Genomic DNA, 141,668 nt, shown 5'->3' on the forward strand with positions numbered 1-141,668 from the left:
GTATGCGTCCAAAGTGAAAACTTCGTTGCCACAAAGTAATGCTATCGAGCACATGACAGCAGTTCAGCTCGTGGGACTTCTGAGGTCGTTTGGCCTGTCGGTTGTTCCCTCGGTCCGAACGCCCGACTCCAAGCCGGCACCCCAAGCTCCCTCTCCGCCGATCGGGCAGTCGGTGGACACCGCTCTGCTGGCCTCCTCGGTGCGCGCTGGATCACCAACGAGCGACGGTTGAACGACGGCTCGGCGTGGTCGGAGTCCCCGCGCGCCGTCGGCCGTGCCTTCGTCTGCGACTCAATCGGTCCCTTCGCTACAGACACGCCTTTCCAGTGCCTGTGAGCGTGTGGCAGTGACGCTGGAGCGTCAGGAGGCTGACAGGCGCGTCCGCGAGGCCAAGTGAGCGCGCTTGGCCGAGCTGGGGCGTGCCAAGGCGGCAAGCCGTCTGTCCGGGGCAGACAAAGAGCCCGTCCCCCGAAACAGAACTCCATCGCCACGGAAGCCGGTGGACGCCCCCACTGGTCCCTCGAACCCCGGTAGAGGTCCACCAATGGGCCCTCCCCCGCCTCCACCTCGGACTGGGTACGCTGGTGTAAGGCGTGTCCCAGCCGTATTCTCCATCTGACGGAGGGAGCCCAAAGATTCGTCCTAGGGTGGGGCACGGCCCCCTGGAGTTAAGCCGTGGCTCTCGATCTGAGGCGTCTGGGCATACAACTGGCGCAGCCAAGCTCTTTTAAGACGCGACTTGTTTTAGCTTTTTACACCGACCGTTTTTTTAATGCATCCTTTTACAGGCGTTTCTACAGTGGAACTGTGGAGGAATAAGGGCGAACGCCCTCGATCTCGAGGCTGTCGTCAGCAGGGTCTCTCCTGCAGCCGTGGCGCTGCAGGAAACCAAGCTAGCGTCTGAGCATTTCTGCTCCTTCAAAGGATATGCGGCGTTTCGCAGCAACGTGTTGGCGGAGAGCATTGCTCACGGTGGCGTCCTCCTGGCAGTTCATCATAGCGTGCCAGCGAGGAGGTTGAGCTTGCGGTCCACACTTCAGGTTGTGACCGTGCAGGTTTATTTCAATCATCGCCACATCACTGTTTGTTCACTTTACCTTCCACCAGGCATCGCTTTTCCGTTAGTGCACCTTACATGCCTGCTGTAGTTAGCATGCCTTACTTGCCTGCTAACTACAACGCGCCTTTCAAACGCGCCCGAAAGCTTGAATATGATTGGGAATACCCGAGTTATCCGATCCGAGTTCGAGTCATCTGTAAAGTTGTGAGACTTACTTACGATGTTACATGTTCATAAGGGCCTATCTGTACAGTACGTGCTATAGGCTATCGTAAGTGAACAGCGTACGACTTGAGCCCGTAATATAAGCCGCAAGATCACGTGCAGCCCGTTATGAACGCATCAGTAGAAAGCGTTTCAGGCTTTAAAATATAACAGATGGTGCATCGGTGCATTTGAACATGATATCCTAACAGCACAACCATGAGGATTCCGCCGCCGCCCCCCGACCATGATCAAATCAAGGCGCCCCTGCCCGTACATAAATATTCTCATCGTTTGGGGTGGTCGATTTCTGGCGTGCAGCGCCTCCTGCCGATCCCGGAGTCTCTTCGCTGCCCGAAGCCCTGGACGGTCTCGGCCCCACCTGGGGCCCTGACCGCCTCCGAGATCCAAGACTGCAGAGGCAATGACGCTGAACAGGCAAGGGCTGGCCAGAGCGTCACCACAGTTGCTCTCGTTCACCATGTCGTCCCAAGTACTTGCGACGGCCCGCCCCCCCGGGAGCGTGCAGCGACCAGTGGCTTTGAGGCGGCCTCGCGGCGGTGCCGGCGGCGGTTCTACCCGGGCACGTGCGCTACAGTCTGAGGTATGGCGCCGTGCGAGGGATGGTCAGCGACACTGATCACCAACCACGGCCGCACTGCGGTCCCACCACATACCTCCCTTCGCAAGTCCACAGCGCTGCAATGGCGAACTGCGGTCGAAAAAACTATAAGCCAACCAAAGGGCCTAATCAGGTTAAGAATCCCATACAGTCCAGCGCACTCGAAACATGGCCAGGGCCCAGAGAAAAAGGCAAGGGGCCTCGTCAAATTCCATGTGTAGAGCGGATCAAAACCAGCGTCTCCGAACGACGAGACGACTCAGAAGTTAGCAGTGGAAAGCTATCGTCCTTTCAGCTACCTTGGATAGCAGGATCATTTGTGGACTTGCTCATTCGAAATAATACAGCAATCTTTTGTAAGGCAATCATATAACATTTATCATGAATATTTCTTTATGAAAAATACATACTTGCCCATTAAAATAGCCATAGGCCGTTTTTTCTGGGTTTTGTGACTCATCTGAACGCATTTCCAAGGACCCCAAGCATGCAATAAACATAATCCGAATAGAAACTTTGAAATTTGCTGAAGGCGTGACAAAAACCAGATACCCTGGCATTAAACATAGCATTGACGTTGACTAGTCACAAACATCGGGACAGAACTCATGCTGCAGGGGACCATCTGTCACTTGCAGCACACTAAGCCCACCAACCGAATTTACCGGGCGAAATCGGTCTCCTGACCTACCCTCCTAACACCGGCTACAACCCTGTTCACCACGCTAAACTTTCAGCATTCGCTCGGGAAGGGGACGATTTGACCCCCTCCCGAAGGTCGTCCCAGAATGATTTCCTAACGGTGCAGTGTAGCTGCGCGGAACTTTGCATAACTGTGTGTAATTGAACAGAGGACCTTTTGGTATAAAAATTGAGTGCACCTTGCCAGATCACTGGCCTATGGCAGGTCAAAGTCCAGCCACGGCTAGCACCTGGCAGCGAATACAATTTCTAGGGAATCGCTCGATCTAATGTGAAACCGTAATGTTGTACGAAGCCATAAATCTCCGAGATAATTTCGTAGACAGTAGGATCATTGCTTCTAGGATTACCATTTTCACTGACCTTGGGTCAGGTATGCAGGTAAACCCGAGGTCTCTGGCTTAGTCTTTGAGATCTCAGGGGGAGGAGGGAATGACATCTCCCACCTGAGTGTGGTGTTCAACTGACCACTCGGACGAGTGTTAAGACGATTCTGGTCCAGGTGTTATCGGGTGCTTTCGGCGACCGTAAGCCAATGCGTTCTCCAAAAAATCGAAGTAACCTGGCGAGCCCGGCATATGTCTGCTCCTATTCATCGCCAGTTGCGTTCACTTTCCCGACACACCCGACCACCTTTTTTCTGACCTCAGAGAGGCCTCAATATCTCACCGATCTCTCGCGCGCCCACCGGCGCCTGACGGCGGGCACGAGCCCCAGTGCCTCAGTGATGTCAGGTCACGCTGGGCGCCACCTGGTGGCAGTGCGTGAAAGCCGCCTAAGTCACACCCGTCTGTATTTCACACTCGCTATTTACAGCCGCCAGGGCCATTGCACAGGGCCGCACCAGCAACGCGGCGCCGTTCTCTACTGCGACTCCGTCTTGGTGGGGTCCTTTCGCAGGGTCCAGTCGTGCTTCCACATGGCCACCGTGCCCTGCCGGCGGAGAGGCGAGCGGGTGAGGAGAGTACGGCGGGCAAGGGGGAGGGTGAGGGGACCAAGGCCGATGAGGAACGCAATGCACGTAAGGAGCGCGGCGTGGGCGAGGGGAACGACGCTGGTGAGGACAGCGCGTTGGTGACGGGAGCGATGCGGATGAGAAGAGCGAGGTGGGTGAAGGGAGGAAGGCGGGTGACGGGAGGAAGGCGGGTGAGGGGAGCCAGATCAGTGGGAGAAGGTCTGCACGGCCGGCGAAATACATGCAGGCAGCGCGCGCGGAAGGCTGACAAAAGCCGCCGATCAGCTTCAGCACCAGAACAAGTTTTGGCGTGTGTGCGTGTGCGAGTGGCATGACAGAGGCACTGTACTTCACCAATAAATGCAGCCCACACATCGCACTCTCAATGAGCCGACCGACGCCACCGCTTCTCGCGCATGCGTGTAAAAACTCCGCACGCCCAATCGTTTCAACGCAATGTTACAAAGGAGAACAATCGCATGACCATATCGATATTGCTATGCCCACGCGCGGATGTGACGAGCACCGCAGCAGAGACATAGCCGGCGCAGTCACCTTCTGAGGGAAGTTGGGGCTCTCCCACCAGTACCACTTGTCCTGCTCCGCCGCCTTGAAGAAGAAGGCAGTGACCGCGAAAATGCCGCCCCACCGGGCGCCGGTCCACATGCAGTGCTCTGCAACAGAGCCGACCCATAGGTAGTCGCAGACTGCGCGTCATTATCACGGTCGCCAGAGGCTACACCCCGGAAGACATTGGTGAAGTGAAATATACCCGCCGAAAGATCGATGCCGGACACTAATGACCAACTGAGATGCCAGCCACTCCCGAACAATTACCTTGCTTTAAAAAGCAAAGAAAGCACCTTTTCAGGTCAATGGAACTTTCCACACTGGGATCTCATTATGCTGCATTCACAACTTGTGGATGCGCTATACTGCTGCAACCCTGAAAACCCGTCTCTCCACTCCGCATCCCACGCTCCCCCGCTGGTCGCCCCCTCGCCCACCCCACCCCAGCGCGCCGCCCACCAGCTCTTCTGCCACTCACTCCAGGCGCCGAAGATGCTGCCAGCCGCAAAGCCACCTGCCATGGGGTTGAGCAGGTCGTCCTTGCCGCGCAGGTTGGTGAGCGCGCAGGCCGTGGCGGCGAACGTCGCTGCTGACGTCACCATTGGGATGGTGATGTAGCCGAGGCCGTGCGCCGTCTGCCAGGCGCCCACCGGCTTGGTCACCAGCGCACAGTAGCTGGGAGCTGCCCAGGCACCTGTCGGCCGCACGGGAGTGGGGTGAGACCCTCCAGTGCTGTCTGGCCCCATAGGCTCCACCTATGTGCTGCGGGCATGCCCAGCTCACACATTCCCCGTCGAAGTGGCTGCTAACAGGTGTGGCAGCAGTAACAGGTGGTACTGAGGAGGGGCATGGAGGAAAGTTGGAAGGAATGGTAGATGCATCCTTTCCATTCAGTGCTATCATCAAAATGTTCAATAACTGTCAGACACATCCCTACACCTTCCCTTTAATGCCTCCTGAGCCTTTCCAAACAACATTTTCATCAGAAATGACCACCGGTGTGGTCATTGTATGCAACATGCAACATTGTACCAACCATTCCTGGGTTTACACAGGCACAGAAACCAGGCTAACAGGGGGTAGAGGAGCGCAGCAGTACACAGCTGCTTTCCAAGTGTTTGCCTCATGGTAAGACATGGGCTTAAAAAGCTCAAGGAATATTTCTGCCCTCATAGTGAGCCAACCACCTCTAACTTAACTGACCTACTTGGATGAACCCATAAGAACAATGTTACACATTGCCATCCAATATTTCAGTTTGATCCTCTCAAGGCCAATGTATGGCCCAGGCATGTGGCATCATGCAATGAACTGGAACTGTTCCCATGTAGAAATGGGATCAGGTTTTTCAATATGGCATGCTCAGGAGACTAATCTAGCCATCCATGCAAACTGTTTTGGGCAGTCTTGTTTAAAGAAGGCCAGAGATTTGGAGCCATTAACATTTGAGACATATGTTAAAGGGTATACACAGGGAGGTAATATAAACTAGATCAAAATCCAAGAATCAGAAAGCTGGGAAAACAGAACAGAAAGACAAAACAGAAAGCTGGGAAATGCCTCCCTATAACCTAGGATATGAGCCGGATTGCAAATAAAACTTACCACAGATGAACATTTTCTGCATAACAGTGAAGTACAGGCATCAAATTTAACATATGTACAGCAGAAACAAGAAAGCTCTATCACACAGTCCCACCAATTTCAGAAAATGGAACTGATGCTGTACTGAAAATGTAATGTAATGATAATGATGTTTTAAAGGTGATATCAGGCAAATATACTCCAAAAATATTATTCACACAACACTTGACAAAAAATCAGTATCTCCCCATAGCTATGCAACTGAGCAAAAGCCCCTTACCCCTAGCAATGCTAATAAACCTTTATTAATTTAGTTATGCTGCCAAAACCACCAACCTCTGAAATGGAGACTTTGGCATCTTGTTCAATGCATGCCACTAATCATTCCACAAGCAAATGAAGTTATACAAGTTGCAGTTTCCTTAAACAATGCAATGCCCTCCAAACATCCCTCTATAAACTACAAGTCCACTCACTGAACACAAGTGCTGTTTTAGTCATAAACCAGATCTTCTTGTGGCAGTCTTCACCATCCTTAGTATCATAGTATTGATACCCTTTAAAAAAGCTTGTCATTTCGCTCCCTTTCACACTTCTGTTCAAAAAACCTTAGTTTAGCGTCCGATGGTGTTGACACGCAGGCGATTTGAAACAGCCAGAAATAGATGCTATCCAACCGATGCCAATAGCACCAGCTACGTAAAGCAAAGGCCACTGGCGAAAATAGCTATGAAATGCATAAACAAGAGACACAAGAGCTCATGCGCATTTAACAGTCAACAAAGCATGGAAAGACGCCCCCTCAGTTTTCCCAGGAAAGACAGCCGAGTTTAACCCACGGCAGAGTAGGGGGCAGAGCATAGAAAAGCAACGGATCACCAAGCCAGGTATCATATAGTCAGACGTCACAGTGGTCGTACATTACAATACCAGTGTAACGCGTGATGTCGGCACTGGAGATGTGGGCTTCAAAAATAAAATGGGAATTTAGGCGCTCCGCTGATTTTCTTATGACGTCATACACAAAAGCAAAACATGGGTAAAGCTGATGCGATTCTCTTGTTACTTCCAGATAAGAGGCGTCTAAACTTTTTACAATCTTGATTTTCTTTAAAATTAATGGCAGACATAGCACTAATCAAATTGCATGCCTTGCCGTGAACATTTTTGTTTTTACTGTAATTTGTTCGAAGAGATTTTTTCCATCATTGCACAAATAAGAGCACCATTCAAGTGCAAATTTGGTGGCATATTGGCATAGTTAAAATCAAAGAGTGGTATTTGACAACTAATTAACTCAAAGAGCATTAATCTTAGCTTCAAAAACTCGTTGCCAAAATCCGAAGTAAGGTGTGCTAAGAAGAAAAACCATCCTACTCAGCTGTTGAAAGTTACACCCCATTTCTGTGGCGTACCTTGCGCTATTGAGGCGTGTACTCCGCCCAGCATTTGTCGCTTCTGCCCCGGCCTTGCGAGCACCTAACAGAATTGTGTTAGTTGGCGGTAGCGGGAGGATCGATAAGTAGGTGGGGATTGGCTGTCATTATTGCGCTATGCGTTTTTCCTTAATAAATGGGTTCCATAGACAAAGGAATCCTAAACTTATTAAAGGACATCAATGCGCGCCTAGCGTCAAAAGAACTGGCAAAAGCAAGAAGGCATAATAATGTCTGGTGGCTATCTGATGTCTAAACCCATAAATAAATGATGTCCCTGTAAATGCTGAAATGTATGGAATTTGAGGTGATACTGGCTTTTGTTCCGTTCCATAGGACTGGTGAATTAAGTTGCATAAATGAAATTAAGTTATCCAGTTAATACTTGTAGACACGTGTTAGTATACCATGGAATCATGCTCTCTAGTGTTTCAATGTCATAAATGTGCTAGACACTTTTAATTGCTTTGACTGGGTCACTTGATAAAATGACTTTGAGATAAATTAGATGGGTTTGTTTAAGTCCTGGGCTCAATCTGGTGCTTCCATCTTGGATGGTAGGACATGTCAGGGGGCATACATGTTCTGGCATTATGCCAAATACACTGTTTGGTATGTTCCAATTTTTCCGGGCTAAAACATGCATGGTGAGGACATACTAGTCAATAATCATGATAACCTTTTACCACTGCAAGCTGTTTTAAGGCTATTCAGCTAATTTTAATTCATTATCATCATCAAGTTATCCAATGATCAAATTGGTTGGGATCCTTAGTGGCATGCTGCCTCTAATGAGATAAAACAGGCCAAGAGGCAAGGCACTCTGAATTATGAATCTATTGACCCCTCTACAGACTGGTCTGACTTTGACCATATCATGACATAATAACTAGGAAATGAATACATTCTGAAGTATCCAAATATTCAGCTGTGATTTTTAAGATCAACCAGTTTTATAGAAATGTTGCAATAAGAGATTGTGTTTCAAAACAAGGTGATAAAAACATTTGAAAGCTGAGGGTTTGCATGAAAATAAGGTGGAATCAAATATAATTTATCATATCTTTCAAAAATTGGCATGGTTAAGTCTGCCAGCTGTGTGGAAGGCAGCTCTTGAAATGAATGGTACCATTTTATCTGTGTTTAAGCATGTTTGAATCATTTGAAATATACAGCCTTTTACTCCAGGTGCCAGATTAAGCAAAGTGCTGGTCATCTTCAAAACAGCATAAAGGCCATTTTAAGAGATGTTGAAAAGCTTGTTAACTTTTTATCATTTTTCTAACTAAACTGTATATTTTTGCCATTTGTTGTGATGCAGATATTTCCAAATGCACATTCTTTTTACATGGAGTAATGGCACAGTTGTTTGCAGTAAAAGCATTGTAGAGATATAGGCACATCTGGTGAGAATTGGTCCTGCTAAATAGCTTTTGAAATGCAGTATTTGGCAATACATGTGACTGCTTTGCCTTGATCCTTGACCTCAGCAACCTGGTTGCTATCATGGCTAAGCCATGTTGTTTTATGTGTAATCCATCATATGAATATAATGATGTTATGGACATGCAGAGATCTTTGCAGTGAATGCTCCCTTAACATGAATGATCATTATCATGAGATGGCTGTGATCATCCAGTGACCTTTTCAACAGCAGCAATATAGTCTTTTGTGACCTTTCCTTGTTTCAGACTGGAACCAACAGCCAATATGGTCACAAATAAATATGTGATGAGAAAAACATAGACTACTGAAAAGAAAAACAACTGAAACATGCTGCTCACAGCTCTCACTACCCTGTGTGTTGGACTCACTGCTGGGTTCACAGAGCAAAGTGGTATGTATTGGCATGATACCATGCCCTATCATGCTTTGCACTTGGGATATGACTTAATTTTTGGACTGGGCTATATCTTGATGTGTTTTTGTTTTTTTGCTCCCAACAGCTAATAAATTTGCTAACCAGTCAACTGTGCATGTACAGGACAAATGGATTTTGTTTGATGCATGCATTTTGCAAACTGGTCACATTGTGGCATCTGTGTCAGTAAGAACAGGACAGCATGCCATGTGTGCAACAGTCTTGCCCCATAAATGTGCAGAAAAACACAAATTGGCTGTTTTGTCTGGTTGCCGCCACCTTCCCACCGTCGTGCGGCGCGTCGCTGCCTGTTTGCTGGACCGTGGCAAGCGTGTTGCGGCGCGTCGCTGCCTGTGTGCTGGAGCGAGGCGAGCGTGTTGCGGCGGTCACTGCTTGTGTGCTGGACCGTGGCGAGCGTGTTGCGGCGGTCACTGCCCGTGTGTTGGACCGTGGCGAGCGTGTTGCGGCGGTCACTGCCCGTGTGCTGGACCGTGGTGAGCGTGTTGCGGCGGTCACTGCCCGCGTGCTGGACCGTGGCGAGCGTGCTTGATCACCGCCGGCGGCCCGGCAGCTCCGGAGATCACCCGACGGCCGCAGAACACGGAGGTGAAGCTAGGCGGACGGCTGGAGCTGCCCTGCGAGCGGCGCGGCGAGCCGACGCCTCGCGTCCGCTGGGAGTTCCAGGCGGCCGGCACCAACTTCTTCCGCCCGCTCGACGAGAAGGGTACATGGGGCAGACGGCGGCTGACGGCCCGTCACTGAGCCCTGCTGCGGCCTCAGGCCGACAGAGCTCTTGGGGAATGATAGGGGGGAGGAAAGGGGGAAGGATCGCATGTTTCGAGAGCCAGATTTTCGGTTCCACAGACGCCAATGCATATGCTTATGAAAACATCGAAGATGATGCAATTTTGGGTCGCGGCCTTGGGGCTAAGAAGTTGCAGCTAATTTCGTGGGTGGTTTTAGCATTTTCATCGTCTTGGAACCTGCTGCTTCAAAGCCGATCCCGAAATTGTCGCCTTCACACATGTCGGTGCTATTGTGTCCCTCCATGTGATGTGTGCATTTTTAGATGTCAAATATCAGCATGGGGAATGTCAGAACGTAATCCCTATACGTTGCGCTCGTGGCCGTTTTTTCATGCCCGTTGTGTGTACCTTCCATGCTATGCTTTATAATGCAGCAGGTGATGGAACCGGTCGAACCCTCCATATGCCAACAGCATCCTATATCACCCCCTCTCCCTCCGTCCGTCCCTCCGCCGTGCGGTGGCGCTGTACCTGGTGACCACCGCCGGCCCGCTGCCCTCGCTGCGGACGCCTCGCCGTGCCTGACCCGGGCCGCGGCCCCCGCAGCGGAGAACCACGTCACGGGCGAGGACGGCCGGCTGACGGTGCTCAAGGTGACCAAGCAGGACGAGGGCCGCTACCGGTGCCGCGTCTGGAGCTCGCTCGGCGTGCAGAAGGCCGTGGCCCAGGTGGCCGTCAGAGGTGGGTGGCCATGGCCCAGGTAGCCACCAGGGGTGGGTGGCCATGGCCCAGGTGGCCGTCAGAGGTGGGTGGCCAAGGCCCAGGTAGCCGCTAGAGGTGGGTGGCCATGGCCCGTGTAGCCGCCAGGGGTGGGTGGTCATGGCCCAGGTGGTCGTCAGAGGTGGGTGGCCGTGGCCCAGGTGGCCGTCAGGTGTGGGTGGTCGTGGCCCAGATGGCCGTCAGAGATGGTGGCCGTGGCCCAGGTGGCCGTCAGGAGCGGGTTGCGTTGGCCCAGGTGGCCGTCAGAGGTGGATAGCCGGCCAGCGGCAGTCGCGCAGCGCAGCCTGCTGCCGGCACCACGCCATAGGCGACGCCCGTCATAAGCGGGCTGAATAATGTGTCATGTAATTGGGTTCGACTGTCCCGGTGTACTCGCGGCGAGCGCACGATGTCACCGTGATGTGTGTCGTAAGAATAAGTGATGCCATCGCACGATGTGCCGAGGCGATGGTCTCAGACCCCGTGGCCGCCCCCCGTTCAGATCCAGCGGCCGGGTTCCCGGTCCCAGCCAGGACTGGCGGTCCCGTCTCCCGGACCCAGCCAAAGCGGGCGGCCCGGTCCCCGGGTCCCAGGCAGAATGGGCGGCCCGGTCCCCCGGTCCCAGCCAGAGCGGGCGGCCCAGTCCCCCGGTCCCAGCCAGAGTGGGCGGCCCGGTCCCCCGGTCCCAGCCAGAGCCGGCGGTCTGGTCCCCCAGACCCAGCCAGAGCCGGCGGTCCCGTCCCCCGGTCCCAGCCAGAGCCGGCGTCCTGGTCCCCCGGTCCCAGGCAGAGCCGGCAGTCCGGTCCCCGGTCCCAGCCGGCCTGTGGAGCTGGGCCGGCGCTGTATGGTGCCGTGTCCGTCGTTTCAGTGCCGGTGCAGGTGCTGCAGACCCGTACTGTGACCGAGGCCGTGCCCAGCGGCGCACTGGTGACCCTGGGCTGTGACCTGGGCGGCGACCCCCTACCGGAGGTCACCTGGCTCTACAGGGGCGAACCGGTGAGGCGAGCGAACGGAGCCGGGGCCGCGCTGTTCGGGTCGGTGTGCACGCATCTTTGGGTTGGAGTGAGGTGGCTTTCCTGAAGCTTCACATCGCGGCGTTATGAAGCACTGTGCACGTCACTGCCGTCGGTGCTTGAAAGAACCCAGTTTGACACGGTGTGTGTTGGCAGCATCTTACTCCTCCGCTGTGCAGTGTGTGGTGCTTGCTGTTTTATTAAGTCGTTGTATTTTCCAGCTGCGGAAGTCCAGTTGGCAGGCTGAGGTGAGTGACACATGTTTTATCGTTTGGATTATCCTCGTTCTTGTCCGGGCCTTATGTTGGGTGTGTTTGGTGCTGTTGCTTGTATAAGTTTTCCCGATTGTCTTTCCGTATCAGCCCATTTGCAAAGTGTTTTGACCAAATATTTTCGTCGTTGCTTCTGCGGGAAGAGGTGTGTGTTTGCATTATGTTCCTCATTTGAAGCCTTTTTTCTACTTTGAATATGCTGGCCGCTTTAGTGTCGTACAAGTTTGCAGTTTTTTCAATGGCTCTTTTGTCTTTATATTTACAGCAGCAGGGAAGTTACTGGGCTGAACTGTGAGAAAGACAAATTTTTCGTGCCAGTAGGCCATGAAGATACCATGTAAATTTTTATCGGGATGCTTCCCGTACAGTCTGATAGTAAAGGTGTTAAAAATGTCTTAACTCGCGCTCGGGCGGGGGGCGGCGGTCGAATTGACCCCCCGAAGGTTTTTTCTGAAATGGTTTCTGAACGGCGCGGTGCAGCGGCGTCAAAATTTGCCTAGGTATAGAAAATTCAATAGCGGATCGTTTGATATCAGCAATTTAGATGTACCTTCCAAGGTCGGTGACCTACAGTAGGTCGAAGTCAGGCCATGGATTCAGCGAGTTCAATTTCTAGAGAATCACTCAATTTTATCCAACAACAGAATGTTAGACAAAGCTATGCATCTCTGAAATACTTTATTATGCAACTCTACAGTTGAATCAACATTCCATTGACCTAGGGTCAGATATTAAGGTCAGACCAAGGTCAAAACGAACCTGTTTTACTAAGATAGGGTTTGCTGTATCGGGCTGTTTTTGGTGCTTATTTCGAACTCAGTGACAAAAGGAACCGCATTATACATCTTCTATCGACTCGTTAAAGGTCAGAATAGGTCACCGACCTAGAGTGACCCGGTTCAACACTCTGTTTTTAGGAACATGCTGCCTAGCGTAATCGTCGCTTTAATTCAGATGCAAAACTCAAAGCAGTTTTGTTTTATTTTGGTCGCCATGACCTCCAAATGGTCAAGCAAGATCATTGATCTGAAATGAACATGGACCTTTTGCTTAGAACAGATGTTTAGGTTCTGGGGGCACTTTAGGGACCAACCTTTAGTTCGACCCTTTTTGACGTTATTTGGCCCGGAGATCATGACCTAGGAATGTAAAACCTTGAATTAAGCGAGTTCACGTACAAATCGACACACAGTTGAATTTGGTGTCTCTAGCTCAGTCAGTTTTTACGGTCTCAGTGGAGTCGAATTGATCCCCACCTTAGCGAAGGGTATTCAACTGGCCACCTGGGCGCGTGTTAAGACTTAGCATGACAACATGACCCTGGATTTGGTGAACTCGAAGCGCGCTGTCCAGCAGATTTTCATGCACTAAACGTGAAGTATAGCCCATCTAACCACGACCACACCGCTGCAATCACACTCCTGTGTCCTGCTGCATGTTTGTTTCCTACCAAATGTCGCCTTTTGACGGTCCATCCCCGGCACAGCTCCCCGTCTGATACTGCTGTCACACCGACTGCCCCCTCCTCCCACCCCACCCCGCACCCGTACCCGTACCCCGTCTGACTGTCGCCCACGGCTCAGGTGGTGTCGCAGCCGACGTCCCCCGCACCCGTACCCGTACCCCGTCTGACTGTCGTCCACGCCTCAGGTGGTGTCGCAGCCGACTTACCCGCCGTTTGCGCGGTTCGTGCGGTCGGAGCTGTTTGTGCGGCCGGCCGCCTCCAGCGAGTACATCTGCCAGGGCGCCAACCGGGTGGTGGGGCGTCCACGCGCGGCCGCCGCCGTCGTGGCCGTCGGCGTGCGCGGCGTCCCACGCACAGGTCAGCGCAGCGTCTGCTCTCCGCGCCTCCGCCTGCTGAGCTCATGAGAGGAGGATATACAAACGCGTTGCGAAGTCTGTTGTGTGGGGATTGGCAGAGGGGCAGGGTTCGTTTGGCCGTGTTTTAGGTATCATCTGCATGGTGATAACAACCCTGTGTGTTATCAAACCACTCGTCCAAGGCCGTAGAAGACGTTGTTCCGGACCACGATGTTCTGCGGGGTCTTGGAGAGGTCGTGGAAGGCAGATTTACCAAGGCCACGTTTTCCTTGAAAGATTGGTGGGCCAGTTCATAAAATAAATGAACAAATTACACACAGTGCGTTCAGAATCTCACGTTGGTGACTAATACTTGCAACATGTAGCTCTCAACACAGCTTGCTGTATTATCAGGGAGGACGGAGGCGATACATTTGTGTATGTATCATCATGCTTTTACCAAAGGTGCGGCCTCCCCGTCAGCGGTGCGCGCTGACGGACGCCGTGCGCCCGTGGGTCCGGCGCGCCGTCCGACTGACCGGCGCCGCGTCGCAGGGTACGACGGCTCTTCGCCGCTGGGCTACTGCGCGCCCTACGTGGGCGAGGTGTGTCGGCACCACCTGAGCGCGGCGCCGTTCGTCTGGTACAACACCACCTACCAGGGTGGCGACACGTTCGACCATGAGCGCGCCGTCCGCCAGCAGCTCCTCCACCACGCCGACGACCTCAGCGACGTGTGTCGGCCTGCTCTGGAGGTGGGTCAAGGGGCGGGGACATCTGGGTCGACCTCTGCAGCGTGGGCCAACCTGCTCTGGAGTTAGGCCGAGGGCGGAAACACCTGGTTGACCTGTGCGGCGTGTGCCAACCTGCTCTGCGGGGGGGGGGGGATCAAGAGGCGGTTTGTCTCTTTGTCTTTGCCTTTGTTTCTTCATTCGTAATGCGAACCCCGGCCGTTCGGAGTACTATGCAGTGCTATGAGCTGTGCGCTGCTATGAAGCCCGGCCGAGTGTGCTATGCAGTTTCTTTGATGGTCGGATTCGGCCCCATCCAAGCTGGCGTGGAGTGACGATTGTCTGACGTGACACTTGTATGGAGCAACGGACGTCTGACATAACGCTTGTGGAAAGTGACGGATTTGTAGAGTGCCGGATGTGTGACACTAAGCTCGTGTGGAGTGACAGATGTCTGTCATGACGCTCGTGTGGAGTGGCGGATGTTTGACGTGTAGCTTATGTGGAGTGCCTGATGTCTGACGTGACGCTCGTGTGGAGTGCCTGATGTCTGACGTGACGCTCGTGTGGAGTGACGGATGTCTGACGTGACGCTCGTGTGGATTGCTGGATTTCTGGCGTGACTCTCGTGTGGAGTGACAGATGTCTTACGTGACGCCCGTGTGGAGTGACAGATGTCTGACGTGACGCTCATTTAGGGTGACGGACGTCTGACGTGACGCTCGTGTGGAGTGACAGATGTCTGACGTGACGCTCGTGTGAAGTGACAGATGTCTGACGTGACGCTCGTGTGGAGTGACAGATGTCTGACGTGACGCTCGTGTGGAGTGACGGATGTCTGACGTGACGCTCGTGTGGATTGCTGGATTTCTGGCATGACTCTCGTGTGAAGTGACAGATGTCTGACGTGACGCTCGTGTGGAATGACAGATGTCTGACGTGACGCTCGTGTGAAGTGACAGATGTCTGACGTGACGCTCGTGTGAAGTGACAGATGTCTGACGTGACGCTCGTGTGAAGCGGCGGATGTCTGACGTGACGCTCGTGTGAAGCGGCGGATGTCTGACGTGACGCTCGTGTAGGGTGACGGACGTCTGACGTGACGCTCGTGTAGGGTGACGGACGTCTGACGTGACGCTCGTGTGGAGTGCCGGACGTCTGACCTGACGCTCGTGTGGAGTGCCGGGCGTCTGACGTGACGCTCGTGTGGAGTGATAGATGTCTGACGTGACGCTCGTGTAGGGTGCCGGACGTCTGACGTGACGCTCGCCGCTTCCCAGACGCTGCTCTGCAGTGTAGCATTTCCGCAGTGCAGCCAGTCCAACGGCACACAGGCGGCACTGCCGCCCTGCCGGGAGGACTGCCTGGCTGTGCGCGAGCTCTTCTGCGCCAAGGAGTGGCTGCTCGTCAAAGACTCCAGGTGCGTGGCGGCGGCGTCCGGGCGACTCGGGCATGCTACCATGTATTAACTGCTGGGAAAACATTTGTAAAGTTTTGGGTTTTCTTATCACTTGGGGGAATCTCCCATCATTCGCGTTAGGTGACCTTGAAACAGTGTCCTCGAAATAGTCTACAAGTTTTCGCGGGTGTGCAGCTCAGAAAATAGAGGGGTTCGGACCTCAAGAAAGGCAGGACCGTGAACTGCACGGAATGATGTTCAGGATGTCTGTTTCAGTTTAAACCCCATACGAATGCGGAGCACTCCCATTTGAAGGATACCAATGAGCGAGCTGTAGGTGAAATAAGGTCATAGTCAGAAGTGAGCCTATTTCACACATCTGACGATTGCTTCAATATCTTCAAATGTGGAACATTCCCGTAAATTGTCTTCACACAAATAGCTTACCCTGTGTTACATATTTAGTGCGCTTTGCAATAACTTTGTTATTTTCAGAACCGGTGAATTTATCTTGGTCTGATCTTGCAACACCGCCGTGTGTGCTTACACCATGTGGAACGTTTCCTTTGGAACGTTAACTTATGGCACGTGTCCCGTTGTTCCGTTTGGTCCGTGCTCTCCCTACATAGCACCCGTGCGTCGCCCAGCGCCGACGTGCCGTGCGCCGCGCCGTTCCAGGGTGCCCAGCCACCTGGCGCTGCCGACCTGCGAGCAGCTGCCGGAGCATGGGGACGGCGCGCGCCACCGCTGCTCGTACGCCGGCCTGACCGTCATGCTCACCTCGCTCGTCACCTGTGAGTACCGCCGCCCGGGGAGGGGGGCACCGCCACCGCTGCTCGTACGCCAGCCTCACTGTCATGCTTACCTCGCTCGTCACCTGTGAGTACCGCCGCCCGGAGGGGTGGGGGGGGGGGGGGGACACCGCCACCGCTGCTTGTACGCCGGCCTCACTGTCATGCTCACCTCCCTCGTCACCTGTGAGTACCGCCGCCCGGGGAGGGGGGGGGGGGGGGGGGGCGCCGCCAGCGCTGCTCGTACGCCGGCCTCACTGCCATGCTCACCGCACTCGTCACCTGTGAGTACCACCGTCCCCCACCGCCCGGGGCGGGCGGGGGGAGGATGGTGCTAATGTAATGTGAAGTGTGTAGTGACACTTACTGGGACGAGATGATTCATCAAGGCATTTCATACGTCCAGGTGATGTTGGCAGCCAGGGCGTTTGTCAAGCGCGTGTCATGTTTGACGAGGCCTGTGGCCGCTCTCTCGCCGCGGTGACCACCGCGGGATGGTATCCATCCCAGCCCCCAGCTCCCGTCACTAGCAGCCCGCGCGCGCGCGTGCGTGTCGGCAGACGACTGCGTGCGGGGCCGCGGCCGCTACTACCAGGGCCGGGTCAACTCGACGGCCGAGGGCATCCTGTGCCAGCGCTGGGACGCGCAGCACCCGCACGAGCACAGCACCCCGGTGGGCCTGTTCCCGGAGCTGGCCGGCGCCGAGAACTACTGCCGCAACGCCGGCGGCCAGGAGCCGCAGCCCTGGTGCTACACCACCGACCCGGCCGTCCGCTGGCAGCACTGCGGCGTCGAGCGATGCGGTGAGCGCGCCGCCGCCGCCGCTCCGGTGGCGCTGGGGCGCTGCTGGTGGCCGAGGCGCTCGGTGCTTCGCTGGCGCGGAGCTGCACTGGCGTTGGTAGTGGAGCTATTTCAACTGGTCAATTGTATGATGTTTTGTCTTGTATTTTACAGTATTACGCGGTCACGTTGACAAGATTCGTACTGACCACCGGCTGAAAGGATTCTAATAAATGACTATGACTACATCGCTAACGTGAATGCTGGTACTGGACTGCCGGCAATGATCACATGGATGCTATGGGCGTTGCCGAGCAGTGTTTTTGGCGGTCATGGCACGTCACTGGCGTTGGCTCTGATACTGGAGCTACATCCTCGGCCGCAGCGAAGCAAAGGCTCACATTGCACAGTCCACCTAACTGTCATCGCTCTCCTCAACGGACAACAGTCCACTGTACACCGCAACTGACCTCCGCCCGGCCTTCCCCTCAGCGGACAACAGTACGCTATACGCCGATGACCCGGCCGCCGCCTGGGAGCGCGACTCGGCCGTGTCGGCGGCGGCGCCGGCGGGGGACGCCGCCGACGGCTTCCCTCTGCCGATGGACCCGGTCTTCCTGCTGGTGCTGGCCGTGGCCAGCGTCACGGCCGTCATCATGGCGGCCATGGCCGTGTACGGCTGCTGCCGCTGTCGGCGGGCGCGTCGCCGCGCCGCCCAGCGCAAGGTGATGGCTGGCGACGATGGGAGGGGGCACCGCTCGGTGGTAGGGGGTTAGGGCGGCGCGGTGCGCTAGTGCCGCAGCTTTGGTAACGGCGCGTTCTGCTTGCCGCTCCTGCTGCTGTGGTAACAGCGCGGTGCGCCGTTACCACACCAATACATACGCAATGGCTGTTCTCCAATGTATTGAAGCCTGCCTGTGCCGTATCGAATAGCACCCAGGTGCCCTTTTTTGCTTGTTTTCCGATCTAGATCGCCACAAAGCCGGACCTACCCTACGGACATCACTCAGCCTGATGCCCCGGTGGACGCGGATTGTGCTCACTCGTCACACATTCTGGCTGTGTATGGTATCTGGCCTGCCTCCTGGCCCTCGCCCCGCGTGCCGTGCCTGACACGGCCCGGCGGCCGCCCTCAGGAGGCGGAGGCGATCGATCTGACCAAGCTGCCGTCCAACACCAGCTACCACCAGCACGCGCCGCTGCTGCCGGCTAGCCTTGAGCCGCTCGAGTACGCGCGCAACGACATCATCTACGTGCGCGACCTGGGCCAGGGCGCGTTCGGTCGCGTTTTTCAGGTGAGCCCTGGCGTCCGGACTGTGGGAGGTGCGGAGGCGGCAGCTGGACAGCTTTCTGGCTGGAGCTAGCGCGGGGCGGGATGTTGAGGCGGCAAGCCGTGGGAGAGCAGAAATGTAGGCTGGTGACGGCGGTGGCTCAGGCGTCTTAGACGTCGGCTGGGAAGTTCCACAGAACCGCGCGCGTTTGTTGGGTCAATGTGTTTTGCATTGTGTCCCTGAAGGGTAGCCATCCCACCGTCCTTCCAAGCGGCTTATGAGTATCGCTTTCCGACTGCTTTGACGCCGAGCTTCCCTGGCAGGCGAAGGCGCCGGACCTGGTAGAGGGCGAGGACTTCACCATGGTGGCCGTCAAGATGCTGAAAGAGGACGCGTCGGAGGACATGGAGCGCGACTTGGAGCGCGAGGCGCGCCTGCTGGCCGGCTTCGACCACCCAAACATCGTGCGGCTGCTGGCGGTGTGCGCCGTCGGCCGACCGCTCTGCCTGCTGTTCGAGTTCATGAACCAGGGCGACCTGAACGAGTACCTGCGCCAGGCGTCGCCCAAGAACGTCATCATCAAGCACGAGACGGGCGAGATCTTCAGCGACTCGACGCTGAGCCACCTGGACATGACGATGATCGCCCAGCAGATCGCCAGCGGCATGCAGTACCTGGCCGAGCGGCAGTTCGTGCACCGCGACCTGGCCTGCCGCAACTGCCTCATCAACGAGCAGATGGTGGTCAAGATCGCCGACTTCGGGCTCTCGCAGAAGATCTGCTCAAACTACTTCCGAGGCGACGAGCACGACGCAATCCCCGTGCGTTGGATGCCGCTGGAGAGCATCCTCTACAACAAGTACACCCTGCAGTCGGACGTGTGGGCGTTCGGCGTCGTGCTCTGGGAGATCTTCTCGTTCGCGCTTCAGCCCTACTTCGGCATGTCGCACGAGGAGGTGGTGCGCCACCTGAAGGAGGGCAACCGGCTGAAGCGACCCGAGAACACGCCGCGCACCATCCACCAGCTGATGCAGCACTGCTGGGCGACGGAGGCGGAAAAGCGGCCGTCGTTCGCCGCCATCGTGGAGCGGCTGCTCGAGTTCCAGGACCGGCTGGACCAGCAGATGGGCGTGTACGGCTACACGACGGCCGCCAACAGCGCCTACACCAGCCGCGCCCCGAGCATCGGCAGCCCGTCCACCTCCAGCCGACGGTGAGGTCGCCCCGCGCGGGTGGATAGTCTGGGTCCGATCCGCTCTGGGTTGGGGCGGGGACCGGCGGCGGCGCCGGCTCGGCCAGGCCGCGTCTCAAGCTCTATGGTCGCGCGCGGCTGCTCCCTCAGCCGGCGCGCGGCCCCTCAGAGCCGTCTTATTTCGACCGTGCCGTCGAGCGGTCTTCTCATCGGCGGTGGGTGTCCCGCGCTGCTACTCAGTTGCGTTCGCACGCGCCCTGCCGCCGTGGTAGCGAATGTAGGAGAGGGCATAATCTCGTGCGGCGAACGTAGCCTCTGTTGCTTCTCCAGGGTGCTTAGCTGTCTAGTCTCGTTCGGCGTATGTTGCCGATGTGTGCGCGTGTGTACCCCACCGACGCGTGGTCGGTGCGGGTCATATGGAGCGACCTGGCTTTGCGTGTACTTGTGGCAATAGCGTGTAGACAGGTACGTGTCGCGCCGCCCGTCGCGAAGCGTCAGTTCTGTGCAAGAAGTCTTCACGGGCCGCAGGGCGACGACGTTGCTTTCGACCCGCTTCAATTTTTCGGCCGATTTTCGTGCCATCGATCGACGTGGATCCTTCCCGTTTTTACACTTTTGTATCCGCCCGGCTTTGCATGCACGGTTTCGTACATGAGCCGGCGGGAGACCCGCCGGTCTCTGGTGCCGCCCCCACTCACTGCATATGCTCTTCGTACTGCCGACTGGGTCCGCGGCCCCCGCGGCCGGAGGGCGCGGACGAGTCGTCGGCCGCCGCCCGGGCCGCTCGCGCCGCGCCCGACCCCCTAGTCACGATCGCTCGTCCGTAGTCGGTGTACCCCTAGCTGTGTAGCGACCAGTCACGCACCGAGCCCGGCACTCACCTTGTGATAACTACTCGCCAAATATACATGCTGACTACGTCGCGCTTTCTTACGCCGGGCGAGAAGGCCGCGCGTAACCGACGCGGCTCGGTCACCGCAAGGTGTGCTCAATGTCCTGCACCTCGCGTGCGCCTCCGGACCAGGCAGCTGCAGCCTGTCCGTGCCGGCGTCAGCTCCCCAGTGCCGACCACAAGGCCGAGGCCGTCCTTCCGAAGTCATTCAGCTCCGCCAGCCACCCAGAGAAACGCCAGTGGAGTACGTTAATATTCATTACAAAAGGCGGCAAAAAGTAAGCGTTTGAGACAGAGGGACCGACCGTACGCTGCCCCACACGATCGTTGCGAGTGATCAAAGCGACTAGCAGAACGGCAAGCGGCAGCCGCCCGGTCAGGCGGCCGCGGCCGGAGGGCCCGGCGCCGGCGGCGCGCGGGCCGGGCGACCAGGCGGCGGCCGACCAAGGCACTGAAATCCCGGCGGCAGCGCCACAACTGCAGGCAATATCGGCCGTCGTTGTTCAGAGTATGATTGCGCGTCTCACTATTCAAATAAATATCACCACGCGTTAAAAACCCGGCGGCGGCGGCGGCGGCGCAGGAGGCAGCCGCCGCTAACACCGGAGAGACGAACCGTCGGAGCTGCCCGCCGCAGACACGCGTCCGCTCCCAAGTCGGCCGGTGCCATGCTAGAAAACAAACTTCCTACATCGAGTACGTCAAGCAAAGGTCGCGCAGGCGCTGCCGCGTCGGCACACGGCAGCCTTGGCGGCGCGCGCCACATTCACACGACACGGCGGCGCCACACAACGCGACGACGCCGGCCGCGAGGTCGGCGCCGCTTCACCTGGACGCGCAGAGCCGCCGCCGCGCGCCCCCTCCAACGGCCGGTTAAAGCTGTCCACGGTAACGGCGCCTGTCCCCAGCCGCCGCGTCAGGGGCGGCTGGGGACGGCCGCGAAATAAACACGCACTCCCTCGCGTCTGCCGGCGGCAGCAGACATCCGACGAGCACAGCTCGCCTGCCGACCGAAATCAAACAGAAGTGGCGGGTGCAGGCAAATGACCTACCTCGCCTAGGTGGGAAAATAACACAAGTCGGGCTTTCAGACACTGCAGCTCGGTCAATATATATATACCATCTAAGACGGTAGCTGCGGTAGTCGGTCAGGTAGCACCTCCACCAGCTAGTCAGTCCGGCGCAGCGTATTGCAACTTGCAATCCGGGTCCAGCGTGTCCACTGCTCTGGAGAGGGGCTCGCTCTGCCCGCCGCCACCGGCGCGCGCGTGGCGTCCACCAGCTGTCAGTTCGTCAGTCCGTCCGTCTGTCGGCGTCGCCGGGTCCGTCCCGTCGCCGGCGGTCCTGTCCGGCGCGGCGCGGTCCGGTCCGGTCCGGCGCACTACACGGTGGACTCGGCCGGTCCGGCGGCCGAGGCGGCCAGCGGCAGGCGCCGACTCTCGGCCGACTCGCACTCGGCGCGCAGTCTGCAACAGGCGTTAGTGCGGCGTCAGACCGCGCCCGCCGCCGCCGCCGCCGCTGCCGCCACGCCCGCCAAGCTTAGTACAGGCAGCGGGCGTTACGACCAATGGGCGCCGCGTGGCGCGCCGCCGCCGCCTGCGGAGGGTCGCCGTTAGCACACCCGCCACCGCTGTCAGGGCCGCTCCCGTCACGCCGGCGGGGCACACGTCCTGGCGAGGATGCGGGTTACGGGAAACGGACGCTGCCCGGGCGGGGGTCAGCTGGGACCCGCCACAATCGCGGACCCCTGACGCCCAGTCAATCGGCTCACATACAGACGACTACCTCACACGTAACAAGGCAGGATGCAGGCTCCAATGTCGAAAATACGGCAGCCCTTGCGAAATTACGTAATTGCGTTTAACCGTATGTACAATGTTGCAGTTAGTTAATCCACAATCCGTTTGCGAAATGCATCTGTATGAATTTCAGGGTTAATGCACTGGCGCACCTCAGCATATTAGTCAATAACGAGAAGCTTTATATCTCGGTTTTCGTCAGCAAATGGATCACAGGCTTTGCTCGCTCCGCCATGTTGCAATGGACTTCGAGACCACGGACAAGCTGCGCTAGTTCAATCATGGCAATACAATAAATCTGCAAACAATGAAACTGGCCATTCCTGACTGATGTGGCTGGCCGCCAGAGAAAAGGACAAGTACCTAACAGCATTCTACAAAAAATAAAATGACGGACCCCAAAACAACCACAGCTTCTCATCGATGCGCATGTAATACCAACTACCACATTTTCCTCCCAGAAAAATATAATTCATTTCCTAATTTGATGTGCCGAAAACATCGGGCCATCAGGTACATCTCCTAGCAGGCTGCAAGACTAGACAATATCTAGCACAATACAAAATTTCTGGAAAAGCAGAGGGCTGGAAGGCAAGTGTATGATAACAGCTGCTACGTCTGAGAAAAAAAAACTTGACAACAATTCTGAATGGGAGATGTCACTGTCATACGTCATCGAAATACAGGAGGGGCCAGGGATCTCCGTTAGCCCAACCAGCAGATCACACTGTCATGACACAGCAGCTTCCAAAAGCCATGATACCTAAGATAACATAAATCTGCCAAAAAACAGCAACAAAAACATTCAGAAGTCGTAAGCATGTAATGCCTCAACAAAAATCAGCACATCAACACGTGCCACATGCCAAATACTCGCGCAAGTCAGCACCCTCCCACCACCCCTCAAACATCTCTGCCAACGAACAAGCGTCGTCATCATCCACACTCCCTACCCCCATCCCTCAGACAAACAGCTCTGCCACGGGAAAATGCGTCACCACGCTCTCTCCCACCCCGCTTCCCCAGCCCCCACACAAAGAGCCTTATCACAGACAAACAACAACCGCGTCGTCACCACCCGCACTGCCCCCCACCACCCTTCACACAAACAGCTCAAAGGTCCAGGGCTCGAAAAGGCGCAGCCAGTGCAGCGCCAGCACGGCGGTCAGCGCCAGCAGCACGCGGGCGGCCAGCGCGCGCCTCGACATCGCAAGCGGCGCTGGGCGGCGGCGGCGGCGGCGGCAGGGCCCGCGGGCCCGCGTCACCAGCTGCCACTGGCGCCGGTCGGTCGCCGCCGCGTACCTCTCCTGCTCGTCGTCCATCGCGCGGCGCAGGGCGCGCCGCTGCTCGGCGATCTCCAGCAGCGCCGTCACCACTTCGCGCTCGCGGTCAATGTCGCCGGGCGTTTTCTGCGAGTCTGCCGGCCGGAGGGGACGGGTCAGCGCGCCGCCGCGCCGCTCAGGCCCGGCGCGGGAGCAGCACACAGCGCTACTGGGTCACGCATCGGCCTGCCGAGGTGCGGAGCGGTGCGCGACACACGCGCGCACGCACCACACTGTTACGTGCGACCATCACCAGAGAACCGCAGACTACCAGCAACAGTGCGCGACTGAAAGGCAGGTGCGTTCTGAACGTCGTTCGACCTGTTAGCTGCGTCCGACACAACGTTCATCGCCGCGCCACCCGCAGCCAATCAGACCAGACGCGGCAGCGCCCCCACGCCGCTACCGCGACGAGCGCGCTCCGGCCTCCAGCCCGCCGGCCCGCCGTGGGCCGCGGGCCGCCTCCTTACCGCGCGTCGCCATGCGCTCGCGCAGCTCCAGCTGCAGTCGGTCGTGGCGGTCCTCCAGCTCGAGCTCGCGCACCTGCAGCTGCAGCAGCTGGTCGCGCCGCACCAACAGACTGCGCTCGTGCACCAGGTCGAACCACTCGTGCATCAGGGCCGCCTCGTCGTCTCCGGCGGCTGCGCGCGCGCCGCGCGTTAGTGACACCGCACGCGCACACGCGGACCGGCCGGCGGCACGCGGGCCACCGAGGCTGGCACGCCAGGTTAGTGAGGGGTGGGGCGGCACGCGGGTCACCTAGGCGCGGTGCCAACAACAAAGATCCAAGTCTGTTCACCGACTATGGCCGCCCAACCTGCTCAGAGGCGCCCGCCGCTCCGTTCACTCTTCGGAGTGCAGGCCATTAGTCACTGGGCGTCACACACAAACTGCGTCTAGCTAGACTTACTAGAAAGCATCCATTTCGCTTCAGACGTGTTCCATAGTCACCAATTCTACGCTCTCGGCGGCGTCATGACAATGCAAGTATATTGCAATGATGCATGCACGTTTGCAAGCAGCACACCCTGCCGCAACGCTACGATTGTGAAAACCGATCGCAACTAAGCAGTTAGGTGGGTTCATGCAGCCATCAGCGGCAAGACTAGGCCCGCCCAACAGAGGACAGCAGGAGCAGAGGAGCCGAGTACTCACCCTGCCCCTCTCCCCTGATGGCCTTCTCGACGGCCACGCCGCGCCGCTCCAGGTCGCGCTGGCGCACCTCCACCTCGTCCAGCTCGCGCTGCAGCTCCTGCGCCCGTTGCAGCCTGCCACGCACACGTCACCACCGTCAGGGCGGGGCTCGGGACATCACCGCCGCCGGCGGCGCGGCAGCAGCTGTCGAGGCTCGACCACAGCCGACTCGGCCGCGTCAGGCGGCGTCAGGGGGTGGGGGAGGGTCAGTGGCTGGCTGGCGGGGCAGAGGTCAGGCCAGGTCAGCTGTCGCGGCCCGACCACAGCCGACTCGGCCGCGTCAGACGGCGTCAGGGGGTGGGGGAGGGTCAGTGGCTGGCTGGCGGGGCGGAGGTCAGTCCAGGCCAGCTGTCGCGGCCCGACCACAGCCGACCCAGCCTCGTCAGGTGGCGTCAGGGGGTGGGGGAGGGTCAGTGGCTGGCTGGCGGGGCAGAGGTCAGGCCAGGCCAGCTGTCGCGGCCCGACCACAGCCGACCCAGCCTCGTCAGACGGCGTCAGGGGGTGGGGAAGGGTCAGTGACTGGCTGGCGGGGCAGAGGTCGATCCAGCCGTTCGGGAACAGTCACTTGGACCACACACCGCCAATTCCATGTCCAGCACGCATTCAGCCAGGAGCTCTGGCCGGCCCGTCGGCCCCGTGCTCCGGCGGCTGGGTGCGTACCGGCGCATCTCGGCGTGTTTGGCGGCGCGGCTCGTCTTGGAGCGGCGGCTGAGCGTGCCCTGAGGCGACGTCACCTCGCTGTACTGCGAGCAGTCGAGCGACGAGTCTGGCCGGCGGACAAACACCTTCGTCAGAGGCGGCCGGGCAGACGAGACCCAAAGATATTGCGGCATTTGGCAGGCACTAAGGAAGCCAGACGAGGCTCCCCAGACATTCTCAGCGATCTTGACTGTAGCATCTCATCAGAAGATAGACATTAACCAGATCAATAACGTGAACTATTAGCCAAACAAACGAATGACGTGCTCCACTCACTTTAGCTCTCCACTATCTCATTAACGAAAGGTATTCTAATTCAAGAGTTAAGGCGCGCATAAAACACGACACCACGCTCCAACAGCATTATTTAACCGAATGTCCACGTTTTTGACATACATTAAGGTGCCTAACAGAATCCAAATACTCTGGTCAGCCTGTAAGGAGATCCATCCTATGTGCCATAGGCGCGGCACCCTGCGCGTCTAGGCGCGGCACCCTGCGCCCCCCCCCCCCCGTCACAGCGGGCGCCGGCGCGGGCGACAGACCTGGGCTCTGCGTGACGGCCGGGTCCGGGCCGGGCGTCCGTCCCTCCTCCGGCTCCCGAGTCGCCGCCGCCGCACCACCGCCATCCGACTTCCGGTCCTGGACGACGTACGGCACGTCACAGGGTGCCCGCCGACGACGGCGGGGTCACGTGGGAAATAAGGCCGACGACGGCGGGATCACGTGGGAAATAGGGCCGACGACGGCGGGATCACGTGATTAATAAACATTCACGAAACCGTTTCAGAGGCTAGACAGACTTTCACTGAAAGTAGAGGCTACAGCTCTTCCTTTTTGACATTTTGAAACCCCACACACAATTCCAATCTTCCCCACCCTGCAGAGCAATTTTCCACAAAAAACATAGGAATGCCAAGCTTATCAATCCAGGTACAGAAACTCTGCCAAATACTATTAGTGGCAAACTACTCCATAAGAAACTCAAAACGTACAATCCTTTAGCTGTATTTTCATGGCCAACACTGATAAGCCTGTTTCACTCAAGGTGCATACACCTCATCATACTGATGAGCCTAAAACAAGGGGCTGCAAATTTACTAACATTTTCATCTGCAAACATGAAACTACAAATATAATAATATGAATCCTTCAGATATGTCTTTTTACAAACCAACTGAGAAAACCTGTTATGTTTTCTTTGTTTCAAGGCCTGGGGTGCTGCATCATTTTGCAGTGCCTATGAAAGGACCAGGGCATGAAGGCCTATTGGGCTCAGACAACATCCCCTTGGCTCATGACTTGAGACAAAATCTTCTTAATCCTTCAGAAGCCCTGGGCAGAAGGCTTTTGAAAAGGAGCCAACATTCCAGACCTTATAAGGAAGATAACTTAACTGAAACCAGTATTAGTATGTGCAAATATGACCAGATTTATATTCACCTGGGCTTATGTGATGACTGATAAGTCCAATATATAAGGCAAGGTAAGGTAAGGTTAGAAGAGAAAGGTAGAAGGTGCCCACCATAAACAAGGGTCATCCAAAGCCCACAGGTGCCCCAACAAGTCAAGTTTTCAGCTTCAGCAAGAAAGACACTAAAAAATGGAGAGCCCCAAACAAGAACACATGCCATGGAAAAAAAATCCAGAATAGCACTATCCCTGATCAATAGGCACCACCGTATGACCTTTCCAATTTGATAAACAGGAGTATCTGAATGATGGATAATTGCCCTGCCCTCGCCCGCGTCCAGTACCGAGGCTCAGTGTCACTACAAAAACCGTTCTATTCGTGCTGGGTTTATACAACAAATGCCTTCATTATAGGTGTAAATGGAACACTAACCAATCCCAGTATCAACGAAGCAGCTTCATGCCACATGGTGAGCCAAAAACCGACTCACGGCAACAACATGGCATTTGGTGAAAGTCGAGGGCGCTATGAATGACTTCATACTTTGCACATGAACAGCTGGTTGTTCATCCACACGTGACTAGCAAGACGGGCTCGTGCACACGCCACGTGGTCGTCTCTGAACGTGCCTTCAAGGTCGTTGAACAGTTTATGTTTCTTCGAGCTGGGGATGTTAGTGCTCATGGAAGACTGTATCTCGGCTTCCAGCTTTTGAGGGACAGAATTCGCTTGCTGCTTTCCAGCATAGCAATATTATACTGTTTTATATCGGACCAGAAAACTGTCTTTCCAGGCCCGCTCGAATGTTCTATTACTAATACCGTGTGAATCACCTTCCTGGGCGGGCATATGCGGCCGGTCGCATGCTGCCTCTAGCCATTGCATTTGGCTACGGCCACTATTTCACCTTCCGTGCTTATTTCTACTAGGGACTAACATAACCTGCTGTTGAGCTTTGAAACCTCGTCATTTCATTTTGTGTTTTACTTTCCACCTCTTAGCAGACAGTGCCACGACTTGCTTAGTATTTGTGGTACTAGCGCGAGGTTCGCTGTGCTCCTGGGATAGTGAGAGGAGCGCTCCTAGCCGCCCGTTAATGGGTGGCGGTTAGAACAAATTACTCACCCAATAGTGCAGAACATCGGTGCCATTCATTGGACCCTGGCGGTGTAGCGGTTTGCATGCTGGATCGACATTCCAGAGCCGCGGGTTCGACTACCGGCCGGCGGACTCCCATTTTCCACAATATATGGCGAAGACTGTCGCCAAGCTGCCCAGCGACTGTAGAATAATTGCCCACCAAAGCTGGAGTAGCCAAAAAAGAGCCTTCCCCAAACGCCTTGAACAGCTGGAACACTGGCTAGCCTTGCCAACCTCCGTGCACCGAACCCGTCCCTGAATGCTTCTGCTTCGAAACTGGATACATTATTTGGCACTTGGTGTTTTCCTCGTGGCTCAATACCGGAACAGCGTATACATACAGCAGAAAGTTCTGCTATATATAAGTTGCATAGTTAGCAGATACGGTCTGAGATAAAGATGACTGAATTGGTGGTAGCTGTCATGAATTTGGCACTCATATTTTATTATTCAATGCAGGGTCATGCTTTCAGTTCACTCCAGGCGTCGGGTGGCAATTGGTGGTTGGGCAAACCCTATGTAGACCCTAACTGAACTGTAAGCTATACTGCTCGCGTGGGCACTGCATCCTCTCCAAATACGTAGTTCAGTTTTCATAGCTTAATGTAGGTAGCAAAGTTCTTAGCCATGGTAGCCTGTTCTTGAAGCTATAGGATGTGCCATGGATCATTTGCTTAAAATGACTCATCGCATGACCGGGGAACTCTAAAAATAAACATAACTTCACATTTCACTATTTCTAGTACAAAAAAACTTCTTTCTCTTCAGCATTTGTTACCAACGTGGCTAGGTAGTTATATCAACGTATCTTTGTGACGGAAAAACGCAAGTTTGTAAATTATGCCTACAGAAATCACGCTAAAACCGCATTGTAGCCCGCAATGCCCAGTTATGGCATGCGGGCTCTTTAACCCTGGGAGTTGCACACTTACTGCCTCAAAAGTGTCAGCTCTAGCCCCGTGTCTGGCCTGGTGCAATCGGAAGAGCATGACCGACGGCAGTCAAGACATCACCGCCGCGCAAGCCGATGCTCTGTGTTCAAGTGGACATCGCAAACACGCACAACGCACACACGCTTGTGTTCGCGGACGCACCCTTGCCGTGACTGACCTAACGCACAACACGCGCCAGCCACGGCCGCGGTGTGACGTCATCCATCGGCCACGGCGCCGGCACCACAGTGGACGTCAGCCATCGGGCGCGGCGTCCACACCACTGACCTTGACCTTCTTCAGCCGGAGGCCGAGCTTGTCCCGGACAGAGTTGGCCTTGACGAACGGCGTTCGCGGCGGGCTGGCCGACAGCACGCGCTCGGGCGGCGGGCTGGACGGCTTCTCCTTCTTGTCCCCCGATTTGAAGATGTCTGCCGGCGGCGGCGCGCGCGCTTTGTCACCGCTTGCAGCGAGATCACAACCAGAAACGCAGTGACCGCGCTCGTGGCTCCTACGCAAAAATATCCCGTCACGGGGAATATGCAATATGTGCGGTCAGCAACTTTGTGACAATAGCTGACCGTGCCTTCCTTCATGATAGCTTAGATAATAGTTACCGGTCTACAAGTTGCCACCATACATTTAGATGACGAGGTATGAAAACCATTCACCGATACCAAGCCCCAGCGCTCGGGCAGCCCAGCTCACCCGAGATGGCCTGGATGATGCTCTTGCGCCGCTCGCGCTTCTTCTTGGTGTCGTGGCCGGCGCTGCCCGTGTCCGAGCGTCCCTCGGGCCCGGGCCGCTCGGGGCTACGCGACAGTGAGCGGCTGCTCGAGAGGTCGGGGCTGGCCGCGTCCGACGCCGCCACCGCCGCCCGCTCCAGCACGCTCGGCGTGCTGCGGCTGAGCGCCGCGCGCAGCGCGCCCGGCCGCGCCGGCGGCGACGTCGGCGAGAACAGCGCCAGCGCGGCGGCCGGGTCGCGCGGCGGCTTGGGCGGCGGCGGGCCGGCCGGCAGCGCGGCGCCGGCCGACGGGCGCCGCCGCGGCGCCGGCGGCGTCTCGGGCGGCGCCGTCAGCGGCGGCGGCGGCGGCGGCGCGCGGCTGGCCAGCGCAGGCGATGAGAGCCGCTTACGCAGCTGCCGGTCGGGGCGACTTGACGCGACTCAGCACCAGGTCACGCACTACGCTGCCCTGCTGGGCGCGCGCGCCGGCCGGCCGCTGCCCCACCACGATCGCCGAGTCGGTGGGGCTGCGCTGCAGCAGCAAGCGCGCGCTCGCCTGCTCGACGATCGGCGACACACGGATGCCGGCGTGAGCGGGCGGCGCGGGGGCGCGCGGCGGGGGTCGCCGTAGTCGCCGCCGGCACGCGCGTCAGACCGACGGCGGTGGTGGCGGGCCCGACGGAGAGCGGCCGCCGCCCGCCGCTCGCCGGTTGCGCCCGGTTCAGGGCCGCCGCCGCCGCCAGCCGGGGGCCGGCCGCCACCGCCGGCATCGAGTTCCGCTCGGGCCCGTTCTTCGTCACTGCACGGTTCCTGTACGTCACCACCTTGCCGGCGACGCTGCTGTCTTTGGTGGGCTTCTGAGCGCCGACGCCCGACGACGACCTGCTTCCCTCCCGTCTTCGGTTTGTGGCAGCGCCGGTGGCCGCCGTACTGACGGCCGTGGCAGGCTTCGTGGCCGCCGCCGCCGCCTTGGTATCGCCCGAGCTCTTGATGTACTTGGACTTGCTCTCGGCCAGCGCCTCGGCTGCCGAGCGCCTCTTCTCCTGCTGCCGCTCCGGCGCCTTGGCCGCGCTCCTGGCGACGACGGCAGCGGCTGTGGCGGCGCCCGGACGCACGGTCGTCTTCGTCTCAGCCCTGCTGCTCGTGTCGGTCAGCCGCCGGCGAGGCTCCCGCCGCTCCTCCCGTCCAGCGACGGCAGGTAACACTGGCACTGGCTCCGACTCCGGCTTCAGCTCCGGCCTCAGCTCCGGCCTCAGCTCCGGCTTCAGCTCCGGCTTCAGCTCCGGCTCCGACACCGGCGGTGCGGACGACAGCGCCGGGCCGACGCCACCGGTGCCGGCCGCCATCTCCTCCGGGAACACGTACTCACAGTGACCGAGGTTTCTGATCGGCGGCAGTGGTTCGGCGGCCGCGCCGCCGCCCTCCTCGCCGCTGGCACTGTTGTCGGCGAAATCCAGCTCGTCGAGCTCATCGCGCGCGGGCGGCGCGGCCGGCTCGCTGGGCGAGTCCTCAGGCAGGTCGGGCACGTCCTCGAAGTCGCTGAGCGTGGCCAGGTTGGCACGCTCGGCGCACGCGCCGCCGCCGCGCCGCTTCGTCACGAAGCGGTCGTCGATCTGGAAGTGGCGCGGTACGTCGGCCACGCTGCCCACCTCCGACTCGTGCGCCCAGTCGGACAGGTCCAGCTCGGTGGCGTCGCGCGCCGCCGACTCGGCCGGCGAGTCGAGCGAGTCGGGCTGCTCGGCCGCCGGCGCCGCCGCTGGTCGGTGCGCCGGCTCGCCGCCGCCCGGCGCCGGCGAGCCGCTCGAGCGCCGCCGCCGGATCTGCGAGAGCAGCGTGCGGTTCTCGTGGATCAGGCGCGTCACGTCGATGGCCGAGCTGCCGGCCGGCGGCGGCAGCGGCGACGAGGCGTCAGGCGCGAGTCCGGCCGGCTCTGCCCCGCTCTTGCCGTCCGGCGACGCCTCGACGGCCGATGCCTGGACATCGGGCTTGACTTGTCCGGCTCCAAATTCCCCGCTCTGCTCGCCGCCGACTGTCGTTACCGGCACAGCCGCAGCCGTGCGGCTGTCGGGGGGAGTCTGACGCGTCCCGACCGGCGGCGCGGCTGGCGGCTCCTCGCACAGGCCGTCGAACTTGCCCTGCAGCACGGTGACGTCCAGGTTCTCCAGCAGGGCGTCAAAGTCAGCCCGCGTGTCATCCAGCTTCGGGGCCGGCTCCAACCTGTCTACCGCGGCCTGGGCGGCCGCCGCGACCTGCATAGGCACCTCCAGCCCGCCGGGAACACTCGGCGACCTCGGCGCCGGCTTCGGTTCGGCAGCCAGGCCAGGCAAGAACGCACCGTCCTGATTCGATGGCTCGGGCTGATTGGTCTTCGGCACAAGTTTCACTACAGGCTCCTCAGATTCGGCTACAGGCTCTGACACCGACTCCGCGATGGGACTCTCTTCTGTCGCAGTTCGCCGGACGGGCTCCGGCGGTGGCGACTCCGGCGGCGGCGATTGCGGCGGTGGCGGCGGCGGCGGCTCGTCCGGCTCGTCCAGACTGGCCAGCCGGCTGTCCGGACCCTCCGTGCCGCCCGAGCTCAGCGACGAATGCACACTGGCCTCGGCCAGCGCCGCGGCGGCGGCGGTAGCGGCAGCGGTGGTGGCGGCGGTGGTGGCAGCGGTGGCGGCGGCAGCGGCGGCGGCGGCGCGCGCCTCACCGCTGGGCGACTCAACCGCCGAGACGTCCGTCAGACTCTCCTCCACCTCGGCCGAGTCCTGGCCGGCCAGCGGCGGCGCGGCGTCGTCCGCCAGCGCCGGGGCCTGCTCCGCCGGCCGCGGCGCCCGCTCCGGCGAGGCCCCACCCTCCGGACTCGCCACGTCACCCGGCGGCGGCGCGGCGGCGGCAGCCGGCAGCGGTGTCTCCGCACTGTCCACTTCCATCGCCTGTGGTTCGGCGGCAGGCGAGGCGAGCGGCGCGAACGGCGCGGGCGGCGGCTCAGCGCGCGCGTTCAGCAGGGGGCTGGCGACAGCGTCGAGAGGCGAGCGAGGCGGCGGCGGCGGCGGCGACGACGGAGACGGCGTCGCGCCGGCCGGCCGGCCCGCCAGCCGGCTCGAATACGCTGCCGACGGTGAGCCGAGCGTCTGTCGCACGGCGCCCGCGGGAGGCCGCGGCGCGGCCGGCGCCGCCGCCGGCCGCGCGCCCAGCAGCTTCTGCGTCTCCGAGATGCGGCTCATGAAGGTTTTGACGCGGCTGTCGAGGTCGGTGGTCGACTGCGACTTGCTGGGCGCGTACGGCGCCGCCTGCTCCGTCAGGTATTTGCGCTTCAGCTCCAGCGAGCTCTTCCAGGCGATTGCCTCGCTTGACTCAGTGCGCTGGATCAGGTAGGGCCGGTGCGGCAGCGCGCTTTTGCGCGCCTCGCGGATTATTTTCGCCACCGAGTCTTCCTCCTCTTCCTCCTCTACGGCCGCCGGCTTCGGCTCTGGCTGCTTCTGGGGCGCGGCGGCGCGCGGGCGTGCGTTGGTGTTCTCGATCGTCTTGGCCCTGACCTTGGCCGGCACCTGTTTGGTGCCCTCCGCAGCGGTGGGCTTGGGCTTGGGTTTGGCGGCGGTGCGGGCAGGCCCGCCCGGTGCCCGCGCCGGCACTGGCACCGGCGCCGCCGCCGCCGCCGCCGCCGGGTCCGGTGTGCCGCCGCTCTGCTGCTCGGCGCCGATCGGCTCCGGCCGCCGGCCGGGCTCGGGCGTCACCGGCGGCGACGCGGCGTCGCTGACAGCCGAGTTTTCGATGACGATCGTCGGCAGCGGCAGCGACGCCGACACAGGCGCGTCGTCAAACTCCGAGTCGGTGGCCACCTCGGTGGCGTCCTCGTCCTCCGAGGATGTCTCCGAGGACGAGTCCGAGTCGGAGGACGTCTGCGGCGAGGCAAGCGTTAGCAACGTGGGGTCAAACGTCGGCACAGGACCGCAGCATAGATCTCAGCCTCGCGTGCGATGTAAATGACTGATTTGGAATAGAGGTCACAACAAATTGTCCGCATAAAAGGACTTTGACAACATCTTTACAAAGACTGAAGAAAGGTAATACCAGAAAGGCGATGGCGCAGGATGGTGTGTTAAAATCTCAACGTTTTTGTTCCGCATGTAAGGAACGCGAGCTCACATCGCGGGTGACATTAGTTTGCCTACCTAAATGACCACAGTAGATCGCTGACAAATCCACACTTTTGACGGGCATTCGTTCGCCCAGACTTCTCCGATTTACACCTTCACTCAGTTAAGAATCAGACGGGTTTAGGATCGGCCAAATCCGTCGGAAAGATTTGAACACCATGCAGTCGCAGCCCATGCACTAGTCGATACGGGTGTTTCCACGCGCGTTACTGCCGGAGCCACGCCCCTGTTGGCCGCACCAATACGGGTCATCCCGCATGACCCTCCGCGGTCGCCCTCGGACCAGCGGCGGCCGCCGCCGTGCCCTCCGCCAGCGTCAGCGCCGCTGCGCCGTCCCCAGCAGCCGACAACAGAGCGCCTCGGTCTATACGGAGCCGTGCGCCAGCTTCGGCTCGCCTGACTACGGGTCGGAGCTCGGGCATCCGCAGGCGGTTATCAGAAGCGGTTAGCGCACGGCACGCGACCACGGGTGAGCACGCGGCACACGGGCACCTACTGTGGCCGGCGCGGCGGCCAGTCATTGGACGACGCAGCAGCCGCGCCGGCGCCGCTCGGTGCGGCGCGGCGAGCGTGGCGGCAGCGGCGGCCGCCCGCCCTCCGGGGTGGCCTCCGGCCGCTCCGGTGCCGGCCCGGGCGGCGGGGGCGGCCCGCTCGCCGGGGTGGCCTCCGGCCGCTCCGGTGCCGGCCCGGGCGGCAGGGGCGGTGACGGCGGCCGCCCACCCTCCGGGGTGCCCTCCGGTCGCTCCGGTGCCGGCTCGGGCGGCGGCGGAGGCGCCGGCGGTCGCCGGCGGTCCTCGGACGTGCCGGCGGGCGGGCATGTGGGCTCGGGGCGCGGCGCAGTCGCCTCGAAGGGCGTGCGAGTGGCTTCAGAGGGCGCCCCGTCGGTTATAGGGGACGCGCTGGCGATCTGAACGGTAGGCGACGGGCTAGACTGTCCTTCCACAGTTTCACGTGGAGCCGGGTGGCGCGTCCGTCCCGTGTTTCCCGATGGCGACTGGGTCCGGGAGGGCACCGCGTCTGTCTCGAGACGCTCCACCGGCGGGCTGTGTTCGGCGGGCGCGGCGGAGCAGCGGTCACCCTGCGCCCGAGGGATCCCGTTCTCGCACGGACGCCTCGGGGAGGAGCTCGTCGCCGAAGCAGCGGCAGCCTGAGCGGCCGCCTCCGAGGTCGACGTCTGGGGACGGTGCTCAGCACCACGGTCAGGCGCCTCTCCGGCGGTCTTGGGCGCGCAGGGAGTCGCGGGGGGTTCGACCACGCGGCGGTGCGCAGATGACGCCAGGGGACCCGACCTAGCCAATGGGGACGAACGTGGCTCGTCGAGGGCAGACGCGGGGGCGCTAGCTTCCGGGGCACCACGTCCACGGGCCTGAAACGGGGCGCAGCAGCAGATAATTGTCTCTCAAAGGCTTGTTGCGTGCACTGGCAACGCTACAGCTCCTGAAGACTCGCAATTTGTGTTCACCCTAATGTAGTCCAAAGACCGGACACCTCTGAAAGGCTACCAAGAAACGTAAGTGAAACATGAGCTGGCCAATTACGAGCATGTCCGTACTGAGCGAGGCTCTCCATCACATTTGCCAAAGCACTCCCTTCATTACCTGTGCTGCTAATGTCCCGGTCAAAGGCCTGATGCCGATCTACAGTTTCTCCAAATGGAGATTCCCGAACTGTCAGCGCCCCCCCCCCCCTCCCTCTCTCTCTCTCTCTCTCCCTCTCCCTCTCCCTTCCTCTCCTCTCCCTCCCTCTCCCTCTCCCTCTCCCTCTCCCTCTCCTCTCCTCCCTCATCCCTCCTCCCTCTCCCTCTCCCTCTCCCTCTCCCTCTCCCTCTCCCCTCTCCCTCTCCTCCCGTCTCCCTCTCCCTCTCCTCTCCCTCTCCCGTCCCTCTCCCTCTCCCTCTCCTCTTCCCCTCTCCTCTCCCTCTCCCTCTCCTCTCCCTCTCCCTCTCCTCTCCCTCCCTCGCCCTCTCTCTCCTCTCTCTCTCTCCTCCCTCGTCCTCCTCTCCTCTCTCCTCTCCTCTCTCCTCTCCTCTCTCTCTCTCTCTCTCTCTCTCTCTCTCTCTCTCTCGTCTCTCCTCTCTCTCCTCTCTCTCCTCTCTCTCTCTCTCTTCCTCTTAGAGATATACAGCGTCCGTGGCCAGCGTCCGCGAATATCTGAATAATTCCACGAATATGAGATTAACACGAATGTGCGAGGGACAAAGTGGCCAAATCACCTGAAGCGGCTGCTCTTGCCCGACTTCGGGATCACACCCGACTATCATGACAGCCACGACCTTGTTATTCATCAGCACACATCGCTGCTGTTCCCATGTTTAAATACGCCCGGTGCGATCAAGTACTGAGTGAACAAAACATGTGCCCAAAGTTTGGGTCCTCGCGACGTGTGGGAGAGCCCAAACCCAAAACCAGCCCTCATACCTGGACGTAGCATGCTCCGACTAACACTAGAAACCGGTGACTATTGCTCCATCGTGCAGATCTCTTCCGAACCTGAGCATACAACAAAAACTTAATTTCCCGATTCTGTCCGAGCACCCCCTTCCCTCCCCGGCCACATTGGCGAGCGCCGCAATGGTCTGCCTACCTCCACGTCGCTGGTGATCCCGTCCGCCTTCCCCCTCTCTCCTCAGCCGCTTTTGCGTGCCGTGGCGGTGTGCCCACATCTATGTCGCTGGTGATGCTGTCCGGCGGCCCCCTCTCCCCTCCCTCCTCAGCCGCGACGGCGTGCCCACCTCCGCGTCACTGGTGATTCCGTCCGCCCCCCCCCCCCCCCCTCCGCTTTCCTCAGCCGCGGCGGTGTGCCCACATCCGTGTCACTGGTGATTCCGTCCGCCTCCCTCCCCCCCCTCTCCTCAGCCGCGGCGGTGCGCCCACCTCCGTGCCACTGGTGTTTCCGTCCGGCCGCTCCCCCCTCCCCCTTCCTCAGCCGCGGCGGTGTGCCCACCTCGGTATCGCTGGTGTCGCCATGCTTGCTACTGCGGTTGCGTGACTTGAGCACGTCCTCGGCCAGGTGCAGCTCCTGCTGGCGCCGTTGCCGGGCCGACGCGTCGTCCTCCGTCTCCGACTGCGTGGCCGTGTCCGAATCTAGGGCCAGGTCAGAGGGGTGCCAGATCAGACCGCGTCCGTGTCCGTGGCCGTGTCCGAGTCTGGGGTCACGTCAGAGGGGTGCCAGGTCAGACCGCGTCCGTGTCCGTGGCCGTGTCCGAGTCTGGGGTCACGTCAGAGGGGTGCCAGGTCAGACCGCGTCCGTGTCCGTGGCCGTGTCCGAGTCTGAGGTCACGTCAGAGGGGTGCCCGGTCAGACCGCGTCCTTGTCCGTGGCCGTGTCCGAGTCTGGGGTCACGTCAGAGGGGTGCTCGGTGAGACCGCGTCCGTGGCCGTGTCCGAGTCTGGGGTCACGTCAGAGGGGTGCCCGGTCAGACCGCGTCCGTGTCCGTGGCCGTGTCCGAGTCTGAGGTCACGTCAGAGGGGTGCCCGGTCAGACCGCGTCCGTGTCCGTGGCCGTGTCCGAGTCTGGGGTCACGTCAGAGGGGTGCCCGGTCAGACCACGCGCCGCGACTCCCCGGTGGGCGCAGCTGGGCGGGGCAGCGGCTGACGTCAGAGGGGTGCCCGGTCAGACCACACGCCGCGACTCCCCGGTGGGCGCAGCTGGGCGGGGCGGCGGCTGACAGCCACCAGAGCCAGCCAACTTCGAACATCACCGTGTCACCTCCACAGCACCAGCCACCTGTCCGCTCATCAGGCGTGCGGCAAAACGACGGATGTTTCGGCGCCACGCGCCCCGAGTCGAGCTGCAACGAGATCCAACATGGGCAGAGCAAACGTTCACAGCATCCATCTGCCGCTTTTCCCTCTCCCGTACCCAGAACTCAGATGCGGTCCCCGTGGTCCCGCTGGCCCATGTACCAGCGCCCTCGGACTGGCACGGCCACGGGGGCCTCCCGAGTCGTGCCCCGACCCGGCAGCGTACCGTCTCCGTCGCGGTCCACGCCGTCCGACTCGTACAGGTCGCTGGGCTCGTCCAGCGCGTCCTGCGAGTGCCGGCGCCGCCAGCGTTCGGCCAGCCGCAGCGCCTCGTCCTCGTCCAGCGGCGCCTCGTACTCGTCGTCGCCGGACGACGACAGGTCGTTCTCGTCGCTGCCGGGGGCGGACAACGGTGAGCGGCGGTGGCGTGGAGGGGCGGGTGATCTGAAGAGCGCGGAGGTGTCCGTGGTCTATGGGTCGTCTGGAGAGCGGGGAGCGGTATGGAGAGTGTGGAGGGGTGGTTGGTCTGTAGAGTGTGGAAGGGTGGGTGGTTGTTGTTCATTGGTGTTTTCGGGCGCGTCGACTGCAATGGTCATTTTGCGCCCATAACGATGCTTTTACTTAATTAGTATGGTGTGAAAATGACTTGAAAATCAATATCTTTTAAGAACGAAAACAGTTGTTTGGAATCAAGAAAGGAAGAACTGTCCCCGGGCACATCGCTAACCGTCAGGGACGAAGCATCGCCGTTCTTCGATGAGGCACGGACACGATACAATAACATGGTGGACAGTGAAAACGGCACCACACCGCTGGCATAGGGGTCTGTCGGTTCCATGCAACAGATGGCCATGGGTGGCATATGTATGCCCAATACGCAGCCTACATAAAACCACCTCTTCCCACCGCACACTGCGAGAGTATGACGACCACAAGCCCAACTCGGTTTTTATCGCCCTGAGCATATTGAAGGGTGGGTGGTCTGGAGAGCGGAAAGGTATGGCTGGACAGCTGGAAGAGGTGGGTGGTCTGGAGAGTAGGGAGCAGTGGGTGGGCTGGAGAATGAGTGGGAGGAGTGGGTGGTCCGGAGAGCGGGGGGCAGTGGGTGGTCTGGAGAGTGAGTGGGGAGGGGTGGGTGGTCTGGAGAGTGAGTGGGAGGGTGGGTGGTCTGGAGAGCGGGGGGCAGTGGGTGGTCTGAAGAGTGAGCGGGGAGGGCTGGGTGGTCTGGAGAGTGGGGGGCAGTGGGTGGTCTGGAGAGTGAGCGGGGAGGGGTGGGCCGTCTGGAGAGTGGCGAGCAGTGGGTGGTCTGGAGAGTGGGTGGGGAGAGGTGGGTGGTCTGGAGTGGGGAGCCGTGGGTGGGCTGGAGAATGAGGGCAGGAGTGGGTGGTCTGGGGAACGGCGGCCGGGGCGACGCCCACTACAGCGGTTCGGCGCTGGTGGCGCACCATGCACGAATGGCGGCAAGCGCTCCTCCGGGCAGTGTGAGAAGGTGAGCTGATTCGACATGAAGCTGACAGTTCACAATGTGCAAATTTGCCTCTTCACATTTTCGCCAAACCATATAAGCAACCACTTTTCCAACAGCACGTCCTGCGCTGTCTTTTGAGAATCAACCACAGCCAAAAGGAGTTCATCCCAAACCTTACATAATGAATGTGCGAGCGGACTTGGACGTCATAAGCCGGCGCCAGACTGTCTTCCCTGGCCACACTGTTCCCTTACCATGGCCACACTGTTCCCTCACCAGTCCCCCCACCGCCCACCGAGCAGCCACTATTACTCACGCTCCTGGACGCTTACTCGTATGTCCCCGTTTCCGTGCACGTAAAATCCAAGCCTGATGACCCTCAGTGTCCATTACAGTGTATCCATCCTGCGCCTGTTGTCCAGTGAGCTTTACCCAGCCATTTCGACCCCCTAGTGGCCCCTCACATGGCCTGTGCCTCAGCACAGTCCCATGACCTCTGCCCAGTCTTGCTCTCACGACCTCGTTCACCACTTCTACCCGGTCTTCTCGCCCGTCCGGCGGCCTTTGCTCCCCGTGCCATGGCCTCTGCCCTGTCCTCCAGTTGGACTCGGCTGACCCGTCCCGTGAGCTCTGCGCCGCCCCACGCCCTCTGCCCTGTTCTCCAGTTGGACTCGGCTGACCCGTCCTGTGATCTCTGCGCCGACCCCGCGCCCTCTGACCTGTCCTCCTCGTCGAGTACGTCCTCGCTGGTGAGCTCGGCAGGCCGACATGCCGAAGTTGTGGTCGGTCCACTCATCCTCGTCCATCTCGGAGAGGCCCTCCTCCTCGGACTGCACCACCACGCTGTTCTCGAACTCGGCCCGCTCAGGCGTGGCGCCGCGCAGCGCCGCCGACGCCGGCGCCACCGACAGCGTCTGCTGCACAGGCGGCGTATGTCAATCACTCGGTGGCTCCCAACCCGCCGGCTCAGGGCACGCGGCTAAGTCTAAGCTTAGGGCGCTGTGGGTTGGTGGGGACCGCTTGTAGCTTGTCCTTAGGCAGCGGAGGGGGACAGAACAGGAGATTTAGAACTTGTACACCGTGTTGGGCACCACTGCCTTGTGAGGAGCCGACTGCGAAATGGCAATACACCAACACGCCGCTATACACACATCAAACCGCCAGAGCGACTGCAACATCACCGCCAACACCCTCCACACGGTCATCAGCTACCCACACCAACGCCACGCATCAGTCTTGTGAGCATTCCGCCCGGAGCGGAGCAGGCGGTCGTCAGCCCGTCCCGTGCGTCACGGCCCCGCCAGCGCCGCGTGCCAGCCTCACCGGCTTGTCGGGCGCGTCGGCGGGCTCCTCCGGGGCGCCCTTGCGCTGGTACTTGTACTTGACCAGCGAGTGTAGGCCGAAGTGGGGCATGCAGAAGAAGCGGGCCGAGTCCTGGTCGTATGCGTAGTTCACTGGGGAGGGCGGGCCGGTCAGACGGGGCGGCGGCCGTCCCGGCACACGGCACACAGGATACGGGACACGGGACAACAAACGCGGGAGGCGGGACAAGAGACGCGGGACAACAGACGCGGGACGAGGGACGCGGGACAGGTGATAAGTAGCGCGGGACACGGGCCACACGATATGGATCGTGAAACATGTGACAGAAGACTCGATGGAAAAAGGACGAGCGACAAGACATGGGGCACGCGGTACTGATGTCTTATTTCCCTCCTGTCTCACGCAGGACATGAGACAAGACTGCCGTCCAAAGGCAAAAACGCTTAAGAACCACCAGATAAAATGGCACTACGGCCTTTTTACCTTTCAGCAGCAAGGTAGGTATTTGATACACACACACACTGTATATATATATATATATATATATATATATATATATATATATATATATATATATATATATATATAAACGGCGTCACACAACGCGCATGAAGCACACGACATGGGAGGAGCACGGGGTGCATAAGACACACCATACACGAGACACCACACAGGACGCCGCACGGCAGCGCCGGCCGACACGAGACCGACATCAGCCTCCGCGCTCCACCTCAGGCCTGCCGGGATACACAGACCTCCCACCGCGCCGGCTCTGGGCACAACGTAACCATCTTAACAGGTGGGAGACGGAGCCCGATCGACTCTCGCGCCGCCGGCCACCAGCGCGTGTGGTCAGGACACCGTCGGAGGCGAAGGCCATCACGCGTGAGGGGCGGGTCTCCACCCAGAGGTCACCGGTCGGTGCAGCCACTCACTCATCTTGAGCACGGCGCCGCAGTACTCGCAGCGGAAGCAGTTGTGGTGGAAGAACTTGGCCTCTGCCGACATACGCTCCACCAGGTAGACGCGCTCGCCGCAGAAGTGGCAGGCCTCCGTCGCGCCGGCGTCCGTCTTCTCCTGGCGGCGTCGCGGGGAGGGGGGCGGGTTAGCGGACGCGCGTTACGACTACCTGCGGCGTCTGACCAAAGGCGTAGAGCCCGCCGGCTAAAGCGGCTGAAACGGCTGAAACGGATGCCAGCATGCACACACACACAGCACAAGGGAATACAGGTGGTTGGCGTTCCCAGCGCTACGAGCTAGTCCACACGTGCTGCCGCGGTACGTGGTAGTCTAACGCCATCGCACGGCTGATCATGCGTCACACTGATGATTGCCGAGCAGCCGAAGCACTATAAAGCCTCGCAGCTGGGGGCATATATACAGCGAAATCGCACACACGTACGTGAACAAACGCACCTCGGCAATGCTCTGCCACATCGCAGCACGGAAAGTCAGTTCGTTAATAACAGGTCGCGGCGGACTACTAAGGCATACACCCGCGACTCGGCGGCCGCCAGAAGCGTCACATCTTCTCCATCGCATGCAACAAACCGTCAATATCTCCCACAGTGACTCTGGTCACTCGAAAGACGCAGAGATGGTATAAGTGGTGTCAGGCTCAGTCAAAAGCAATCACATACAGTTGTGCACACCGCAAAGTGACGGTGGGGTGCGGGTATGCGTGCGGGCTTCTCACACATAATGGCGTCGCTATCAACTCCCCCCCTCCCCCCCGCCCTCCCTACATACCACTTCTCAGGCGATCTCAGCGCGCATGCATCATGTCCTTGTCGGGATTAGCGCGGCGCGGCCGGCACACTCTAAACAAAGCCGGTCGCCTCGCCTGATAGCGGACCGCCGAGAGGCCACTCGAGCAGCCCGCCCTGCGGCGCCTTATCGCTGTCTTGGCCAATGGGAGCTGACGGCTGGCCAGTCCCAATAAGGCTACCGCGTGCGCGGGGGGAGCGCTCCAGACCGCGCGCCAGTCAACCCCCAAGCCCCGGCTGGCGCAGCCGCGCGCGCGTGCGCGAGGCCCCGTGCACGCTAGCTTGGCCCGCAGTGACCTGGGAGGGCCACATGGGAAGACGTCGGACAGTCGGCCCGTGTGGCTGTGTCTGAACGGTAGGGCGGTGACCATGGGGAAGGCAGGCAGCGCCCGTCGGTCCCCGCTTTCCTGTGGTGGTTGTATGTCAGTCGATGTAACGGCGACTGTTTCGCCTCTGAGCTGACTCGATAGTGCACGCGTCCCAACCGCAGGCAGTTCTGCAGTGACCGGGGACCCCACAAGGGGCTCGACCAGGGCTTTCGGGCTCTCCCACTGCGCTCTGATCTTAATCGAATACTGGCGCGTTTGCACGAGAGGCTGTTTTGAATGGTTTTCATTAACCTGAAAATACCCAAAAGCAATCTCAGGTTTACGACTGTAATCACGTCACTTTCACCCACCACACCCAGCCGGCGGTTCGTGAACTAGCCCGGCGCACGCGACCTCGTAACAATTTATTACACCGCCGTATTCCGCGGGTCTCGCAGCAATGCATTATTCCGCGGGGTGTTCGCTGGAGGATTAGGCCCATTCACGACATTATGAGTCATGCCACTCGACCCTGCATTGTGTTGGACAGAAGGCTCGCGTGCGTTGAAGCAGTAAGGTCGGCCGATACCCGTGCCAGAGCGGCAGACCGGGTCAAGTCATGACACTAAAACATTTAACAAACAACCTACTGAAGGCCGACTCTATTGCTAAATGCGTATGTTCAGCCGCAAGATTCGAGCTGACCTCGGCGCGCCCTACGTGAGGCTCAAGTCTCACCTGTTATTGCTAAATGCGTGTGCTCAGCTGCAAGATTCCAGCTGACCTCGGCGCGCCCTACGTTGGGCTCAAGTCTCCCCTGCTGTTTAGGCGGTGACACCATTCGGCGTTTTGAGATAATAAAATATTTTACATATAACACTTTCATCGTATCAACAACCGGGCAAGTCGCTGCTACCAACTTACATAATCGTCAGTACCCATATAAGTCAAACTTTTATCTAAGTCAACGTTATCCAATCTCGATGATTTTTTCATCTAACATATTTGTAACAAAAACCAATACCGCTACCAATAAGACGTCATCCAATACCCACGAATATTGTTCCAAATAGGCAAGCGATGACAATGCCATCTGATGTCTGCATTTTTGTCACATGCCACTGTTCGTCTGCATATCTCCATAAACGCCCTAAACGCCGCGGGGAAGAGGTTTAGGGATGGACAAAATAACAATCTACGATCTTTTTTGCGATCTTATGCAAAACCCTTTTTATCACTTATAAAGGAGACATAGTAGACATCAGAACTTTATGAATTATAGTTCAAAACGCAAAATAAGCACTAATAAACAACCACTGGACGGTAAGAAACGTCAAAAACAGCAAACGAGAAAATATTAGTCCCTGTAAGTTCCCTGAGCCCCCCCCCCCCCCCTTGCTTTGTCACTGCTCCCGAAACCGAGGGTCAGCCGTGCTGCTGTAAGCGTGCTGGCTCAGTGCGGGTAGCTGTTTCATGCAAGCCGCAACCAACAACAGAAGCTTTATTAATATGAATAAGGTAGGCACAGGTAAGCAGAACACAAGCAAATATACGAAAAGACGAAGCTATGGCAGCGGTGTAAGTATTACTCATGAAAGTTGGATGTTTTGCCATGAGTAATACCCCGCAAACCATATCGTCAGTGAAATTGCAGCAAACTGCACAAGTGTTCCATACCGCACCAGAGCGTCAGAACATGGCCTTATTGTTGCAGAACACGTACAAAGTCATACGTCACCGTCCTGATTTACAAGAGAACGCAGGCTAAGATCATACATTGGTCGGAGACAGAGAGACGGTGCGGCTCCATCCATCTCCTACGGGCGCTTTGGCGATATCAATTGCCGTGAGTCGCTCTAATGCTCCACAAGGTCGATAATGTTAACGACCATAAAAGAACCGTGAGGTGATGCCATTCGTGTGGTTACCCGTTAAAAGGAAAAAGAGCATGATAAATTATAAAATATCATGATCATAACCCGTCATGGTCATAAATATCACTTTTTTATCACTTTAAGGTTTTGAATACGGCAACGCACACCATATCTCCCTGAGCATAGATACTGGCGGTAACAAACAGGACAGAGAGCATTATCATGCAAAACTGAACAACACCAACGTGCAGGGAGCCAACGAACTCTACCTGTCACCGTGGCAACTCAGGCAGATCTGACTAAGCATTCCACCACCAACACCGCATGCTACCTTAACATGTTATTCATCGAGAGCAAGAGAACATGCCATCCTGCCACACCCCTTGACCGCTTCGAATACACAGATGCCTCCGGCGCCACCTCCATCGCCTCTAGCGCGCGCGGAACGTGTCGTAGCAGACGAGCCAGAAGCCGACGAGTGCCAGGGCGTAGCATGCGCATGCGACGAGGCGGGCGGGCAGGCGGCGCGCGGCGGCCGCCAGCCGGCGGCATACCTTCTCCAGCGGCAGCCGGTCACGCGCCAGGAACTGCTGCGCCATCTGTGAGACGCGGTTGGAGCCGCGCTGGCCCACGTCGCGCGTGGTGCCCTCGCGCAGCTTGAGCTCCAGTCGGCGCAGGTGCTGGTCGATGTCGGCGTACTTGCGCAGCGTCTCGGGCGCCACCGTGCCGCGCTCCGACAAGTTGCGCATGGCCTGGTACTGTCGGCCGGCCGGCACAGGGGGCGCTAGAGGCGCGGCAGGCTCGCGCCGACGCCGCCGCCCCACCCCGCCACGGGCAGTCACCGCGCCGGTCCCGGGAACCCGAGCGAGGACAGGGAGAAGAAACAGCTGTTTTGAAACGCAGCGACTCATTTCAGAGAAGTGCTCGTACACCTGACGTACGTCGAGAGGTATACAGATATTAACGTTGCTCGCATGCCATAAGCAAATTTAAAGCGGTGACCGCTTCCGTTATATTTCCTTCGCCTTGTTTGTCTTGTTTGACTTAATATTCCCACTCCAAGTTCCCTTCGGAAAGCAGATTGTCGACATGTAAAAAGATAACGTGCGAGTAGAAGAGATTGTGCACTTACTTAAAAAAGGTCTCTTACAACTTAGGACGCTATCACAGTTTATGGTTTGAGTCGAAGACTAGTGACTGCACGCGCGGGCTGGTGATCCGAAGACGTCCTAACAGGACTTCGAGGTTGATGACCAACTTTATATGGAAAGACCATTGATTGGTGACTTCCTGAACACGCGGTCAGTGACTGGCCGAACGCAAGCCCCCAGGCCGTCGGTGCCTGCCCGGGGGGGGGGGGGGGGCGGCGTCTGAACGTGTCGCGCGTCGGGGGACACGCCGCACGGCGAGCAGCCAGCCATGCCAACGACGACACACACACACGGATGGACAGCAGCGGCAGCCAGCCAGCCTAGGGTGACGCCGTCAGCGGCGGTGCACCAACTGCCATGCCACGCGTCGGACGGCAGTGCACGCCGGCCGCGGCCCGGCCGGGCTTGTCAGCCATACACGGACACACAGCATGACCAGCGATGCAGAGAGAAACCCCCACCCCGGGACCGGGCTCGGCCGCATTCTTGGCTGGGCGCCACTGACGCGGCCCGAGTCCGGTGGCGTGCTGTCGCCCCGGGGCCATCTCGCGCTGGCAGGGTCAGACGGCGCAGCGTCGCCAATTTGGCCACCAATCGAAGCCAATGTCGCGGCCTGATACCCGTCTGGCAACGAGTGAACAACAACCCGTCCACGCCCCCCCCCCCTCCCCCCCTCTCCTCCCCCAGTCCCGCCCTCCGTGGGGTCACGTCCGCCCGCTGTGACGCGTCGCGGCCGGCGCTGGGACACCCACCTTGTCATCGAACATGTCCTTGCTCCACATGGGCACGGTCTGGTCGCGGTCGCGGTTCACGTGCACGCGCTTGCTGTCCTCGATCTTCTTCTCGATCTGCTGCAGGTTCCAGTCGGTTTTCTCGATGCGGCCGATGGCGCGTGACAAGTCCTGCCGGGGCGCCTCGCGTCAGGGGAGCCGGGCGTGGGCATGGCGGCGCGCGCGCCAGCCGGACAAGGGCTGAAGGCCCGGGCTGGAGATGTGATGGACAACGCGGCCCCGAGACGTAAGTGGAGCGAGATCGTGCGATGGCGCTGGGCGCTGTTAGATGGGGACACGAGTTAAGCTGCACTTGAGGACATCGCAGGGAGGTGGCGTGGTGCGTGGGCAGCACAGTGGCTGGCACGTCCCCGCCACGCTGGTGGGAGTCACTGTGCACCTCCCTCACAGCGGACATATCCCGGCCGCGCTGGTGGGAGTCACCGAGCACCTCCCTCACAGCGGACATATCCCGGCCGCGCTGGTGGGAGTCACCGAGCACCTCCCTCACAACGGACATGTCGCGGCCGCGCTGGTGGGAGTCACTGCGCACCTCCCTCACAGCTGACACGTCGCGGTCGCGCTGGTGGGAGTCGCTGCGCACCTCCCCCACAGCGGACATGTCGCGGCTGCGCTGGTGGGAGCCACCGAGCACCTCCTTCACAGCCGACATATCCCGGCCGCGCTGGTGGGAGTCACCGAGCACCTCCCTCACAACGGACATGTCGCGGCCGCGCTGGTGGGGGTCACCGAGCCCCTCCCTCACAGCGGACATATCCCCGCCACGCTGGTGGGAGTCACCGAGCCCCTCCCTCACAGCGGACATATCCCCGCCACGCTGGTGGGGGTCACCGAGCCCCTCCCTCACAGCGGACATATCCCCGCCACGCTGGTGGGGGTCACCGAGCCCCTCCCTCACAGCTAACATGTCGCGGCCGCGCTGGTGGGAGCCACCGAGCACCTCCCTCACAGCGGACATGTCCCGGCCGCGCTGGTGGGAGTCACTGCGCACCTCCCTCACAGCGGACATGTCGCGGCCGCGCTAGTGGGAGCCGCCGAGCACCTCCCTCACAGCTGACAAATGTGCGACGACACTCTCTTTCGAGGAGGCCGAAATGGAACACAGTAGCCTCAGTTCTTCGTCGGCAATGCCGGGACACAAACGGCCGGCGATATCAAACACGAGCAGAAATAAAAGCGGCGATTCCACTTCTTACAAACATATGCCAGCCCGCAATCAACGCGCTAGCAGCACACCGTCTCCGCGCTTGTGGGATATGAGGACCCCATCTGGCAACAAGCCCCGCGAGCCGCGGAGGGGGCTTCGTAACAGGTCATAACTCGTGAGCAACCGTGAACAATTTCAACATATCCGGAGTACGACGCGTGCTTGGAGTTAAAAGAACAGCCATCTAAAATGTCGGGCAAGGCCCTTGGCTCGCTACCCACCCGCCCACGTTAACAGCACACGTAGTTTAAAAACAACTACGTAATCATGGGAGCCAGCCAGGAGAGCACTGACTCACTGACATACCTTGGGCTTTTTGTCAGGCGGCTGGTACTGGCCCTTAAACTTGGCCTCCAGATCCTTAATCTTGGTGGCGAACTCCTCCTTCTTGGTGAGCTCAGGACCGGCCGCTTGCTTGATGTCCTTCTTGAGGTCCTGTATGACACGACCCTGTCGATGGAACGGTGCCATTAACTACCCAAACCCGTGTCACGTCGATACGCAACGGCGTACTGGTTTGAACAGCCCGATATCAAACGGCCACGTCTTATCGAAGCTTCACCTATGGGCAACGAGCCACCTGCTTACTCGGCAGAGGACCGCAGACGTCGTGACCTTGTCCACCACAGCAGAATAACAGCACCCAAAAACCGAACAAACAACACAAAGAGTAGTGTCACTGCAAACAGGTCACGGGTATTAGTGCTAAAACGGACGAAAACAAAGGCAATACAAAAACTAAGTCAAAACAAGGTTAGCGTTATTTCCGGCGGTTCTCGCCGGTAGGTTAAAGGTCACACCATACCAAACACGGCCAAGAACCCGTCAAAAAACAGTCAAAAACACACCACACGCGCGCAAAACGTGAGCAGCGGCAGCTGGCAGGAGCGGCGTCGGTTCCGTCGGGCAGATGGCCGCTACAGCGACGCCGGCTCCCGTCGCGTCCCGGGTCGGCAGGCCGGCAGCAGGCAGGCAGGCGGACGGGCGGGCATTAGTGTCACTGCAGACCTCCCACGCGGCTCGGCGCGCGCCGCTCACAGGATTGAACACCATGTCCTCGAGGCGGAGGCGGCGCTGCTCGAAGTCGGCGGCCGTGCGCCGGTACAGGTGCAGACTGACGTCGTCCTCCGGCGAGGCGGCGCCGGCGGCAGCGCGCGCGTTCCGCTCCATCAGCGTCGCCTCGAGCTCGGCCTTGCGCTGCGCCAGCGAGCGCAGCTGGCGCCGCTGCTGGCGGATCTGGAGGCGCTCGCGCGGTCGCGCCGCGCAGGCCGCCTCCAGCGCCGCCAGCCGCGCGTCCAGCGCGCCCACCGGCAGCCGCCCAGCCGCCATCCTCTCGCCGTCCTCGTCGGCCCCCTCCGAGTCCTCCTCGGAGACGGAGCGGCGACCGTCGCCGTCGCCGAAGGCGGCCGCCACCAGCGCGATCTTTTGCGGGTCGAGCGGGCCGACCGGCGGCGGCGCGAACGGGTCGTGCTCGCGGCTCGGCTGCCGGCGGCCGGCGGTTAGCGGGCCCGACCGCGCGCGCGCGCGCGACAGACGGGGACGGGGACGGGGCGTCGGGCGACCGCGGCCGCATCGGGCAGGGCCGGACCGGTGGAGCGGTCGTCAAAGGACCGCGTAACGTCCGGTTAGTCGCCGAAGGTCGGCGACGCGATCGATGGCCGGTCACGAAGGAAAGGGTTCGGGAGCGATCGACCAGCAAGGTCACGGAGCACAGAACCAGGCCCGTCAAAGCCGTCAGTCAGGCGGCGACAGCAGCCGACTGTGACGAAACGCGGCCCGAGCTGGCCAACGAACTCCACCGGCGAGGTGACTCACGGCGGCATCACCATTCAGACACCGGTCCCCGGAGCCTCAGCGCCAGCAGAGTGGGACGTCCCACATCCCTCGTGATCCAGCCGCAGCCGAGGCAGCGGCGACGGCGGCTTCACGCGGTGCTAGCCTCTTTCATATCATTGTACGGCCCACAGCGAGCGCCACCTCCAACCGAACCCCTGCGGATACACGCGGCCGCCCGCATCGGCACCGGCGCCACCAGCGGACGTACCTTGTCCTTGACGGCGTCGCTCTTGCGTTTGCGCTGCTTGCGGTGGTTCTCGCTGAGGGAGCTGCGCCGGCCGTCGGGGATGGTGCGGCCGGCCGAGGAGCGCCGGCCCGACTCTGGCTCGTCCCGCAGCAGCTCCTGACGGCGAGCGGGCGCCGTCAGCATCACACGGCCGGCAGTGAGGCATGAGGCACGCACACAGAGACCACAGCGATAGGGCGATAGTGGGCCGCCATCGCCGAAACAACGCGATACGAACGAAATACTGGATAATGAGTGCGGTAACAAACCTTGGTCATCACAACTATCGCCGAAAATGACAAAAATGTTAATAAGCCACATACATGTGCCGTACATTTGCATTTGTCGTCTCCGTACATTTGCCGTCTCCAAATTCACGCACAGAACAATGACGACGGAGTCCGAGAGGACCCCGCGGGTAGCATCTGACGCAGGCTCCACATTCCGCACGTGAACGGACTCCTTGAACCACACACCGTCTAACAGCTCGTCAGCCCTCACTCCACCGTCGTCCGACCCAGATCTCTCTTGGACCGCAGCACCGCGCCGAACGCCCTCCGGCGCCCGCGCCCGCGCCCACTCACGGCGATCTTGGGCTTGACGTAGGGGATCTCGCCGTGCAGCGCGTCGTACACCTGGCTGAGATAGCTGAGCATGGCCAGCCGGTCGGGCGTGCTGCAGGCGGCCATCTGCTGGGCGCTCATCACCGGCGGCACGCCCAGCTCGCGCTCCAGCAGCTCGAAGGCCAGCTGGTTGTTGGCCAGCGGGTCGTCCGGCCTCAGCGCCGACAGCTCCAGCAGGTCCGGCCGGTACTTGTGCAGGATGCCGCACAGCGCCAGCCCTGCAACGGCGGCGACGGCCGTGATGCTGCAGCTGCTGGCAGCGATGGTGAAGACGACGATGTCGCGAGCAGTGATGCTGCTGGTCAGCATGACGGTCTTAAATCTAGTGTGCCGTAAACAGCTGGCTACACTGAGTACACAAGCAAAGAGGAGAAAATTGCCAGTGCACGTGTAGGCGTGAATGCAATGTAAGAGAACAAGAGGGCAAACCGTCACGGTGTAAACGAGCACACGGTATTAAGAAGAGTATGCATGCATTTAACAGTTGTCGTACGCAACATTGTCCACTCAAAGCTGATGAGCTACTGCGCAAATGCCCACAGCTGACCAGCAAGTCCTACAGCCACACCACACATCCGCGCCCGTCTGCCGGCCCTCACAGTACGGCTCCTCGCTAACAGCCCGTCTGCCGGCCCCTACAGTACGGCTCCTCGCTAACAGCCCGTCTGCCGGCCCCTACAGTACGGCTCCTCGCTAACAGCCCGTCTGCCGGCCCCTACAGTACGGCTCCTCGCTAACAGCCCGTCTGCCGGCCCCTACAGTACGGCTCCACGCTAACAGCCCGTCTGCCGGCCCCCACAGTACGGCTCCTCGCTAACAGCCCGTCTGCCGGCCCCTACAGTACGGCTCCTCGCTAACAGCCCGTCTGCCGGCCCCCACAGTACGGCTCCTCGCTAACAGCCCGTCTGCCGGCCCCTACAGTACGGCTCCTCGCTAACAGCCCGTCTGCCGGCCCCCACAGTACGGCTCCTCGCTAACAGCCCGTCTGCCTGCCCCTACAGTACGGCTCCTCGCTAACAGCCCGTCTGCCGGCCCCTACAGTACGGCTCCTCGCTAACAGCCCGTCTGCCGGCCCCTACAGTACGGCTCCTCGCTAACAGCCCGTCTGCCGGCCCCTACAGTACGGCTCCTCGCTAACAGCCCGTCTGCCGGCCCCTACAGTACGGCTCCTCGCTAACAGCCCGTCTGCCGGCCCCCACAGTACGGCTCCTCGCTAACAGCCCGTCTGCCTGCCCCCACAGTACGGCTCCTCGCTAACAGCCCGTCTGCCGGCCCCTACAGTACGGCTCCTCGCTAACAGCCCGTCTGCCGGCCCCCACAGTACGGCTCCTCGCTAACAGCCCGTCTGCCGGCCCCTACAGTACGGCTCCTCGCTAACAGCCCGTCTGCCGGCCCCCACAGTACGGCTCCTCGCTAACAGCCCGTCTGCCGGCCCTCACAGCACGGTTTCTCGCAGCGGTTGACGCCGCCACCCACCTGACTTGAAGTCGCCGGTGAGGTCGGTGACGCGGATGTCGGTGAGCGCCAGCTGCTTCTGGCACCACTTAAGCAGCATGTCCGGGTGGATGGGTTCCTTGCGACGCTTCTTGGCCGGCCGGCCGCCACCGTCCTCGTCGGCGACCGTCAGCTGCTGCTGCAGCGCCTCCGGGCAGTCGGTGTCGACCAGCGCGCACACCTGGTACGGGCTCACCGACGTCCGGTTCAGATTCGGGTACCTGGCCGGCCCCGACGGCGTGAGGTTAGAGCAGCGCTGCACACTGCAGGCTGGTGCGCCCGACGATGGGGGGGGGGGAGGGGGAGGGGTGGCACGCTGACGTCAGCGACCCGTCAATGACCTCAGGTAGAGGTTCGAGCATCTGGGGGCATGGGTGGGTGCCGTAAGATAAAGGCGACACGTGAGGCGGGACTCGGACTGTGGCGTATGGCACTAGCGGTGGCGGACAGGCTGGTGATGCCGACTGATGTGGATGCACGATCGGTGATCAGCCGCAGGATGTTCAGCAACACCATTACATTAAGCAAAACCGTGGTGATACCAAGCAGGCCTCGTTGAGTTTGGCGAAGTCAATTGCACACCAGCAAAACTTGCTGCACAGTCCCTCCTTCTTGAACTTTAACGATCCCACATTTACCCGACCAACACCCCATTCTCCCCTTGTCGGAGAACCAGGTCTACTGCTACTCTTACTGCAGGTCCCAACCCAGGTCGCTCCTGACCCGCCCCCGCCAGTCGGGCCCGGTCCGGTCCGGTCCGGCCCGTCCCTGACACGCCCCGACAGTCCGGCCCGTCCCGTCCCTGACCCGCCCGCCGGTCCGGCCCGTCCCGTCCCTGACCCCCGCCCCCGCCGGTCGGGCCCGGCCCGGTCCGGTCCGGCCCGGCCCGTCCCTGACACGCCCCGCCGGTCCGGCCCGTTCCGTCTCGTCCCTGACCCGCCCCCACCGGTCCGGCCCGGTCCGTCCCTGACGCGCCCCGCCCGTCCGGCCCGTTCCGTCCCTGACCCGCCCGCCGGTCCGGCCCGTCCCGTCCCGTCCCTGACCCGCCCCCGCCGGTCCGGCCCGTCCCGTCCCTGACACGCCCCGCCCGTCCGGCCCGTTCCGTCCCTGACCCGCCCGCCGGTCCGGCCCGTCCCGTCCCGTCCCGTCCCTGACTCGCCCCCGCCGGTCCAGCCCGTCCCGTCCCTGACACGCCCCGCCAGTCCGGCCCGTTCCGTCCCTGACCCCTGCCCCCGCCGGTCGAGCCCGGTGCTAACCTGGTGCGCGGGTCGAGGGTGTAGCCGCCGTACTCGCAGCTGAGGTTGCGCGGCGTCGTCTGCGCCAGCTGCCGGTAGATGGACTCGCGCTCGGCCAGACACTCGAGCGTCGTGACGCGCGGGTTAGCCCAGGCACGCATCTGCCAGGCCGCGTCGAAGCAGGACAGGAAGCCGCGCGCGCAGCCACTGCCCGTCGGCCAGAACGGCTGCCCAGAGGAGGAGGAGAGATTGTCACACGGACTTCAGGCGCATCCATGGACGCTGGGTGGTGGTTTTCAAACAACCTACCAGCCGGCTTCGAACACATGTGCTATGGGATACATTAGTTGAGAAATTACGCGACACTTCAAGTCCCAATACGACAATCCGTTTCTAACGAAGGCCTATCCCTTTTAACCAAACCAGTGCCAGTCAACATTGTGGGCCGTACTCGCCAATAGTCAAACTGATGTCTACAAACACACAAAAACGGGTCAACAATCCAGCACAGCAGCAGCTGATGAAGCGGCGCCTCTCAGCGCCACCTGCCGCGTCGCTCACCTCGTGCAGGCTGTCGCCGACCAGCTGCAGCAACAGCCTGTGGCCGCACCGCTCGATCACCTTGCCGGCGTTCAGCGAGGCATACATGCAGGTGAAGTCGAACATGGCCACGTCTTCGCGGCCGTAGTGGTTGAGCGCGAACGGCAGCTGCGGCAGCCGGTGGTCGGTGGAGAAGTCGGCCGCCTCGCGCGCGTACTGCATCAGCTTCTCCCTGTTCACGTTGTCCGGCGACAACAGCCGGTTCGTGTCCACGAAGTCCTGCCGGCGGAGCGGTGGCGGCCGGTGAAACGAGAACCGAGGGCTCCATTGGACGAGGGTGTTGCGGAGCGGGGAGGTCGACGACATAAAGGTTTGATGATGCAAGGGTCCGATAGTTAGAAGACCCAGCGGTTCGCTAGTTATACGGTTCGGTGCACTGGTTCGATATCATAGGGAAGGGATGTCAAGTGTCAGAGGCCTCAGAATGCCGGAAAGGTCACGTGTCCTTAGGAATGAAGTCACGTCAACTGGGTGTAACTAAAGGGATAGCGTGGCAAACGGCACCGGCTATGGTGGTGGCGACGAGAGGGGGAGGGTGGGGGCACTGAGCGCATCGAAAGCATCCGATATCATGAGGTCAGCAGCCCAGAAATTTCTCCGGCCGAACGCCATCAGTCTTCCAAGTTTAGGGCACGGATTCATTGACAATGACGAAATGATGAGCTGGCAGGCATAGCTAGATTGTGTGAGAGCAGGATTAGGTGTCCCGATAAAACAGGAAAGCCCATTAAGATGTGGAATGGTAAAAAGCGAAAGGAAAAAGGAGCACATCGACAAGGGTGCACCAAGTGTTCTAGCGCGTAACTGTTTCATTCGTGCTCGTTCCTAATGACTTTGAGCCTCCTCACAAAAGAGTTGACTTCATCCGAATACAACCTGGACCCTGGACTAACCGGGTTTAGAAACCCGACAAATCAACCCCAAGCAGAAGCCGGACGGAAACGCACTCCCTTATCATGTCCCGCGTCTAAAAATACCCTCTCCGCCCGGGCCTCACGTCACGGCCCGCGGCCGTGACGTGGGCGGCGCGCTGCCAGGCCGGCGGCGATCAGGGGGGCCCGGGCCCGTCACTGGCCGACAGAGGGACGCGAGCCGGTGATCCAGTCCGGCCAGCACCCGACCCCGGCCGGCCAGTATCCGCTCCCGTTCGGCCAGCACCCGCTCCCGGCTGACCAGCACCCGCTCCCGGCCGGCCAGCATCCGCTCCCGGCCGGCCAGCACCCGCCCCCGTCCGGCCAGCATCGGCTCCCGACCGGCCAGCATCGGCTCCCGGCCGGCCAGCACCCGCTCCCGGCTGGCCAGCACCCAACCCCTACCCGGCCAGCACCCGCTCCCGGCCGGCCAGCATACGACCCGGCCGGCCAGCACCCGACCCCGGCCAGCCAGCACCCGACCCCGATCGGCCAGCATCCGACCCCGGCCGACCAGCATCCGATCCCGGCCGGCCAGCACCCAACCCCTACCCGGCCAGCACCCGCTCCCGGCCGGCCAGCATACGACCCGGCCGGCCAGCACGCGACCCCGGCCGGCCAGCATCCGACCTCGGTCCGGCCAGCACCCGACCCACCCGACCCCGGCCGGTCTCTGCTTCCGTGCGTCACCAGCCGCGCACACGCGCACGCGTGCCGCTGCGGCGACAGCTGATAACACAGCCGGGCACGGCGGCCGCTCTGAAACTATAGCCGTCCGAGCGGCGGTCCGGACGGCGCCGGCCGGCGGACACTGCTCGCCGGCCAGCCGGGCCAACGCAAACACGCCGCGCCGCACCGGGCGGCACCGGCGCCCAGTCGTGTTGACACGCCGCTGCGGTGTATCGGCGCGGCCGAGAGCTGCATCTGAACGTTGACGCGCGGCATCAGTACGGCCCCATGTGGTGCCGACGGGCAGGCGTAAGGCACAGACGCGACGTTGTGATCGCGCTGCAGCGTTGCAGCGCCGTGAGGTGCCGGCACGACGCAGCGCGGCACCAATAATCGCGCCGGGGGAGTGACGGGTAACGTGCGGCGCCGCCACCTGGCCTGTCTCCCGTTGCCAGGACGGGCGCGTCACCTGCCGCTGATTCAACCCTTCATTCCGACCGCCGGCCGCAGTGTACACACGGCCGGCGCTGCCCATGTCCGGCTGGCACGGCCCGTTATCTGTGCTGCGAGGCCACAGCGCAAGGCTGACATACCGGCAGCCCGGGCCCGCAACCTGACGCAACTCTTCTGTCGCTAGAGGAAACCACCTCTCAGACCATACTCTCTCACACACACATACGGAAGAGGTGACCACTGAACATGCATCCCCACTCCAAATAAATATGGGACAAAGAACCCTCAGTTACCTCTCCAAAATGGCGCCCAACGTAGCCATGAACTCAGCCCGACTCCTACACCAAACCACAAACAAACCACCGTAACGCCACAGCCGGGCCGGCAGCGCGTTGCACTCACCTCCACGATGACGCCCTTGGCCAGCAGGCTCTGTTTCTTGGCCGTCATGACGAAGTAGTGCGTCTCGTCCTTGTAGTAGACGATGTTCTCCAGGTCGATGCCGGTGGCGGCGTACAGGTCCTTGAAGAACTTCTGGTTGAAGATGAAGGCGACGCCGGAGATCTCGTCGACGCGCGCCTCAGCCTCCGTGTGCCGGTTCACGAAGTTCGCCGTGATGGCGATGGCCAGCTTCCCGCGGAACTCTTTGCGCCGAAAGCCTGCGGCGGCGCGCGGCAGGGGCGTCAGGGCTACACGTCAGGGGGTCTCATACACAGACCAAAGACCACAGACCAAAGACCACAGACCACGGGAGAGACGGACGGTCTGACGTCAGGCCGCGCGGCAGGGGCGTCAGGGCCACACATCAGACTCATACACAGACCACAGACCACAGAGCAGACGGACGGTTTGCGGCGTGGCCGCGCGCAGTGCTCTCAGGTCCAAGCCTCGGCTTCTGATGGGTAGTTATCTGGTGTTGTTGGTGTTTGGGGTCGCGTTCACTGCAGTGGTAACGTTGTAGTGACATGGGGATTGTTGGCTGGCCATCCAACGACGACTCTGGTTAATTCACGAGGTGGTAGTGCCAAGATTTATACAAGATACACGCATCGCACCGCTGTCAAAAAGCTTGATGCAGCAACTTTCCCACCACACATGGCGATGCATCCACACAGTGGTGTGATTAGAGTAATCAACAACAGCTTAACCCGCTAGACCCCGGGCAAGGCACAACACAATGAAAATATACCCATTTTCAGAAGACAAATTCTACCTGTGTAACGCGGTCTACCGCTGGAACAAAGTTGAACTGCCGATCAGCATAAATCACAGGCTTCAAAGGCAGCGAGCCGCCGGGAATGCTAATCAATGCCAAAAACGCGAATGCCTAAATACTATCAATGTTCAAACTGTGACGAGCCGAAATAATCTATGACGAGAAGTTCGATGTCCCAACTGAGCACCAAGCAACACCACCATGATCAGCCGGCTCCGTCCTTTAGCCCGCTACTCTCCCTTCGGTGAGTCGCTGGGGGCTGTTTCCGGCTGGAGCTCGCTCTCCCACCGGCTCTATCAACAGCCCAGCCCAGGAAGGGTCGTCCAGACGAGGCGGGCGGCGCGGTCTGCTCCGGATATCGATCCCCGGGCCAGGGTCGCCTCGCCCCCGGCGCGGGCCGACCCCACCACCATCACCGCGCGCCGAACGAGGTGCACAGACCGGCCCCGGCCAGTCCCCGCCAGCGGACGGCAGCGGCGCACCAGACGGGGCGACGACGGCGGGACGGCGAAAAGCGTGCGAGATCGCCGCAAAAACTGGGCCAGGGTTTTAGCGACGCCGTTGTTACTTGGGTTTTCGGCGGCACGGGCGGCGCGGGGTCGTGCTGCCGCCACCCGCTGCCTAATTGAGAGCCGAGAGACGGGCCGCAACGCTAAAACACCAGTTTGGCAGGTCGCTGGAATGACTCACGACGGAAACTGAGTGACTCAACTAATAGTCCGGCGCATCAGTTGGTCGGGAAATACACGAGACGCCGTCTATTAGGTCTACTCGAGCCGAGACCGCGGGAGCGACTTGTGAAATATCACGACATCGCATGCGATACCGGTACCATGCCGAATCTGTTCCGGCACAAAAAAACGGACTTGGCTGCAGGCCGACTTAGGGCGGAGAGCTTGGGAAGTGGCACGTAAACATTAAACATCTTCTGCATGCTAAGTCAAACGCCGATGCCTGACCCCATCTGACCCATGCGATGCACTGATTCGCGCAAGTTGTGTTCATTCGGCTGGTCCATTACTGAATCAAACACGGCGGCTTAACGCATGCAATACTCCAAACCGTCCGATAACACCGTCAAAACGAGAGCAGGCCGTTACGACAGCGCTTCGTTCAACCCAGCTCCCGTCCCCAAACGCCTCCAAACCAGCTGCTGACGTCTAGACCAGCCCCCGCCCCCGGAACCCTCCAAACCAGCTGCTGACGTCCAGCCCAGCTCCCGTCCCCGGAACGCCTCCAAACCAGCTGCTGACGTCCAGCCCAGCTCCCGTCCCCGGAACGCCCCCAAACCAGCTGCTGACGTCCAGCCCAGCTCCCGTCCCCGGAACGCCTCCAAACCAGCTGCTGACGTCCAGCCCAGCTCCCGTCCCTGGAACGCCTCCAAACCAGCTGCTGACGTCCAGCCCAGCTCCCGTCCCTGGAACGCCCCCAAACCAGCTGCTGACGAGCTGCTGACGTCCAGCCCAGTTTCCGTCCCCGGAACGCCGCCAAACCAGCTGCTGACGTCCAGACCAGCTCCCGTCCCCGGAACGCCTCCACACCAGCTGCTGACGTCCAGCCCAGCTCCCGTCCCTGGAACGCCTCCACACCAGCTGCTGAAGTCCAGCCCAGCTCCCATACCCGGAACGTTTCCAAGCCAGCTGCCAACGCCCTACCACCGATCGCCTCGAGCGGAGAAGCCGGCCTCAGTTGCGGCACGCGGCGGGCCTCACGCGCTGGCCCAGCTCCACGCCGCCACTCACATTTGAACGTGTTTCTCTTGCCGTCGGCGCCGATCAGGACATCGAACTGGAAGTCGGCGGCCGGGTGCTCGGGCGGGCTGAGCCGGGCGCGCCAGCCTGTCCGCTCGTCCGCCGGCTCCACCAGCTCCTCGTAGCCGACGTTCTCGTACACCTCGACCCCCAGCAGGAGCGCCACCTTCAGCAGGATGCACTGCAGCTGCCGGATGCCTGCGCAGGGGAGACACGAGGTCACGAGGGGCACCTGGAGCGGGAGGCATTGCAGCGGCCAGCGGTGGCATGCTGGGGATGCGACACAGTGTCACGTGTGCTGAACTTGGCAGGGTTCGCCGCAGCGACAGAGAAATATATGCCCGCCGCAGCGCAGCTGTTCCCACCTTACAGAGGGTAGCGACGCCACACAGCCTATCATCCCCTCCTCTCCCCACACCCGTCCGTCATCACGCCTCTGCGGACCCTGCCACAGCAGAGTGAATTCGCCGTTAATCGGCTGAATGAACTCAATTGAAAACAGCCAGGCGTATAGATCAGCGGCGCGCGGAGGATCGATAACTCAATGGGTTTATCAGTTAGCGTATGTGAATTAGAATGCAATTCAGCTACCCGGCGGGATATTCTGACGGAGATCTCCCATAAATCAACGGCAGCCCAACACACGTGGCTCCGATCCATATGGCGGGAAAGGTGGAGCCTCCAGAACTGCATCAACATCCGGCTAGGCTCCAGCCACCCGTCCATGTAACGCGTTAGCACAGTCGTGCAACAGCGAGCAACGGCAAGCAATTCGCATCAGCCGGATGAAGCACGTTCTCAGCGCCTCCTCGCCTCCCGGCACGGCCCCTCCCTCCCCGCGCGCCCGCCCAGCCCCGCTCGATACCGTCGACCCTGACCGAGCAGCGGCGGCGGCGGCGGCACGCCGGGTCACGGCCAGCGCTCGGCCGCGACCTTGCCCCTGACGACCCGGCGGCGGCGGCGGCGGCGCACCGCTAACGGTCCGGGACGAGGCGGGGGAGGCGCTCCGGCCGCGCCGAGCGTTCGCACCGGCCGGCGACACGCCAGCGGCGGCCCACTTCCGCGCCGGCGGAGCGCCGGACACGCGCGGCCGCCGGGAGCGGCGGGGCTGGCGCTCGCCACAGACGCCGTCGGCGGGGCTGACGCTCGCCACAGACGCCGTCGGCGGCGGCGCGTCACCTCCATGACAGGGTCTTGTGCCTACTTGTGGCGTCCGCACCGACTCCCACGTGACGGCAACACTTCCAAACGTGCAATGAGCGGCAGGATTCCGCCAGTCGCACATTTGTCGACGCTTTTAATTAGGCCGTGCTTCGAGCGTCGCCTTATCTTGTTTTGACGCGGACATGCCCCTTTTACATCTCCCAGGGACGTATCTGACGACGGCATATATATATATATATATATATATATATATATATATATATATATATACGTATAGACGGTAGACGCCACTACTCAGCGTCTGCCGCTAGCAGCTTCGACCCCGTTCCGGAGCGAGCGACGCTGTGCGGTCCAGCCCGGTGTCCCCGGCCGCGCCCGTCGCCGCCGCCCGGGCAGGCACCGGCTGCCGTCACGCCCAATTAGTCCCTCGTGTGAACAAAGTCCAATGGCTCGCACTCACGAGCTTCGGCGACGAGATAGAGAGCGGCTGCGGTCAGGCACGCGCAGGGGCGCACACAGGAGTTCACAGTGGGCGCGGGACAAAACTCTCTTTTTAACCAAAAAGAGTGTAGCACGTCGCAGCCGCGCAAACTTTCCTGCGTGTCGTAAAGCAACACCGCATGTGATCGACGGCGGGAACACGTGTCCTTACTCCTATGTGTTTGCCAGATTTTTTTAATTGCCAGCGTTTAGTCATGCACATATTAATACAGACCATAAATATGTTCAGAAGGGGGGGGGGGGGGGGGGGCTAGTGCCTCGCGGGCTACTGTATACGTATGCCCCTGGGTACCCACGCCACCTCCAGTGCGGAACGCCCCATATATGACAGCGCGCGTCATGACCATGATGGGATGAGGTTTGGGACGCGCCGACTTCTTTGGTCACGGAGTGCCAATGATACAGAAACTCAACAAAGATCTCCCATCGGCGAGATAGCGACCGATCGCGGTCAGGTACACACGACTTCTCCACCTACACGCCAAATACGGCAGCGCGCGTCAGATATACTGAACAAAGGTGTTCCGTCGGCGACCAGATAGCGACCAACCACGTTCAGGTACATAAGCTACCTCCACCCACACACCGTATATGGCAGCGCGCGTTAGACATACTCAGCAAGGGCATTCTGTCCACGACTATCTGGCCTGCACGCGCATTTCACTGCCCAAATATGGCCCGCGGCGCGGACATCTTACACGTCGCAGAAAGGAGACAGCGTAGCTTCGGATAGCGTGTTTGGCCGACTAAAAGGCCGACGACACGCTAAGCGCCGCTTACTGATAACCACCTGCGAATCCATATGGACCATTTACATTGGCACGGGAAGCGACGCGCGCGCCGTTCGCGCCCCTTCAGCCGTACGCGGGCCGCCGCCGGCGCCTGGCGTCCCTCCCGAAATCGATGACGAAGCCGGGATGCAGACTGGGCGGTGGGGAGCGCGCGGGGGCGGCCGGCCTCACGTGCCGGCAGGCCCGGCACGTCAGCGGCCGTCGACCGCCGGCGGCGCCGGCGGCGCGTGCCCGGCCGGGCCGCGCTGTCGGCGCCGCCGGCCGAGCGCGCCGCCAAGCCGCCCCCGCGTGGACGGCCGACAGTGGGGCTCGTGGCGCGGAGGCGGGACCGGGGCGCGGTGCGTAATATGGGGGGGGGGGGGGAGCTGAGTGGACGTGATCGCCGCTCGTTTGTCGCACGCTCGATGGAGACAAAGGAGTGCGGGCACCCCACGCGGCCGGCCGGCTGTGACCGTTGGTCGGCCACTGCCCAGCCGTCACGTTTTCGTCCGCGCCGCCGCAAAATGCCACCGCAACGGCTTGCAGCACGTGGTCCGCGTGACTCGTATTTGCGGAGGTTGGTTATTGGCGCACGTGCCGCCGGCTGCGGACGCCGAAGCCTTAATAACGCAACACGCCCAGGATATGGCCTGCTTTTCGAGAGGGGGTCCACGGGGTGCTGCCGACAGAGGCTTACCCTCCTGGCGGCAGCAGGCCGACCGCTCACCCGAGCTGGTCTTATGCCATGACGGTCGCTTTCCGGAGTCTATCACCCGCAACAACAGCACACTCACGTTCTGAACAAGAACGCAGCATTCTGCTCGCCTTGTGGGTGATCACGACCGAGATAAACCACGTAATGTTATTGCGGCCACCATCGTGACGTAGCAAAACAGCGAGCGGAGACAGTTGGACTCGCCTCGCTAGCCTACTTACTGATGTGGTCGATGGCACCAGCGCAGAACTTGCCGAAGAACTTCTTGGCACCAAGCGCCTTGAGGTCGTGAATGACCATGGGCCATAGGTGGAGGACGTTGTTGCGGCTGAACCTGTCGCGTTTCTCCAGCACGACCACACGCGCTCCCAGAAGTTGGGCTTCGATCGCCGCACGCAGGCCGCACGGCCCGGCACCAATCACCAGCACCTGCAGCATGCCACAACAGTCATGATACACATGTCTACACTTGCTGTGGCCTGGCACTGATCACCAGTACCTACACCACCACCTGCAGTACACACTGGCTGCCACCAAATAGCACAACGGCACAACCCCCTACCCATCACCAGCATCTGTGGCAAGCACTGACCAACCCCACACACAAATAAACCAGCAACACCAATAAACCATCACAGAACAGATCAGTCAAACTTACCAACCATAGCCACCTGTTACATCCCACATCAGGAAAATACCTGAGATCAGGGGATGCCTGGGTGCCCACTCCTGACCTCACTTTGCATGCCTCTAACCCACCCTGCTAGCCCATTTTGCCAGTTTTCCAGGGGTCTCCATAACAGCCAACTGTTGACATGCAGCTGAACAGCACACAAAGACTGTGCCACAAATACAGCACATAATTCCACCAACCAGCCATCAAAGTATTTGGAGCCCAACACTGCTGAAACCAAACATGATGATCAGCTGAAAAAGGCTGGGAGCATTGTTTACAATAGATGCTTGCAGCTTGCACCATTTTAATACATGAGTGATTAAAAATCAGAAAAATGATAAAGCATAAATTACTTGTTTCAATGTTTACATCTTGCATCTTGTCCATGTAAACAGACAAATCATTCTTTGCTATTATAAGAATGAAAGCTTAGGTAGGAAGGCAGTGGTATTATTGCATGAAGGCGGCTGTCACTACTGCAAAAGTGTGGCAATATTCATTCACTCGGGTGGCAAGGATGTGGAAGTTTTTACGTGCTACAACCCCAGCTCAGGGCATACAGCCTGTAGCGCCTCTCCTCACTGATACATGGCCAATCAGCCTCAAGCTAGATGACATTCCACTCAGTGCCTGTGTGTGGGCTCGGTGCCAGGGAAAATCAGATGGGCAGGCCCAAATGTCAGGGTTCAAGGTTAAAGGGTAATGGTTTAAAGGTGAAAAACCTCTTACATAGAGCAGAGCTGACAGAAGGGTCAGAATCTGATAATATAAATTTATATAGACATCCCTGACACTTGGGTTAGATTTGGAAGCCTGTATTGCCATGACTAATCAGATAGCCTGACAGAGCTGCAAGACATGTCTAAGAGAGGTGGTTGCATACAAAAGCAAAGTATGGCATCAAAGAGAGCATGGGAACATACATCTAACCTACATAAGTATTACTGTCAATCTTATAAAATAAAACCAAGCTTGAAGGCTGTAATTACAGCTAATACATACCTTTGTATTGGCACATGCTAGTCCTCTGCTGTAGCACTTGTGAGAAGCTCTTTTGTCAAACTTCGAGAAGAGTCCCTGAGCTTTCCAGGACTTGAGTTTTGACTGCAATAAAAGTAATCCATTATTCTCCTAACATCTGCAATATGACTTTGACCTATATGTACACAAATACATGTTGCATGTAGCATAGCAACTGGGCGTCATGATTTATCATCACTAATTAAAGTCACCTCTCATTGTTCCCTATGAGCCCAGAGTAAAGCACATCAGATTTTTCTAACATCAGTCAGTACAAACAATCAAATGATTTGACAGAATGGAATTGCAGATGCACACTACTTGCTACAATGTTTTTCCCAAGTTGTGCTTGCAATGCTCATGACAATGCTTACCTTAAGCTTAGGATAAAACACTGGGAACTTGCCAGACTTCAGATTCAAAGCCGCACATAATCTTCTGTAGTGGCTCAAGATACTTTTGAATGTTTGAGCCGAGCAGAAGTGATCAAATATGTCAGCTCCAAGAGCTGAGTCTGGTGACAGGGCATTGTTTCCTGGCATTGTCAGCAGCAAGCCTGGACGAGGCAAAGGTGATGAAGGTTCTTGCCCATGCTGAAACACCATATTTACCAATGAGTCTCTAAGCCAACAGGTTCACCTACTTAGCTTCCTTGTATCACACAGCAAAAGCACAACTGTTGATAAATGTATGTCAAGCAATGTCTACGCCCAAGGTCTTAACACCCTCAGGTCTCGCAACTCACTGAACACGACACCTGCAACCTCAAAACTCAATGATTCACCCAGTGGCCAGCGTGTAACACTTGGATAAGGAACAACGAACTGTTACGTCACGGGTTCATTTTCTTGGCACCGCCGCCAGTTCACGCCGTCAGTTTGTCGCCAGGCGTGGTATTGACCGGGCGCGCACACCAGTGACGGCGAGAATCATTCATCTAATACCAAGCTGGAATTTAAATGACGAGGTGACATGTACACTCACCCACTGGTACTGGAGGTTACGGCGGCGGCGGCACAAGGGCTAGGCTTGACCGACTCCCACTTGACCTGACAATTCAGCCGACTCACAACTTCCACAGCACAGTAATCGGCTCACCAACTTCCTCTCTTCCAGGGATGTCTGTCAGAAACGCACAGTACCGCCATATCACAGCGCTTCAACGTGCACCCAAACACAACCACTCACTGGACCAGGCACTAGCCCATCCCCACCGCGCTACTTGGTTCACAAGAATACGGTCACACCTGTAAATCCAAATAAACCTACTAGGAAACCGTCATCACGACACTGCTCTAAAACAGATCAGAAATATTATTTTTCAACAGCCATCACAAGCAGCGTTTTGAATTTATCACATACCACCTAATCTTTTACTAAGTGATGGTAATCATTGTAAGGGTTACATCTGCGTTACATCGCGCGAGCAGTACAAGTACGATATATCCTAGAATCAACGCCTAGTTTCATGCGATCAGTCAATAAAACCTTTATCCTTAAAAGAGCTTCAGGAACTTAACGTGATAAAACAATCATCTGATGAATCGTCAAATCATCGTCGCATTATGACGCTTGCTTAAAAAAGCAGCCGCATTCTAGTTGAAATATTCCCGCATCCTACTTCCCACCCGTTTTAGATGGTGCTGCCATCTCTTAGAAGACTACAAAACACTGTTTTTAGCCGAGTACATACGATGGCGCGTTGTAAGATAAAGGTTGATGGGATTTGGATTACAGTCCTACCAACCATCACACATCACTCCATTCCCACTACGGAGCTAAGACGACTGAATTGAGTTAAAGGGCAATGCTGTGGCCATGTGGGAGACCTCCGACACTGATTACCATGAGCCGTAATCTATCTGGCTCATGGCTCTGGCTCATGGCACTATCACTATCTGGCTCATGGCACGTAAGCCGGCTCATGGTTATCAGCCGCAGCATGCCCCTAGTGGGGCTGGCGGAAAGGGGGATAGGGGCGCGTTGACCAGATCAAATTCCACCCCCGTGTCGCCAGAATGACAGCCGGAAGGTACCTTGCGCTGGAACGGAACGGTCGTTCAGTCCTTGGCCGGGTAACGATCACGTGGCCCCTAGTGTTCTTCTCACGGTGTCCCCTGCCCGGAAAGGGTAAGGTATGTCATGGTGCTGAATAGCGTGGGTCAAGATAAGGTAAAAAATGAAACGATCAGCCTACGCTTGTCTGAGGACGTGCATTCTTTTCCAGATTCGACAAGTGAAACAAATTACATTGCACATCTTTGAGGCTGCGCACTTGCAATCTCAGGAGCAAGGACAGCAATGGCCGAGGTTGCAGTTTCCGTAAAACCGGCAGGTGTTGGCCGGTGTTCCTTCTGCTCGCTCGCGTTCTTTAGTGCAAGAACAGCGATGGCTGGGGTTGCACTTTTCATAAAGTTGAGCGGCTTTTCGTAAAGCAGGAAACTTGACCGCTGCACGTTATACCATCCGGCAGACACCGTGCATATTTACAGCTTTTAGGCTGTCTGCTTAGTAGGTTAACAGGTACAGTAGCACGAAAAATGAAGGTTTTACCTATACTCTTCCAGTTCTACTCCCAGCTCTAGCGTCACTTCGCGGTGCTGGAAACATAAATCTGTTCTTGTTATCAATCTAAAAATCACACAAGTGTAACATACACCCAGACTGCCTTCTAAACACACGAAATAACGTCGTAAAGCGTTCAAAGGCACTTCTTCCAGATGCGTCATCATTTTCGTCCGCCTGTTGGCCACCACTTAGAACTAGCCCCAGGTCCGACGGCCCGCGGCCCGCGGAGACTGCAACGCCGGGCGGCGAGATTTTGTTGCAGGATCTGCGAGAGCGCATTTTGTTTGTTATGTGTGTTGATGCGATGCTCCATAACTTTCTCACAATTTCAATATGTTGAAGGTTGAACATTTCCAGGTTAACATAGGTTAGCTATGCTAAAACAATGTTTATCCCATTTAGACCTTCTACTACATTTCCGGGGTTTTCAATATACCTGTAGAACCCGCGTCAAAGCGAGCACTAAATAAGTACTACAATAAAAGTAACAGTTAAGTATTACTGAATGGTGAAATTTTGTTGTTTAAAACAATTTTTCCCACTTAAAAGCATGCCAATAATTACAAGTGAGATTATTTTATCACATCTCATGCTAGTTTTGATACAATCAAATGTGGTACCTCTCACTCATTTATAAGCGAAACAGTGCAGCCGTATATTTCAGAGCTCTTCTTTCATCGTGGTACCACAACGATGCATCGTGGTATCCGAGTTATCCGTGGTGTGTGGTATTAGCTTCGACGTAACTGAAATCTGATATTGCGGGAATCTCTCATCGACTCATGTAAACGCCACCTTTTGGAGTCGTCGGAATAAATCAGCCAACAGTACCCTCAGTGATCGAATTTACTGCCGTTGCCAAAGGTCAGTTGTTCATGATCACTCTAGCGAAATCTCTGTGGTCGCGGGAAAACCCACCAATGGACAACCGAGGCGCATTGGAGTATTTTCGCAAGGCAAGGCACTGTCGGTACTAACGATCCAACACTTTTCGATACCCGACCTCTGGGAGTCGCGGGAGACAGGCGGAGTAGCGCATCTCAAATTAGGTGAGTTGTGAACCTGTCAACGGCATCCTTATATAGACCTGTGTTCGACTCGAGCTGAATCCCTAATTAGCTCGCGAGCCAATTGTTTTGGGGTGAGCAACGAACTGAGTCGGTTTATCAGGAAAATGCCATTTTGAGCCGTGTGCTGAACATATTTTTGTTGTTGAAAATTGCATGAGCTGAATCGTGAGCCAATTATTTCCAGCAATGCCGTGACTCAATGGTTACATAGCTCAAATGGAAATGGTAACATAAGGGAACACTGCACACGCCAGACAACCAGGCCATTTCAATGTTAAAATGAAAAGCATGCGGAATTAGTTATGAACCTTTTTGCACAATCGGCGCAAACTTAATAATCGTAAGTCCTAAATAGCAGACAATAGTACTGAACCTGATCTAAACTTTGCCAATTTCAACCCGGATTCAGAGGATATTGCACGGCACACACATTATAACGCAATGAGCTAGAATTTAATCGGACATGTGATTTTCAAGCCGCGTGAGTCATGGACCACCAGATTCAACGCATGTGATGAGCTAAACCGAGCCGAATAAACAAAATTAGAGCGGCTATGAGTCATAAGCTGAATCCCATCCCAAAATCTGTAAGCCAGTCCTGAGCCGGCTCAAGAGGTTTGAGTCGAACACAAGTCTGTCCCTACATGCGCTACTGTCACTCTCATTAGCAATCGGCAATGCATAGAAAATACATTCTGCCTCTTCTGTGAATCGCGGGAAGATCAAGCCACAGACGAATCTCTGCTTTATGTAAGGAATGGGACAGTCAACTTCCGACAGGTTCAACTGATGGCTTCCCGCAAAGGATGTCATCTCTTGCCATCCGCGAGGAGCCGCACCAAGCGTGACCACCTGCAATGAAACAAACATGGCTTCAAGGAAGCATGCGATCTCATCAGTAGTGAAGCAAATACAGTAATTTCCAGAGCACTGTGGAGGGTGACGCCCATAAATCATGAGCCGCGGCCCGACCACAAGCCCTGCCTTTGGAAATAAAATATAGAAGACGCGTCAGTTACTGACTTGCCCGACAACAATGCCGTGCCAAAAGAATTGACAAATGAAAATTGGACAACTACCCCTACGTTAGGGGTGTAGTTAACATCTGTGCTCCTGCTCAGGTTCTTCACTCTCTAACCACCTCTGAGGCTGAGGTCATTTTCCAACGGTCCTGGCCGGCGCCGCCCTGCGCTCCCCGGCCGCGCTGCCTGCACCGCCGCCGGCCAGCACGTGTACACAGCTGCACAGCGTGCAGACCGTGCTGGTGGTGCGGCTGGGTGGCGGCCAACACAAGCGTCGCTGCGGCGGCGCCAGATCGGGGTCAGCGTGGCGCACCGCCGCGCGGACCGGCCAACCGCCGCGGTCACCGGCAGCGCCGCGGGACTGACCTGGTCGGCGCCCCCCCCCCCCCCCCCGGCGGCGGACGGGTCGGCCGCCCGGCCCGGCTGCCAGCCGCCGGTGGGCTGCGGCGTCCCGTCACAACTGGGCGCCACGCGCGCCACGCGATATACACTCACGCTTTCGTTCAGTGCCGGAGCACGGCGCTGTTCTCGATGTAGTGCAACGTGATGCATTTATATTTAGTCAATGCATCATCGCCAAGGCCACGGTTTGTTGTCATTACAGTGGTCTCGTGAAGCTGTCCATGCCACAAGTACGCTGAGGCTCGCTACCCCAGAGGCGTACGCCCGTCCCAAAACGAAAGGGGCCAGAGGGTCTTTTGGGGTTACTTTTATCAACGCATTGCTACCCCTTAAACGCATTTTGTAAGTTAAACATTCACGAAAGTGGGTGGACCAAAACCAACTTGTCCTGCTACACCGCATTCCCCGTTTCCACGGGGGATGCGCCTGCGCAGAGTAAGATTATTGCCGTCGCAAGCCTGCTTGTATAACACGGTTTATTCTTTATCAGATGGCGGGAAGTCGCACCACCTCTTTCATCTAACTTCGTGCAGATAGGTCACTGACGCCGAGAACAGCCGGCGCTCTATTTTCAGGGATATGGAACGCTTCTGAATTTCTTGTTGTATTACAATATATTACATGTTGTACAATGTATAGTTAGAATTATATATATATATATATATATATATATATATATATATATATATACATATATGTGTTTTATATCAATAATGTTACATATATATATATATATATATATATATATATATATATATATATATATACATACATATATACATATATGTGCTTTATATCAATAATATTATATATATATATATATATATATATTCTATCATATATGTTTCCTGGTGTAATTTTTCCACCTTCGTGCAAACTTGTGGCCACTAGTGAACAAGTTATGCATTACATTTCGCAGTTTTGCAAGAGGATTTAGTTGCTCTTCATACTTCACATGGAACTTTAAGAGTTTTAATCAAGTGTACTGGGATTTAATGCCTTGCCAGCTGAAACACAGCAGGCAGACAAAACTAAAATAAATTGACGCCAAAGTGTTGACACCTTCGCCATCCACTGGAGGTTAAGGAATGCTTGTTGCGGTTAAACACTCCAGTCACAGGACTGTCAGTGGATCATTCATTTAACCTGTAATTGAAAGGCATTAGGGAGAAAAAGGAACCGATATGAACCCTGGGAATCGACAAAAAGCCTATAAAGTGACGTCAAAAATCCACAGCGTGGAAACGGCTCAAGGACAAGATCAGCGCTTCCGAACAAAAAGCAGCACTGAAATTTCGCTAACCTTGGCGGCATGTTTGCAAAATAAAAAATAGACTGACCTTAAAAAAATGCCGCAGAAAATGCGTCCCTTCGCAACACAGACTCAGAACGAAAAAAAACAGCTTCACTGTGGTCGGCTGCGAAGACGGCCTCTGAAAACTGCAGGGAAGAAGATTACAATCAAAGATTTAGCAACGCAATTATGCCTTCAGCGGGGATGGCCCAGAAGGTAACAAGGGAATTCACACCACTGAGAAAAAAGATCCCAAACCAAAGGCCTCAGGTACAAACCCACAGTCAGTTTGCCCCTAAAACTTTGATTTGGGCTACAATTTTCGAAAAAGGATGGATCAACCCAGTCATTGCCAAAAAAGATGCGTATGTGTATGTTTAAACATCGACGAATATATCACTCAGGTGCATACATTTATAGCATCCAGACACAAGGGGGAGTGAGTGAGCGTCTTATTAATTCTGATATCACGCTGTACAAAAGCAGCACAAGGGAAGATCAAGCCACTGAAAATAAATTGCGGTAGGGACGAAGGGGGGAGGGGAGGCCGGAGGGAGGGGGGCAGGGGGCCGGGGGAGGAGACGCTCGCTAGCTGTTTCTCAGCTAAGACCGACCGACAACTGTTGGATCATGTCTAATTCCCTTTTATATTAAAGACGGCTGTAAGGCGAACAGCGAAGCCCCTCTGATGCGTGCGAACAGCCTCAAGATGAACGTGCTCCACCCAGAAGACAGCCAGGTTCTGATGAGAGGTACCTGCCAGCACATGCGCGTGGTTTTCGCCGGGGATCATGAAGCGCTCAACACCAAGTATGGAGGAAATATCCAAATCTGTCTGGGCTCAGTGTTACACTGCGTGATGTGGCAGTGCATGGCGTCACTGATGGTGTGCCACCAACGCAATGTCGAAATTTGCCCCGATTTCAGTTGGCCAAGTTTCACCTGTTGTGTCGCGCAATACCCGCCGCAATGATGAATCTAGCCGTAGAGCGAGAGCTGGGGCGCCGAGTGCACGCAGCGAGGACGGCCGGGCCGCTCGGTAGGGGCTGGAGCCATGCCGCCGGGCCCGTCACTGTGCGTGTGCGTGATCAGGACCAAGCGGGTCGACCTGCAGTAGGCCAGCCCTGGCCCGCGATCAAACAGGAGCAAAGTCCATCCGTGGCGAAATCTGTGTCACCTCGGCGTCTGGCAGACTTGTTGCAGCGGACCAAGCGGCATTGGCCAAGATCGGTCGCTTGTCGGGATCTCGTGAGGACAAAGTCCAGCACGTTGGGCGATGCGCGTCGCGCACCGCGTCTGAAGAGCTTCTGAAGCCCGGAGCAATGCTGTCGTAAAGACGCCGTCATGTGCGCATCTCTGCCAGCCGTTACGACTGCGGATTATATATGGAAATGCGTAGTGCTGGTCCGATTTACTTCGGCTCGTTCTTTTTTACAGTGCAGCACATACACCGATCTGCCCACATCGTGTAAAGTAAAGGCATGTGTAATGTGTGTATAATGTGTAAAGGCATGGCACCAATAAGTGTGGGTTTTCTAACGTTTTCCATCCAACCTCTCTGTGTATCTCAGAGTTCGCAATTCACACAACTCAGGTATACAGTAGCGTCGAAGGGTTTCAAAGTCCTGGTGTTCTACGCATCTATGTCAAGGGTCGTTTTTGTGCGGCCAGATCGTAAACACGTCGGCATCGGGAGGCTTGTTTTATATCAAACGTGGGTCAAGCAAGGTTGGATGCCATTGAAGTCACGGACGAGTTCAGGAGGACGCCTGCTCATATTGGTACATCTATAAAGGAACACCGGAGGTTCTTCCAAGCTGGGTGGTGGGGGGGGGGGGGGGGGGGCAACAAGACCCACTTTTGACTGTTTATCGGTCAACGCCCAAAGCGCTAAATTTTTCGCAAGGCTGGAGACTCGCCCCTACCCCTTCCCCCCGAAAACGCATCCCAGTATACACGCATCATTCATTTACCGTATGTGCACGGAAGTCAGCGTCCATCAGGGTGCAGGCAATTGGCTCTTATTACTGGTCAGATAATGACAGTGGTGTTGAATAACAACAGATTCTTTGACTTGTTGGCCATAAATAAGGTTACTCACCACTCCTGAAAAGGCGTGCTTATTCTTTTGGCAGCAGCTTACCAATTATTTGGTGTGAATAATTATGCAGAAGTAAATCGCTGTCGCTTATACTCTATAACCTATCTAAGAACATGTTATGAAAGGCTAACGTGCGATGTGATGGACCAGGTGAAGACAAAGAGCTCTTTTTTAGAATCAGCCACGCCTGGAGCCAAGCCCGCCGGCCGCTGGGTACGGCTCACGCCGCGGAGACGTGACGCTCGCGCACGGCACATTACGTCACTTCGCTTCCCGTGCTGGCTGGATGGCCGAGAGGGCCGGGTGCGCGCGCAGCGGCCGCCGGCGGACTCCCCGCGCCCCGAGCCACTCAGCGGCGCGGACCGACGCGGTGTCCTCCGCCTGACGCGCTCCCCACCACGGCCCACCGGTCGAGTGACCCGCAGCGCCGGCTGACCGGCGACAGGTCACGGGGTGATGCTGCGCCGCGCGCTGGGCTCCTCGTCGCGCAGGCTGACCTGGCTGGCCGCGCTGCCGGCCGTCGCCGAGCGGCCCGAGCTGGAGGAGGCGCCGCCGGCCGGCGCCGGCCGTGCCCTGCTTCAGCGGCTGCGACTGCAGGTGCCTGCCAGCTGGCTGGTCGATGAGCCGGCCACCTCACGGTGAGAGATGGCCCGTCCCCAGAACCGGCCCGCTTTGAACAGGACCGCGTGCCAGCGTCAGATGGGGACGTTCGCTCCCATTCCGGTCGTGTTTGCTGTTCCCGGACGCCGTTGTCCATGATCGTCATCTAGTGAGTACTGTGAGGCCGGCGTAGCGGCTGGTGCGCGACGCCTAGTCTTGTGGACGGTGTGGTGCGGCTGGCGCTGACAGCGCGCCTGACCGGCTGTGATTTCTGGCAGTGGACGTCGATCGCCCACTCCGACAAATGCACAGCAGAACAGTGGCGAAATCAGCATGCGATGCGAAACGCCGACCAAATAGAAACCTGGGGCTGTTGAACCCTGACCCATGCGATTGGGCTACCGCAGCTTCGTTGACGCATCTTTTTGCTTACACCTGGCATCTAGGCATGGCAGAGTGCGGAATGGCGTGCCGGAGGCCAAGCATGGCGTGCCTGATTGGTTCGTCTCAAAACATCCCCTCAGCTGTTGCCTGGCGACCGCCAGCCAAACTGCGCGAGCCGCTCCGGGGCGAGACGCGCCCGTGCCCTTGAACTCGGTCACGGGCGGCCTATTGACTCCGCCCCCCGCAGAATGCAATGACCGGACGGTCGGAGGTTGCCGGCGGCACATAAACAAGGCCCGGTGGCACCGGCGCTCAGGACGGTGCCAATCTTGCTCTCGCGGGCCGAAATGACAGCGCGCCAGGCATTTGGCTGGTATTTGAACTCGTCGGGAATGCAGTGTGGTGTATACTACGGCTGAGGCTGCAGATCGCTCCAGTCGGGCTCCAGCTGTCGGGACGGTTATCAGCAGGCCGCGTGGTCCGAACGCCGCACTAACACATGGAAATATGTTTCGCATGGTGATATCATCGCAAGCAAATATCTTATTTCAAATTAAATGCAGCATCAGAAAGTGGTGCGTTTTTGTGACACGGTTTGGTTCCAGCAATTTGCCATCCCTGAATTGAGTCTCACTCGAACGCCACAAATCTAGGGCTATCGAAAAATATGAATCTTACGCAATCGGTTCGTACCAAGCGTTTTTGGGTAAAAGGCACCGGATTATGGACTAGGAATTTCAATTCCGAAATGGTGGGACTGAAGTCAATTTCGCACCCGAATTCAGGTGTTTGCAATACCAAGGTCCCAGTGCTTAAGATACGCAATACTCTGCTGAATGTGTGTTTAAACCAGAACCTCCGTTTCGATGTACTTTAATCAACAAGCTATGCATTTTGTAATAGAGATGTGAAGTTGTGCTGATAAAAGACCGATAAGCACTGTCCAGAAAAAATATTGATACTATGCGTGTCTAATGTAGTGAAATAGCTGCGTTAGTTTGAAAAGGCATTGTTTGGACTGATCCGATAGCTTTAGAACAAAGACTGTGGTTGGCGTTTTTTTTTTTTACAAAGTCATGCCATCCAAACTAGTGCAAAAAGTACAGATTCGTTATAGATATTTCTGCATTCTTTGGCCGTTCCAGCTCGTTCTAAACACGCTCTATATGCTGTATGGCTTATATTTTTTGAAGTTCTGTTTCGCAGAACTCCAGTAGCGCACGTTAAGAGATACGGCACTGGGTGGGGCCTGTTCGGCGAGCAGCAGCGTCCGTATCGTCTTTTTTATCGCCAGATTCGTCCGTATCCATTGCTGATAGGCGTTTTAAGCGCTTCCTAACATTAATCAGACTCACTAGCCTCCATTTAACTACGTTAGAGCTTTCATGTCAGAATATATATGTCACATACATTCGTGACATACCTTGGATGTGTCGTCGACAATACAGGTATCGTCACATGTTAGATGCAGTCTAGTAAACCATGACCCAAGCCGAGATTGTTGTCGGTGATTACAGCTTCGTCCGGGAATTGAATTTGAGCCTGCCACTCCACACTGTATCGAAGACGCTTTGCCTTTCGATGCCTTTTTGGCGAGTTCGAGCCCTTTATGTGGGGCTCGCATTGCTTTGCCGGCACCATTATATTTATGCTTTGTTTTAGCCCGGAGATAATACTCTTAGATAAGATATTTTGCACTTAATTCCTCCGCCATCTTGTCTCGGTCATATCTGCCCACCTAGCCTTCCAGACTATCGAGCACTTACTCAAAACTAATTTCCGATGCCTTTTATCACGACCATGTTCAAAGTTCGAAGGGAGCGTCACACCTCTGGGTCCTGTTTCGAAAACGCTTTCTGGTGAAACCCAAGGACCATTTATGTTTAATAATGACACTGGGTAGTGCCAATACAGTATCACCAAGATCAAATAAGGATATTAATTTTCATTATCTTCGAGTCCGAAGTACGCTGTCAATATTGTTCACAGCAGTACACTTCTTGCCTGGTCGCCCCAGATGCAGCTCGAAGCTACAGCTGTCGTCGCGACTGCCGTCGTCCTGACAGGGCCTTGGTCATGACGACGACGGAGTCTACTGAGGTCCAGCGTCAGCCGCTACAATTTAGAGGAACAAATTTTGAGCTGTTTTATTAACTCGCTCACTGCGGGCCCGCGGGCTTAAAAATGTCACCTCTACTGGTATAAATAACCTCTATGCCAATGAACGCCTGTGATTGGCTCAGGGGAGACAAATAAATGTCAGTTACCGTGAAGCGTATTGGTTGAAGTTTGAACCAGCGCCACTTTAGACCATGGTATTTAGACCACTGGTATTCATTTCAGGTCGGTTACCTTATTTGGCATTCAGAAGATCACAGTGACCAACGCCTGTGAGATTGTTTGGATTTTTGAATTTCAATTAGCATAAGGGATCACGCTTGGTGGTACCCTCTTCAAAACACAAGTTTTATCGGAATTATTCTAGGTCATCAATCTTTTCTTATCTTAATGAAATCCAGATAACATTTTGTTGACTTTCTTTTGATCAAGAAATTCGAAACGAGCGTAAAAACTTCTCCTCAAAAGCAAGGTCTCTAGTAAAAAATATGGTTTGTACCTCGACCTGACGTTATACCGGCCAATGTAATTAGTCGCAATCTTAGATTCAATTTTCTAGCATTCATACAAACCGCTTCAAAGATGTTTGGCTTCGTCCAACACTGTTGTCGCATCAGATTCAACGATTCCCTTGGAGTACCTTCGCTAATAGGTATGGCTTGATTTTGACCTAGCATAGGTCAGTGACCTTAAAGCGTACGTCTAATTTTTGAATACCAAACGATAAGCTATTCAACTAACTACAGCTGTGCAAATTGTGGCGGGACCACGGCCACGCCATGTGTTTCCGATATTATTCTGACAAACTGCGAGTTTCCTTTAAAAACACGTAGTTGTAAAACATTGTGTGAAATCAAACGTTCATGGCATGCTCATATGCTGCCTCTTCGAAATTCCGCCTCTGCCCATAAATGTGAGAACTTCGCCCATTCTTTCCGGATTCATTCAGAGATATAACAGACGTTTCGCCTCAGCTCCGTCGCTCCATCAGTTCAGTGCAGACAGCACCGGTCTCGTGGCCGAGCTTGGCCGACCCCGCCTCCGGTCAGGCACCAGTCAACCTGCCCCGTCCGCAGATGACAGACGGACACGCCCGCGGGCTGACAAGGATACACTGCACTGCATCGTGTATTACAAACCGTGAGAAAAACGAGAGGTGCGTTCTACAAACCAGTATTATGATTTGTGATCAGCACGTGTTGCTTGTTGGTTCAATGGTCAGCATTCGGCGCTTCATTGCAGTCACGTGTCGTATGCCTATGTTTCGTATCACAACTTATCGACGTAAAATATGATGCGGGCATGAGTGGAGAAATGTTTTTGAAGTTGGTATAAAGCGGTGACAGTCCGAAAACGTGGTGTAAAGAGCCCACACGAATCGAAAGTCCCACCAATCTTTAGAACACTTGTTTTGTATATTCAAAACTATATTTATTACATTGTTAACCTTACCAGAAATGTTGTATGCCCCAGAGCGAGTACATCGCCTGATTTATAACGTTACGTTTTTTTGCAGGACGTAATGCTTCAGACCATTTCTTGGGGCTGGTTGTTTAGTAAATCAAAGACAGCAATACACTTGGTGAGACTTTGCTTGGTGAGACTTGGTGACATTTGCCAATATACTTCCATATCTCTTACATTTTAGGTTCCCCTGGGCGTTGTAAAACTATATGTGTGAGACTTTTGCAAAAGTAGGTCACTTTGAATAAAAAACACGTGGATCTAGAAGTTAATGTGTATTTTCCACACCAACTTCCATGGTGGTGCGGAGCTCCTCTTAAATACCCCTAGGTTAGAAGTGCCACCCATGGATGCGAGTGAGATTGCAAGGACCTGTGGCGCTTTGAAATCCTTGGCAATGGTCCACACTAACGTCCGCGAATGTGTTGTGATGTACATACCACAGTTCACCGCAATGACGTGCTGACTGCATGCCGTGCGTCGACGAAAAGCGCTGGCGGTTCATCAGCTACGTATCCGTGAGCTGTAGCATTAGTTGTGAATGAGCCCGATAGATGTCAGTTAAATAGCGTGCACAGTCCAGCTGTTTCGGCAGCTGAAGTGTATCGAAGGATTAGCGTACTGAGCCGTCGTCATTCAGCATCCGTAATTTGCATGTCCAACTGCTGGTCCAGGCGTTGGGTTTTACACGTCCAGGGCGCTGTTGCTGCCATAACATATGTCATCATGAAAATATGCGGCATAATGAACTTATGTGGAGACTGGAGAGGCACGAGACGGCAGGTGGGTGCCGCGGCGCGGCAGACGTGACGTCACAGCGACCACACCCATTTGGCCACTTCAGATGGAAAAATCATGAGTTATTGATTTTTAATTGCAAGATGTGCGTTCTGGTATCTTTGCCGCAACAACAGTTCTCCACTTTCTCCTGAAAAGGAGGTGCAGAATACACGGGGTTGTTGGAATGGCGTTGCCGGGACAAAGTAAACATGTGCAGGAAGGGTGGATTCGAAGGGGGGGGGGGAGGCTGATCTCCTTCCTGGGCTCAAAGTGGTCCGAAATGACACAGAACCGACTGAACGGACGCAGATTCTTAAAACAAAGCTAAAAATTGGATGATTTTGTGATTCCAGGCGACCAGGAGGGGCCACGAGCAAACATGAACGAGCCAATAGCAGGCAAAAAAATAAATAAATAACAAGGGCTACCGTTAGGCTGTCGAGGGGCCCGAAACTGTCGATCGCGGCCTCCCGCCCACTCTTGATCGCCCTTGTGCCTTCCACATTGGTCTTGGGTTTTCCCAATTGGGCGGAGGGCCTTGAGTTGTTGTTGAGGGTCCGATATGAAAACCTGGAGCCCTCTTGAACTCCCATGGATCCTCCGCGGGTTCCTCGCATGTGCTTCGAAGGTGATGTGCTGCTCGCGGGGAGCTCTACGTGCTAACACGCGCTCGGGTGGGGATCAATTTAACCTCCTGAAGGTTTTTCCGGATTGGTTTCCGAACGTCGTGTAAAATTTGGTGTTGCCACGCCAACTTTTGCATAGATGTAAACAACTGAGTGGTGGGTCGCTTGGTGTCAAAAATTTAGATGTACCTTGTAAGATCGCTGATCTGCGGCAGGTTAAAGTCAGGCCATGGAAATCATTCAATTTAATGCAACAACAAAGTGCTACAAGAAGCCATACATCTCTGAGATACTTTCTTAGGCAACACAACATCTGAATGCACAAATTCCATTCACCTGGGGTCGGGTGTGAAGGTCAGACCAAGGTCAAATCCATCTTGTTTTTTTTTTTACTCCAGGGCTTGTACGGGCAGTTTTTGATGCTAATTTCGAATTTATTGCTAACAGGAACCGCATTATATATTTTTCATGGGCTCCTCAAAGGTCAAAACAGATTACTAACCTAAAATGACCCAGGTCAACGTTTTGTTTCAAGAACATGCCGCTTAGCGTAATCTTTGCCGTTTTTTCAACTGTAAAATTCAAAGCAGTCTTGTATCATTTTGGTCTCCGTGACCTTTGCAAGGTCAAACAAGGTCACTCATCTTGAATGATATGTGGTATTTTGCTTAGAACAGGTGTCTAAGCTCCGTGGACACTAAAGAAGCCGACGCGGAGTTTGATATTGTTTGACCTTATTTCACCCCAAGATCATTACCTAACAACCTCACACTTTGACCCAAGTAAGTTCACATACATGCCAATACACCCTGTGAATTTGGTGTCCCTAGCTCTCTTAGCTTCTAAGATCTCAGAGGGAACCCCGACCCGAGCGAAGGGTATCCAACCAGCCACCCGGGCGCGTGTTGACGTTCTTAGGCGCTTGTGACCTCCGTGGGGCCTATCACATTAGTTTTGGCTTCTTTCCCTTCGCTACGATGGCCCTACGTTGCAAACCTATAAGCTGTTTTGACCCCATAAGTGATCTTATTGGGACACCACCACTGCTCAGGCACAGTCCTTCACTGACGTCGAGTTGCTCCCACTTGTTCCCATTTGCGGAGAGCTGCACGCCTCTGACGACGGCCCTATATGTTAACCTGCCCGGGCACTCTCGATCCCTTAGGGAGCAACCCACCACGACAGTCCCGGGTGCCGTCTGACGCGCCGGAGGACCTTAGCGAAGGACCTTATGCTGTTCCCGGGGACAATTGAGAGGCTCGAACACATTTTAAGAACAGGCCGCAATACAATGCCTGGATCTGACAGTCAAGCATGCCCGTTTTCATTGTCGTGGGCCAACGTGTCACACCACGACTCTCTCCCTCACCCCTTCCCCCTCCCCGCTCAGGCGCTGCCCACTCGACTGCTGAATCAAAACGACCGGGCATCGCGACCTTTCACTGGTCACGGAAAACGACCGGGAATCGCGACCCTTCACTGGCCACAGCAAACGACCGGGCATCGCGACCCTTCACTGGCCAGAGAAAACGACCGGTCATCGCGACCCTTCACTGGCCGCAGAAAATGACTGGGCATCGCGACCCTTCACTGGCCACAGAAAACAACCGGACATCGCGACCCTTCACTGGCCACAGAAAACAACCGGGCAACGCGACCCTTCACTGGCCACATAAAACAACCGGACATCGCGACCCTTCACTGGCCACAGAAAACAACCGGGCATCGCGACCCTTCACTGGCCACAGAAAACGACCGGGCAACGCGACCCTTCACTGGCCACAGAAAACAACTGAACCTAACTGAACCCTCCCCCCGCGCCCTGCTCTCCCCGTCACCGCGGCCAAGCCTGTAATTACGCCGCCTATGAATGGAATGATTAGTTCAGAGGCAGGCCAAGGCAAATGGCCACAGTGATTGCACGAATGGGCGCAAGTGTCCCAGGTCTGAAACTGTCTTCGTACAATCGCGTGCAAGAGGGGCCTGGACTTCAGCCATGCACCTCTGCCTGGGACCTCTGAGCCTCAAACAGCTAGCGTAACCTTCCAGCCACAAGGTTACGAACACCGCGACTTCATGCCTCAATCCGGCAGTCCGCAGAGTGCGTCGAAAGATTGAACTGGCCGTGTTCATGCAACAAAGGGTGAAGGGTGAAGTGAAAGGGTGAAGCCACAGCAGCAGCTGGCATGGACACACGAAACAAAACTGGTTCCGGGTTAAGAGTTCTGTCCGTTTGTCCACATGCTTATAATAATATAAAATCTTATATTTAGAACATTCGTTTCACTGGATGCCGCCCCCATCCCCCTCTCAAACCCCAGGCCTTTATGGGCTGGGGACACCAAGGACATATATTTGTCGATGCTGCACATTGTTCGTGATGAGACTACCCGCTATGCACTACCTCCACGCACGAATCAACACGTAACCTATGTATAACTCAAATCTTAAAAGGAGTGTTCAACATTTATATGGGTTTTGAATTGAAAGATATGGTTTTTAACATAATCCTGCCCTTCTTAAGACCTAAGACCTTATAGTTTATGAGCTTCACACCCGCGAAAATGCGGAAAGGTATATTGGGGAGAGTATTTCAAAGTAACCTTGGCATTCATGACGTCATAACAACGACATTTAAGCCTAGCCATTCCATAAACTGCGCGACCACCAAAGCCAAGAAAAATACAAATGTCGAGGCGTTAACATCTGGCGTCCGCGAGTAGGATTTCCAGATAAAATAGCCGTCAATTGGCTCTCAATCAATGCTGTGCAATGTACGATGACCTCTTCAAACAATGGCGTATTGAGGAGCACATTTACCACACAGATAATTTTGCTGTCCAGAGCACTCTTTTCCACTTAACAATTATACCAATAACTACAAGTGACCTTATTTCATCATATCTGATGCTTACTTCAGTATCTTCAAATGTGAAACATTCTCTTTACGGGCATAAATGTACCTGGTGTCGTATGGTCCCGGCACATGGTGCTGCATCCTTCTCCCCCCCCCCCTCCCCACACACACCACGGCAACTTTTATGCGTTTGGTTTCTACATATTTTCTCAAGAATGTTGGATGGCCCAAACCAGCACTGCGGATGGAGCGAGACAGCGTTAGGCGGGGTAAGGGTGAGGAAAGCAGGGCCGCACAAATAATACCGATCGATTTTTCGTCTATAAATCCAGCTGCTATTGGTTTTAGTAAAACGCGCCTATGTGGGCAGATAATTCTGCCGGGAGGTGTGCATCACCCCCCCCCCCCCTTGCATCCCTTCCATTTCAGTTTTGGCTTTCCGGTAAAATGAAGTCGTCTGTTCAAAATGCGTGCGCATTGCTGTCCATGACTGGAATAGATGTGTGAGTTAACATTTGCAGTGTTCTAATTACACGTCAGATCGCACGATGGCACCCGATTAAAAGCGTCGCCAGCAGTCCAAGCAGGACTGAGACCGTGCGGCCAGGGGCCTCCGCCGGCCCGCCAGCCGGAACCGCTGGCCTGTGAGTGGCGCGAGGTCAGGAGGTGGTCCGCCTCGCTGGCCACTCCTCTCTCCCGGCCGGCAGCCACGGCCATCTCTCCACGCGTCATCTACCACCGGCGAACGGCGTGGCTCTGCCTTTCACAACCGGGACAAAGCCGCTTTCTTCTTTTGGTACGCATGCATGCTGGACGTCATCACGAACACATTCAGATCTGTGAAGTATTGGGCTTTTTGATCGCAGCGAAAAGCTCTGTGTGTGGGCGGATATCAGCTTCAGATACCTCAGCGATCCGTTTATTGGGGCATTTACATTGTGTGGACCGTGGGGATAACCCGCACGGTCCTTAGCCACGCTGCATTTTGTGTCGGGACTGACACGTCAGAGTCGCTAGCGCTATTATTGGACAGAAATAACCGAACGTTCCTTCCTTTCTGATCTCAAGTTATTCACGGGTGCTATAGGAGTTACCTATACGCATCGTTCCATCAAATCAACAAAGCCTCCAGGTTAAGCATAGATTTAATAACACAAGGTCCAGCACACATTCGAAGACCTAAGGTCCACTGCTAAAGAAACTATGCATAGTTTGGCTCCACAAGCCAAAAAAGGCAGTGACATGGAGCTGTATAAGACAACATCTTTCCATGGTTGTGACAGCTCGCAGAATCACGCTGGAACATCTCATGTTTAAAAATGTACATGCCAAGTGACAATTGCAGGTCCGAGTGGTAGCTGTTAATGTGAAGGGGTGAGAGCGTTGATCAATGGTAAACTCGTTCTTCTATGCACCTCATCGAGGAACAGCTAACATGCTCTCTTAGACGCTTTGCTGTGCAAACCATCGCACACATGCAGATATTACGCTCACCAGCCATTGGATAGTGTGAGAGATCGAATTGATTGACCATCAAATGTATCATAGCTGCGTGAAACGCCACCGTTTTTTTCTTACAAAAATCACCATAGTGTTGCGGTAGGAGATATCAAGTGGATCGAAATGGGTCGCCTTTTGCGCATATGCACCGCACATGTACGATAATTCCACTTTGGAACATCTATCCGTCCTCGACATCAAGCGAACAGTCCTAAAGTCTGAGCGCCCTGAATGTTCCGCATTTGCTGAAACCCAAACGAGTGCCTGCGTGTGTAAAGGTAAACCGTGCATATCACCGTATAATCTAACCTAACATATGGTGAAAGCACGTACAATGTGGCACATACGTCCCAAGAGCATAGAAGAAAAGTGCTGAAAATACCAGATGGGGACTCATTTAAAGGGAGTGTACGGATTAGAAGTACCAATTTTGAGCTGTTTTAATACGCAAGCTGCGCTCCTGCGTGCTTAAAAAGGGACATCTTTACCGGTGTCAATGACGTCAGTACAAATGAACAGTTGGGATTGGCACAGCAAGTGGCAAGGGCTAGTTACCAACAAAAGTATTGGTTGGAGTTTGAACTAGTGCGCCACTATAGACCATGTGATGCGCCGTTTCCCAGAGCCTAATAGCGCTTCGAAAAGTGCTACTATGGTAAACACCATAGGGGAGAAATCAAAGCCATAGTATAACGTTCCGTTGAATTCGCGGAATAGAAGTATCAAGCTTGCCTATCTTTTTTCAGTTTTCAAGCTTTCGTAGCATTTATTACATGGCCTTTTTGACAAATAAGCGCAATGCCAAAAAATTACACTTGATGGAAAATATAATGTATTGCTTTCATAGTGGTGAGCTGTGAGCCCAATGAAATTTCTCGCGAAGGAGCAGCTACCTCGGAATTTGCAAATTCGCTGGGCTTTTAGGTCGTTTGCAAATTCTTCAGCCAGTTGGCAACCCCCCGGGTTTATCGTTCTACTTGTAAAACAAACACACACACGCACGCACACACACACACACACACACACACACACACACACACACACACACACACACACACACACACACACACACACACACACACACACACACACACACACACACACACACACACACACACACACACACACACACACCACACACACACACACACACACACACACACACACACACACACACACACACACACACACACGGAAAGGAGAGGGAGAGAGAGGGAGAGAAAGTGATAGAGGGGGAGGAAGGGTTGCTGTTCCCACTTTGGCCGACATGAGCACAGGCTGTGCTCATGTCGGCCAAAGTTGGAACAGCAAAATTTAACAGACTATGTCCCTTTATATATGTTGCAGTGCCGACTAGTGCATAACACGTTAATGTTTAGCGGATGGAACCTCGTTCTTGTGTCGTTGTATGTGGCTACCAATCCGCTTCGAGGATCAGTCTAAAAATTTAATAATGTCAATAGCAGCAACAAAGTGGTCAAGCAATGCTCTGAGAACATGGAAAACCCGAGACTGATATAGACGCCCCCATGAGCGATCGTGGATACAGGACAGAACAATACATCGTGACTACGCTGTCACCACTGCAACCACGTCAACCACGCTGGGTCTTCCGAACAAGGAATAACAAGCCAAGACCAACGTGACGGTCCCCTGAACGATTGGAAGTCCCCCAGCAGGTCAACAGATGATGTCCGATAAGCGCACGTGGTCTTCCAAACACCTAGGTCTTCCAAACACCTGGTCTTCCAAACACCGCACGTGGTCTTCCAAACACACCAGCCCAATAAACATGGCCCACGACGATGAAATCGGGCATGCTCGACTGTCAGATTCAGGCATTGTATTGCGGCCTGTTCTTAGAATGTGTTCGAGCCTTTCAATCGTCAGGTTAGCATTAGTGAACAACTTCCACACTAGCGGTAAAGCGTGTGTTCGCATGGCGACGGAACAGCACCGCATAATCTATGGTGATGCTACGATCATCAACAGTTCAATGTTCTTGTCACATAAACACGTTTCCACCTTTCGCATTTGTTTGCAGAGCGTCACGGCGGGCTTGAAGGATGACGATGCAGGATAGTTTTCCCGGTCAGTTACTTCCGTCGATGAATAATCCAGCGGTCATCGTACCTCAAATCAGCTTAATGCAATTTTTTGACGAATGTTCAGCTGTTCCTCGCCCTTCTGCAGAGCTGTAACTGGTATTGGGATAACAAATCCCCATAAACGCAGCCACTCCTCATTTCAGTCGTGTTTGCGCCGCGTTATGGGCTTGGCATGTGTTCCGGAACCCTTACGTCGTGAGCTCTTTTGCCGTGATGTCTGGCTGGGTTACGGCTTGCACCGCTCTTACTTTGCTCACTTTGAGTGTTTTATTGGGGAGAGCCTGGTGTTACATTGAACCTCGGAAATGGGCCTGTAGGTAAAAAGCTAGAGGATTTGTTGGATGACAGCTTCTGGCAGAACTTAGTTGATGAAACTAACCTGTTCACCGATCAGCATTGAAAAACAGCTTAGTGCGCCTCACCGCACCCGCATGCCAGGTCGTAAAAGTCAGTGGCTTCCCATGAAATCAAGGGTTCATGGAATTCATCATACTTAGAGACCTAGAAAACGAAACAATATATATTTTTTACGAGAAGAAAAGCTTATGTTGATTGATGGGCATGTTCAAATTCAACCACTTTCGTGATAACTCGGAGAAGCCGAAGAGGGCTGACTGGATGTATAGAATTGGCACGCTGCTAGACTACTTCGGCCCAAATTCCGAGCGAGCAGCACATTATTTAACTTAATTAACAATTTATGAAGATTGACACAATTTGCACATGGACAGCTTGCACAACGGCTCACCGCTGAGCATCATGCCGTGCAGCCTAAATACCAGTACCATGGAGCACTCCGCTACGACTGAGGTCAACCCAACCGACTAATGGAGAGGGCTTCCCCAGAGAGAGGAAACAACGTTCGTTCCCAGCGTCGAATGTGTGGTTCCATTCGGGAAAGATGACAAACATCACAGCTATCTCCACTGAGCCTGATGATACCGTTGTTACCTTGAACTCGAAAAGAGACCGATAACTACTAAAGTTCACGTGTATTGTAGTCTGACACGCGCATGGCAGGAGCCAACCAGCTGGACCAAAAACATAGAATATTGCCAGACCCTTGTGCCAGTGTGTTAAGTGGGGGCTGTTAAGTCAAGCGTTAAGTTAAGTGAGCCCAAAAAATGTTCCTTTGGCTCACGTATTTCGCCAGCTTTAAATGTCCCGTGGTCCACAAACGTGAAGCTAATGGGCGTTCTCCGAGCCGCCGTGAGATGATTGGTGCAGCCATGGTGCATGCACGTTTACACCTTTCATTTACTCATCGCTGGAACGCTGCGCAATGCTTCTACCTCTGTAACTTGTCGCGCCTGTGAACCACCCGTCACACTCTGTGTAAAGATCTGTTCAATGTCAACAAGTCAGCTTGATTCATCCACAACACAACAGAGTGCTGAGCTGCACCACCATGGCTCATAATGAACGCAATGCCAACGCCTATGACAGTCACGCGGTTTAGACCACGATTACATCATAACGGATCAAGAACGTCACATGTCAGTTATGATGGCATGATTGTGTTTGTAACATCTATGTGAGCCACGTGACTAGGCATTAGTGATTGTTGTGCAGCTGCTGACCAGGCGAGGCGTGAGAATGCCGTAAGGAAAGCAGACCCAGAAGACACGACTGCCAAAATGGGTGCAAAACAGTGCATGCTTTAACAGAGTGCTGTTTAAAGCAAAATTTGAAAGACAAATTGGAGGCCAAACCCAAGACCCCAAAAATAAGATAATTCGCCTCCTCCCCACGAACATTCCTCCAGCGGATGTATGGATATCGGGCTTCACGCATGACAACTGCAACACTCGCGTTGGGCAGCGTGCGATCATTTCATCGGTTACATGTGAACCTGGTTTGCGCGGGATTTAGTGCACTGACAAAACGGTTTTCATTAGTACGAGAGATACTTAGATGTTTAAATGTTTGCATTGTATTTTTTGTCTGGAATAACTTGTACACGGCGTATTTATATGCGTTTTGGAATTCGTAGCGACGGTAAGCTGGCAGACTGGTGACAAATGAAGCCAACATTTATTTGCACACGACATTCCTCGCTTGCATGCATACCGAGATATGGATGATAAAATCCTACACGTCTGCAGATCGCCGTGTATCGATAGTTCATGGCAGGCTGATTGGACCGATAAGCACGACAAAAGTTGTTGATGGTCGGGGAAGACCGCTTCGGGCAGCAAGCATGTGGATTTATGAGCTATGCATCAAACCTGACACATCACGCCGTTGGTACTGATCCCAAGTTTACCTCTTAAAGCTATTCGTTTTGCAAGCTCTCATTTTGTTAAGTTTGACCAAGGCGTTCGGACCCACTCTTCAGGCCCGCGCCTGGCGAACCGAGCTGGTCGGCCCTCACCTGGCACAGCGGGCGGTCGGGAAGGATTTCGTAAACAAGGGATTATGTCCCGGGCCACCCGTTCCGATTAGCGAAACCAGACTCTCCGAAACTCCACGCGGCTAGATTCGACTAGGGCCGGACCTCAGCCCTTCGCCAGGAAAGTCTGGAATGAACTAGACCGGTCCCAAAACAGCTAGCTGCGCGTTGAAATAGTCGGCTATCTGGCAGCTGGCGATTGGAAGCCGTTACTCATGTTTATGTAACAGAGCGTTACATAAGCCTCGCAGAGCCACCTTGACGTGTGAAAGCTTTGCAGCCCAGTGAGGAGTTCACGAATGCACCTGACCCTAGAACAGTGAGCCGTGGCAAGAAAGCCGCAACGCTCAAGGCGGCACAGGAGTCAACAACAGCGAAGGGCTAATGCCGCCCGTCGGTTCGCGGAGCTCCATCAAATCTCTGACGCTCTGTCACTCCTGCTCAAGTCAAGGCACATATTATCTTATTAGCATGACGTTTTATAGGGACTATGCTAACAGGGACTTGGATGGTGCCTCACGTGCATTGGTCCAGGTTTAGTTCACTCGCTCGGTGGAACCGGTGAACCTGTCGTGAGGAATGAAAGCAGGCCAAAAGTGTCAAATGCGCCCCATTGCAAGCCCGGGATATTTACCCTGCTGCGTCTCATTGGAAGTGAGCGCACTAGAGCATAAATCCACTCGTTCCCCGTTGCTCCGCCCACTAAGGAGCCACCGCGTTAAACGCGCCCACAACGGCAGCGTGCCGCGTATTACCCGCTGGGGCCAAGGCTGGGTGACACTGAGTGGTCCCAGTTCAGACACCGGGCGAGGTCATCGGACCTCGTCTGGTCCGCTGCGGTGCGCGCGGCGGCCCGTCTCGTTTTCTCGTGCAGCACACGGCAGGGTCACATGAAGTCTACGTGTTTAGTTGTCATGTTTGATGCCTGCCGATTCGGTTTAAGTATGACTTCGGAATTACATAAAAATAAGTAAGTAAATTCAGTAATACAATGACAATGTTGGATAACTTTGATGCTTGGTCTGGTTTCATGTTTGTATCTAAATAGCGGGATACTCCGAGCGAAGCGATCTCCAGAGCAGTGTACGTTCTGTGTGCAGATTAGCATGGGTGAGCCCTCACCGGTAACGAGCTAGATGAGTTGTCTTATCGAGTCCCGTTACACGCGTACCGCTTACAAGAAGCTCGACTTGTGCTGTTGGTCTGCATGCGTTGAAATGTCACAGCAAATGTGCATACAATTAGCAAATGGAAACATGTTCATAAGAGCATATGGGTTTGATTGTGTTCATTAATGCGGTAGCCAAATAAAACAAAGCATACCACGAGTGCGGACACTCGAACGCTTTTGACATTACGCCAGACAAACCCACAATCACGCTGCCTGTGAGACACTCGAGTGAGGTCATGTCACTTGACGAAAAGTCATCTGCAGATGCTCGCCTTTTTACCTGATCTGACAGCGGGGGCTGTCACGAGGCCTGCGTAAGTGCTGCCTGCAACGCGAGGAGAGCTTCTGGTAAGCATGACTTGCACTGTTGTTGGGAATCCGGATTCACGCGGTCCGACAGAGGCCGTGCAAGCTGGAACCAAGCCGCCTGGCGCCCCCCTGTGACTGAAGCTCACTGTACATTGCGCAAATGTCGGTGCTATTCAAGGAAATACCGTAATATGTTCGATGTCGGGACGGTAGGATTTGGCACAAATGAAGGCCCGCCAGCAACCATGATTTCGTGCATTGTCGTCACTGACATTTCAGATGAATAAAAAGAGATAAACGTCGAGCTCCACGAGTTTGCGATGTCAGTCCTAGCACAAGATGTCACATTCGGATGATGCATAAATGCACCTGCTCCTCGTCTTTCAGCACGGAGAGAAGCCAGTCTATTGGGCGTCCCCATACGGACTGAGCGCTACGCTGGGTAATTTAAAACACTGTCCCGACTGTTTTCTGTCACCGCGGTTCGTAAATAGATTAAACGCATACGGAGATCTCAGTTAAACCGGCAAACCTGGGACCTGGCGAATGCTGCAACGCGAAGGGAATTAATTGCCAGTTCTTTCCGTACAATATTCCAAGCCAACTTCGAACTTCCGGTGAGCCATGTTGAGCGTACTCCGAGCCAGCAGCAGATCCTCCGATCTCCTCCAGACCACTGCCGCAACCCGAATGTCAGGCCCCCTCCTGACAGTATCTCGGTCCACATCGGCGCGGAGCTCCGCCGGCCGGCCAGCGCCAGGGCGGGGAATATACCAGCATGTACCGGACGGCGGCGGCGGCGGCGGCGCGGCGGCGCGGTTCGCGCCGACGTGCTGCGGCCGTGGCAGCGGGCGAGGTCGGACCGGCTCTGAGCGATGAGAGACCGCACCGATCGACTTCGCACGGCAATCCCGTCGCTTCCTGCTCCTGCTTCCGCGTCTGAGGCCGCCGCTGTGCGTCCCACGCGCGCGGCCGGCGCGCCGGCGTTCGCTGCTGGGCCCGCTATTGTTGGCCGGGCCGGTCGGCGATGCGCGTGCGGCCGGCGCTGGTGACTCAGCCGGGTGGAGGCGTCCGAGGCGCCGTAATGGCGCACCAGAACTCGGTCAATGGCAAGGTCGCGGGCCGTTGACGATCAAGTTTCCCGCCAGTCACGACAGGTACGGGAAATTGCCCCGCCGCTGGCCGCGTGGCTGGTGGCCTCCCCCGGCCCGTCCTCAGTACCGACCCGAGACAGCTGGCGGGCCTGGGAGGCTTGGAGGGCCCCGGAACATGCCCCCACCTTCAAAGCAAACACGGCCCTGTGCTCAGTTCCGCGCTGTGCGTATTAGACGTGAACAACTAGCCGGAACAAATAGATATGCTGTGTGCGGGACTGTTCCGCCCCGATAAATGGGTCATTGCCAAGGGTCACGACCACGAACGGTGCGAAGCCGCGGCGTGGGATGAGGCGCATGATTGCTCTTAGGATCATTGCAACGGTCTCGGGGAACGCCTTGGGACTTCCAGACAAAGGTGAGACGACCTCTTGGATAATGCCGAGGAATCGTCACGAAGCCAGACCGATAAAGATGATTATTATAGTTGTGCCGTGGCGGTCCCTGTCGACAGTTCTCACTTAACCCGCCGCCAGCTGTCACGAACGCTCTGAACAGGATAACTCGCCGGCCGGCTGGTCCCGCACCTCTTCTCTCGCTACGGCAGCTGACTTCGCACGAGGCCAACGCCGGAAATCAGAGAGCAGCCTTGGTGCGGCTCGGCGGGGCACCGCGCGCCACGGCCTGGCTCCATCAGGCGGCGGTCGGCACGCTCGACCCGACCCTGCCGCGACGGAAGCGCCCTGCGCCGCCGCCGCTGGCTGGGAGCACTGACCCGCGCCCAGTTCCGGGTCGCGCCCGGCCGTGGCCAGGGCCGGCGGGCGCGCGCCGCTCTGAGGCACGGGGCCTTGGTGCGCGCCGAAGCAGCGGCGCGCCCTCGGTACCGCCGCCGCGACGCTCGGCCGAGCAGCGTGCGTCACGCGGAGGCGGCATCCGGCGCCGGGCGGCGTCCATGACGTCACGGCTGCGCCGCGGCTCCCGGCGCCGGCGCGAGGGCGCGGGACCGCTGCCGGGGGTTTCGACCGGCTAGGAGTGGGCGCTGGGAGGGGCGGATGGCCGGACCGGTGCCGCCGCCCGTCTTCTTGCGAGGCGGCGAGCGGGGCAGGGTGCGGCGACTTCCGCCGCTGCTGGCGACGCAGCTGCGTGACGATCTCGGGCAGCGAGCCAGCGTAAGGCGACCCCGAGGTGGAATTAGTGTTGCGGGGCTGGAGTGGAGGGTGCATTTACACCAACCAAGCTAAAGCATACCAGTTTCAAAGTGGCCTTCTGTTGGCCGTGAACTACCCAAATCAATAATACAGCCCGTATTTCAGCGAGTGCTCGTTCCCTTAATTGCGGAGCTGTTCCCATGGAAGGGAAACCCGGCGGCAGGGCGCGTCCTTGGATGAATCATAGCCTGTGGACCGCTGCTGCGTCGTACCTATGACAACTACGGGTTAGTCTAGAACAGGCGTGTCATCGTTACTGAGCGACACCAAATCGTCGACGTTTTGCGGCGCATTGTTTTAAGTATTCTCTTTTCGTCAGTCAGGTCGGTTTCTTGCAGTGCATGATGCAACCGGCTCAGCAGAAATCTTTCAGTAATACGCCGGGTTTGCAGAACTTGCTTCGTAGAGACGACTTCGCAATGAAATCAGCCGACTGTGCGGCAGATTTAGACATCGTTTGTGGTTGTTGGAAAAGAGCGCCTGGTGGGAGTTTGTTTATTGGCTTAGTGCCCCAAACCCAGCAAAAGCTCTCGAGCTAAATTGGGTTCACAAAGTTGAAATATGACATCGCAATGACATGCCACACCCCTAGTGATGCGGCCAATGCCCAGCGTGTCATAAAGCATGCTCGGTCCCCATTCCTCTCCTCCGTATACAAATCGTCAAACTGCAGGTTTACCATTGTGCTGCACAATGCGCATATTCATGCATCGTTTTCGCGGGCCGTCCCGAAGCAATCCGACGTCGTCTTGTCCGAAGGGGTTTCCCGCTATTGTTGCACCCGAACAACAGTCGTGGTATTCGGCATAGTTGGGGCGTCCACGCCCCTTTTAAGCGCCATTTAATGCCTGCGAAGCGGGTTTGCAGTCGTGAGATTTGATGGCGCCCGTGCGCTCTCAAACGCTCGCGCCATTGCTTCGCCGACTGGGAGCCGGCGCGACGAATGTCCCAACCCTGGCGATGCGTCCCAGCGCCATCTCCCGGATGTTCGAAATTCCACGGCAGCACGATTTCGCTCACGATTGTCGTTACCCTAACGTAAACACACTGAGCTCAATGCATTTTTTAGTGTCTGGCGGCATTCATTGCTGTCATTATGCCGCATGGCTGGGGCCTTTCCCGGCTAGCAAAATGGGTTTCTCCTGAGAACAGATCCGGGCCCCGCCAGCCGCATGCAACGGACCCGGGTTTTAACACACCGCCTGAACAAGTGTAAAACCACCAATTATCCCACCGATCGCATGGGACATCCTTGATCTCTGCGGAGCGGCAATGAGGAAATCCTACGTCGGTGCATGGGACGCTAACTATGCTATACTCACAGCAGCTCTCCATCCGGCGACTCGGCTCCGACAAAGGCAAGCAAGCTGGGTTTAATCTACGTGCCGCAGCAGGCATGAAGTACTCGTAGCACGCAGCAGTAGTTCGCTGTGCTGTGCCATTTCAAGGTTGTTTCTGTTTGCGCGGGTTGATTCTGCTTACTATTTACAAATGCCTGTCCTTGAAATATGCTGACATGTACTGCTGACATTTACATAAGTGTCATCTGATCCATCCGTAGCCCTTGGAGGGCTGTGTATCACCAAAAGTGTCGAATTTGACCACGGGCGGGACCGCGACCCGGGCGAGTCTGGCGTGTACCGTGAGGAAAGCTCCACCTAAAGTGGTCCATCCCGCCCGTTCCGCCTTCTTCTCGCGAATATATTTGTAGGCAGTTTTGTAGGCTCATGCAGCTTTCGGCAACATGAAGTGTAATCCTTTACGTGAAGCATTTAGACACATTCTGTTCGATTCGGCTGCTATTTTTCCTGCAACATTGCTTCCAAAATCCACGCCTCGGCTTGTTCCAATCGATTATGGGATGGGAAAAGTAAACTTTCAAAGCGAAAAAATCTGAAGAGCATAGGTCGAAACTGGGTCCAAGTCTCTGCAACCTAGCGTCGCTGCTGTTTGATAAGTCCCTGCGGTGGATAAAGCGACAGTGTCATTGCCCAAAGCGGGGATTGACATGTGTAGGCCACGCGCTCGCGCGCGCAAACGAGGCATCCTCCCGCTTTGGACGTTTTACGGGTTGGTCAGCTCTCAGTAACCAGAGCAGTTGAAGGCGTGAAACCAACTCCATCGTGTAGGCGAATGCATCGGCTGCGTCCCCACGAGACTAGCCCAAACTGCTGGACACATAGGTGCGTCATTCATGGACCAGAAAACCTTGCCTCTTGAAAGTCGTAATTTTCGAGGCTGATGTAAAGCTTTGGCCAAGACCGAGAAATGCCCGGCCATCAAAAATACACTGGTGTGTAGGAATGCTTGCTTTGATAATTGTGCACCCAAAACAGTTGCGTTTTTTGTGATACTGGGCCGATGCTCACTAAGACCGTAAATCACCGTACCTTGGTCGAATTCGTCCACTAAAATTGCCAGTCCTGGCTCAGGCACATAGCCGGCTGTTTTCAAGCATATGCTAGTTATGAATGAGTATGAAATGTTGGTATCAGTTTATTTGAATTGTCATGAACCGCTAATTTTCCAACGCATTGACAGATTTATCTGCATCGGTTGCCGATCATGTCTGGCTTCATCACCTTCGTTTTTTACATTCATCGCGCGTTTCAGAAGCAATGTTTGTATTTTTCGCAATGGGGACGTTACGTTTCTTTTTTCCGTGAGAAGCACACACCCATCCGGGAAATACCTGATCATTTAACGATATATTGGTTTTATGCCACCAGGATATTTTCCACGGCTTTCGACGCGCGATTCCAACAGGCGCCATGCCTGTATGGCCCATTCTGGCCAGCAGGTGCCAAGCTTGAACATTGACCGTAGGAAAGAGGCGGCGCGTGAACAAGCTCGTTGGGTGTGCTGCTCAACGGGCGTGCTGGCGTGCTAGCGTGCTGCTCAACTGGCGTGATGGCGTGCTGGCGTGCTGATCAACTGGCGTGCTGTCATGCTCGGGCATCCTGCTCAACTGGCAGCATAGGCGTGCCCAATTGAAAACGTGGGCGTGCTCAACTGGCAACATGGGCATGCTTAACGTGCACATAGGCGTGCTTAACTGGCAGCATGGACGTGCTCAACTGGCAGCATAGGCGTACTCAATGGGCAGCATGGGCGTGCTCAACTGGCAGCATAGGCGTACTCAAGGGGCAGCATGGGCGTGCTCAACTGGCAGCATAGGCGTGCCCAACTGACACCACATTATCTGATATAAATTACCAGCTAGGTGTCGCCATTTACTGAGATGGCCAGGTCAGACCAGTGCATGATTATTCTCCCTTCGATAACCCTCGCCCAGCAAATCGACCTACCCCCTTGCCATCCATTATACCTCTACCTCTGGTCACATGGCTCATTATCGCTCATCTTGGTTGTGTGCTGCCTGGTATAGCACGAACCATTTTGTGATCGCTCCATATCACTAGCCCTTCACTAACCTCTTAGACTAACGAACCAGCCATTGACAGAAGTCATCCCTTACCCTCTGTTATCTGACGGAGGGCTAGGGCCGCTGTGCAAGGATAGCATGGATGATGTTTATGCTATAGCCTGGCGGTGATGGGTCTGGCGGTGATGGTGATGGGTGATGGGTGATGAGGAACTGATGTTCCTCATCACGTGCCGGACGGCGGGGACAGAAATGTGGAAAGATGCAGGGAGAGGGACTCCCCCTCTCGATGAAAGAATCCAGGAGCCGTTTCGCGGCCTGCAGAGGCTCATTGAATAGCGGCGACCATGCCCACTGGCGCGGCCGGCTGCATCCATTGATCTGGGCAGCAGATCGTATAGCCAGCCTCTTAACGGTGCTGATACTAGGCGCGCCGCGAGGATGTGGCTTAAATTGTATCCCAAGCCAAGCGGTCACGACAGCTTTGAACCTCTCCGAAATCATGGATAATCCCGGTCTATTAGCGCGTGCGTTATTTTTCTTTTCGTTGGCGTGCCGCGGCGACACGAACATCTGATATCTTGTCTGAATCTTATCATCATGATTGAAGTAGAGCGCAGAAGTAAGGTGCCTGCAAGTTTCCTTAATGTTGTTGCTTTTGTTCCGTGGCCCTCAAACATGCTCATGGGGCGTTTTTTTCGGCATGGACATGATTCAAGGGCGCTTGTTGTCCACCTTAAGAAATGAAGGTATGGCGTTCCCTAATATTTGAGCAAGGAAACCCGTGATTATAGTGCATGTTTCCGGCAAAAAACTTTTTTCCGGCAATATGTCACCAACAAAATACACATGTCCAGGACTCTCCGATAAAACCTTGTGCTTCTTCAGTCAAACGGCATAATTTTCGTGTTCATTAAGGAATAAGAAAACGTTTATTCTGAACTACCCGCTACGTGATAGCAAGAGACAGCCGTTACATATGTTAAGACCTCGCTCGTCCCGAGTTCCGGAAAACGCGTCCCACCGGCCATAACACGAAACTCTCGGACGGTTTTGTCTTTTGGCAGCTGTTGTACGCACGGTCTCATAAGGTTCCTCTCCTCCATAGGACCTTATGATTTTGACGTTGCCCTTCCCGGCTTTCGGTTGCGAGTGCGACTGGCGATCACTGAGATAGGCTCGCCAAGCACGCCAGGTATTTATGACATCAGCTGTTACTGCAAACACCATCTGTTCATTAGCAATCAGCACGCTTAAAGGTAGTGTTGCACATTTGTTAGATGTTTTAAACTGAAATAGCCGTCTCAAAGAATGTCTTTCGATGCGGCTCACAAGCCCTGCCCTTCTCAAAACCCAAAACCCTTGAGTTATTGCGCAACACGCCTGCGAGGATGGGCAGACTTTTTCAAGGTCCAGGCAGGCATTCATGATGTCTTAATAACGCCATGTAATTTCTGTCATTCCATTGGTCATACGGCAATCATGGCCAGAAAATGATTGCCAAGCCGTTCATATCTGACGTTCGTGGACACGATTCCCAGATATCGTGGCCGACAATTGGCTCTCAATCAATGTTGTGCAAGGTACGATGACGTAATTTAACGGCGATGTGTTGAGGGTTGTGTTACGAAATAGAGAAATTGCGTTGCCTAGAGCAGTACTTTTCACTTAAACTTTTACAGATAGTTCTAAGGGAGCTTTTTTCATCATGTCTGATGCTTGCTTGAATATCTGCAAATGCGAAACATTCCCTGTAGAGGGATAGGCTCTCAGGTCTGCTCCAAAGACAGTCACTGAAATGAGCGATCTTGGATCAGCAAGCACTTGTGATGCCATCCGAATGTACGCCGACATGGCTGCAAAGCAACATCCTGCTTTGCTTTGTGTTGGCATACTATTGGCACTTAATATATATATATATATATATATATATATATATATATTATCACTTATTATCCTAATTCATTTCCGACAGAACAAGAAACTTAGTCCACGCTACCCGTCTTTCCTGCCAGGGTGAGAGGCGGACGAAGCCATATAGTCTCTGCAGTTGAGTGCGTTCTAAAGCATCAAGGACTTGACAGCTTAAAATTTCTCTCCATAAGCTGCCACGGTCATTTGATAGAGCCCTTGAGACAACTCGTAGATGTATTCAATAAGCTGCACGCACAACTTCCATGTTCTACCAAAAATTGTTTTTGTTTCAACTGTGGACGGCCCAGCACCTTCTACCCAAACGAACGCCTGAATTCGCTGCAATGAACTATTTCGGTTTTTGCCACGCACCTTCAGATGAGCTCTCATCCCCAGCACATTAGGCCATGGCCCGAGAGTGTGTGGCGGATAAGATGCCTGCGATGTGGTCTAGGGCTGTTTTCTTTTATTGGGATGAGCTGTTACATGCCACCACACTGCTTAGCAAATCAGCCAAGCAGCCACAACTCAGAACGTTGTGGAACGTGACTGGAACGTATGCAAACTAACCACTCATTTTAACTGGTGATGGCCGAGTTCAGTCCACTAGCATGGACAAAACGTCAAAAACCCCTCTTTCCAATACAGTTTTAGAGCTTGAGTGGACGAATTCTCCAAAAAGGCTTTATATTTCAATTCAGATGCGCCTATATACCAACGCCTCTATCCAGTTACATTTTGACCTCTGAGTGGGATTGCTCCATTTGCTAAACAAATATCAACAGCACGTATTCATTGGATGACCCGTGATTAGCATGACATGTTTGCCAACAAAAACATTGTCTTCACGAATATGCTGCGCTCGGATGAGAGGGACCGGGGGGAAGACATGCAACCTAATCCTCCACATTTCTGATTTACTTAATTACCTGAGCACTGGCGACTATTGTCACTATGTCACTATCGACTCTCGTACCCTGTACCCTATACCCTGTAGGATTCCATTGGAAACATTCTTCAGAAGCACTTTGCCAGCTCATCAAAAATGATAACGGTTCGTGCAGGTCATCCAAGCCGTGCTTTTAAAGCGGCAGGTCTACGCGTTACGAACATATGGGGGGTAAAGCGTAGGAGTCCCATTGGTGTAACCTTATCAGGTTGTCAACAGACAGCGTTTTACCAATGTTGAAATATTTCGTTCTTGGAAGTTGCGCAGCTCCGCTTTCTTTCCAGCCTTCAGCTTTCCATCAACTGTGTTGAAATGCTTCATTCAGGAAAGTTGCGCAGCTCCACTTTCCTTCCAGCTTTCAGCCTCCTATCAACTGTGGCGCAACGTTTCATTCTCTGAAGTTCGGCGTTTCCTGACGTTGTCTTGCGAGTAGCGGTTACAACCGCTCCCGGCAGTGCTGCGGTCAAGTTCAAGAGTGTCTTCAGCGTAGCGCTGCGGCACGACTCGGCGCTCCGGCCCTGCCACCGCGGCCGGGCTGCGGGCGGCCTCCGTCACCACGCGTCACGCCCGCTGTCCACTCGTGACGTCACGTCACACGGATGACTGACTGCTGGCTGGGCGTGGTAAGGGGGGGGGGGCGGTAGCGTAGCGGTTAACGCATCAGCGTTAACCACTGCGCGTCTGGGAAAACAGGTGGGGGGGGGGGGGGGGTCGATTCCCCGCGTTGCCCGTCCTGCCTGCCAGGATGAGAGGCAGGCGGCGCCATATAGCCTCTGCAGCCGAGTGCGTCGTAAAGCCCCAATGACATGGAAGAGGCAGGGCCCGTCTCCTCTACGCACAGCAGGGCTCCGAGACCCTCTCGGGGACGGCAGGGAAAAGCGGGAAGTGCTGCCGTTCCCGTGCGCAGGCGGTTAGAGCGCGTGACGTCACACATCCTGCAGGGCGCACGCGGCGTGACGGGGTACGGGCGGAAACGCGCAGTGGTCTTGACGTCGCACTGGCCACGGGTCCGGCGGCCGGGCTGCGCGCGCGGCGAACTGGCCCTGACTACATGCCCGGAAGGTGCTCGATCGAAGTAGGCCCGCGTCTTGTTCCGAGGAGGCCGATAGGCTGCCTTCTTAACAAGCTACATACTAGCGAGTGTCGACGAATTTTCCTGTCTTGATTGCTCAGTTGTGCAAAGCTCCCATCTTCTCATTCACCCGCCATTGGCGGGTTGGGTTCGAGTCCCTTTAGACGTTTTCTATTTGTCTCTGACCTTGGCTGGATGGCCAGTGGCAGCCGGTGGCAGCGGTTGCGCTAAAGGGCAGGTGACGTCAGAAGGCAGGACGGACCGTGCCGGGCATTGAGGCACGTTAGACTTTCACCGCGGAATTCCGCCGTTGACCCGATATCTCGGCATCGGATACACGATTCAGGGCTCACACAGCGAGCAGTGCTTAGCGTGGGCGTTGATCCTGAAACCCATCCAATCCAAAGGGCAGGACCAAACCCTAATAAAATATAAAAAAGGATTGCACTAGGTACCGGCCCAAGCAAATACAGTTTACGCAGAGTGAGACTGGGGCACGGGCACTTCACCGCAGGAAAACGCCTCATCCGCCTCTGATTCCCAAGCAGATGTGAGATAATGTCCGCAGTGGCGTGGCCAGGATTTGGCCTAGCACGGGACCAAATCGAGGCAAGGGGGGTCCTTTCGGTCCAGGTTGTCCCACTTCGTCGCTGTAGTGGCCCTGCCTTCTTTCTCTGAGAGACGTTTTTATGCTCGGTATCCCATTGCGATGCCTCTAAGACACTTTTCCATGTTTTAAAGCCCTACTACGGCGTCTTAATCTGCCAAAAAGCACTGCGACCTTATACCGCAGTGGGTCCGCCACCTCCAGGAGGGGGGGGGGGGGGCCAAAACCCAAACCCAAAAGCCCCGTCCCCTCGGCTTATTGCAAAGCAGTCGCCTAATTCGAAGCCTATCGTAGCCAAGGACCTTGAAGTGTGTAAAACTTCGGTGCAGTCTACGAATATTGGCCTGGCGAAAGGATCGCACAGTTATGGAACCTGCCCTGAATTGTGCCCACCTATCTAACCGCACCCTTCGTGCTTTCGATCGCACCACGCTGTCTTCAACCGGTGAGCAAAGCATGCGCAACAAATAAGTCAAGCTTGACGATTGAACCTGATGAGGCTCAGCACAAATGTCTCTCAGTGTGGTGCTGTGCCACGAAGCCGGCGAAAACGAACTACGTGTCCGAGATAACGCCCGCATGACCGTCTCACTCGCGGCGCCTGGTCACGACATGGTCTTTGAAGCCGCTACAGGGATTTACGTGCGGCTTTGAGATGATGCAGCACGTATAGCACTGGTTTGGTTTGCGGGTTCAGGTCCGGCATGGTGGCCTGTGACGTTGGTGGGTTGTAAATGAATTGTTTTCGGACGTGCCTAGCATTTCACAGCGATGTAGTGTGAATGTGTTTTGCTTCATTTTGTCTTTGGATGGCTCGCCGCTACAGGAAATTGCTGGCTACCGTAAGCGGCTTTTCAAAACGATGTTTTGATGGATGGACTCTCATGCAGATGGATGATTCGTTAGAGTAGATATCATGCGGGTGGGTGATTCGTTCGAGTAGTTTTGCAGCGAATCGTCTCTTGCAGGCGAGGCACCCACCGCGCCGTGATCTTGGCATTTAGTACACTGTGTAGCAATACAGTCTCAACCGTTGTGTAGTTCATAGCCTTACATTTTAGCTCATGTGGTATAGGGATGAGCTGAGTCGGTGTCAGATATTCTAGCAACTATTGTAGCAGTTTTATTGATCATGCAATGGAGCAATTGATCTGCCTTATAGGATAAATCATTTGTGTACGTATCAGCTCAAATACTTATTCTAACAGTGCCAATTAACCAGTTAACCAGTTAACCAAACACATGAGATTGGCGAATAAAAACCGCGTTACCGCCGTCAGCAGTATGGTTGCTAGTGGTGCATGACGCGGTACAGTGCTTATCAAAGCATGCATGCCTCGTATGAGCTTACGGCCTCTCGGATGGCTTCACTTCTGCACTTGACGGCTCAATGGCCCTTTCCATTGTCATGCGCGCCGGGCCAACACGCAACGATGTGTGAACTGTGTGAACTGTGTGAACGGGGAAGCGTCGGTGGGATCCATCGAACGCGGTCACGGCGGGCTCTTCCTGGCCGCCTGTTGCCTCGCGGATCCGGGGCCGTTTCAAGGCTTCGGGATCGCCTCGAGGTGGTCTTGAACATTACAGTCGCTGACGGGTGGTTAGACTGTTTAGACCGGGGACGACATCCGGCAGCATTCGGCGCCCGTCCCTGGTTCGCTGGGCTCGCTACTGCAGCCATGCCATTTGTTGTTGAGACAATAGATGCGGTCTTGTGCCGCTTGCTTGATCCGATGTGTTGCCTCTGTTCCCACTCACACGGCCGTGCTGATCGTCACGTGAGCCTCTGTTCCCACTCACACGGCCGTGCTGATCGTCACGTGAGCCTCTGTTCCCACTCACACGGCCGTGCTGATCGCCACGTGAGCCTCTGTTCCCACTCACACGGCCGTGCTGATCGTCACGTGAGGCTCTATTCCCACTCACACGGCCGTGCTGATCGTCACGTGAGCCTCTGTTCCCACTCACACGGCCGTGCTGATCGCCACGTGAGCCTCTGTTCCCACTCACACGGCCGTGCTGATCGTCACGTGAGGCTCTATTCCCACTCACACGGCCGTGCTGATCGTCACGTGAGCCTCTGTTCCCACTCACACGGCCGTGCTGATCGTCACGTGAAGCTCTGTTCCCACTCACACGGCCGTGCTGATCGCCACGTGAGCCTCTGTTCCCACTCACACGGCCGTGCTGATCGTCACGTGAGCCTCTGTTCCCACTCACACGGCCGTGCTAATCGTCACGTGAGCTTCACGAGTAAAATTCCTTTGTGACCATCGATCGATGTGAAATTGGTGAATCTCAAAGCCGGATGTGAAGCGCTTCCTATATGTCTCGTGTGCGACCACTTACTCCTGTATGCGATGATGGATGCTCTGATTAGTTGTGGGAAAGGAAAATAGTGCCTTTGTGTGAAAAGAGTGTGCTACTAGGGTACGAAGCTGGGTAAAGACAATTATCGGTACAAAAACACACTGTTCAGTTCGTGACTCGTGGCTACGCTGCAAACATGAAAACAATCGTATTTGGGGCAGCGGTGGTCAAAACGAGAACACGTCAGACATGCCATCAATGGTTTTCGACACTTCAACGAATGTCAGGTTTGTAAATATAAAAAAGTAATAAAAATTGGGTATATCTTAATAAAGCACAAGCTGGTCAACACAGTCCAAAACGCATGGACATGTAACTGCTTAATTTAGTTTGTTTAACAACTGAACCAAGAACATCTTCGAGCGCATTTAGTCGCAAATCATAGTGGTGCCTTTCAGGAATCAACCAATGTTTCTGCCAACAAATCCTGATTTTCAGGGTTGGAATCCCCGTTTCCACGATAAGAACATTCGCAAGCTGTGAACCTCCTGCTCGTTTTCGGAGCGGAATCCTTGGCTGTTATGGGTATGGATATACTGATAAATGTATGTGGTCCGTTATGCATCTCGCGGCGAGTTACATCCGTGTGATTCGCGTGCGGGCTCAGCGGCCGCTGCCCGCGCCGTACGCTGATCTCGCCATGGATAGCCGCGGACACCGGACCTTCGCGCCGCACGTGCATATCCCAGCTACCGAAGATGAAGTCCTGCTGATGTGCCAGTCATGCCGGTGTGCAGCCACATCTGGTTATTGCTCGGTGCTCTGGACAGCTGTGAGGCCGCCGCGCCAAATACAGCAGCCGGTGGGCCGCGTCGGTTCGCAGGCCCTATCGGTACAAATACAGCAGCCGGTGGGCCGCGTCGGTTCGCAGGCCCTATCGGTACAAATACGGCAGCCGGTGGACCGCGTCGGTTCGCAGGCCCTATCGGTACCTAGGGGCTCTATCAATCTCCGTATCAGCGCCCCTCGATTCCCACGCGCAGATAGGCGTCGGTGCCGACATGCTCCCGCCCCGCCGTGTGAGACTCAGTGCCTGGTGCGGTCCGGCTTCGACGGCCGTGAGGCGGCTCGACCTTCAGACGCTGCCGGTCGCCGCGGAAGACGGCTGGGGCCTGTCTAAGCACGGCATCCTGTAGGTGAGCTGGACTTTGCAACATGCTAATATGCAGGCATCCGATAGAGCTGAAACATCCTGTGGACGCTCTCGGCGACACTGGGTCAGGGGGGCCGATCAGAAGCATTTCACTTGAGTGTCCTTGTACAGATACAATCACGGAACCTCGAACGATGCACCGGGAAGGTTGCTAATGCGAAGGTCATATTTAATAAGAAAAAACACACAGGAATATATATATACATATATATACATATATATATATACATATATATATATATATATATATATATATATATATATATACAGGTATATATATATATATACAGGAATACATATATATATATATATATATATATATATATATAATTATGAAGCACTTCTTTTAGAAGTGTTGAAAACAACCAGCCGGAGACCAGTTAGGGGTTTTAAGAGTGAGGAGAACTAGAAGTTAGGAGCGCAGGAAACTGTGCAGGATTGGAGAGGGGTCCAGAGGCGCTTCGAGTCTTATCTTTCTATCCACCAACGCAAGCCCGACAGAGCCGCGGGAGGCCCATTGCCGATTTGCTGTCGATTTAACCGTTTTTGGTTGCTTGGAATGCTGTGTGTTGGCTGTTGGAGTTAGTCATTTTTCGTCGCCTGATTGGCTCGAAAGCGGCCCCATGTGGTGGGGGTGAAACCTGACGGACCAATTGGCCTGACCCTCGGATTAGGGTGGGTGGTCAGGCCCGCTGGCGGCGGCGAATACATGGACGCGGATGCTAGGAGTGTCGTGGAGAGTAGGTGAATGTGGTGGTGTGTACAATGTGCACTTGGGTTTTTACATCGCGCCCGAAGTTTAACATGCGCTGTGTACAGTACATTCAGCCTCATCGCATCTAAAGCTGCAACTTGATATGCGACATCGCACACCGATTATAAGCCTGAAGACCCAGCATCTCCGTAGGCTTGGGTCTAAATGAACTAGTTAGTAATACATCAAGCACGCGTGTAGTCAAATGAACGGTTTGGCAAATTCAGACGCTATACAATAAGTAGTGTCATTACATACTGATTTTATAGCAAATCTTTGCGTTCGGAAATCAAAATGAGGACACACAATTTTCAGCGTCCTATGTCATGTGGTGCAGGATAGTACAAGTGATGTTAGTTTTAGGGTAGGCTTTGCTTGATACGAGTGCGAATGCAGCTTATACTGATGTATGAGTTACACACCATCTGGCCAAAGCTGTTGACGACAAATGAGTGCAGATTTGGGCGGTTCGGATTTCCCTCCGGATTAGAATGCCGTCGGGAAGAACCGTTCATTGTTGTGTTTGTGTCACAATATTTTAGGATTATTCGTGAGTTCCAGGTTGTGACCAACAAAGTATAAGCGAGATGTGCTTTTATTTCGGCGAAGTCAGGGATGTGGTTTCGCGAAATCATTTGGGGGGGGGAGACGGGGGCCTAAACATTAAAAATGACAAACTTGATTCTCAAAGAAGGGCAACAAAGGGGTTTCTCCAGATTTCACCCATTTTCTTCTCAAAGTCGGGAAGCTGAAGCCCAAGCTGTCGGAGCTGGAGTGCTGCCCCCCCGCCCCCCCCCCCCTCCACGACAGCTGAATAGGAAAACACACCCCTGGGTGAAATGCTACCATGCTGTCTATTGTGATTTATATGCTATTCCCCAACAGGAAAGAAACTATCTAGAGGCCGAGCCAATGTCCAAACACGGTATTATTTAAAACACTCTATAATACTCAACAAAGACACTCATACACTCGTCGATAAATCACACAAGAAGAAGAGCCCTTCATAAAGACGTTTCATGGCTGCGGCCGGCCCGTCTGGACGGCTGGCCCAGCCTGGACAGCCGGCCAGCGTGGACAGCCAGCCCACCTGGACGGCCCGCCCGCCTGGACAGCCGGCCAGCCTGGACAGCCTGCCCACCTGGACAGCCGGCCCGCCTGGACAGCCGGCCCGCCTGGACAGCCGGCCCACTTGGACGGCCGGCCCACCTGGACAGCCTGCCCGCCTGGACAGCCGGCCAGCCTGGACAGCCGGCCCGCCTGGACAGCCGGCCCGCCTGGACAGCCGGCCCCGCTGGCCGGCGCTCAGTGCCCTCGAAACGGATGCCAAGTGTGAACCCCTTGCTTACCTACCGCTGAGCTCGGGCCGGGTGACGGGGCAAGGGACCTCCGTAATTACCGGAGAGAACCCCAAACACGACCAGTGATACATCAGGTAGTGACGGGTGAAAAGAGGGCTCACCTCAGGACACAAATCTGCGACAGGGAACACACGAGCTTGCCCAAATGGCCGCAGCAGTGAATCGGTTAAAGCTGAATTCACCCATCCTTGCCACGGCGCTTGGGCGGACCGGAAATAGCACGGAATTGTGGGAAGCGATGGAAAGATGAAGAGATTAGCAAGGAGTTTAGCGCCGCTGTGCGCTATTTTGTTGGAACGGAAGTGATGACCACACTATTGACATGTCTTTTTATTTCGCTCCTTCAAAGCCAACCGGTTTGGAGAGGGGGACGGGAAGGGAAGGGGGGAGGGGGAGGAGGGCGGAGGCACCAAGTGGTCGGATCGTCTTTCGACGGGGCAGCGGACGGACACTCCCGTCGTGTTCCCGGAGCGGCCCGCGGCGACCGGAGCGCTGAAGCGGGGATGGGGGAGGGGCTATGCGCCGCCTGGAGACCTTCGGCTGGCGGAGACGGGGCGGCGCCGGCCGCCGCCTTATAAGCCCTCCATCTCGGCGCCACTGGCTTAGTTCAGTGCCAAGACATCGCGAGATCGCACCGTACTCGCAGCAGCATCGCAGGACCGCAGAGCCAGCGCTGACTGCACAGCCAGGACAAGGACGCCGGCTGCACTGAAGTTTGAGGGGCGGCAGGGCGGAGGGCCCGGTGGCCCGGCGCGGGCCAGCGCCAACATGACGATGAACCTGTCGGAGCTGCGCGAGTCGCTAGCGGTGGCCGAGCAGCTGGCCAAACAGTCGATGAGCAGACGCCAGCACCCAAGTGCCGTGCTCGGCGGCGACGACAAGGCCGCTTACATCCCACCCAAGCAGCTGCTGCTCTACATCGTCAGGTGAGCCAGCGGCTGGCGCGCGCTGACCAAGCGCCGACCAGCGCACCGCCGCCAGCACGCGCCTGTCCTGGCTAACGGCTAGCGCGCGCTGACCAAGCGCCGACCAGCGCACCGCCGCCAGCACGCGCCTGGCCTGGCTGACGGCTAGCGCGCGCTGACCAAGCGCCGACCAGCGCACCGCCGCCAGCGTGCGCCTGTCCTGGCTAACGGCTAGCGCGCGCTGACCAAGCGCCGACCAGCGCACCGCCGCCAGCACGCGCCTGTCCTGGCTGGTGTCCTCGCCGGCGTCGGCGTTCACCGTCCATACATGGCGTTTGCTTCCGATCTCGTTTGTCTGCACTGGTTCATTCCTACGTTGCGCGCGTGCTCGGGTCGTCAGGCGGTCCTTGAATTGCGGAATTCACATTGGGCCAGATGGATACGGTGAACACAAAGTTGGTCAAAACCCTCGACATCATCTTGGATGGTCTGGATAATGTTTGTTGCAACATGTTATTTGCGACATTTAAGCGAGCGGAGCCTGCAAAGGCGGTTTGCACAATACAGCTGTCAACGTGATGGTTCTCAGTCAACGTTGAAGCCTTCCATCAACGAAAATACTGCAAATGACATCTTAATTCGCACCGTGGTAACCATGGTGGGTAACACTCAACCAACGCAGTGCAAATTTGGCACGAATTGCCCCACGGTCTCACCGCATTTTGCGCGAAGAACCGAAAGAGATCCAGTCAGTACTGTGCCCACGTAAGCGCGAATGATAAGAAATTGGTACCTGTCTCTTTTGGCTATGAGACCTGATCCTACCCACGTAAACGACTCGCCATCTCTAGATCACGGTCTTCGACTAAGGAGTGTACGTGCACAGACGTGTGCGTGAATGACTGATCCGTATTTGATCCGCTTAAAAAGCTCCATAGTGGTTAGATATGGCGCAGGGAACTGTAAGTGGATTTGGTGCAAGGTACTGGTTTGTAGTCAGTCCTACTCTAAGCAGTCCTTGACGCTCTTTTCTAAGTCAGCTGACCTTCATGTTTGTGAACGTAACACGTGTGACGTCATTTAAGTTTGCAATGCCTTCACGTGAACCTAAATAGCTTAGAAGCGAACAACAAACCCGCAAGATGTCCCGCATGTCGAGCGGAGGGCCAATGACAGAGACGATGTCATCAGCATATAAAGACATGATGGGAACCCAAGGAACCGGAGCTAGACTTCTTAGGAGCCCATGTGAGTGGGCATGACCTCCAGCAATGTCGGTCTTTCATAACAGTTAAGCGGACAACAAATCACAGTTTCATGGAAGGATTGATACGAGGTATTGGTCCCACCGATGAAACATTTGCTCAGATTATTGTCCTCGTTTAGTGTGAGTATGTGCAATCACATTTGTATCGTGTATACATACAGTGTACATACTGACACATCAGACGAGGACGAAAGTCCAAACAATCTTTCATCAGTGAGACAGCAAAATAATTGGTGTTGCTTTCACGCGCTAATTCATAAACATCATCGCCTTGAAATGGACCTCTGATGCACCAAGCCGGTCCGGTCTTCTTCGCCGGCCAAGGCGACAGCCTCGCACTGAGTGACTTTTGCAGTGATTGTGAGGTGACCGGAGCCGGACAGAAACCAAAGCTACATCAGACGGCCACTGGTCGCAGTGTGCTGGGCCGCACGGCTGTTTGCTTTTCCCTGTCCTGCCTCCCTCGGTTTGGATTCCAGTGACTTGCACTCGCGGTGTTGTTGCCAGATGGCCCATTGATCGTTGTCCGGACCGGATGCTGGTACCACCGTAGGCGGAACGGTGCTGAGCCGGCTGAGTAGCTTGTAGGCGTCACATTTGAATACATCAAGCAATTCGTCATGGCGGAGTCCGCCTCGATCGCCGATACCTCGTGTTAATCCTTTAAAGCGCCCTCAAACTAGCGAACCCTTGGTTCGTGCTCGAATGCGCATGACCTGCTCGGGGCGGTGACACGTATTTGTGCTGTTGCGACCGCACATTGTTAGTTTAATTATGCTGATGTCATTTCGATGTGACTCTGGAACCCCGGTCCAAATCTGAGTCTGGTCTCAAACCGTGCTGTACGGCGTTCTCCGAACTGGCAAATTTGATCTTTCCCATGACAGTCGAACAGTGAACGATAGAAGTCGGCCATACTGTCATCCTGATGAAAACCACACCTGATAAAATAAAGTATGATAGCCGGATGTTAATCAGTGTTATCTAAACATGAAACGGTACGGAACCGCCGTCGGTGATTTCAAATGTGTTGTCTGGTGACGAGCTTGACGGCCGGACCAGGACAGCCCATCGAGTTGAAAACTTTCTCATAATTCAAGACTATCGAAAGAAGAGGCCCTGAAAACCTGAAACGTCTTTGTTGAAGCCCGCAGCGGACTGGATTAGTCCTGCGGTGTTGTCCTCCAATTGATCCGCTCCACCGGATTGAAAGCGGCTCGCATTGACACATGCCAAACATAGAATCTGGACCGAATTTTGATTTGACTCTCATTTACCTAACCAATAATGAATATCTAACGGGTATGTAAACAGAAACCAACGCTTAGTCTGAAACACTTGACAGCAATCATAATTTATCTGCCCGCAAAAAAGCATCTGCCAAACAACCCAGCGGTATGAACGAAATACTCTATTTTCACTTGAGCAGCCCAATGGGTTCAGTGAGCCAACAGTTACAATATTTGACGTGGAAAGACTTGTGGAAGCCAGTCACAAACAAGACCGCACCTAATCAAGAACTTTCAAAAAAGGACAAGAACAAGGATCAGCGTTCTGCGCACAAAGCTCATCTGCACTGCTGCGCTTTGCAGACAAGCCGCCGCGATATAGCTCCGTAAATTATTCAATTTGTGTATCTGGCGCAGTACATCCTCTGCGGCTGTTTCGGAGCCTGAACCATGGCAGCTACCAGAGCCTGGCTGTAACTAATTATACAGTATGTCCCAACATTCAACCCTCACTGTACAACGTCACATCATCCGTGAAATCGCTTCCTTTGCATAGTGGCCTCGTGGATATCACGGCAAAATGTGTCCAGTCATGCTCGTTGCCTCTTACGCCTCCGTTGCTGGATAGACCGCTTTCCGATTGCAGCGGTGGAATCTGTTTCCTTGACGACGGTGTCTATCTGTGACGGACTTATCTCGTAATTCGCCCCGCTAAGTTCGGAAATATATATTTTTAGGTGGAGGTTCCGTTTGAGTGCGTGCAGCTTTGTGGATGCCAGTAAAATATATCTGCAGTCATTTCACAATATCCTTTATGACCCTCCGTCGCTTGGATCTAGTCCATGGGCTGTGGTAGTGGTAAGAATACGCATCCTTGATGCATGAGACACCATATATATTCTTTCCGCCTATTCTAATTGTGGTAGATCTAATAGTAAGATAGAATCTAATAAGATGGTGCCAAAAGCCGAATTGCCAAAAGAAGGTGCTCAACCGGTTCTTAAACTTAACACGACGTTAAGAGTATGATGTAGCATTCTTCTGCCGCTCTATGCGTCGTCAAGCTAGTATGCCGAATTATACCACAGCGCACCATTAGCGGCCTTTTGCAGCGTAGGATGAGGGAGTTGATAACAGGTGGGATTTGCTGGCAAGTAGATCATGCCTTAAAAATACACGGAATGAAGTCCGTCGGGCTTGGAAACCCCACGGGCATGACTAACAATCGCATGATAATATTTTCCTTTTCATGTGTTTAGGTAGCGGATGTGCATGTTTAGCGCCCGCGCACAAATTACAAGGGACTTTGCTGCCATGTTCTTGCGTTCGTGGGCGGCTTCGGGAGCCGTGCCTTAACTCATGAATAAAAGCAAATAACTATTTCTCACGCTATCAAAATTTTCCTTGTAGATTCAAAAGTGCAAACACAGTTGGCTCGCACCTTCTCCACCTGTGACAGCGATCCAGGATGAGTAAACTGAGACAAGATGGAGCGTTCCGGCGTTACGCAGCACGGGCAATGCACGGGCAATGCACGGGGCAATGCACGGGCAATGCACGGCAATGCAGCTCTCGGGACGGCCAGCTGGCTGTTATCGACCATGGTGTGTTATTGACACCGCCTGCTGCCTGGCACGTTTTGCCGTCAGATAAACCTGACGTGTATTTATGCCAGCCACATCGTCCCCTGCCGCACCATGCCCCGCCATATCATACCCCGCTACATCATGCCATGTCACATCATGCCCTGCCATACTTTTCAATGCAGAGCGGTCCAATGACATGTCTTCAGCTTAAGTCAAACTTGTTCAAACCAATGATATACTCATTTTATGACGTCTGTCAATGACAGATTGCCTCGCACTAAGCATTTGAATTCAGCAGTATTTCTATCTATATCCGTACAGTGCCGGTAGAAAGTCTTTGATAAAAAGAGGTCGGGTTACAAAGCATGTCTTTCTGTACAGCGTCGCAGGGTTAAGGCTGTTTTTTATCAAATTTGAGAAAGGCTGTCTGCCTCCCTGCCCGCCCGTTGTCTACCGCACCTGAATTAGTACACTTAAATATCGTAGCAAGCATATGATCAAAACAACTCGATTTAGACCTGAAAACTCCACGACCTCACTCCGACCGTAGGCCTATGTGCATACGATACTCAAGTGTCTGAATCGCAAGCTCTGGGTTACCACGTCAGGGTTCTAGTATTGCTCGTGCTAAAAGTAGTAAAAAAATCTGCGGAACTAGTGTTGGTCGGCTCTTTGTTTAACTGGACGGGCAGCACAGTGTCTGTGGCTCACCAGGCCATGACAGTACCCAATGGTCCGCCAACACAGCCACCTGCTGGACAGTGTCTGTGGCTCACCAGGTCATGACAGTACCCAGGGGTCCGCCAATACAGCCACCTGCTGGACAGTGTCTGTGGCTCACCAGGTCATGACAGTACCCGGGGGTCCGCCAATACAGCCACCTGCTGGACAGTGTCTGTGGCTCACCAGGTCATGACAGTACCCGGGAGTCCGCCAATACAGCCACCTGCTGGACAGTGTCTGTGGCTCACCAGGTCATGACAGTACCCAGGAGTCCGCCAATACAGCCACCTGCTGGACAGTGTCTGTGGCTCACCAGGCCATGACAGTACCCGGGGGTTCGCCAATACAGCCACCTGCTGGACAGTGTCTGTGGCTCACCAGGTCATGACAGTACCCAGGAGTCCGCCAATACAGCCACCTGCTGGACAGTGTCTGTGGCTCACCAGGTCATGACAGTACCCAGGGGTCCGCCAATACAGCCACCTGCTGGACAGTGTCTGTGGCTCACCAGGTCATGACAGTACCCAGGGGTCCGCCAATACAGCCACCTGCTGGACAGTGTCTGTGGCTCACCAGGTCATGACAGTACCCAGGGGTCCGCCAATACAGCCACCTGCTGGACAGTGTCTGTGGCTCACCAGGTCATGACAGTACCCAGGGGTCCGCCAATACAGCCACCTGCTGGACAGTGTCTGTGGCTCACCAGGTCATGACAGTACCCAGGAGTCCGCCAATACAGCCACCTGCTGGACAGTGTCTGTGGCTCACCAGGTCATGACAGTACCCGGGGGTCCGCCAATACAGCCACCTGCTGGACAGTGTCTGTGGCTCACCAGGTCATGATAGTACCCAGGGGTCCGCCAACACAGCCACCTGCTGGACAGTGTCTGTGGCTCACCAGGTCATGACAGCACCCAGGGGTCCGCCAATACAGCCACCTGCTGGACAGTGTCTGTGGCTCACCAGGTCATGATAGTACCCAGGAGTCCGCCAACACAGCCACCTGCTGGACAGTGTCTGTGGCTCACCAGGTCATGACAGCACCCAGGGGTCCGCCAATACAGCCACCTGCTGGACAGTGTCTGTGGCTCACCAGGTCATGATAGTACCCAGGAGTCCGCCAATACAGCCACCTGCTGGACAGTGTCTGTGGCTCACCAGGTCATGATAGTACCCAGGGGTTCGCCAATACAGCCACCTGCTGGACAGTGTCTGTGGCTCACCAGGTCATGATAGTACCCAGGGGTTCGCCAATACAGCCACCTGCTGGACAGTGTCTGTGGCTCACCAGGCCATGATAGTACCCAGGGGTTCGCCAATACAGCCACCTGCTGGACAGTGTCTGTGGCTCACCAGGTCATGACAGTACCCAGGAGTCCGCCAATACAGCCACCTGCTGGACAGTGTCTGTGGCTCACCAGGTCATGATAGTACCCAGGAGTCCGCCAATACAGCCACCTGCTGGACAGTGTCTGTGGCTCACCAGGTCATGACAGTACCCAGGAGTCCGCCAATACAGCCACCTGCTGGACAGTGTCTGTGGCTCACCAGGTCATGACAGTACCCGGGGGTCCGCCAATACAGCCACCTGCTGGACAGTGTCTGTGGCTCACCAGGCCATGACAGTACCCAGGAGTCCGCCAACACAGCCACCTGCTGGACAGTGTCTGTGGCTCACCAGGCCATGACAGTACCCAGGGGTCCGCCAATACAGCCACCTGCTGGAAACTGATGAGACAACGTCCAATTTTGCGCCTTCTTTCGAACGTCTCTAATGAAGTCTCGTGTTGATGGAGTGACAAATATTGATAGAAGCAGCGCAAAATCTGGAAATGAATCAATCACGAAGAATGACGATGAATGTGTTATTTTGTCACATGTTATTCATGTGGTGTTGCTGAGCTGCCCCAAATGCTGAAGCGTCGCGTCGCGGTGTGAATGCGAGTGAAGTGTGAGTGTCGCATGGTGCTGTGAATGCCAAGCCGCCGCATTTACAGGCGTCGACGGTGTGCCAAACCAAAAGCCGGTGTTCTTTATAGTGCTAGGGCGTAATCCGCAGTAATGCCCAAACATGTAAATGTATTGATTTCTCGATTAAACATTACGGCTGTTAAGTGCAAGTGCAAGCGATGGACTATGACCACACAGCTCTGACCATCTCTCGTTCGCTTCAACTCACCCATTTACTCAAATCATCTGTTGTCCATTCATCATCAGCTGTGTCAAATAATCTGTAAAATCACGCTGTTTTAAGGTACCCTGCAAAAACGTAACATCAGAAAAAAAACAATGAAACCCTCCACGTGTCTAGGCCACGAGGGCCATTGCTTACTTGAACTTCGCCTTCACTTTCGTCGTAGTGCTTGCATGGCTTGGGGCTTTCTTGAATTGGCGCCCGACGCTATCCAACATGCCAAGTGAATATTTGTGTTTTCCAAATATAGTTTTTGACTGCAAGCGATTAGCGACAGCTGATAAAACGCAGCATATTCATTTAGATTAGGCCAAGTCAGTACAAAGATCTGTCACGAAGCCGGCTAAAAGATTCTGTTCTTGTGTGTGTGTGAACCTTCAAAATTTTAAACTGTATTCGGCACCATAATAGGCCGTTAAAATGATATCCTCAACAGTGTACGGCGATACACAAAGCACCGACTTGCTTAGTCAAGTCGGTGCTTCGCATCATAAGATCTAGAGCGGCGTCGGCAAGGCGCACCCACATTTCGTCTCCGCTTGCTCCTTGCGAATCAAGTTTGCCGACCGATGTATCTGAGCTTTCAAGGCACCTTACTCAACTGCTTATATTAAAGGCACGCGTCACAGGCCAGCGTCATAGGATACGCCAGGCGATTCGGCAACGACATCACATGACTGATGTATCGATCAGGGGCGACAGCGGTGTATTTTTAGAGCAGACGACGTCACTGTTGTCCGATGAAATGACCGAGGTAAACATTGCTGCCCGAAGCATAGCTGAGAGCAGCTATGCCGCTTTGGTGTCATATCAGAGGGCTGCAGTGACGTCATCAAGGTCAGCAATATACCGCCGTTCCCGCTGATCAACGCGTCATGCAGTTTGTGACATAGGTCTGAATCTGAGAAATGGAGTGATGTGATTCTGAAGCTGTTTTCAGCTGGGGCTTGAACATTGCGTTTGGTAAACGCCAACGAACGCTTGGTTAACAACGGGCAGGCTCCATAAACTGGTCAGTTGACTCAGAGCACAGTTGCAGACATGGAGCAGCTGTGCGCCCCAGATCGGTACAATTTTGTCCTCAGGGCAGCATGCGAGAGGACGAGTAGCAGTGCCTTCTTTGCGCATAGAACAGCTGAAACTTTATTTTCGCTGATGCCGTCATCGATGCATTCATTTACAACAACGTTTTACCAATATCGGACAAACTCTAACCTGCCTCAGTACTTGTGCAGATACGAAGTGGGCGTGCTAAGTGTTTAATCGAAATCATCTCCGTACAATAATGAGTCACGGTTTCGTCGTTAATCAATATGCATATTTATTACATTTGTTGTCACAGACTGTGCTGTGTCCAAACGTATAAATACAATGTATACATTTTTATACTGTGGTGTAATGTACAAACATTGTACATTTCTTCTCCGTGAGCAAGAGCCTTGACCGAAAATTCATTCAACATATGTCTTACCGAATTACTCAACCGTATATTACTTTAAGGTAGTCAATATAATTCAAATGAGCATTTGACAGGTGCTAAGCGAAGCATGGCATAAGAAACGCACGGGGTATAGCACAAAGTTCGCCAGTTCTCTCGCCTGAACTGTACAAAACTTAACCGGGCCCAGCAGCTGACGCTGATGGCGCAACCACATCCATATGAACTGTGACAGTATCTATCTACAGACAATATTGATTGTCTAACCAGGGCATCATGCACCACCCCATGCCTAACGCACCAAGGGATGCTAAAGGCGACTGGCGTGGGCGAAAGTTGGGACCAGCAGCGAAACATGCGATGCGCGGCAAATCAGAGGAGCCTATCGCAGGGCGGAATTCCAGAACCCCATGAGATCCTAAGACCAGATTTGGGGAAAATGCGGTTTTTTGGTGTAAGCAGAAAAGGCAGAACACCTGTCGCGGGGGTCGTGTGTCAGCTGTCACGTGAGACCGAGGGATACTCGTCACGGATCGCAGGCGCATCTCATTCTAGTGCTCTGTGGTCTAGCGCCCTGCATTTCATCGTCACTGAGCTCGCACGCGCAGAAAGCTGCAGGGGTTTGTGCGCCCGCTGCGTGAAATACAACTGTGACGTCAGCGATACAGAAGTCATCCACGTGGTAATTTCCAGTCTGTTGGACCGCGGCTTTCTTTCTGACGAAGCTTGCTCTGCAGAGGCTGTCCCGTTGTCAGCCACTCCAAGGCTCAAGCAAGTCGCGCGCAAAACCGAGTGGGTTCGTTCGCTGCTGTTCGCTGCTGATGGCGCTGACAGGTGGAGCACTGCGAATCGCGGTCACAGGTGACCGCCGAGCCTCGCTTCGAACAACATTGAGCGACGCGGCGCGCGGGAACAACACAGTGACAAAGGGTCTGGGTCTTGACCCCCGAACCCGGGTCAGGGCCCGCCGACCCTCCCCAATTCGAACAACTGGCAAGGGCCCGCTGCAGATTCCGCCGATGGCACGTGGCGTGCACGCTTCTGTGCGCCGCACTGTGCCGCCTGCCTGCCCAGCGGAAGGGTGTCGCCCTGGCCACCTCAGCCCGCGTCCTCAAGCTAGGCACCTGTTGGGGCATTCTCAGGTGTCGAATGCGTCTTCAACCAGCGGGTCTAGCTGGACTCTTTCTTGCGGGCCGTTTGGGACAAGAAATGGACTTACCGTTTTGGGAAGAGGTGCACAGAAGGACGCTCGCAAAACGTAAACTTTCCCAATGCCTCACAAGGTGAGTGCGGTCATGCAAAAATCGAGGCTAGCAGCAGGCTAGCGTCGGCACTTTCCATTATTTGCTAACAGACTCGACAAATAGGGGTTTTCACTTCGTTTCGTGTTCGTGTTTTGCCGGGCCATTAGCCGGACGACCGGTTGTACAACGGTACTGGATCCGGTGCGTTTAGATCGATATTCGTGTAGCGCCGGCACAAGGCTCTGGAATAGCCCTCATCGCTGCTAGATATGTAGTTGTTGCAAAACCTGATGCAACGATCAATTTAACGCATCCCTCCACTTCCTCACAGGCACGTCTGCCCTTCATCCGACATGCTTCTACCAGGGCTTATCAGGAGAGAGAGTTTTGACTGAGATGAAAGGGGGTTGGGGAGTTGCAGTCATCTTTCCCGCAGTTCATCGAATCCCAATATTAAACTTACATTATCGTGATTAACACTAAGGCAGGTTATCGCAAGCATACATCTGAAATGCGTATTCAAAAGCACGAGTTTTCCATGCCTACCCATTCCGTGTTCACGAAACCATCTTTAAAAATTTGGTAGCCCTCACTCTCTGTAGTGCAATAGGCCGAGAATTCCTTGTGCAGCCATTCATGGCGCTTTCGCTACAACTGCTGACGCAAGCTGTAAGATATCCACGGCCCGATAAACCACAGCAGCTGTAAATAAACCATCGTGTGCTCGTCCGGACTTGCCCTGGGGTCTCGGGGATTGCCTGCCTCACGTTCGTCGGACTCTGCATGGTGCCACGGGGATGGGTGGTGGGCTTTAGCTGTGCGCTTGCTGCATTAACAGCAAATGACCTAATTTCGACGGAAGGTTATGCGTGAGGGTACTGGATTCCGTGTTTAAGGAACAGAATATTGCCACGCGGTTGCGTCGTTCATGTTTGGAAGGTGAATGGCGGACACGCCCAATTTGCTCATGAGATGTGATGTGTCTGTTTAGATTTTGCATTGTTTTCATTTTCTGAAGTTAGACCTAACACCCGCCAAGGTTTGGACCTAAAGAAACAGTCCTTTGCGTGAACAAAGCTCAATTGTTATCCATTTTATGTTGATGTTTGTGATCCAGTTGTGGTATATGATAATGTGATTGGACTGTTTGTGGCTGCAAAGATGACAAAGCATGTCATAATACATACAGTTTTCAGTGTTTCATAATTTAATGTGTTTTATTTTGCCCTCAGGATGGGTAGTTTCACGTCAGCTCCAAAAATTCTGAACCCGGACAGTGAAGATGATGATGTTACCTTCCCAGTGGCACATATGTCACCACAGGAAATGGAACAGCATTGTCAGCAGCAGCTGGCTGGCCAGCCACAGCTCTTAACACGTGACTTCATAGTTTACAACCAGCCAACTGATGACCACAACCAGATCCGCATCATGCAGTGGAATGCCCTGTCACAAAGTAAGCTGTGGTCAGGTTTTTGTATGTTGTGCTTAGCTGATGGGAACAGTCAAAGTCAAACCATCTGGGTACAGCCTCTACACCCTTTCATATTGTGACATGTGTCTTTCTCTTTGGCAGTCTGTTTTTTAGGTTGTCGGGTGTTGATGCAAGACTTCCCAAACAATTTTATAATTTTTACAAAGTATCACCATTGATTCACTCAAGTTTGGTTCACAGCAGGTTTTATAAGCTGCCTAGCACAAAGTCAGTCCATTGGTCAGTGCTGCTAATTTGAGATAAGCCCACATGGAAGCAGGTCATATTTCCATTTCACTTGTAACTGGTAATTCTTCATACATGATGCCTTGCATGTAGCCTTTATATCCATGGTCCTCAGAAAATGTCATGCTCAAATCATGTGTAGCATATGACAGAATCCCAAGCTTAATGGTCCTACTCCATAGTTTGGTAAGGTAGCTCAATTTACCAAGCATTGTTCAATCCACAGTGATTTTGCTACCATTCCCATGCCAGGCACCATGATCTTATGCCAGATATTCCCCAGAAGCTGGAGCTAACAGATCACCCTTCCCTTTGGTTACCCCATTATGGGAACAATAAACCTCCTGATTGGCACATCTAACCGGAGTCGTCGCGTCCGTTCGCAGCACTGGGCGTGCACAACGACAACTTCACCCAGTGCCCGGCCAGCGCGCTGGAGTGGTGCACGCGCCGCTACCGTCTCGCGGAGGAGGTCAGCCACTACGCGCCCGACGTCCTCTGTCTCCAGGTGGGTGTCGGGGCCTGGCGCGCCGCCGAGCGGCCGACTCGGGCGGCGGACGCCATCGGTCTGCCCGGCATCGCGTCCGGATACCGTTGTTTTCTTAGGAGGTGACTGGTTTAGCTGGTTTGCAAAATAACGGAAACACGGGGATGCAATGTTGGACGATTGAAGAGTGACCACCTCACTTTGAAGTCGCACATTTGCAACATATGCGTGGGGTTTCCATTGTTCGTGATGCAGCGAATAGCATCACAACGCCGCAAGCACGATGTGTGGCTGGAAATTTCCTTATTCTTTGACGAGGTCATGGTGATGGACAAAGGTCTGAGGTGGCTTCGTGGCTTGCCCTGTCTACTTTTACAACTTGTGGCATAGCCTTGCTGGGACTGGTTATGATGATGCTATCATATGCGAATTCTTTGGATAGACTATGGAGAAACTGCGGATAATAATTTATCACTCCCATCGGAGAAATGTTCTGCTTCCCAATAAATGCATAATTTTGTTGGAAATGCTGACTTCTGTGCTGATGGTGAAGCTTCAATGGATTTATTTTATGGAAAAGAGATCAGTTGGTATTTTTGTTGAACACTCAAACATTTTTATTCCATGAAACAGTTTTTCAACCACAAAAACCCTAAACGCCACGACTATACTGTGATGAATGAGATGATGAATGATGTGATGAATGAGATTGACATGATAATGAACTTGGAAAAAGAGAGATGACAAAAGAATCTGGTGATTATATCTTATTTTTTGCACGCATTCAACCGGAACCGCATTCAACCGCATTCAACCCAATCCCAGTTGGCATCTCCAAGTGACTGCCCCATAAGCATCCTCTTATTTGGTGATAATTTGGCTGTTGACTGCAGCGCGTCTGTTTCACAGGAGATCGATCACTTCAAGTTCTTCCAGAAGGCGCTCGGCACTATGGGCTACTCGGGTATATTCTTTCCCAAGCCGGACTCCCCCTGCATCTATATCAAGGGCAACAACGGGCCGGACGGATGCGCGCTCTTCTTCAACACCGAGCGCTTTGAGCTGGTCAAGGCCGAGACGCGCGTCATCGAGGTCTGGAAGGTGCAGAGCAATCAGGTGAGACGTCAGCGAACGGTGTTGGCCGAGGTCTGGAAGGTGCAGAGCAACCAGGTGAGACGCCAGCGAACGGTGCCTTGGAGGTCTAGAAGATGGAGAGCAATCAGGGGAGACGCCAGCGAACGGTGCCTTCGAGGTCTGGAAGGTGCAGAGCAATCAGGTGAGACGTCAGCGAACGGTGTCGGTCGAGGTCTGGAAGGTGCAGAGCAACCAGGTGAGACGTCAGCGAACGGTGTCGATCGAGGTCTGGAAGGTGCAGAGCAACCAGGTGAGACGTCAACGAACGGTGTTGGCCGAGGTCTAGAAGGTGGAGAACAATCAGGTGAGACGTCAGCGAACGGTGTCGGACGCGCGGGGCACGGGCGGGTGGAGCGGCTGCGAACAAACCCTGTTTGCAGATGCACACTGGTGTATGGCGAGCGTTTGTAATGCGTTCGGAACAGCGTGTTGTGGGGGAGGGGAAGGGGGGTAGGGCAGACTTGTGCTCGGCTCAGGCTGAATCTTGAATCGGCCCACGAGCCGACCGTTTTGGGGTGAGCCGCGAGCTGAGTCGGCTCGTCAGGAAAAATGCCGGTTCAAGCCGTAGACTGAATCACGTCCTTTGTAAATCGCATCAGCTGAATTGCGAGCCGATCATTGGCCACAATTTCGTGTCAGTGATCCATATGGATCAAATTAAAGTGGTAGCATGAGGAAGCAGAATACGCCCCAAAGAAAGCAGCAAAATAGTTAAGAACATTAAAATAGACAGCACGCAGCAATAACTAAAAAGCTTCTTACAATCTTAGCTCAACATTTGTTATTGTGATTTATAAGCAGCAAGCACAGTCTTGTTTGTTCGGATCCTGAAGTTTGCCAACCCTCAGCCAGGTACCAAAGGATATTACATGACACAGGCGCGTTATGCTCCTATATCCTATGCTAAAATCAGTGAAAGGTTGTATGCTTCCCATGCAATCCAAGGGCGGGTCATATTTTTAATTGTCAATTATTACAACAGTTAACTGATTCACACCTGACCCCCCTCCCCCCATTCACTACTTGAACTGCTGTAAGCATGTTATTGCTTATGCTATATGAAATAGACAGCAAGTCTGCATCGCATTCCATTTAACTAATGGGTCCGGATCATAGCTGTCCGGAACATTGTACTAGCCTAGAGCTAAGACATGCGATAGCTAGTTGGCAACAGGTTACAGGGAAGGTGTTGTTTGCTGCACTGCTTTTGGTGGGTTCAAGCTACAAACTTGCTTCCAGGCCATTTGTGTCTATCTTTCCTGTCATGATTTATATATATATATATATATATATATATATATATATATACGCATGAATTAGTCAAATAGCTCGTGAGTCATAAAACATTTAGCCGGAACTTAATCAGATCTTTGATTTCACAATTACGTGAATCATGAACCAAATAACGGACGTGATCAGTCTAAGCTTAGCTGAATTTAAAACAAAATGGAACGGCTATTAGCCATGAATTGAATCGGATCCCAAAATCTGTAAGCCGATCCTGAGCCAGCTTAAAGCATTGGGTCGAACACAAGTCTGGGGGGGGGGGGGAGGAGGGGTAAGGTAAGAGAGTATCAGTGACCGCGGAGTTAGAAAACCTCTGGCGGTGGGTGGTAGGTTCAGACTCTGGCGGAAATTGAGCCCTTCACTGGCCTTATGTCTGGAATACTGGAAAACCTGGCGAGCGGAGCCGCATGTGCATGTTGGGGTTGTCTGGGAGTGCTGCTCAGCTGGCCGCGCGTCTGAGCCTGTCACAGCCGGACTACCTGATCCTTCCTTTTGTCTCGCTGTATTTGAGCTCTTCGGTATGGGATCAGTCACTGACGCCGTCCCGCGACGATCCCGGCTCTGGGACCCATCCCGCGCTCGTGGTCTGCATCGTCGCCTAACACCGCCGCCCGCCGGCAGGTGGTGGTGCTCGCGATCCTCCGCGACCGCCGCTCGGGCCAGGAGCTGTGCGCCGTCACCACGCACCTGAAGGCGCGCTCCGGCGCCCTGCTCAGCGCCATCCGCAGCGAGCAGGGCAAGGACCTGATGGCGTTCGTGGCGGCGCACTGCGGCGAGCGGCCGGTCGTCGTCTGCGGCGACTTCAACGCCGAGCCGTCGGAGCCGGTGTACAGTGCGATGACGGAGGAGGCATGGCCGGCGCTGACGTCGGCGCAGCGCCAGGCCACCGGCGCCGAGGCCACCTACACCACCTGGAAGATCCGCGCCACGGGCGAGGTGCGTCAGACCCTCGACTACGTGTTCCTGTCGCGCGGCCGGTTCAGCGTGGACGCGCTGCTGCCGCCCCCTAGCGGCCAGCGGCTGGGTGAGAGCCGGGCACCCTGCCTCACCTACCCCAGCGACCACTTCTCGCTGGTGGCCGACGTCAGCCTGCTGCCCTCCTAGCCGGCCTGACGCCCAATGTCAACCCTTCTCGCCGAAGACGGGTGTTCGCTGAGGCATTCAGCCCGTGGATGGCAGTGTTGGATTCGTATGCTTTCTGCTCTTGTGCGATTTGATCTGAGTATTTCACGATGGTGATGCCCGCTTCTTTGTGGTCTTTTCATGGTCTCTGTCCGTTTGTGCGGTGTGAAAATGTGACTGAAAACGTAGCTTTTTGTCTTCTTATCAGAAGAGTTAACCAGGTTTTTGGCATCGTATTCGAGGCCTCGTCGGGCGAATCTTTTTATGAGCAGCGGTTTGACTTTTGTGTAACCATCTAAGCAACGACATAAGCTCAGGAGGTGCACGTTTCGATGCAGTGTGCGTGTGTGCGTATGACATGTAAATTATGAGCGGATGCCTTATTTATGCTAGCATGCCTGTGGACTCGTATCGGTATGGTATCGGTATGGTATGTGTGTGTATTCGGAGGTTCGCATTACGTCTTACGGTTACCGCGAACCGCATCACGAGAATCTGTTGAGAGGCTTTGTGTAGCTTCGTTCGGTTCTAGCTGGCATTGTCCCACACCACTTCAGAGTACAACAGTGCTGTCAGGTGGCCCGGCTGCGACCCGCACGCGCGTTCGCGCACCGCTTTTGTTACGCAGCCGCGCCGGTTCGGCCCCTCAAAGACGCCACCTATCTGATTCTGCAGCGCCGTCGCGGCGGGGCGCCGGGGCATTGTCGACCAACCAAGCCTAGTCGCTCACCCGCAGTCAGTATTACAATGGCGTGTTGTCGGCGGCGGCCGCGCGGCCGCACCGCTCGCCGTCGGCGACCTGACGCAGCCCGCTCTCGCGCCGACCCGGAAGAGGCGGCGCCGCCGGGGTCGCGGTGGGCCGGGCCCCCGCCCCGCGCGCGCCCAGTCCGGGGGTCTGGTGGCGTCGCTGCGCCTGGTGTGCCCGGAGCCGCCACGCCTGGTGGGGTCCGGCACACTCGGGAGTCGGCGGGGTCCTGTAACCACCCGCCTGTGCGCCTATTTATATTGTTCAACTATTTATATCGTAGCTGTGCAGTGTAGTCGACGAAAAAGACGTCACAGAGTTGTGTTGCAACGCAGTGTACACGGCATTTGGTGCTATGCAACCAATAAATGGGATGGCACAGCTTGACAAGCCTGCTGTTTCACCGGAGAGCGTGACGATATGGTGAACATGAAACAAACACGCAGTTTGAATCGTGTCAAAACTCCAGGTGCAAAATTAGATCCAAACGGTCCGATGGATGATATGCTGTACGAGATAACGACGGAGTAATGCACCCATCCCTTCTGCCGCCAACCACAGATACGCATACGCTAATATAAATCTGTTCTGTTGGCAGAGGCACGTTTAATGCTGTTAACGCTTGTGTATTCAAGGCGGCGGCTGGGAACAGTTTCATAGAACATCAGCCTCTCCTATGCAATAGGAAATCTCTTGGTGAATGCGAAAGGGCCCTGCCCGTCTCAAGACACCATATGAGGTATTTTTGCCTACTTTGAGTTTTTTAAGGGCCCCTTGACCGTGACCATCTCGGACATCACAGTTACTCTCTAAAGGATTATTCACGTTTCGTTGCTTTCATTTTTTATGTTTTGAGTCCTGTTATCAGTTCGTTCCCACGGACATGACAGGCTACTCACCGCACTGGGGACCCTGGCATTTGGAGTGTTCCTTGACTGCCTCGAACCCCTTGATCGTCCTGCAGATGTCCGAGCCACGAATGCTAGCTGGAATCCAAAACGGGCTATGCTAGCTCCAATCTCTCGTCCATCATTGTGGTTGAAAAAAATCCCTCCGCACACCTGACGCATTGGGGAGAACGGTATCGTAAGACATGGGATGGGGATCGGGGCAACAGCTTTGATTCATGTGTCAGCGAACACCATAAGAAAAAAACTAGCATTCGGCTGTAGCCTCCACGTGGCTCGTGGGTTGAACATCGGCTGTCTTAACGGACATACTCAACAACGAGCGTACCGGGCAACCACGTCCGGGCCTCGAATGCAAACCGGAATCCAAAATGAGCTCTGTCTGGCGGGATTTAATAACATACACTTGTGATGCGTGAGGAATAATGTGATACTTTAAACAGGAGAAGTAGGATTATGTGGCCAACGGGCCATCCGAGCATGTTTTAATGTTTAAAGTTTGTATGACTGCAGCCCCTTACGCTGACTTCAAAAGGCAGATTGAAAAAATAGCATTTTCTTCGTAAATCCTAACAATACACAGAGTCACAATCATAAAACTAGTTAATCAGTCGATTAGTTCTTACCCACGAGGGCTAATTTCCTTCATGGATCATGGTCATTCCAATTGCCTTACCTTTTGTCAAATTTAGCAAGGTTGACATGATCAGTCTGCATACAGGTGGTAAGAATACAATTATTTCAATATTATGGAAAATAGATAAATGCAATGTGGTATCTTGTCTAGTCAAGAAATTTGTTCGTGAGGATATATCAGCAGATTAGACATCTCAGTATTCGGTAGCCTTGGCGGATGTGGGCAATGTTTTGTTTATTTTCTAGACGCATCTCGCAAAGTCGGGGTGAGCGGTAGCAGGCTCGGTCACCAGATTCAGGGCGGTGTTACGAAATCAGCCGGCGAGGGTGCGTACCAAAATATTTGGTGTCACTTTTGTGCGATTGGGCAGAGACTGCTTGGTGCGCTGTCGTAATTGCGGGAGTGTTCAAAGATAAAGCGTGAATATTTGCGTGTCTTTTACAGTGGCGGAGGAGACGAACACGGCATCTTAGGGTACTAGCTGCTTTTGCCTGCATCGATACAGACACCCAGCCATGGTGGATTACAGCAAGTGGAAGGATATTGAGGTGAGGAGGTGTATTTTTTAGTTATTTGGGTGATATCGCTGGTATGTGTTGTAAATGATGCCAACAATGATTTACTTTTGCATGTACCACGTGTTGTCAGTGGCAGGTTTTCAGACGGCAAACCATTGCAGATGATTGATGCCTGCCATCACCATGTACAGAAAGCTACATCCATATAGCATACTCTGTCAAAACACTCAAATATGTCCTCTGTTCACCCCCATTCAAAATTTGTGAGAAAACCCACCACTTCTGCTTTGCACATGGAGCTGCTGGGTGGAGGGAGATGAAAATTCAATTTTAGGAGATAAGAGGTGTAAGCTCTGGAACTGCTGGCATCCGTGCTGATCTGCCAATATACATCTTGCAGACCTATGTAATACTGCTTATGTAATTGATGCTCTTTGACTGACAGTATTTTTATGTAGTAAATGTGCACATTTTTATCATCTTTTTTGTATGACTGTGGTGTGGCTTTTTCAGTCTTTTGGTTGGCTTATTTTTTAACAAGGACTTGAGAATAACAATTATATGATTTGCATAAAAACAAATTTCCTGGTAAGTTGTGTTGTCAAAGTTACTTCGCAACTACATCCAGTCTGCCAAAAAGCATTCACTGCACCAAAATCCTGCTTGAATTCTGCATGCTGAACTTGGTACATGCATGTGCTGAGCTTAAACCAGGGAAAATTATGCTGAAATTTAAAACAATTTTGTTCACAAAATCTTAGCATCATCTTTGTTTGAACTGAGGCCAGTAATATCATGGCATTTTGAAACATTGGCTCTGAATGCACCAAAGTTTGCTCTGGTTAAGTTGATGCCATGCACCAATTTCAGACTGATGAACAGAGTACAGCGAGACATGTTCCAGTGCAGCATATATGTTTCGGTGTTGTTAAGCACAAATTTTTACTGTTTTGCTCCTCTGCTTGTGCTGTTTTGTACTGCTGCACACATCACAATTTCTAAAATGTGTTAGACTGTCAGGCTTCAGTTGCTGGAGGTGGTGTAAGGCCTAAGTATAATTCCTTTTTTGTAATTTTAAGTTTGTGCAGATCATGGAATATACATTGTTCTGGGTGTTTGAGCTTGGTAATGTAGAAATATGGTAACTGGGCCAGGGTACAATATGAAAACATGTTTGCTGCCAGATATCACCAGGCTTAAAGGTTGCAGATGGGGGGATAATTGCAAATGATATTGGCTTGCCTAAGCTCCTAAACATTTTTAGGTACTTTATGTCTAGTCAAATAAGATCTAATCTATTGATTTTTGGCTCAGTCCATGTGCATTAACCACTCTCCTGAATTACAAAATTGTAACTAGTATCTTTCTTTTTACATAACCAATCTATTGTAATTATTGAGGCTTCATAGCATCCTCAGGAGCTAAGAGTATATGAGATTTTCTAACTTTTGTGCAGGCAGGGAGAGAAGATGGCAGGGAATTGAACCCAGTATCTCTGGATTCTCAGATATGCAGTGAAACCACTTGTTTACTGGCACTATTGGCACCACTTGATTTAGTTCAACATACTGTAGCCTGATTACTTAGCATGCAATGACATAACACAAGACAAAGTCAACACAAGGAGCTTTATTGATCTTAAGAAAAGTTCCTGATTCAGACTGTGTTGTTACAATGATTTGAGTGCTGGTAATCATCATCATCCTGCAATTTCAGAACTTGTAAGAAATTTATGCTTAATACATGATGCCAAAATCTTCCAAAGTCTTTATATTTAAAGATTTTCAGTTGAAGCTTCCAAAGCTGGGATGCTCAGTGTTACAGGAGCCAAACCTTAGATAAGCATACAACATTTTGATGCCAGCAAAACTCAGGACTGTGTGGGATGAGCACTACGTGACCTCAGCTGTCGTGCCCAAACACCAAATAAACAACAAAAAGGCAGTTTGCGAAGCTGTTGGGCTATACCATGACTTGTTAAAGTTTGTCTGGCAGTCGGCTGGCAGTTTGTCTGGGTTTGCAGGTGTCTGATGACGAGGACGACACACATCCGAACATTGACACGCCGTCGTTGTTCCGGTGGCGACACGAGGCGCGCGTGCAGCGCACCAAGGAGCACCAGGAGGAGAAGGACAAGCTGCTGTCCCAAAAGAACGAGTATGTGGTAGTAGTAGGTGGGACAAGTAGGCTGGTTATGCCAAGGAATATTTGGCATTGGGGTAATGGCCCAACCAATTGTTTCTCTTGTTCTTGGGCTGAGAGGCCAGAAAATCAGCTGCTTTGCCTTCCAAAATCACTGCATCAGGCTCTTACCATTAAATGAGATATGCAAATACTACGGCAAAACGAAGAGGAGTATTGAGGGCCCATCATGATCAATTATTACTAATTCGTGGCGGATCCTGGCCGACGGCTACCACGACTTCCAAATGTTAGGCCTGGCTTGGGGGGGGGGGGCTACACTCTGTTGTGGTCATGGCCGGAGCCCCAGGATTATCGTAAATGATGGACAATGCTATCCCAAACGTATTCGTGGTTGGGCAGGATGCCAGCTGAGATAGTTTTTTCAATGTTCCGGAAAATGACCAAGGTTATTCCTCCCTTTAATGTAATGAAGTGTGTGTCTTTTCTATTCTACCAAGGAAAAGTGTGGCCTTGGGCTGTGTCTACTCGGTTCCGGAAAATTGACCAAGATTATCCCTCTCTTTAATGTAATGAATTGTGTGTCTTTTTCTATTCTACCAAGAAAGAGTGTGGCTTTGAGCTGTGTCTGCTCGAAAGAAGTGACAGTTTAAATGATGTTCACACATATGTCATGCCTTGCACTGTTACTCAAGTGCTATGATATGGAGTGGTCTTCAGCAGGCACGCAGTCAGGTGCGATGCTGGATATTTCTGATACTCCAATGTGTTGTTATCATTAGTGTAATTATAGCTGTATCAGTAGTCCGTGTGGTCGCCCCAATGAAGCTGAGGAATCTTACGCCTCACTTTTGATGTCTACCTGAAACCAGGTGTGTGGTGGCTGTGCTGGCAGGCAAATTGCAATATTTTCAGCCGTTTTGGAACACTGGTATCATTACGATTACAGCTACGTGAAACGTTTGGACGAAGCTAAGAGTAAGGTGAAAAAAGCGGAGCAAGATGGTTCATGTGAATTGGGTAGTTTGAAGAAATCCCTTCAAGAAATCGAAAAACAAACAGCGGACATAAAAAAGCAATGGTCGGAATTCGAAAACAAAGAAAAGGTAAGAAACTATTCATTTTGGAAAACCTGCAAAACCAATTCAATTGCTTACAGCTGGCGATCTCTCTGTCACAGGGAAAATCCTGTTGTCGAACCAATTTACGGTGATTTAATGCATTGACTCATCAGTAAAAAGGATGAGAAGACACACTAGCTTTAGCCTTTGTAGGTAGCTGCAGTTTTTCATTTGTGAACGTCACGTGGGAAGGGTCACATACGTCATACAGGTGATAGTTTCTCATATTTCTCAGACCGGATTTATTTAAACAGTTCTTTACATGTCGTCACATGTCATGACCTATTTTGTTCAAGATGATGCCTTGGAACGTAGACACCATATCGAGCGATGGCTTCTCCAAAACGGTCATCAACACCAAGCCCAAGAGGAGTGACGAGGATCTCACTGAGGAGGAGCGTGAGGAGAGAATGCGGGATTTTGTGCAAAAGTATGAAAAGGACATCAAAAAGTACGGCATGCTGCGAAAGTTTGACGACAGCAAACGCTTCCTCTCTGAGAACATGCATCTAACATCGGAGTACACGGCCAACTACCTGGTGATCTGGGCTATCAACCTGGAGATGGAAGAGGTACGCGCCCCCTGCCCCCCCCCCCCCCCCCACCGCACGGACGCATGTCAAGGATGACACGGTGCAGCTAGGTCCTTCAGGCTCGTAGGACAATTGTCTGCTCTCTTTGCCCGGTACTTCTTTTGTGTCTCTGAACCTCTGAACTTAACTCAAGTTAGTTTTTGTTTTTGTTTGACACAGGCAAAGCCCACGTTAAACTTTGAAAGTGCCTGCGTTTAAATAAACTAGGAAGCGAAATGCCGTTAAGTAGTTTGGATGTGTTTCAGCTGCTTACTAACAATGCCTTGTTATATATATATATATATATATATATATATATATATATATATATATATATGCATTCAGTTACTGTAACCCCCTTATGGTTTGGAATAATTCCTTTGCGCCCACAATATAACGCCGCTTTAAATGCAAACCGTCGGCCAGGTTTCAGAGGAAACGATTCGTCGACTGCCTATTTCGTGACGTCTTTTTTGCAGCTAAACGTGATGTCTCGAAGCGTTTGGAAGCTCCGGTAGCCACCGTGCGTGGCACGAGGCTCCTCACTAATCATCGACCTGTCCCGTCAGAAACACGACCTGATGGCACACGTGGCTCATCAGTGCATCTGCATGAACTACATTCTGGAGCTCGGAAAACAGATGGATGTCGACCCTAAGGCTTGCGTCGGCTCCTTCTTCTCAAAGTACGTGGTCACCACGTAGGACCGCCGTCGCTCATGCTCAGCCGTGTGCTGTTGTTTTTGGCCATGCTTCTGACAATTTGGCAGCTGTTATCGTGTTGTTATTTTTACTATTTTGCCCCGGTTTTCATGAAGTGTTCGGGGAGTTTTATCGGCTAAGATTGCACACGGCTAGCCTTATGTTGACGAACGGGAGTGGGGACTGACTGGCGCCGGGACAGAACGACTCGAGTCATGTCATTGTCGTGGCGTGTTGTCGGTGGACACGCCCCCTGGGCTGGAGCTCTCCACGCCAGCTCGTGACGGCTCACCAGGGCCGTCGATGGCGTCGCTATCGCCACCGGAACTCCGTGAACGGCGTGCGCTGACTGCGCGGCGGCCCAGCCCACCGCGATAACTGCGGCTTTCGGCCACGGCCCACACGTCGACAGCCTACGCCGCTTGAACGTCGTGTGGATTTTGACCTGGCTAGGGCTGGCAGTTTTAGTCGACAAAGCTGATGGCTTTGTGCGACTTAAGGTCCCCTTGACTCGGACCAAAGCATTGCAAACAGCGGAACATTTTGGGTGTATACCGGCCATACTGAATGAGACTATACGACTGCGCAGGGTTTTCTCGCTCGGTTCAGACCAGAGGCTGTTCTGGGGACTGGTTTTCGAAGATGTTACATAGGCCGCTGCCCAGTGGACTGTTGGCCCACGGTTGGGTCGGACGGCACTGACGTGGCTTTGTCGCCCGTAGACGGTACGCGTGCCCACACTGTGCGGCTATCGGCTATGGCGGGTGTATTCGACATCAGTCATGGCAACAGACCGAAGCGGGCGAATCTGTGGCTTACGATGGATAACACATATCCGGCTGCACGAATCCACCCGCTATCTCGCCGATGCCATTGTCCGGTCTCTCTTTCGTGACCATTCTGCTGGACCCCGAACGCTGCAGCACGGGGTCTTTAGGATCGGGGCCCGGCTTCGACACGTGTCCACCAGCCTTTTCACAGGTGCTGGGTTTAAGTATCCCTTCTTCGTCCAATAGGCTAGGATGTCTGAACTTGGATGGGGTTTCTGTTGTTGATCCAATTGGGTGGGCTATCCTTCGTTGAAATTGTTATGTTTCCACGCAGATAGAACATTATTCAAGATCCTTACATTCAGTAGTATTTTGCTTGCGTGTTAAGTTGTTAAGAATTAACATCACACTTGAAAAAAGAATCATTCATGCCGGCTAGAATGGCATGTAGCTGCAATTACTGGTTACGAATATTTAACCTTCAGAGAATGTCACGACGCAGCCGGGCCTCGCTGCGTCAGCTGAACACGTTACCTTCGTTAGAGCATGGGTGGATATCCTCGCGGCCGAGCTCGTGATCTTGGTCTCACTGACAAGCGGTATGCTCACACTGCTCACAGTGTGTGAGTAATAGCTGGCATCGCTCCGGTCGCTCAGAAACTGTCATCCGACACCAACACCAGCGAAAAGTCGAAGCCACAGACGAAGCCACAGGGAACGCAACTTATCCGACGTTTAGACGATCATGATAAGGCCTCAGGTGGTGCTCGCCGCCAGACAAGGCGGCGGGTCCTGCCAGGCGAGGGATATGTAGTCACCTCGCATAAAATGCGCGGTTTGTGCCTTGAGCAGCGCTTGGATTTGCTCAATGTCCTGTACCTGCAATGTAAAGATCTGGGATGACCAACAGTATGCGTCCAATTTGAAGTAGATCGTGTGTCATGATACACCGCGTGCTGGTGACATCGCGCAAGTTTTACTCGGCGTTTTGTTCGGAGCTTGCACTGCCCTAGACCACAACCACCCGGACGCTCTGTATTGTCCACACTTGGCCGTGAGTTCAGCTCTGTTCGACTGACCGGGCCCTCCCCTCCCGCTCCCCTCTGACAGGATCCAGGTGGCCGACGTCGAGTATAAGCGTGCCTTCGACGACGAGGTTCGCTCCTTCAAGCAGCGCATCCAGACGCGGGCCAAACAGAAGCTGGACGCCGCCATCAAGGAGTACGAGGAGGAGGAACGCAAGAAGCGGCTGGGACCCGGCGGACTCGACCCGGCCGAGGTGTTCGAGACGCTGCCTGAGGTACGGCTGCAGGCCTGCGGCGCTGCCTGGTGGGCGGGAACAGCTGGCGCCTAACACGCACCCCCGAACACGTGGCGAAATGTCGTGGCTCTTGGTGGGATGAGGGATCAGCCCCTATGGTATTTTTGTTCTCAGTATTTCAGGTAATGATATCGGGGTGTCATCTTGAATGCCGAGCCAGGGTGGCCATAGGTCCAGTAATTAAGGTTAAACGAGTTCAGCAGTAGAATGTAATTCCTCAGAGATTGCAGCAGAAAAGGTCACTAACAAAAGGCTCAGCACGTTCACGTCGGCGAGATAAAAAGGTTTAGCACGTTCACGTGGGCGAGCGCTGAAAACGGTTAACAATGAACGAGTCAGAGGATAAAGCATTGGCAAGACTGTGTGGTGTTACGGGATGCATGGTGTACTTATATAAGGATATCCTAGCTCATGAATAAATCGTAGTAGGTGCAGGTTTATCCATTGCATTCCCCCCTCCACCCTCCCCCTCCCTCTTCGCTCCTCTGGTGTACACGTTCGTGGTCACACTGACGGATCCAAGGACCCGACAGGAAATGAATGCGCTTTTTTCGTGGATCACGCTTAAAGTACTTGCTTCCCACATCAGGCGTCAGCTTTTTTCGTCTTCGGAATTGTGCACCATTTTAGAAGCACTCCAGTTCGTTGCCCATGCTCGGAAAGACGCGTAATTATTTGCACTAGCTCACAAGTGCGTTTTTCATTGGACCCCACCATGATTTCGTGCTGCCATGATCGCCAAATCGATCGCTGACACGATCGATTTGGCGGGAACTGGGAAGGTTGAGCATCACTGACTCTCATTGGGGTTCACGACGCACTCAGCTGCTGAGGCTATGTGACGTCGCCGTCTTCTCACCCTGGCAGGAAGGGCGGGCACTGCGGTGAAGCGAACGCCGTAGCTCTGGTTTTCCAGACTCACGCTCGGATCACATTTGTATGGACCTCCAACCCGATGGGGTACTGAGCAGTAAGAAGGCAGACGCTGCAACGAAGCTCGCTGCGTGTCAAGGGAGGCCGGTACCAGTCGATGTACCTGCTCGTCGAGATCTCAAGCGTGTGCTATCTATTCACGTCCGCGATACGTGGCAGAGCATGCTCGAGCAGCATCTTCACGCAATCAGGGGGGGGGGGGTGATGCCCGAGCTTGGGAATTAGGGCCCTCCCACGCAAAAGCCGCCTCCAGGATGCCGAGCCTTGAAGGTTTCGATTGGGTCATCCGCATGTAACACGCTGGTTCTACTTGTCACGACAGGGTATGCCACATTGTGACAGATGTGGGGACCGACTATTTGTTAAACATGTCCTCGTGTCATGCCGACACTATGAAACGGACAGGCGGCGGTGTCTGGCTAACACCTCCTCGGCGGCTGATCGGTCGTGACTACTGTTGCGAATTCGCAAATATGCTTGCATTTGTAGCACGCGTTGACTTTGCCATTATTTATGCTCAATCCACGGTGTAAGGGCACCAGTGGAACCGCTGAATAATAGCTGGCAACACATTTAGAGCCTAACGCCACACACATGGATGGTTGTTTTCAAGCGGCCGTAGAATGGCCTCCACACCGGGTCGCTTTGATACCCCAAACCGCCACCACGAAAGACAGGAAGCTTCGGTTCATGAGCGCGGGCTCCCCGGGGCGATGCACCAACACAGGGTATTGTGCTTAAGAAGATTTCAGGAAAAGCTGCTTGCGATGTTGAACGTAACGGCGTTGGTCAACGAGGCCTGCTGGCGCCTGTGACGGCGGGTGGGCAGCGCCTTCGCCCTCCCGTCTACTACGCCTGACCTTTGGTGGTGTCTGCGGCGCCGCACGTTTCGGGTCTCTGCCTGTATGCACTGCAGAGGCCTGTAAGCTGCTTTACAGGCTAGTTGCTGCCTGGGCATTTTACCGAGTCTTCAACATTTTACTGGGCCGCCTTCAAGCGCTAACTGATGTCGAACACTTGTGCAATAATTTGGAGTCTTGCTTACAATGCATTGCAGTCCCATTGATTAGGCAAAGCTCGTCGTTAACTGTGTGGTATTTTTTGGTTTTTGTGTTAATATTTGTGGTCCATCACGGAATCTCAGAGCTGTGGCCTGTTGTGTCTCGTTTGCTCTTGCTGGCATGGATAGCTGGGTTCTGTCCCTTTATCACTTGGTTAATTTGTGTGTGTTTCATTTTGTCCGTGTGTGGTGTGCTTCTTATCGGTTCATACTATCTCAGTTGTAAGAAGACACAATGTGTCCATCGCAACCAGACTCCGATGTCGCAAGTTTGGTTGTATTCTTAACACGCGTGATAACCCCAAGGCAACGACTATTACTTACGGGTTTCCAGCTCGCGTATTTTACCTCGCGGACTTCGCCCCGTGGCTGATCGCGCTCGCGTGTCCGACAGGCGCTGCAGAAGTGTTTCGAGACCCAGGACACGGAGCTGCTGCAGAGGACGGTGGCCGAGATGGACCAGGAGGAAGCGCGCTACCACATGAAGCGTTGCGTCGACTCGGGGCTCTGGGTGGCCGACGCCAAGGCCGCCCAGGAGGAGGCCGAGGCGGCAGCGGCGGCCGCTGCCGCCGGCGCCGGCGCCGGTGCCGACGAAGAGGTCTATGAAGAGATCAAGGGCGCCAAGGGTGCCAGTCCGTGATGGCGCACAGCGACGAAGACGACGCCACCTGGCGGTAACCAGAACTTGCCGCGCCGCGCGCCAGATGGCGGTAGAGGCGGCGGCGTGGATCGACCTGCTGCGTGTTTACCCGGTACGCACTCGACTTTTGAGTGCTCGATCGTGCTGGTGGACAAACAATGGTAATGCGTGCTGGAAAAGACGCGCTTCTTGGCCGAGAGAGTTTGGCCGGACAGGCGCGCGGGTTCTCGGCGACGCCACTGACTCGGCGCTGCCCTGCAGTGGGGGTGGCCTGGCCACGACTGCGAGGCGAGCTGTTTTTCACCCGCCCCGGTGCGAGGGTGGCTCTCGTGTGGCAACTGCCCGGCCGGAGCGGTAATACAGTGTTGTGATCTGGCTGAGCTTGGCACATCGGCTTTGGCGTCGGTGGGTCGGTCCGTCCTGGCCGGTCCCGCGCGCTGACGACAGTGCCGCAGCTCGCGACAGGCTGAAGCGGGCTCGGAGGGTGGGGGCCACCCACCGCAACCGACACCCGCGAGCCTGGCGCGTCGCCACGCTGCGCCGACGCCTCGTATGCTTTTCCTCAGTGAGACGCCCCTGCGGGACTTCCAGGAAATACCAGAATGCGTATCGCCCGGCTCTTCCCTGAGAATCGGCGTGTACGATCACCGATATCGCCAGTTCGCCGGAATCACCGGGAGATGGGAGATGCGTTTTATTCTGATTATTTGCTTTGCTTCTATGACACTTTGAAATGCATGGCCGGCGTTTATGAGCTAGTTGACTAGGGAGTCAACGAGTGTCAAGTGACGAGTGCCGCCTGCTTTGCTTGCATTTGAAGAGCGCACCTCATCTCGATCCTCCAAGTCAATTACTTCAGCTATTGGCCGCTTAAGACGCTTCAGTCATCATCTTGCGCGTCGAGAAGGCAATCAGTGAAATCAGCATTGTTCAGAACCTTTTGCCGGCCGCATCTCATGCTCGAGGGGCGGGCTAACTCCGAATGGAACTCACACCCACTCGCTGTGTCCTCGGGCGTTCAAGCAGCCGAGCGGTAAGACGTCCCGACCGCCGATTAGCTGGAATATCAAACCTCAGACCAGACTGGCGGCGTCGTGACGGCCGGCCTGGGCGACGGGCGGCCGCATTGTCGAGAGCCCTGGCCGCGGGAGCGGCGCTGCCGGCGCCGACGGGGCGCGCCAGGGACGCGCGGGACCTGCCGGAGGCCTGTGATTGTTTACCGAACTGGCGGCCGAGCCAGGTGGCGACTGATTGGACGCCGCCGCCGCCGCTTCGTCACGTGCGCGGGCGAGAGGGTGCGGCGTAGGCGGCGCACGCGGGCGGGGCGTATCCGGCGCAGTCGCGCACGCCGCCCGCTGCCCGTCGCCCACTGCCCGTCGCCCGTCGCCCACTGCCTAACCTAACCTAACCTAACCTAACCTAACCTAACCTAACCTAACTTAACCTAACCTGCCCGTCGCCCGTCGCCCGCTGCCCGGCCCTGCGGTCGGAGCCGTGGCCCGGGTACCACACGAAATACGCTGTGAGGTGGTACTGAGGCGAGTAACCAATTGGCAAACCGACGTGAATAAGAGGCGACTGCATGTATGACAAACTGAACCCTGAGGGCCGGCGCGCGGGCAGGGGCGCAAGCGACTTCCCCAACAATGACTGATGGCTGCATATTTGTCAGTTTATCTGTTTTGAACAATGCCACGGTTCTACGCTCAGTGTCTGCAATGCCGGACGCACGACTGCACTCGCAACAAACGGTAAAACTGAACCCGTGGACAGGGCTAGGCGCATGGCTGTTGACGCGGGCACCACATATCCTAAGCTGATGCGGATAAGGATCACGACACGGCTGTCGCTGTGTCCTCGTCAAAGGAGTTCCTCAGGCGCATATGTTATGGGTGCAACAATGCCCACGGTCACGATCGCCGCCGGGTTAATCCATCACTTGGCAGCGGAATGCACTGGGCCGTTGCTCGCTCGCACCCACGTAATCACACTCAGCTGCGCTCATGGCCCTAACATTTTCCGAGCAGACCTGTGCTCAATTCAAACGTTTGATGATGGACTCATTATTGACTTAAGCTGTATGTTCAGCGATTCGGATCTGGTTCAGATCGTGTGTTTACCTGTTGCAAATCTATTATTTGTCGATGTAGACCACAGGTCAATGATCTTTTTCCTGTTCGAACCGCCGTCTTTGTGAGTCGATCCACCATTGATTCGTTTCACATTAACTGCCAGCATGCTGAATTTAATGCGATTCAATTGATATATTACCAATGTATACTGATGTCGTACTTCACTCAAAATGACGATTGAGTGCCAATTCAAACAACATTTCAATTGATATATTACCGATGTTTACTGATATTGTACTTCACTCAAAATGACGATTGAGTACCAGTTCAGACAGCATTTGACCGATTCATTACACAATCATGTTGACTGCGATGCAAACAAGCTGTAGGAGAGCCAATGATTTGATTCGTGATTCTCATTTAATTGTGTACGAAAGAATCGATTCATCTGCGGCCCACTAAAAGTGATTTGATCCGTGAATCATCAATCGATTCATCTTGAAGCGGAGGTAGGTTGTTCCCGAACACCTGCCAACCCACCTAAATGCGCGGAAGCAACGCGCTCCGGTCATAGAGTGATCGCTGAGGCAGTAACAAAAGAGCAGCTCCCGATAGTTGCATGGTAACGCGGCATGGCCAGTGTTCAGTTTGAGGTGCACCTCGAAGCCGTCCCATTAGTTTGGATACTAAACGCAGCGCTCGCAGATTAATCGGTTTGGGCTAGCGTCAGTGTCCGATTTTGGGTAGTGGTCTACTGTCTTGGGTTTGGGCAGCATGGGGCACGGACATCACAAATATCAGGTCTGAGATGAATTCACCACTGATGGTAAGATGTCATTGGATCCAGCATCTAATTGCATGATTTGCGGGACGGAATTAGTTGCTCTGCATTCGCCTCCGTCTTTGAACTGAGCAGCGTTGGAAGCAGGATACAGTCAAGAATAAGCTTGTCTGGCAGAGGCAACTCCTCTCCGCGTCGAGGTATTCAGAGATGTGGGCAGATTGAAAGCTGATGCTTCGCCAAGTGCCACGGCGTCCCCGCGCGATATCACACATCTGAGTCAGGGTGTTTGAGATAGGAATAGTGAATTATGGATTTCTAGCAGAACCTTGCCGCGAACCTGGTCAAAAGCACACTTGCGCGTTGATGCACGGGAAGACGGCGGGGAGCAATAATCCGATAGCTTTGTAAACTGCCGCCTTTCGCCATGGACAGACCTAAAGGTCATGTGCACAATGAATCTGCATACTTCTTGATAAATTTATTCCGAATGGTTTGCATTGGTGACTGAATACAGAGTGCCTGCTAAGCATAGCTCGTTGCGTGTACCCCGGACCCACCATCCAAGCGTGCCGTCCAGTTCAACAGATAATTTTGCCTCCGCCCTTCCGTCAGACAGGAATGCGGAGGGTTCTTGTGCCGCACAATGCTGCGGCACGGCCACCCGGGCTTGGGTTGACCCTCGTTGGCCAGTTGCCAGGTAGCCTCTCCATTTCAGTCGGGTCAAACAATGCGCCTACACTGTGGCTCGTGCTAGTGCCGCTGGATCCCGGGTCCAGCATCTTTCCCCCAGACCACGGAGGCGGTGCATTTCACCAGTTGTGACTAGGTGGGGGGTTCCAACACTGTCGTGACATATGGCTCAACTTAAACGGGCTGATATGAGGAAACACAGCACGCTCCTGACAACCTAACAAACAATTTCAGAGTGTTGACATGAACAGCATGCGGCATTAGTTGCAAGGCTTTTTGCAAAATCAATAAAATTTGTTATTGTTATTTCTGAGCGGCAAACACAAAAATGTTGATTTTCATCTAAAGTTTGCCAAATCTCAGCCAGGAACTACCTGATGTTACTGATACCAACATCCTACATGGATCTGTACTAACGAGTCTGGATCGCAAGTGCCAGGTAGGATGTGCTAGCCTAGAGCTGAGACTTGAGACTTCGAAACCAGCGTGTTGCGTCAAACGACAAGCAGTTCTAAACTTCTGCTGTGGTACTTAGCTCTTAATTTGTTACTACCTGTCTCAATAACGGAAGACCTGATTAGTTCACACGCATGTACCAAAAAGGTCTTAAATTATTGGGATTGCATCCAAACAGTGGCAACGTGCACAATGCCGCAAACCAAACCTCCCATTATATTATATCCCTCTCTCCCTCTCTCTCTCTCTCTCTCTCTCTCTCTCTCTCTCTCTCTCTCTCTCTCTCTCTCTCTCTGTGTGTGTGTGTGTGTGTGTGTGTGTGCGTGTGTGCGTGTGTGCGAACACTGAAATGGTCTGTAAATTTGTCTGGAGCGTGCTTGTTTCTCTATATTACCCGTTTAAATTGAGCCATATGGCACACTGTCACCACAGTGTTAAGAAATGATCGGCTCCCGATTCAGCTCACGCAGCTAACGAAGAATGTGATTCAGCTCATGGTTCAAAAGTATATTTTTCTTAACGAGCCTTCTGACCTCACGGTTCACCCCAAAACGACCCAAGTCTCCCCCTAACGGCGGGCCGAGTGACGGGGGGGACATTACCGGGCCGACCGGGCCGCTGACGTCATCTCCCCGTCCATATTCCGCGCAGCGTTGATGTATGTTGGCAGCAGCGGGCCCCGGGACGGTGAAGTCCGACCACACTGTCGCAAACATGTAGACCGGACGTCGGCGAACGAAAAATGATCTGTCAAGATCAATTTGGTCCCTAACTTAACTCCGGCTGGACCTCCTTGCCCGGCGCTCAGGCATGGACGAAAAGTTACGTCTCGAGGAGGACGTAACGGAAGACCTAAGAGGACGCATACATTTTCGCTGCCATCTATTGTCCTGACGACAGTTTGTCGTTCGGCCGTGACGTAGTCTGAACCTAAGCCTCGATCGTCCTGACTTATATACCCCGCTGACGCAGCTTCGGCACTCCGGTGTCATCGATTTGAGCTGCGATACTGCAACATTTATTACCCAAAACAAGCCTGGGGCTTATGAATGCGATACACGAGGGCAAACAACTTTTTTGCACTTTGTTTTTGCAGTTTGCTGCCTATTACTGCCTTTGGCAAGGCCCCATCTGTAACGGGGTACGGATATAACGAATTTGCTTATTACAGAATGTGCTAAAAAAACTCGGACGATGGCACTGCAACCTTGGCCGCGCCGTTCGTGGGTGCGATGCAGGGTGCCGTGGTTGTGACAGACTATAGGCAATCGCGGGGGATTCAACTTTCGCTGGTTTCGGCCATTGTCCCTTTTTAGGAAGAGTGCATAACATTGAGGGTTTTTCCTAATGATGAACAATGAGAAACAGACAGAAGACGGTGCGTGGTCTAGAAATACGCAGGCTTTTTAATTGATTGTGCCCAGCGAAAGACCATCTTCTAGTGTATGCACGAAGTTGCCAAATGTCATCATGATCATTAGGACATTCCTTTTCGGATCCGTTCGCTCTCACCATGCACATTGATAGACCCATGTAACCTTGTCCAAACAGCAAGGTAACACCACACGACTTAGCCACGTTGACGGTACTGAAGGCCATGATAATTAAATGCAAAACTGCAAATGGGGTAATATTCGCGTGTTTTCGTGTTTTCTGGTTGAAAAGCTAATCTATCAACTCACGGTTTCTATCTCGTCTCAAGAAAACGTTTAAAAGATTTCTTCGTTAGTCATACTTTGATTTCATATGGTTTTGATATTACTTACGTGGCTCGTTTAGCCTGGGGCTACAGCGCAATTTCTCTGATTTTGACCTTGGGTGAGCATGGACCTGCAATTTTCACGTACCTAAACGGTTAAGTCTGCTGTAAGATAACTGTCAACGGTAATTTTAGCAATTTCAATGCTCAGCCTAACAAGACCTTGACTTTGAATGCCTCGTCCGTGCACATTGACAAATGTCAGTCATTCTGGTGCGTTACATAATTGTATTGATCACCCTGATGTTAACTTAAACATTTTTCCTCATGTGGCGTTGTACGCGAGTAGACTTATATAATTGTGTTGGTATCAGTGACGACATTTAACCACTTTAACACTCAGAACCACGAGAAAGGAAGACCCAGCACATACAGCACAAATAAATGACAGTGGTATGCCAATCCTCTATAATTCACCGCACAGCCAACTTCAAACGAGGTCACAACTCAGTGATCAGACATTGTTACAGTTTGGTCACACCCGGGGCATCATCAAACGTCGCTATTTTTGTTACTCGGATCTAAAGGATCCGAAACCAGCCATCCAACATTTCTTCGGCCTGTACAGTGGTTCTTGGTATGACGCCGAAATACCATACAGCCGCCGCGCTAACGCCGCTACAATCCCTTTCTGGCGATGACTATGACCAGTTTGCGTACCTGCTCTGCGTTGGCTGTTAAGGGTCCGTACTATTTTTACTTCTGTCAAACACTGCTATTTTCTAATAATTTTCTAGTATTGACGTCTTACGGATCTCGCGTTGAACGAATGTACCGGTTTCAATAGCTGCAACATGGTCTTTTATTCGCTAAATTCAAAATCAGAAACTATGTTTTTGAGCCTACATGGCAGATGATCAATGATCCCTGCGAAAATGCACATTTTGAAACCTCATGATCATTCCACCCATGCCTTTCTCCTTGGGTATCCTCACTGCCGCCACGAGCCCTCTTCCAGACGAGAACACCAGATGTTACAGCTCCAGAACAGGCGGCCTTTGACCGGCCGGAGGTCCGTGGGCGCCCGTTGACGGCTGGAACCGCGGCCGGCCAGCGCCAGCGGCGTCCCTCGCGGCTGGCGCCGGCCGCCGGGGCCGCCTTCGCCGGAAAGCTTTCGTCCATTAGGCTGATGATCGGCGACGCTTCGGCGCTACCCGCCGGCCAGGGCGCCGCGTCGCCCGCTAAAGTCGATGACGGCCGTGACGTCACAGTTTGGCGGCGTCACGTCACGTGACGCCACCAAACAGGTCGATCGGGCCCCATTTTTCCGATCGGTTATTAATTGGCGGCTGTCGTCGGCGGCCCGGTTTGATATGGCGCATAATCCGGCGGCCCGGCACGCCACACAGGTGGCGTAATTACCGCGCGTACACGACCGTAGCACCGGTCGACCGGAGACGGAGACATGCGCTGCAGCTGTCCCCCAGTGGCGGAGGCACATACCGCTGGCGTCTGCAATATCTAGGCACAAAACGAAGTCCAAAGCTGTCTTTTTGTTGACTTTTTCAGATGAGGTCCCGTCCCAGGCCAGATCAAGTAAAAAGATGTTAAACTTTTTCTTCGAAAACTTGTTTACTTCCATTGACTCCACCGTGGATAAAAGTTCAGCGAGGAGGAGGGAGTGCGAGGCTTCGTGAGGCACTTCTATTCGTGGAGCGACAATGACGCAACGTCGAAGTCCACAAAAGGTTGGGCGAGACTCCCTCCCTTATGACGGAGGCCGTGCTTGCCTTTCATCGCTCTGACACTTGAACGTTATGCAGAGCGCACGGCGATGTTATTGTCAATTTAAACCCCCACCCGAGCGTGTGTTAAAACACGCGCTCGGGTGGTGGGTCAAATTGCCCCCCCCCCCCCCGAAGGTTTTCCCGGAATCATTTCCGAACGGCGCGGCTTAGCGGCGCCAATTTTTTCACAGCTGTAGACAAATGAATAGCGATTATTTGACATCAAAAATTGGGATGTACCTTGTAAGGTCGCTGACCTATGGCAGGTCAAAGTTAGGCCAGGGTTTCAGCGAAGGCACGTTCTAGGGAATCGTTCAATCCTATCAGACAACGGAGTGTTAGACGAAGCCAGACATCTCTGAGATATTTTATTAGGCGCCACAATTTAGTAAACAGATAGCATTGAAATAGGGTCAGGCATGAAGGTCAGACCAAGGTCGAAACCGACATTTTTATTACCTTCGGGCCTGCTGTATGGGCTGGTTTCTGGTGCTCATTTCGCATATATTGATAGCAGGAACCGCATTATACACCTTCCATGAACTTCTTATGGGTCAGAATAGGTCGACCTAAAATGGCCCAGGTCAACATTTTGTTTTTAGGAACATGCTCCCTAGCGTAATCTTTGTCGCTTATCCAAATGCAAAACTCAAAACAGTCTTATATGATTTTGGTTATCATGACCTTTAGAAGGTCGAACAAGGTCACTGAGCTTATCTGAGCGCGTGGCATTTTGCTTTGAACAGCTGCATAGGTTCTGGGGGCCCCTTGGAGACCAATCTGGAATTGGACCTTGTTTGACCTTTTTGACCCGAATGTTATGACTTCGGAACCTCAAACGTTGACCTAAGAGAGTTCATGTACAGGTCAACACGCCCCGTGAATTTGGTGTCTCTAGCTCTCTTAGTTCCCGAGATCTGAGGGGAGGGGGTCAAACTGACCCCTCACCCGAGCGAAGGGTACCCAATCGGCCACCCGGGCGCGTGTTGAAGCCTATGAACAAAGTCTTCTACTAAAAAGAAGTAGCATGCACTTGAGGTGCCTGTTGCATGAACGACGGCTAAGTACACGTGATGGCTGATGCTTTCTGCCACCGACCAAGCTCAAATCGTCCATGTTGTTGACTACGGCCAACTCAGCATATGAGGCTACTTCGTGCTATGATGATGCCTTTCTGCACGCCATTATCCTTTTGCTTAAGTCATAGACAGTGCAGCATCCGATGAGCGTAGAATGTATTGACAGATGATACGTTTCTGCGCGCACAATCCAGCATTTGCAGTAGGATGTCCAGTAAGACCTTTTGACAAATAACGTCAAAGCCAGCTGACGGAGCTTTGGTGGCTACAGCTCGCCGTGAGCTGCAAGATATCTGGGACGTTGGCCACCGGTCGGCTGTCATCAAGTAGCGGGAAGTGCGGAGAGCGGCGACACAGCGTTGGTTCGCCGCTGTCACCGTCTGGCACCAGCACAGCGCTGGGGATGCGCGGAACACCGCGGACCGCGAGTAGCGCTGCTTCTCAAAGAAGTCCCCTGCTCAGCTGGCGGCATGCATGAGGGCGTAGCGCCACGTGCTGAGATGCAGAGCTACGGCTCCGCTGCGCCCCGAGCCCCTGACACGGGAGCTTGGTCCGGTGGAGG

At 54.8% G+C, this 141,668-nt stretch overlaps 5 protein-coding genes across 9 annotated transcripts; 3 read left to right on the top strand and 2 right to left on the bottom strand.

The window, feature by feature from the left end:
- Positions 1-3,364: 3,364 nt before the first annotated feature.
- LOC119107603 (uncharacterized) lies at positions 3,365-6,601 on the bottom strand. Of its 3 annotated transcripts, none has more exons than XM_037231106.1 (5): positions 6,577-6,601; positions 6,174-6,292; positions 4,592-4,807; positions 4,099-4,217; positions 3,365-3,521 (listed from the first exon to the last, which is right to left on the bottom strand). In XM_037231106.1, exons 2-5 carry the CDS (start codon positions 6,271-6,273, stop codon positions 3,453-3,455), a joined length of 504 nt encoding a protein of 167 aa, XP_037087001.1. In that variant the 5' UTR covers positions 6,274-6,292; positions 6,577-6,601; the 3' UTR covers positions 3,365-3,452. The 3 variants fall into 3 exon arrangements, with proteins under 3 accessions (XP_037087001.1, XP_037087000.1, XP_037086999.1); XM_037231105.1 differs by having other exon boundaries at positions 6,537-6,589; XM_037231104.1 differs by lacking the exon at positions 6,577-6,601 and having other exon boundaries at positions 6,174-6,530.
- Positions 6,602-9,196: 2,595 nt separating this feature from the next.
- LOC119108073 (tyrosine-protein kinase transmembrane receptor Ror2) lies at positions 9,197-20,761 on the top strand. Its single transcript, XM_037231653.1, has 13 exons — positions 9,197-9,203; positions 9,566-9,718; positions 10,347-10,481; positions 11,368-11,495; positions 11,734-11,760; positions 13,435-13,606; positions 14,140-14,339; positions 15,596-15,735; positions 16,393-16,508; positions 17,066-17,308; positions 17,778-18,010; positions 18,422-18,580; positions 18,880-20,761. The coding sequence occupies exons 1-13, from the start codon at positions 9,197-9,199 to the stop codon at positions 19,771-19,773; spliced, it is 2,607 nt and encodes an 868-aa protein (XP_037087548.1). The 3' UTR covers positions 19,774-20,761.
- A 1,260-nt stretch (positions 20,762-22,021) lies between these two features.
- On the bottom strand, positions 22,022-64,256 carry LOC119108074 (protein-methionine sulfoxide oxidase mical3a). Its single transcript, XM_037231654.1, has 31 exons — positions 63,877-64,256; positions 63,485-63,586; positions 62,028-62,235; positions 58,648-58,854; positions 56,092-56,348; positions 53,618-53,875; positions 53,078-53,283; positions 51,804-52,042; positions 50,289-50,545; positions 49,687-49,821; positions 47,949-48,092; positions 46,397-46,546; positions 45,048-45,251; positions 41,481-41,622; positions 40,546-40,676; positions 39,942-40,139; positions 37,981-38,147; positions 36,956-37,157; positions 32,996-33,754; positions 32,563-32,620; positions 31,955-32,085; positions 31,190-31,597; positions 30,283-30,420; positions 29,849-30,023; positions 29,429-29,571; positions 26,200-26,296; positions 25,616-25,721; positions 24,917-25,029; positions 24,232-24,402; positions 23,742-23,856; positions 22,022-22,106 (listed from the first exon to the last, which is right to left on the bottom strand). The coding sequence occupies exons 1-31, from the start codon at positions 64,105-64,107 to the stop codon at positions 22,022-22,024; spliced, it is 5,937 nt and encodes a 1,978-aa protein (XP_037087549.1). The 5' UTR covers positions 64,108-64,256.
- An 8,246-nt stretch (positions 64,257-72,502) lies between these two features.
- Positions 72,503-121,315, top strand: cu (NADP/NADPH phosphatase nocturnin). 3 transcript variants are annotated; one of them, XM_037232251.1, is made up of 5 exons: positions 72,503-72,597; positions 115,954-116,177; positions 116,828-116,949; positions 117,838-118,044; positions 119,971-121,315. In XM_037232251.1, the coding sequence occupies exons 2-5, from the start codon at positions 115,955-115,957 to the stop codon at positions 120,451-120,453; spliced, it is 1,035 nt and encodes a 344-aa protein (XP_037088146.1). In that variant the 5' UTR covers positions 72,503-72,597; position 115,954; the 3' UTR covers positions 120,454-121,315. The 3 variants fall into 3 exon arrangements, with proteins under 3 accessions (XP_037088146.1, XP_037088144.1, XP_037088145.1); XM_037232249.1 differs by lacking the exon at positions 72,503-72,597 and adding an exon at positions 104,729-105,061; XM_037232250.1 differs by lacking the exon at positions 72,503-72,597 and adding an exon at positions 114,715-115,660.
- A 1,692-nt stretch (positions 121,316-123,007) lies between these two features.
- On the top strand, positions 123,008-133,293 carry Cdc37 (cell division cycle protein 37). Its single transcript, XM_037230966.1, has 8 exons — positions 123,008-123,087; positions 123,206-123,309; positions 125,303-125,436; positions 126,371-126,527; positions 126,839-127,114; positions 127,684-127,799; positions 129,696-129,885; positions 132,294-133,293. The coding sequence occupies exons 2-8, from the start codon at positions 123,277-123,279 to the stop codon at positions 132,537-132,539; spliced, it is 1,152 nt and encodes a 383-aa protein (XP_037086861.1). The 5' UTR covers positions 123,008-123,087; positions 123,206-123,276; the 3' UTR covers positions 132,540-133,293.
- Positions 133,294-141,668: the final 8,375 nt, after the last annotated feature.

Source organism: Pollicipes pollicipes, unplaced genomic scaffold (assembly GCF_011947565.3).
Source record: "Pollicipes pollicipes isolate AB1234 unplaced genomic scaffold, Ppol_2.1 Scaffold_6686;HRSCAF=7923_pilon_pilon_pilon, whole genome shotgun sequence".
Lineage (NCBI taxonomy): Eukaryota > Metazoa > Arthropoda > Thecostraca > Pollicipedomorpha > Pollicipedidae > Pollicipes > Pollicipes pollicipes.

Excerpts from the sequence above, each read along its gene's own strand:
- LOC119107603 (XM_037231106.1), bottom strand. The coding sequence starts at position 6,273 with ATGACAAGCTTTTTTAAAGGGTATCAATACTATGATACTAAGGATGGT. Across the intron at positions 4,218-4,591 it reads CAGCATCTTCGGCGCCTGGA|AGCACTGCATGTGGACCGGC; the intron begins GTGAGTGGCAGA and ends GCTCTGTTGCAG. Across the intron at positions 3,522-4,098 it reads GCCCCAACTTCCCTCAGAAG|GGCACGGTGGCCATGTGGAA; the intron begins GTGACTGCGCCG and ends CTCCGCCGGCAG.
- LOC119108073 (XM_037231653.1), top strand. Across the intron at positions 11,761-13,434 it reads AGTCCAGTTGGCAGGCTGAG|GTGGTGTCGCAGCCGACTTA; the intron begins GTGAGTGACACA and ends TCCACGCCTCAG. Across the intron at positions 13,607-14,139 it reads GCGCGGCGTCCCACGCACAG|GGTACGACGGCTCTTCGCCG; the intron begins GTCAGCGCAGCG and ends GCCGCGTCGCAG.
- LOC119108074 (XM_037231654.1), bottom strand. The coding sequence starts at position 64,107 with ATGGTGTTTCAGCATGGGCAAGAACCTTCATCACCTTTGCCTCGTCCA. Across the intron at positions 37,158-37,980 it reads CGTGGACCGCGACGGAGACG|ACTCGGACACGGCCACGGAC; the intron begins GTACGCTGCCGG and ends ACGTGACCCCAG. Across the intron at positions 22,107-23,741 it reads ATGGACGACGAGCAGGAGAG|ACTGCGCGCCGAGTGCGAGT; the intron begins GTACGCGGCGGC and ends CGCCTGTTGCAG.
- cu (XM_037232249.1), top strand. The coding sequence starts at position 104,904 with ATGACGATGAACCTGTCGGAGCTGCGCGAGTCGCTAGCGGTGGCCGAG. Across the intron at positions 105,062-115,953 it reads CTGCTGCTCTACATCGTCAG|GATGGGTAGTTTCACGTCAG; the intron begins GTGAGCCAGCGG and ends TTTTGCCCTCAG. Across the intron at positions 118,045-119,970 it reads GGAAGGTGCAGAGCAATCAG|GTGGTGGTGCTCGCGATCCT; the intron begins GTGAGACGTCAG and ends GCCCGCCGGCAG.
- Cdc37 (XM_037230966.1), top strand. The coding sequence starts at position 123,277 with ATGGTGGATTACAGCAAGTGGAAGGATATTGAG. Across the intron at positions 127,800-129,695 it reads GTCGGCTCCTTCTTCTCAAA|GATCCAGGTGGCCGACGTCG; the intron begins GTACGTGGTCAC and ends CCCCTCTGACAG. Across the intron at positions 129,886-132,293 it reads TGTTCGAGACGCTGCCTGAG|GCGCTGCAGAAGTGTTTCGA; the intron begins GTACGGCTGCAG and ends CGTGTCCGACAG.